Source organism: Equus asinus, chromosome 8 (genome assembly GCF_041296235.1).
Source record: "Equus asinus isolate D_3611 breed Donkey chromosome 8, EquAss-T2T_v2, whole genome shotgun sequence".
Classification (NCBI taxonomy): Eukaryota; Metazoa; Chordata; class Mammalia; order Perissodactyla; family Equidae; genus Equus; species Equus asinus.
This window is the reverse complement of record NC_091797.1, coordinates 94085139-94229317: the sequence shown is the minus strand read 5'-3', so window position 1 is coordinate 94229317 and position 144179 is coordinate 94085139. Positions and strand designations below refer to the sequence as shown.

At 41.3% G+C, this 144179-nt stretch overlaps 2 protein-coding genes across 2 annotated transcripts; one reads left to right on the top strand and one right to left on the bottom strand.

Moving 5' to 3' along the window:
- Window positions 1-21837: 21837 nt before the first annotated feature.
- On the top strand, window positions 21838-57072 carry SLC5A4 (solute carrier family 5 member 4). The gene is made up of 15 exons (XM_014835718.3): window positions 21838-21981; window positions 22679-22750; window positions 24402-24506; window positions 26293-26352; window positions 27726-27830; window positions 35638-35743; window positions 36968-37048; window positions 39187-39407; window positions 42408-42543; window positions 44154-44261; window positions 46016-46166; window positions 48314-48482; window positions 49661-49876; window positions 52607-52709; window positions 55222-57072. Exons 1-15 carry the CDS (start codon window positions 21847-21849, stop codon window positions 55434-55436), a joined length of 1983 nt encoding a protein of 660 aa, XP_014691204.1. The 5' UTR covers window positions 21838-21846; the 3' UTR covers window positions 55437-57072.
- An 8741-nt stretch (window positions 57073-65813) lies between these two features.
- Window positions 65814-127445, bottom strand: SLC5A1 (solute carrier family 5 member 1). The gene is made up of 15 exons (XM_014834194.3): window positions 127082-127445; window positions 120948-121019; window positions 102836-102940; window positions 102175-102234; window positions 100893-100997; window positions 90196-90301; window positions 88967-89047; window positions 87405-87625; window positions 87028-87163; window positions 85314-85421; window positions 80992-81142; window positions 78638-78806; window positions 75143-75358; window positions 73491-73596; window positions 65814-70465 (listed from the first exon to the last, which is right to left on the bottom strand). Exons 1-15 carry the CDS (start codon window positions 127214-127216, stop codon window positions 70248-70250), a joined length of 1989 nt encoding a protein of 662 aa, XP_014689680.1. The 5' UTR covers window positions 127217-127445; the 3' UTR covers window positions 65814-70247.
- Window positions 127446-144179: the final 16734 nt, after the last annotated feature.

Below are 144179 nucleotides of genomic sequence, written 5' to 3'. Positions count from 1 at the left end.
GAAAGAACAAAGCCCAAAGTCAGCAGAATAATAAATATTAGAAAATATCATATTAATTATAAATATTAATTATAACATTTATATTATATTTATTTATATATTATATATGTTTATAAATTATATACATTTTATAATTTATATAATTTATAATTATATAATTTATATATAATAAAATATATATTTATAATATTCAATTATAAAATATATTAAATATTAGGAAATAAAAATTAGAGTAGAAATAAATGAGATAGAAACAGAAAACAGAAACAAACAAACAAAAAAAACAGTAGAAAGGAGCAATGAAACTAAGAGCTGGCTCTCTGAGAAGATAAACAAAACTGACAAACCTTTAGCCAGACTCACTAAGAAAAAAGAGAGAAAGCTCAAATAAAATTAGAAATGAAAGAGGACAAACTACAATGGAGGCACAGAAATACAAAGGATATAAGAGAATACTATGAAAAACTATATGCCAAAAAACTGGACAATCTAGAAGAAATGGATAAATTCTTAGACTCATACAATCTCCCAAACCTGAAACAAGGAGCAACAGAGAATATGAATAGACTGATCATAAGTAAAGAGATTGAAACAGTAATCAAAAACCTCCCAAAAAGCAAAAGTCCGGGACCAGATGGCTTCTCCGGAGAATTCTACTAAACATTCAAGGAAGATTTAATACCAGTCCTTCTCAAACTATTCTGAAGAATTGAAAAAGATGGAATACTTCCTAATTCATTCTATGAGGCAAACATCACTCTGACCCCAAAGCCAGACAAGAATAACAAAAAGAAGGAAAATTATGGGCTAATATTGTTGATGGACATAGATGAAAAATTCTCAACAAAATACTGACAAACCAAATACAGCAACACATTAAATGGATCATACACCATGACCAAGTAGGATTTATACCAGGGACACAGGAATGGTTCAACATCCACAAATCAATCAATGTGATATTTCACATTAACAAAATAAAGAAAGAAAACCACGTGATCATCTCAATAGAGGGAGGGAAAGCATTTGACAAGGTCCATCATCCATTTATGATAAACACCCTCAAAAAAATGAGTGTAGAAGGAAAGTATCTCAACATAATAAACATCATATATGACAAACCTACAGCCAATATCGTACTCAATGGTGAAAAACTGAAAGCCATCCCTCTCAGAACAGGAACAAAATGAGAGTGCCCACTCTTGCCACTCATATTCAACACAGTACTGGAGATTTTGACCAGAGCAATTACACAAGAAAAAGAAATAAAAGGGATCCAAATTGGCAGAGAAGAAGTGAAATGCTCAGTGTTTACAGATGATATGATTCTACACATAGAAAACCCTAAAGAATCCATCAGAAAACTATCAAAAATAATCAACTACAGCAAAGTTGCAAGGTACAAAATCAACTGACAAAAATCAGTTGCATTTCTATATGCTAAGAATGAACTAACAGAAAGAGAACTCAAGAATACATTCCATTTACAATCACAAAAAAAATAATAACATATCTAGGAATAAAATTAACCCAGGAGGTGAAAAACCTAAAAAATGAAAAGTATAAGACATTATTAAAAGAAATCAAAAACAGACATAAAAAAATTGAAAGACATTCTATGTTCATGGATTGGAGGAACAAACATAGTTAAAATGCCCATATTATCTAAAGCAACCTATATATTCAAAGTAATGCCAATCAGAATCCCAAAGACATTTCCAAGATATAGAATAAAGAATCCTAAAATTTATATGGAACAATGAAAGACCCTGAATAGCCAAAGGAATCCTGAGAAAAAAGAACAAAGATGGAGGTACCATACCCTCTGAATACACATTATACTACAAAGCTATAGTAATCAGAACAGCATGGCAGAAAAACAGACACATAGATCAATGGAACAGGATTGAAAGCTAAGAAATAAAGCTACACGTCTACGGACAGCTAATCTTCAACAAAGGAGTCAAAAATATACAATGAAGGAAAGAAAGTTGCTTCAGTAAATGGTGCTGGGAAAACTAGACAGCCACATGCAAAAGAATGAAAGTAAACCATCATCTTACACCACACATAAAAACTAACTCAGAATGGATTAAAGACATGAATGTAAGCCCTGCAACCATAAAATTCCTAGAAGAAAATATAGGCAGTATACTCTGACTTTGGTCTTATCAGTATCTTTTCAAATACCACGTCTACTCAGGCAAGGGAAACAAATGAAAAAGTAAAAATAAGGGACTACATCGGACTCAAAAGCTTCTGCAAGGCAAAGGAAACTATCAACAAAACAAAAAAATAACCCATCAACTGGGAGAAAATATTTACAAATCACATATCCCATAAGGGAACAATTTCCAAAATATATAACTCAACAACAAAAAAAAGGAACAACCCTATCAAAAAATGGACAGAGATGGGTGCCAGCCACAAGGTTTAGTGGTTGAGTTTGGCATGCTCTGCTTCAGTGGCCCAGGTTCGCAATTCAGATCCCAGTCATGGACCTACACCAACTCGTCAGCTATGCTGTGGCAGTGACCCATATACAAAATAGAGAAAGATTGCCAACAGATGATAGCTCAAGGCAAGTCTTCTTCAGCAAAAAAAAGAGAAAGAAAACAAGAAATGGCAGAGGATATGAACAGACATTTTTTCAAAGATATACAGAGGGCCAACAGCACATGAAAACATGTTCAACATCACTAATTATTAGGGAAATGCAAATCAAAACCACAATGATATATCACCTCACACTTGTCAGAATGGTTATAATTAACAAGACAAGAAATACTAAATGTTGGAGAGGATGTAGAGAAATGGGAACCCTCACTCACTGCTAGTGGGAATGCAAACTGGGTGCAGCCACTATGGAAAACAGTATGGAGATTTCTCAAAAAATTAAAAATAGAAATACCATATGATCCAGTTATTCCACTACTGGGTATCTATCCAAAGAACATGAAATCAATAATTCAAAAAGATGTATGCATCTCTGTGTTCATCACAGCATCATTCACAATAGCCATGACATGGAAGCAAACCAAGTATCCATCAACAGATGAATGGATAAAGAAGATGTGGTATATACATACATATACATATATATGTGTGTATATGTGGTATATGTGACGATGTGGTGTATATATATATATATATACATACACACATACACACTTCATATATATATATATATATATACATATGAAGAACTGATCAGTGGTTACCAGAGGGGACGGAGTGGGGACAAGGCTGAAAGGGGTGACTGGGCACATATGTATGATGAAGGATAAAAACTGGACTGTTGGTGTTGAAAATGATGCAGTCTATACAGAAACTGAAATATACTGATGTACACCTGAAATTTACATGATGTTGTAAGCCAATATGACCTCAATAAAATAATTTTTAAAAAACGTATACTTTCTTAGCTAATTTCAATACATGAAACAGTATTATTAACTATACTCACCTGCTACATGTTAGATCTCCAGAACTTATTCATCCTTCGTGACTGTGTTAAATTAATTAAACAAGGAGGCCACTAGACTGAGTTGGCCCTAACGCCATGGCAGCCTATGTAAGCAAACCAAAATCTAAGCCTGCAAATGCCTCAAGGTTATGAAATCAAAATGCTAAGGATAATTGATCACAAAAGTCAACTAGGCTTTAAGCTATAGCCAATCCATGATGTCCTTACTCTGATTCTGCTTTTCTGTATACAAGTCTCTCCTGGAGCGCCTGTCAGTGGAGCACTTCTAACCACTTCCAGTTTGGCACTGCCCAATTTGAATTGCTTTCTGCTCAAATAAACACTTGAAATTTTCAGTATGTCTCAGTTTATCTTTTAACAACTGAAACTTTGTACGCTTTGACTAATATCTTCCCATTTTCCCCACCTCCCAGCCCCTTGTAACCACCACTCTATTCTCTAGTTCTATGAGTTCAATTTTTTAGATTCCACATAAAGCGAAATCATGCAGTGTTTTCTCTTGCTGTCTGACTTATTTTACTTAGCATAATGTCCTCCAGGGTGATTCATGTTGCCACAAATGACAGAATTTCCTTCTTAAGGCTGAATGCTATTCCATTATATATACCACAATTTCCTTATCCATTCATCCATCAGTGGGCATCTGGATTATTTCCATGGCCTAGCTATTGTGAAAAATGCTGTGATGAGCATGGGAGTGCAGATTTCTCCTCAGATACTGATTTAATTTCCTTTGGATGTATATTCAGAATTGGGAGTGCTGGATCATAGCGTACTGCCGGGAGCCGTCAGCCTACAAGTTAAGCCTCTGCCTTGTGACACTGTCCGGGAGAGAGATGAGGGGACGCACGGCGACCCTCAAGGGAATCTACCAGGCTGCCCCTGAAACAAGTCTCCCTGGCACTTTTGACTTTCCTGCTTCTGCTCACTCTGTTCTGCGCCTGGGGTTATTTCAGAGGAAGTCAGCCCGGCCCTGGGAATGAGAATGATACAATGCAATATTCTAGGGAAAGTTCTGGGGAAAAACATCTTCTAGGGAAAGACCATTTTGACCCGTCCTTTGGTAGGGTGGAGCGATGGGAGTGGAGAGGGAAGAAAGAAATCTGTAGCCCCCACAGATCTCTCTGGGAGGACCGTGGTTGCCACGGCCCAGTGAGTCAGGAGACCACTGGGGGTAGCCTCCTTGAAGTAAAGAATTACAGAAGTTTGACTCCCCCTGGGCCTACACACAATCAGTTGCTCTTAGGACTATTGTCTACCTTGCAATCAATTACTCTTAGGACTATTGTCTACCTCGCAAAAACCTGCTTACGTGAGCCAAAAATACGTACTGGGACTGTTTCATGAAATCATCCTTGCATACCCTGAGCCCTATATGAATCATACATACACAAAATAAAGTTAGACTTGGACACCAAACTCCCTGTCTCACTGCCTCCTCCTTCGCCGAAGCCGTCCATCCCTCAGGACACCCTGTTCGGCTGGGGCTGGACCCCGGCAGCGTACTTCTATTTTTTATTTTTTGAGGACAATCCCTACTGTTTTCCATAGGTGGCTGTACCAATTTACATTCCACCAAGAGTTTACAAGGGTTCCCTTTTCTCCACATCCTTGCCAACCCTTGCTATCTTTCGTCTTTTTGTTTTGTTTTGTTTTTTGTTTTTCTTGAGGAAGATTAGCCCTGAGCTAACATCTGCTGCCAATCCTCCTCTTTTTGCTGAGGAAGACTGGCCCTGAGCTAACATCTGTGCCCATCTTCCTCTACTTTATATGTGGGACACCTACCACAGCATGGCTTGCCAAGCGGTGCCATGTCCGGACCCAGGATCCGAACCAGGGAACCCCAGACCACCAAAGTGGAATGTGCAAACTTAACCACTGCGCCACCAGGCCGGCCCCCTTTTGTCTTTTTGATAATAGCCATTCTAACAGATGTAACAGATCTCATTGTGGATTTGACTTTCATTTTCCTGATGATTGGTGACGTTGAGCACCGTTTCATATACCTGTTTGCCGTTTGTACATCTTCTTTGTAAAAATATCTATTCAAGTCCTTTGCCCACTTTTTAAGCTTTTGCTCATGCATTGTTTGAGTTCTTTACATATTTTTGATATTAGCCTTTTATCATATGTATAGTTTGCAAATATTTTCTCCCATCTTGTAAGTTCTCTCTTCATTCCGTTTGTTGTTTCTTTTGCTGTGCAAATGCTTTTCAGTTTGTTGCAATTCGCTTTTCTATTTTTGTTTTTGTTCCCTGTGCTTTGGAGTTAATATACAAAAAAATCATTGCTCAGACCAGTGTCAAGATTCTTCCCTATGTTTTCTTCTAGTACTTTACAGTTTCAGGTCTATGTTTGAGTCTTTAATCCATTTTGAGTTGATTCTTATATCTGTTGTGAGATAAGGAGAAAATTTCATTCTTTTTCATGTGGACATCAAATTTAACAACAATATTTATTGAAGAAACTATCCTTTCCCATCATGTGTTCTTGGCACCCTGCAGAAGATCAGTTGACTATAATTGTGTGAATTTATTTCTGAGTTCTCTATTCTGTTCCATTGGTCTATATGTCTGTTTTATGCCAATATTATAGTGTTTTGACTACTGTAGCTTCATAATATATTGAAATCAGGAAGTGTGATGCTTCCACCTTTGTTATTCTTGTTCAAGATTGCTTTGGCTATATGATATTTCTTGTGGTTGTGTATGAATTTTAGGATTGTTTTGTTATTTCTGTGGAAAATGCCATTGGAATTTTGATAGGAATTTCATTGAATCTATAGGCTGTTTTTGGTAGTATGGACATTTTAACCATATTAATTCTTCTGATCCATGAACATGGGATATCTTTCCATTTATTTCTTTTTCAATTTCTTTCATCAGTGTCTTGTAGTTTACAGTGTGCAGAACTTTCAACTCCTTGGTTAAATTTATTCCTAAGTATTTTATTCTTTTTTGTTTTTTGAGGAAGATTAGCCCTGAGCTAACATCTGCTGCCAATCCTCCTGTTTTTGCTGAGAAAGAGTGGCCCTGAGCTAACATCCTTGCCCATCTCCCTCCATTTTATATGTGGGATGCCTGCCACAGCATGGTTTGATAATTGGTGCATAGGTCTGCACCTGGGATCTGAACTGGCAAACCCTGGGCTGCCGAAGTGGAGCATGCAAACTTAACCACTATGCCACTGGGCCAGCCCCTATTTTATTCTTTTTGATGCTGTTGTAAATGTGATTGTTTTCATAATTTTTTGTCAGAAAGTTTGTTGCTGGTATATAGAAACATCAGTGATTTTTGTATGCAGATTTTGTATCCTGAAACTTTACTGAATTCATTTATTAGTTCTAACAGTCTTTTGTGGAGTCTATTAAAATTGTCTACCTATAGGATCAAGGCATCTGCAACAGAGATAATTTTACTTCTTTTTTTCCAATTTGTGTTCCTTTTGTTTCTTTTTATTGCCTAGTTGCTCTGGCTAGGAGTTCCAGTACTATGTCAAATAGAAGATGTGTGAGTCAGCATCCTTGCCTTGTTCTTGATCTTAGAGGTAAAACTTTCATTTTTTTCATTGTTCAGTATGATGGCTTGTCATATATGGCCTTTATTGTGTTGAAGTAAGTTACTTCCATATCTTTTTTTATCATGAAAGGATGTTGAATTTTGTCAAACGTTATTCTGAATCTGTTGAGAGGATCATATGGATTTCATCTTCCATTCTGTTAATGTGGTGTATCATATTATTGATTTGCATATGTTGAACCATCCTTTCATCCAAAGGATAAACCCCACTTGAGCATAATGAATGATCCTTTTAATGTGTTGTTGAATTTGGTTTGCTAATATTTTGTTAAGGATTTTAGCATCTGTGTTCATCAAGGATATTGGCTTATAATTTGCTTTTCTTGAGTGTCCTTGTCTGGCTTTGGTATGAGGGTGATGCTGGCCTTGTAAAGAAGTTCGGGAGTGTTTCTTCCTCTTCAATTTTTTGGATGATTTTGAGAAGGATTGGCATTCGTTCTTATTTAATGTTTGGTAGAATTACCACTTATTTCAAATAACTTGTCTTTGAGCTCACTGATTCTTTGTTCCACATGATTGAGTCTGATTTTAATGCTCTCTGTTGAATTTTTCAGTTCGATCATTGAATTCTTCAGCTCAGGATTTCTGTTTGGCTCTATTTTTATGGTTTCTATTTCATTGCCAAACTTCTTATTTTGTTCATGCATTGTTTTCCTGATTTTGTTTAGTTGTATATTTTTGTTCTTCTGTAACTCATTAAGCTTCTTTAAGATGATTATTTTGAATTCTCAGCCAAGCTGTTCATGGTTTTCCACTTCTTTAGGGATGGTTACTGGAGCTTTTTTCATTTCCTTTGGTGGTGTCATGTTTGCCTGATCCTTTGTGATCCGTGTAGTCTTGCATTGGTGCCTGTACACTTGAAAGAGGAGGTCTCTTCCAGTCTTTACAGTCTGGTTTTTGCAGATAAAGGCCTTTTCTGCCAGGTCCTTGAACTTGTGAAACTATCTCCAAGGTTACAGTCAAGCAGGGCTAAAGCCTAAACTCGTAGCTGTTGCCAAGCCCACACTTGGGGCCATGATTGGCAGGCCTATTATCAGAGGTGCAGTTACGTGTGCTTTATACCATTTCTCTGATTATGCTCCCTTTGGATCACTCTGCTCGTCCCTGGCTGGGCAGGACTGCCTCTGGACCAGAGTAGGACTAGAGCTGGGCCATGGGACTGCTTCCAGAACTTCAGTTGAGACCAAGTTTTGTGAGCCTATTACCAGGGGCTCCTACAGGTATGACTTCTACCAGGTCCATTGGGTGGGCTCCTGGGTAGACAAAACTGCCTTAGATCACATTAGAGCACGGCTGAGCCAGGTCCTGGGACAGCTTCAGGGACCATAGTCAGGTCTAAGGTCAGTGTCTCTCTTACCAGGGGCACCTACAGACAGAGCTCCTCCTAGGTCACTTGGTGGAAGGGGCTGATGGCAGGACAGCAGAGAAGTGGGACTGCAGCTGAGTCCACAAGGGAATGAGGCTGCTTCCAGTCTTCAGATGAGACCACAGTCAATGGGCCTGCCACTGGTGCATGGGCCTGCTTTCTCAAATTAGTCCTCCTTGGTCTTAGGCTCCACCGGGGTATTGAAACCTCCTACCTACATCCCAAAGCTCTGACAAAGGCACTTTTGCCTCTGGATGGCTGCCAAATACTTTTTTCTATTGGGTAACATGGAATGGAGCCCTCCTATTCTGCCATCTTGCTGATGTCACGCTCCTTTTTTTCAAAATTTAGAATGCAAAATTCCAGGAAACTGAGACAATGTCCACCAAGAAAATTTGAAGTACTTGCCATATCTCTTTAAAAATCCATACTCAAAAAAATAAAAAAGAAAAAGGACAAATGAAACCACACAAAACCCACATGCCCAATAAAACAATAAGAAAATGCCCAAACTTCAACTTATATGTAAGTGAAAACGCATAAATATATAAACACACAAACTGCCCACTCCCAGAAGCCTCTCTCACATGCTTCCATCCTCAGCCACACTTTAAGGAGAAAGCAAGGTCAGTCAAAAAATCTTTGTGGAGGTTAGGAGAGGAAAGCTGGCAGTGGGCCTAATATTAATCAAAAACCACTGCTAGAAAAAGAAAGTCCCTGAAGTGTGAAGACACAGAAAAAGAATACAGGGAGGCCAGGTTCCTGACTACAACGAAGGGACAGCAAAAAAACTTTTAGGAAAGGGAGTGCTCTGGGGGAAAAGATAATTAAAAGGAAGGCTGGAAAGCTCTGTAGGAACCTCCTGTGAAGAGAAGAACAAGCAAGGGGGAGAAATTTAGAGTTCTCTCCAGTACCATAAAATTAAAAAGACAAGAGAGAAACAACCTATCTTCCCATTACAACAAAAGCAACAGGTTATGCAGTAGAGGATAGAAAAACGGTAAATCTACTGGCATGTCAAAAAAATTTTTTTAATGACAGAATTGGAGAACCACTTACTTATTCAATGAAAATGGACAATGTCTAACATTTGGAAAATATTGAAAAATGGAAAAAAATCCTGAGATAACTTCTATTTTTAAAAGAAAGCAAGATGAAATGTGTACTTTCCTTAAAAAGTGCAAATTTGCTCCCATTAAAGATGAAACATTTAAAGACCAATTTCCTTGGAAAAAATAGAGAACATTATCATGGAACTACTCCACAGAAAGAAATGAGGCCCAGGTAGTTTAACAGGAAACTTCTAATGAATCTTCAAAGATCAGATGATTCCAATTTATTTGCTTCATAATTCTTTCCCAAACCTTGAAAAATTGAGAAAATTTCCTAGTTCTCATAGAAAGCAGGTGTAACACTGATACTTAAACCTGACAAAGAAATACAAAAAAGAAGATAATTACAGATCAATATCATTAAATGTTGATATAAAATTTCTAAATAAAATATTAATGGGCCTGCCCGGTGGCACAGCAGTTAAGTTCACACATTTCATTTCGACAGCCTGGGGTTCACTGGTTGGGATACCGGGTGCGGACATGGCACTGCTTGGCAAGCCATGCTGTCGCAGGCATCCCACATATAAAGTAGAAGATAGGCACGGATGTGAACTCAGGGCCAGCCTTCCTCAGCAAAAAAGAGGAGAATTGGCAGCAGATGTTAGCTCAGAACTAATCTTCCTCAAAAAAAAAATTAACGAATAGAATTCAATACCAGATTAATAAATTTACATGCCATTACCAAGTAGGATTTATTCCAAAAATACAAGTTTCGATCAATATTAAAAATTCTTTTAATGTAATACACCAAATCAATAGATCAAAAGATAAGATCATATTGTCTCAATAGATTCTGAAAGAGTCTTTCACCTAATTTAACAACTATTCCTAACAAAAACCAGCTAAGAAAATAGAAACGGACAGATACACTTATAATATGGTAATACACGCTCTCACACACACATATAATTTAGGCCTAACATCAGCATCTCACTTAATGGGGGACATTTCCACTAAGATTAGGAAAAGGGAAAGTTTTCCACTGCTTCCATTATTATTCAACATTGTTCTGTAACTATAAGAAAATGCAATTTAAAAAGAGTAATCAATGGTTAGGTCTAAGCTTTGATGGGACTACATGAGTAGACATTGCTAAAGACTCAAATGCCTTAGATCTTCAGGTTCTGGTAGCAGAAGTGACAGCAGAAATATCCTTAATGAGCTAGTGTTGGTCACAGGTGCAATAGGGGAACAAACGACATGGCAAAGGATGCAGAGGGGATGCCTTTGCCCACTTCCCTAGGACCAAGAGGACAGCGTAACCTCTGAGGCTATAATTCCAGGTCTGCAGTAATAATCAGTCTCCCCCTCAGGCTGTACTCCAGGGAAGAACAATCACATTTATAGTGCTTCAGGATGAGAGTTGTTGATGCAAGACTGTATCAAAATTACCCACATTTTTAAGGCTTCCCTTGCAGAAGGTGGTGACCTTCTGAGCAAGTGACCAATACATTGAGACAGGGGTTTTGAGTCTGACATCATGACACACCAGCCTTTGACAACCAAAGAAGAAAGACAGGTCCTGTGTGACCCCAAGAACCCTTTCACCTAAACCCTTGGCAAATGCCCCATTCATAAAAGACTGAAGGAAAAAGCTCCAGGGCATGTTGGAGATGCCTCAGAGCTCTGTCTCTAGAAGCTCCACTATGGGGATTATGCCCACAAGCTGTGTCTTATCCTCCAGCCAGACTTTCCTAGGAGCAGACTTACTATCCACTTACATTCTGAGTCCTCGCTGTCTATCAGCACTTCTAGACCAGATTTGATCAAAGACTTTATAGAGAAAAAGGAGATGACTCAAATCTGAAAAAATAAGAGCCAGACCCAGGAGCTCATGGGGTGACACGGGGGTATCACAGTTGGAGGAAAGCCACACACCAATGAGGACACAGTTTGCCCAAATCCCCTAGAGCCAGCTGAGCGGTTTGACAGCTGTCTGGCACAACACCTGCACACTCCAGACATCTCATAGCGCCCTCTGCTGGCCACAGGGGCCACAACCTCCAGTCACTGTGATAACACTGAGAACATGGGGCAGTGTTTTTTTTTTGTACTGTAATTTTTCCTGGTGTCACTACCCAAGACAATAGAGTGAGAAGAGGCCTCCGTTGGTCCACCATTGGAACAGTGAGGCTCCCACACCTGGATTTTTATCTCGATGGAAAACTCACTTTTTTCAAAATGTCAATCTCTGTCAATTGTACCCCTACAGCTCCAACTTTGTCTGCTGATCTAGATACTGCACACGCTATGTTAAAAGACAGTTGAAGGATATAATAGGGACACACCTATGGGGAGATTACCCTGTGTGCATGTTGAGGGGTACAGGGAAGTTGGGCCAAAGAAGCCTCAAAAAAAATGTGATGTATAAGTTTGGATCTGTAGGATGAGTCAAGAGATCTCTATGGGAAAGAGGAAGAAAGGGCCTTGGAGTCAGAGGTCAAAACATGTGCCAAGGCCAAAAAAAAGAGAGATTGTTGGTTGTTGGTGACCCTGATGAATGGCTGCCCGAGGTCAGAGAGATGAACCCTCTAAGCAAGTGAATCCAGCATCTCCAATTGGAACAGAAAAGAAAAATCTGTAAAAATATGTATTTCCTTAGTTAAATCTTGTAGTCCTTCTTAGCAATTTTTAATGCATGTGAATGTACATTTCTTTAAATTGCCACAAATATACTCACAATGGTGTTACCTACATAAATTTGCCAATTGTGTAGGTCTTTTACTGGGCCAGAGAAACGGTGTTCTGTGAGGGCCCCATGTACTGGATGAGCCTGGGGAGCTCAGGGTTTGTGTCTCCTTCCCCACCGGCCTGGGGCACTGTGTGAGCACTAAGGCTGCTGCCCCACGCTGAGCAGCAATAATCAACCTCATCCTCAGGCTGGAGCCCAGAGATGGCCAGGGAGGCCATGCTGCCTGACCTGGAGCCAGAGAATCAGTCTGAGATCCACATATAAAAATACATATATCATATTACATGTGCCATAATAATGATGTACTTAGAGATCCAAAGAAAGAAAATAAAATTCTGAACCACAGAAAATCACAGAACCAAGCTGCTAGTTTTAAAACCAGTAAAAGCTCAAGAAAAATATAGTAGGTCTCTTCAGGCTTCTGCTGAATAATTCACAGATCATCACCTATAACTCCATTGATGCCTCTCCTCAAGATGACGCAACTGTAAAGTCCTCAACAGTGAGAAAAACTCTCCACTCTTAGGCTTGGGGTTCATTCACCTGAGAGCACCCAAGAGCTGACTGTCCCTGCTTAGTCCCACAGCACCCTCTGCTGATTCAAGTCAAACCCCCTCTCCTTAAACACCTAATAGTCCTGTGGCTCTCTGGGTTTCCTCTTGTTTTAACTGGGTTACAGAGTTTGCAATGCACAATATTTTCATGACTCCAATGTGCCAGGCACTATCCTAGACCTTAATAGTGTGATGATTAGCACAGCTGCTTACTATGTGACTCATTATATTTGGGTCTCCCAGAGGAGGCGGAACTTGTTCTAGTTCTAAAACAATATCAGAAAGGACATTGTAAGAAGAGGAAATAGAAGGCATAAAACCTCTGCAGCATTCAAGATCAAGGGACATCCAGAAGGTGACAGAAGTCTGCTATGTGTGCTGACTGCAGAAGGTGGTGAGGTGGGGAAAGGCTGGGCAGATAGGATAGGAACAAGTGATGGGTGGAAGGGGGATATGGGGGTGCGTTATATGCCACACTTGGGATTTGGGGCTTCATTTACTTGACAGACATTGAAGATTTTAAATATGGCAGTGACATTCTCAGCTTTCAGTATTCAAAAATTTTTTTAAATAATGTAAATTAGAGAAAGCTAGCAAGAGGAGAGTATGGCTGTGTGAAAATATCCATCGTGTGGAAATCAAGAGGAGATGAGTTTGAAACGTGAGTAGGAGTAGAGTCTACCAGACTAGTGGGCATATGGATCTGGCAGATGAGAAGAAAGAAAAGTTAATTAAGTTTGAAGGTGGGTTTGGGTGGCTATGTCAATGGTTCTAAATCAGAATGATTTTGTCCCCCAGGGATTTTGACAATGACTAGAGACACTTTTTGTTGTCACACTGTGGGAGCATCGGGGAGAGGTTGCTAGTGGCATCTAGTGGTTAGTAGCTAGGGATTCTGCTAAACATCCTACAATGCACGGGACAGCATGCACACAAAGAATCATCTGGCCCAAATGTCACTAGCACCGATGCTGAGAAGTCATGACTGACACAGGAAATATTTTAGACAGAGCAAAACATAGTAACATCAGTGATTAGTCTGATTTTATTTTTGTTGATTTATAGAACATGGTGGAATATGGCAGAAATATGATGGTGAAATTCAGGGAGAGACTAGGGCTGCAGGGACTCCATTTTCTCCTCCTGCGGTAAAGGTATGAAAATAGTCCACCTCATAGGTTTCTTAGCATTAATCCATTCATTCAATAAACAATTATTTAAGGAAACTAGAGTGTATGCCAGTGATAGAACAGGTAACAGACAGAAAGCCCTTGTGACTGCAGCAGGGAGATGAGGACTCAGGAAGTAAATGGAACCATCCCCAAAGACTAACCCAGACCCATATGCATGAAAAAACAGTTTTCAAAGCAACTCTTCTATATAGATCTCCCAGAGAAGGCAGGAGAACTTGCTCCTCCTACGGAGGGCACAAAGGTTACTTTACTAATTCATCCGGACTAGTCAACATCCAGGAATCCACAAGTCTCTGAGGTCTCCTCATGCCCAGACTCCTTCCTCCTTCCTCTTCCCTCATCCCTGAGCCTGAGACGAGAGTATGTGAGTGCACAGCTGCAAGAACTAGAGAGGCTGAAGCCACATAGCCTGGAGGAGCAAACACTTCAGAAGGCAGGGATTCTGTGCCTTGAGCCTCCACTCTGCTCAAAGGATAATGTGGGAGCTCAGAGGGTCAAAACTCCAGGCCTTTAGGTGGAATACAATGTGATGCCAAACAGAAACTCCTTATCCAGAAATGAAAATGATCCAAAGGAAACCTGTTGCTTGGTGGGTTAATTTAACTTGTAAAGGAAAATTATGAGTATGTACCATCTTGTTGGAGCTTACCAAGTCCTTCCCCTCTTATGGAATTCCTCTTGCTGCATGAGGGTTTTGAACCTCAGATTCATAGGAATCTCTAAAAAGTGATGTTTTCTTGCCTTATTCTAAGGCCAAACAACAAAAGTCAGTCGTGTTGTTACTAACACAACTACACTAACAATGAATTATCTGAAAAAGAAATAAAGACAGCAATCTGATTTACAATAGCATCCAAAAGAACAAAATATTTAGGCATAAATTTAACCAAGCAAGTGAAAGATTTGTACACTGTAAAGTATAGAATCTTGAAGAAATGAACTGAAGAAGATGTAAATAAATTGGAAGATATCTGATGTTCATGGATTGGAAGAATTAGTATTGTTAAAATGTCCATACTACCCAAAACAATCTACAGGTTCAACGCAATCTCTATTGAAATTCCAATGATGTTTTTTCACAGAAATATAAAAAACAATTCTACCACAAATAGACAAAGCAATCTTTAGAAAGAAGAACTTAGCTGGAGGCATCACACTTCCCGATTTCAAACTGTATTATAAAGCTAGAATAATTAAAACAGTACTATACAAGCATAAGAACAGCCACATAGACCAATGGAATAAAATCAAGATCCAAGAAATAAACTCATGGACAAAGTCAACTAATCTTTGACAAGGATGCCAAGAACACATATTGAGAAAGGATGGTCTCTGCAATGAATGGTGTTGTGAAAACTGGATATCCACATGCAAAAGAATGGAACTGGATCCCTATCTTACACCACTCACAAAAATTAGCTCAAAGTGGATTATTAAAGACTTGAGCATAAGACCTAAAATCATAAACTTTTAAAAGAAAATGTAGGCAATAAGTTCCTTGATATTGTATTTGGCAACGATTTTTTGCATATGACACCAAAAGGCCAGGCAATGAAAGAGAAAATAAATAAGTGGCATTACATCAAACCAAAAAGCTTCTGCACATCAAAGAGAAAAATCCAACAAAATGAGAAGGCAATCTACAGAATGGGAGAAAATATTTCCAAATCATTGCCTAGTAAGGGATTAATATCTAAAATATTCAAAGCACTCTTGCAACTCAAAAGCAAAAACAAAAAAACATTTGATTAAAAAATGGGCAAAGGATCTGAATAGACATTTTTCCAAAGAAAGCATACAAACGACCAAAAGCACTTGAAAAAATGCTAAAAATCACTAATCATCAGGGAAATGCAAATCAAAACCAAAATAATATATCACCTTATCTCTGTTAGGATGGCTCTTACCAAAAAGACAAGCAATAACAAGTGTTGGTGAGGGTGTGGAGAAAAGGGAACCCTTGTGTGCTGTTGGTGAGAATGTAAATTGATACAGCCACTATGGAACACAGTATGGAGGTTGCTCAAAAAACTAAAAATAAAACTACTGTATGATCCAGCAATCCCACATCTGAGTATATATTTGGAAGAAATAAAATCAGGATGCTGAAGAGTTATCTGCACTCCCATGTTCATACAATATTATTCACAATAACCAGAATACAGAAACAATCTAAATGTCCATTGACAGATGAATGGATAAAGAAAATATGGCATATGCATACACATACACACAAAGAAATATTATTCAGCCTTTAAAAAGAAGGAAATCCTGCCATTTGTAACAGCACAGATAAGTCTGGAGGACATTATGCTAAGCGAAATAAGCCAGACACAGAAAGACAAATATTGCATGATCTCACTTATAGGTAGAATCTAAAAAAGTCAAACTTTTAGAAGTAGAGAGTAGAAGTATGGTTATCAGAGGCTAGAGTGTGGGGAAAATGGTGAATGTTGGTTAAAGGTTACAAAGTTTCAGTTCTGCAAAATGAGTAAATTCTGGTGTCTAATGTACAGAATGGTGACTGTAGTTAATAATACTGTATTATATACTTTAAATGTGTTAAGAGAGTAGATCTTAATTGTTCTCTCAAAAAGAAGTAACCATGTGGGTAATGTTAATTAGCTTGTTTGTGGTAATCATTGCACAATGTGTATATATATACCAATATATCCTCTGTTCACCTTAATTATATACAATTTTTATTTTTCAATTATACCTCAGTAAAGCTAAAAATAACTTGAGACAAATGAAAACAAAATCAAAATATACCAACTTATGGGATGCAAAGAAAGCTGTACTAAGGGTGAAATGCATAACTTTAAAGCTTTACATTTAAAAAGAAGAAAGAACTCAAATCCAATAACTAATTTTACACCTTAAGGAACCTGAAAAATAAGAAACTAATCCCAAAGCTATCAGAAGGAAGGAAATAATAAAGATTAGGGCAGAGAAAAACAAAACAATGAAAAGAAAAAGCAGAGAAAATTAACTAAAGCAAGAGTTATTTCTTCAGAAAGATTAACAAAATTGACAAACTATTAGCTAGATTCACTCAGAAGAAAAGAGATAAGGCCCAAATTACTTAAATCAGAAATGAATTTGAGAGGATGGCGTCAGGATGGCAGTGTAGGCGGACTCTGAACTCACCTCCTCCCACAGACACAACCAATTTACAATCACACTGGGAACAGTTACCCCTTAAAGAGAACTGAAAACTGAATAAAAAGAACCCCCACAACAAGGGACAGTCCTGACTGAGGTGGAAGAGGAAAAATTCCTTTCTGGAGAGAAAAAAATCCACCTTCGTGAGTCATGGCACTTCACAGCTGGCCAGGAGCAATCATAAGGTACACAGCCTTCCCTGGAGGAGCAGGGGAGCTGAGATGTAGAGCATTACTGCTATAAGCATCCTTTGGACTCGGCACAACCAAAACATCTGTCTTTGCTGGCTGTTAACAACAATGGGGAATACCCCCCAGAAAAGCTATCAGACATGAGCAGCAAAAAAAAAGCCAGCTCTTAAAGGGCCCAGGGACAAATTCACCTGTTTCAGAAAGCAAACTAAAATCACCAGAAAGAAAGATGCACAGTCCTTTGGTGAAAAGAGACTCACCTGATAGGCTCTGGGTGCATCTTGGTGAGAGATGAGACCTCTCCAGGGGCTGAGACATTATTGTCAGCCATTACAGTGACCTAGTACAGGCATGCTGACACAGATGCTGGCAGATGCAATTTGAGTTCTCCTCCTGGCCTATTAGCCCAGGTTCAGCTCCACCCACTAGAGCACCAATCTAATCTAGGTCAGCCAGGGCAGGCAGCCTGCCTTAGGGACAGGCCTCACCCAACAGCAAGCCCTCAAGCAACCTGTGGGCATACAGAGTCTGGGTGCCTGGATCCTCTGCAGCTGGGTGAGTGGGTCCACATCTGCAGGGCAGGGCATGCATGAGGAGCAGGTGGAGTGTGTGGGGTATTGGTGGTATGTGTGGGACCTCTGCAGTGGGGTGACTGGGTCTGCTTCAGGGGCTTTGGATGTGCCCGTGGGGCAGGACTGTGTTGACAGTGTGTGTAGCCCTGTGGGCAGTGGGACTTGTCAGCTGCAGAAGACTTGTACTTCTCAAACAGCCATATAGGAGATCAGCCCCACCTTTGAAAGCCTGAAACAATTGAGTCCTCCCTTACCTGCAGCCAGCCCCACTCAGCTGCAATCCTGAGAGAGCTTACAACAGCATTGAAGGCTGGAAGCCTACAACAATTGTAAGCCCTGGTAAGCCACGCTGTGGACCCACTCACTTAACAGAAAAACTGCAATGGGCATTTATTAGTAGACCTTGAAGCCAACTGTGCTGGGGCTCCTCAAACCTGAAAAAGTGACTGAAGGGTCCACAGCAGCCACACACAGCTGAGAATTAAAACCAGTTGGCCAGGGAAACAGCCTAGCCTCCATAGGCACCTGAAGCAAGAGAAACTCTGCCACAACAGAAGAACACATGTAGCCCACAAACAGGTCACTCCAGGAATATTTGAAACTGGTGACAGGAGGGAAGCACATTGCTGGACCTCACAAGTCATCTCTTACATAAGGCCACCTCTCCAAGATCAGAAGACGTAGTTGACCCATCTGATACGTAGATATAAGCACAGAGAAAGAAGCAAAATGAGGAGGCAAAGGAATACATTCTAAGTAAGGGAACAGGACAAAAGTGAACTAAATGAAACAGAAATAAATAATCTACCCAACAAAGAGTTCAAACAAAAACTCATAAGGATGCTCACTGATCTTGGGAGAAGAATGTATGAACTCAGTGAGAACGTCAACAAAGAATTCGAAAATGTAAAAAAGAACAAATCAGAAATGAAGAATACAATACTGGAAATGAAAAATTCACTAGAGGGACTCAATAGCAGACTAGATGATACAGAAGAACAGATCAGCGAGCTGCACTAAAGACTAGAGGAAATCACCCAAGCTGAACAGAGAAAAGAAACGACAATTAAAAAGAACAATAACAGTCTAAGGAACCTCTCTGAAACAACATCAAGCACACTAACATTCGTATCATAGGTGTCCCAGAAGGAGAAGAGAGAGACAAAGGGGCAGAGAATCTATTTGAATAAATAATACCTGAAAACTTTCCTAACCTAAGGAAGGAAACAGACATCCAGTTACAGGAAGCACAGAGGACACCAAACAAGATAAACCCAAATACTCTACCTGACAAGTTTATCATTCAGAATGGAAGGAAAGATAAAGAGTTTCCAAGAAAAGCAAAAATTAAAGGAGTTTATGACCAAGATACAAGTTTTGCAAGAAATGCTAAAAAGACTTATTTAAGTGGAAAGAGAAGACCACAAATAGGAATAAGAAAATTATCTCCAAAAAAAGGCAATAAAATCACTGGTAAAGGCAAAAATATAGTGAAGGTGGCAGATCAACCATCTATGAAGATAAAATGAATATTAAAAGACGAAAGTACTAAAATTACCTATTTTAATGATAAGATGGGAACAGACACACACCCACAAAAAATGAGGTTAGATATCATACCAAAAACATAAAATGTGGGAGGACAGGAGTAAATGAGTAGAGCTTTTAGAAAGAGGTCAAACTAAAGAGACCATCAACTTAATATAGATTGCTATTTACGTAAGTTATTATATAGGAACCTTATGGTAATCACAAACCAGAAACCTATAATAAATACACAAAAAATAAAGAGAAAGGAACCTGAACATAATACTAAAGAAAGCCACGAGACCACAAGGGAAGAGAGCAAGAGAAGAAGAAAGGAACAGAGAAGAACTACTAAAATACCCAGAGAAAAGTAACAAAATGGCAATAAGTACATGCTTATCAATAGCTACTTTAAATGTCAACAGACTAAATGATCCAATCAAAAGGAATAAGGTGGCTGATTGGATTAAAGAAAAAGAAGACCCATATATATGCTGCGTAAAAGAGACACACTTCAGACCTAAAGACACTCACAAACTGAGAGTGAAAGGATGGAAAAAGATACTCCATGAAAATGGCAATGAAAAGAAAGCTGGGGTAGCAATAATTGTATCAGACAAAATAGACTTTAAAACAAAAACTGTAACAAGAGACAAAGACAGGCACTACATAATAAGAAAGGAAACAATCCAACAAAAGGATATAACACTTGTAAATATCTATGCACACAACATAGGAGCACCTAAATATATAAAGCAATTATTAACCGACATAAAAGGAAAAATAGAAAGTAATACAATAATAGGAGGGGACTTTAACACTCCACTTACACCAATGGGTAGATCATCCAAAGAGAAGAGCAATAAGGAAACATTGGCTTTAATGACACATTAGACCAGATGGAATTAGTAGATATATACAGAAATTCCCTCCAAAAATAGCAGAATAGACATTCTTTTCAAATGAAAATGGAACATTCTCTAGGATTGATGACATATTAGGCCACAAAACTAGTCTCAGTAAATTTAAGGAGATTTAAATAATACCAAGCATCTTTTCTGACCGTAAAGGTATGAAACTAGAAATCAACTACAAGACGAAAATCAGAAAAGCCACAAATATATGGAGATTAAACAAAATGCTACTGAACGATTGAGTCAATGAAGAAACCAAAGGAAAAATCAAAAAATACCTTGAGACAAATGAAAGTGAAAATACAACATGCCAAAATTTATGGGATACAGTAAACTTGGTTCTAAGAGGGAAGTTTATAGCAATACAGGCCTACCTCCACAAACAAAAAAAAATCTCAGATAAACAATCTAACAATGCACCTAAAGAAACTGGAAAAAGAAGAACCAGCAAAGGCCCAAATCAGTAAGGGAAGGAAATAATAAAAATCAGAGCAGAAATAAATTAAATAGAGACTAAGAAAACAACAGAAAAAAATCAATTAAACCAAGAGCTGGTTCTTTGAAAAGATAAACAAAACTAACAAAACTTTTGATAGACTAACCAAGAAAAAAAAGAAAAGGCTCAAATAAATAAGATCAGAAATGAAAGAGGAGACATTACAGCAGACACCTCAGAAGTACAAAAGATTATAAGAGAGTACTATGAAAAGCTACATGCCCACAAATTGGATAATCTAGAAGAAATGGATAAATTCTTAGAATCATACAACCTTCCAAAACTGAATCAAGAAGAAATAGGTAATTTGAATAGACCAGTAAGAAGATCAAACCAGTAATCAAAAAAATCAGAGTCCAGGACCAGACAGCTTCCCTGGTGAATTCTGCCAAACATTCAAAGAAAATTTAATACCTATCCTTCTCAAACTCTTCCAAAAAATTGAAGAGAAGGGGAAGCTTCCCAAATCACCATGATCAAGTAGGGTTTATTCCAGAGATGCAGGCATGGTTCACAACATTCTCTTATAATCCTTTGAATTTCTGAAAAATCAGTGACAATGTTCTCAAATTCATTTCTTTCTCTTTTTTTTTTTTTTTTGCCAGCCCCCTTGATTTATTTTTTTATTTTTTATTGTGGTGTCATTGGTTTATAACATTATATAAATTTCAGGTGTACATCATTATATTTCGATTCCTGTGTAGATTACACCATGTTTTTAGAGTCTAGAGTTCAAAGACTCTGTGAACACACCACTTTCCACCTCCAATTCTCATCCCATTTCTTGTCTCTCACCCCTCATTCTCACACTTCACTTAGGTCAACACTGACTGCTAGAGGTCTGGGGTCTCAGAGCTTCAGAGAAGAGGTTTAAAGATCACCATGCCCAAGAGCTGGTTCTGATAGCATGCCCCACCTCCTCAAGGCTGATCATTAACCCGGAGCTTATATAATGAAAGGGCCATCCCAGGGCTGAAGAAGGAACCTCCTGTAGCCATGGCCAGCACGTTAAGCCCCAGCACCATGACTGGGACCCCAGAGCCACCTGCGATGTCACAGCTCATCCAAAACCCTGCTGACATCTCTGTCATTGTCATCTATTTCGTGGTGGTGATGGCTGTTGGGCTATGGGTATGTAGGAGGCCAATGGGGTGTTTAGGGTGGGCACATGACGGGAATAAAACATCTGAGGGAGGGAAAGATGTGGTGTGACGAAGCTGAGAGAGCATTAACAGCTGTCACAGATTTCATTTTCCTTCTCTCGGAATCATTTTCTTTTGTGTGACATAAACAAAGCTTATGCTGAGTTAATTTATTCTCCTAACAACTCCATCATTTGAACAGAACCAGCAGTGGGAACTTCAGACTTAAACAGTTCGGGATCACCAGCACCGGGCATAATGAATAAAGGTGTTATTTTTATTATCTTACCTCTTTTATTTTCCTTTGTCATTTGCTCACTTTCTAATTTAGTTGAATTGGATACTTAATTCATTTACATTCACTCTTTTTAGTAATGGGTGTGAGGCTTCAAATTTTCTTCTAAAAACAACATTAATGATTCCTCACATTGTTTTCATAAATGAAAATAAAGAGAAACTAAGACAGAGGTTGAGGAATATGATTTCTTAAAATCCCTATGCGTCTATGAAACTATGATTTTTGAAGTCCTTTAAAAATTGATGCTATATCACCTTTTGCAAGAAAACGTTTTGCCCTGTAGGGCTGCTGGACAAGGTCACTTCCCTCAGCACCTGGCCACAGCCTCTGGAGCATCTTGGGTGCATCTGCTGGGTCTTGACCATCATATGTCTTCTCTTCTGCTCAGGCGATGCTGAGGACCAACCGGAACACTATTGGAGGCTTCTTCCTGGCTGGGCGAGAAATGGTCTGGTGGACGGTGAGTGGGTCAGAGTTTCCTGAAGATAAATTTCATGGGTGTGTGTGTTTAAGAATAAAGAAAGAAAACATTGGGAATGCTGAGAATTTTTGATGTGCATTGGTTAACTTACCTGCTGGTGTCTCTTTTCCTAAATCCCTGACCTCAGGTCTCTGCCCTGTAGTTTCAATAAATTATAGTGTGTCACTGACTATAAAAGCACGTGTAGTGTGGCACTTAAGGAAACACAGTCCAGCTCTGCTTCATGTTCTTTTTCCTCGGTCCTCATCAAGAATCTTCTGCCTTGGCTCCTTAAGATCCCCCAGCACATTCCTTCCTTGCTCCCAATCCAATCTAGTGCTGCTCCTCTTATCTGGATGAGCCTTCCCCTCTCTGCTCTCCTCCTTCAAAACTCAACTCAAGCCCTGCTTCATCTGCACTCCCACCTGAATGTCTAGTCCTCTCCTCTATGCAGTTACGATAGCGGATATGTGTTCCTTGTGGTGATGTGAATGCTGATGACTCTTTGATTCTTGCCCAGTTGGTGTCTTTCTTGCTGGGCTTTAACGCCTGGCCTCCTTGACCAGAGTCCTATTGCTGCATAGAACTTCTTCTCTGAACCCATAGTGTCAGCAGTGGGTTGGGTATACAGTGGGTGCTCAGTACATGGTTCCTTCACAGATTTTCTGACTAAATAGTAGGAAGGAAAGTAGAGATCTGGAAATGACCTGGCTAAGGTGATTGAAGCAGACCAACTGCAAGCTCATAATGGATTTTCACTTGGAATGTCCAACCCAACATTGCCTTCTTAGGACTGTTTTCGTGAAACATGCAAGGCTCAATCAATCCTATAGCCACAAATGAAATCAATCCCATCCCCTGGCCCCAAACACCTGGATAGAAAAGGTGATTTTACAGAGGGCTGAAAAGGTGGGAATAGAAGAAGAGGCACTGCAGGGGTCTCACACCCCAGTGCTGTTCTGTGAGGACTAGTGCTCATCCATGCCCGCTCAAGGGATCTCGCTTGATCTTTGACTTAAGAACAGTAGACAATGTGATCGAGAGGGAGGTGGATGAGAAGAGGCTCCTCAGGGCCAGAAGGATGAAGAGGAGCTCCCTTCTACCCAACTTTGGGATCCTTGAGGCTGGTTGAAGGGGCCAACAGAGGGTCTGGAAGTTCTTGGCCAAGGACAGGTTCAACCCAGAGCATTCAAATAGGTAGATTAACGTTCTTCTAAGCCAGGAATGAGCAAGCTTTTCTATAAAGTGCCAGACTATAAGTATTTTAGAGTTTATGGGCCATAAAGTTTGTTGCAACCACACAACTCTGCCGTTGTAGCATAGAAGCAGCCACGGTCAATACGTAAAACCAACAAGAATGGCAGTGCTCCAATAAAACTATTTATAGACACTGAAATTTGAATTTCACATCATTTCACATTTCACAAAATATTGTTCTTCTTAAGATTTTTTTTAACCATTCAAAAATATAAAAGACATTAGCTTACCAACCATACAAACACTGGCAACTGGCTGGATTCCGCCCATAGGTTGTAGTTTGCTGGTACATGCCCTAAGGAGTGGTGACAGAAAATCCCAACATTTATCTGTTTTCAAGAAGTCTGATTTGGGTCTTTTAACTCTGATCCTAGTCTGTCCTCTTGGATTCCAGATGGGCGCCTCTCTCTTCGCCAGTAACATCGGCAGTGGCCAAATTGTGGGGCTGGCTGGGACAGGAGCAGCTTCAGGAATCGCCACTGCAGCATTTGAATGGAATGTAAGTGACATCATAGGCTTTTTCCTTTAAATCAAACTTATATCCAGGTACGTTTTTCTGGGAGTCTGTATAGGATAACTCCTCTTTGGTTCAATTTCCATTTTCCCCTCTCCTAACCCACTCCTTGTTTGAACTTCAGGGCCTTCCCTGTGGCCACAGTCTGCCTGGGCCAATCCAGTCACATTATTACCCACCTCTGAGATTTTGCTCAAGCAGTTTTCCCATCAGGAAGTTCATTTCCGTACAATTCAATTTCCACTTTCATTTGACATCCTTGATTATTTTAGCTCTCACTTGTATCTCTCCTCCTTGAGTTATTACACTGTGCGTCCAGCTCTGAATTAGGTGCAGGGAATAAAAGATGTAAGAGCAATGGTCTCTTCTTTTGAAAAGCTTACATCCCAAGGGGAGAGACAGATATGTATTCACTACCAAGTAGAAAGTACAGAGAGAAACATGCATGGATCATCGCGAGATCTCACAGGAGAGACATCCAGCCTAGATGACGAGTGGGGCTCGGCATGTGTCAAGGGGGCTTCCTGGTGCTGATGCCAGATCGAAGGATAGAAACTGACCAAGAGGAGCCTGATCAAGGAAGTGACAGCAGAATAAGGAGTGATTGGTTTAGAGATAGTAAGTAGAATCTACAAGACTTTGTGAATGGGTTCCTAATTGTTTTATTGCCATTTCACCAGTAGAAGCTATGTCCCCTTAATTAGACTCTAAATTCTTTAAAGACAGGTATGATGTCCTCTCATGTCACTCACACTGCCCCACCATCTAGCACTTGGTTGAACAGGTGGTGAACGTGCCATAAATATTTCTTGACTTGCCCCAGTTTTTTCTCTTCTTTTCTCTTATCCTTTCTCGTGTTCCCATGTCCATGTATATGCATATCAGTCAGAGGGAGATGCTTGTATGGAAGAAAATTGTATCATAGTGAAAATGTAGGCAGACCATCCCCGGATGGACTCAGAATGTGACCTGAGTCATTACAAATGCCTGAAACTCTTCTTTATTGAAGATTTTGCCCCTAGTTTTACCTTAATATATCAGGGACTCCAAAATAGACCCAACCCCCGGATACGCCCTATGGCCTTAGGTTTGCATTGATAGTGTCATGGACTCCAGAATGGAACCAGCCTCTGGAACCACGGACAAAATGCCCTTTGGCCCTAGTGGGGGTGATTACCAGGCTGCCGAGAGCCAGGCTGCTCCTCTTTTAACCTGTGAACTTGGGCTTCCTTAATCTCTATGAGGTTCAAGTTCCCCCTCCATAAGATAAGAATCACTATGCTTATCATGTCTGCCTCACCTGTGACAGCAGCACGGATGATATATGTGAAGTCTCTTTGTAAACATTGCATATCAATGCAAGATTATATGATTATCATTATCATATGTGGCAAGACTTAGGGGGCACTGAGAGTATTCTTCTATCTCCGAATTTCTTGTTCATCGCTTTGTCACTCTGTATACAACTCCTGCCGTTCAGGGATAATTCCTTTTGGCAAAGATTGTGTGACCTTCCAGTGGTCCAGCTGGGCTCAGATCTCTTCTGTCCATTTTTCACCACACATCTTTTGTCACATCTAAGCCCCAGGAAACCGTGGCCTCTGAATCGTGGAAACAAGACAGGAATCCACAGCTGTCTCTGGATCCTAATTGGTTAAGTGGGACAGAATTCAAGCAAACTTATTTTATTTTCAGACTCAGATGTCATGAGGTGATAAGGCCCACAAGCCAAGCCTGTTTCACTTTATACTCTTTTCTCGGTTTCTCCTAGGCCTCACTGCTGTTACTGGCTCTAGGGTGGTTCTTTGTCCCCATATACATCAAGGCAGAGGTAAGTATCTGCAGATGTCCTCAACACACCTGTCAGGCATTCATTTATTTACTCATTCTTTCTGCTCAATCATGAAACCTGAGTAATAGCATTTGTCGCAGAATTTCTGGGGTTACGTTTACAGAAATCCACAAAGTGCAGCCAGATTGCTCTTGAAAATGGCTGCAGTCAGCTGTCCTCCTGCAGGTTACTATTGTGAGGGTTCCCATTTTCCCACATCCTCACCAACACATCATATTCTCCTTCACTCTACTCTTGGCCACTCTGACATTTGTAAAGTGGTTTCATTTTTTAAGTAGGGGTAGGATACACCACAGCTATGGCGGCCCCTCTTCCACCTGGGTGTTGCCAACTGACTGGTTGTCAACCGACTGTTCTGCCTCTCTGAGCCTAGCTCCTACATTTATTCCTTCTGCTGCTGGCGTTCTGACCATGGGGTGCTATATCTTGGGAGAACTCCTGGGATGAGGATGCTCACAGGCCCAGCCTTCTGGCTAGTACCTCTGCAGGTCGCCATATAATTCTCCTTTGCTCGTCCTGGGTCCCGTCTAGTTCTAGGATTAAACAAGTTCTGTTGAAGGATGCTGTACTTAGTGCAAGCACCCCTGACACAGAACTTATGCATGTGTTCTTGGATGTGGCTTCCATCTTTGAGGGGGTTCCACACAGTTTCCGAGCCACCAAGAGTTCCTCTTCTTGTTTTTGATAATATCGTATGAATAATTATTTAACATTTTTTTATATGGGCGGAGATTAAATCATGAACTCCATCTGCTAGGAAGAAACCAGAAAGCTGCACTTTTTATGCTACATATCACATAGTTGACCTCCTATTTTTCTGTAAGTAGGGAATTAGTGCCACATTTTTCCTTTTAATAAAGATAATCCTATAAATACACACCCAAATGCATATTTGCAATTTATTCAATTATCAATTTATTATGTAACCACAACTGTGGTTCATTATTTACAAGTAATATTTTTTTAGTAGACTGCAATATTATTGGTGAAAATAATAACAATTATTTGCTGAGTGTTTGCCATGCATTTAGTGTTGTTGTAGGCGTTTTACATCTACCTTCATATTAAACCCCATTTCACAGATGAGAAAAATGGAGGTTCGGAGAGATTGCCCTTTGCCAAAGGTCACACTTCTAGTAGATGTTGACTCTGTGAACAAATCCCAAAAATTCTGATTCCAACACCTGTGTTCATTCCAACCTTTCTGCTCTCCCAAGAGACTGTGCCTTTCTCATCTCTGTGTTTCCAAGGTGCCACATACAGTCACCTGCCCACAGGTGCTTAGTGAATGTTGAATAATCTGAATGTGCTGGGCTCTGAAAGCGGATCCCTGTTGCCGTCTGTCTCTGCAGGTGATGACCATGCCGGAGTATCTGAAGAAGCGGTTTGGTGGGGAGCGGCTCCAGATCTACCTCTCTGTCCTCTCCCTCTTCATCATTGTCGTCTTGAGAATCTCAGTGAGTTCAGTGCTCCTGGCATTTTAGCTTCACGAGATTGCTTGGATGGGGCTAGAGCGCTAAGAGCACAGAACTGGGTGTGTAGATATTGACAGTCTTTATGTGTCAAGCCATATGGATGTCTTGAACTACCTGGGGTGTCTCTACCGAGTTTTTATGGAAAAAAGGAGCATCAGAGACCATGCATCTCTAGAGTAGAAGAATTACAAGTCATAAGGGGTTCAAGAGTATAAACCTACACTTTCATTAAAGAAATGAAAAAAATGGATGTACAGAAAGAACAAAATGTCTCACTCAAGTAACACAGCTATTTGTAGTAGAAAAGTCGAGAATTCTCTAGTCTCCTGCCTTTCCACTGCACAGTAACTACCAGTCTAGGGTTATATCTTCATTTTCAGCTTGATTATCTGACATGTGAGACAGGAGGAAAGTGCTTTGTATGATTAAACTGACTTGTCTTTATTTTATCTAAGACCACTCCTATAAAACAGATGTCGGAGGTAAATGTTAAAAGAATTCTAAAGCCTTTTAAAAGTTAAATTCCTTGGAGCTAATCATTGAGGAAAGAAGAAACGGATTTGAAGATTCAGCAGCATGTGTAGAAAAGAAAGAAAGAGGGACTCAGTTACTCCTCACGTATTGGTGACTAATGAAATAATCTCCCACAAGTTTATGGCCCAGGCAGTTCATGAGAGAAAATTAACCCTCATTATTGCTCTCCTGTTGAGCTGAGTTGTTGCTGGAAGTAAACCAGCTGCTTAGATTAGATGACATGAGCCTTCCTAATGCAACGTGAGCATTTCCCAGCACTCAGTGTATTTTGTTGAGCTCCGTGCTGGTGGTAATAAAGATTCCAATGTGCTAGATGTTCACCATATGGTTAAAGATATAAGAATTTTAAAAATAAAAACATTTAACATTTTATGACAACATATGCAAATATATATATGTTAAAACGCAAACTTTAATAGAGTGTGTGGACAAGTACGGGAGACATGCTATCGACACGCAGGAAATGAGGTGGTCCCAGCTGAGTGGAATTATTGGAGATTCTCCCCGTTGCCGGGGGCGGGGGGAGGAGGGCAGGTGTAGCCTGAAGGTGTCCGGGGCTTAGCGCTCGCATGTTCCATAAGTGGGCAGGACTCCATGATCTTTTAGTTCTCCTCTGGCTCTGACATCTAGAGATCTATGGTCCTAAAGAGCATAAACAGGGTACAGGAGCAGAATGATAGTGGCCAAAGGGCCCCCTCGGGATGGAGCCTCTGGGAGTGGAAGGTTCCTGGTAGTGGGGAGGGGATGCAATGTTGGGGAGCTAAATGGAGGACCCAGAGCATGTGTGTGACTGTGCAGGCTGTGAGGTCAGCTGGAAACATACAATGGTAGGAGTCCATTCTTATCTACAAAGTTATGATTTAAGTGATAATACAGACGGTCTCCAACTTACAATGATTCAACTTAAGATTTTTAAAGTTTACGATGGTGCAAAAGTGATATGCATTCAGTAGAAATTATACTTTGAATTTTGAATTTTGACCTTTTCCTGAACTAGCAATACGCAGTGGGATAATTTCTTGTGGTGCTGGGCAGTGGCAGCGAACCACAGCTCCCAGTCAGTCACATGATTGCAAGGGCAAACTACCAATACACTTAGAATTATTCTGTACCCATACAACCATTCTGTTGTTCACTTTCAATACACTGTTCAATAAAGCACCTGAGATATTCAACACTTAATTATAAAATAAACATTGTGTTAGATATTTTGCCCAACAGTAGGCTAAAGTAAGTGTTCTGAGCACGTTTATGGAAGGCTAGGCTCAACTATGATGTTTAGTAGATTAGGTATATTGAATGCATTTTCAACTTACAGTATTTTCAACTTATGATGGGTTTATCATGATGTAACGCCATCGTAAGTCAAGGAAGATCTGTAATAATTAATCTTGGGCACGACCTTTTGTGTGCTACTACACTCTGATAACAGATTCTGTCCTGGTTACTTATTAAATAGATCATTATGAGGAGTTGGACAGAACAGCTTTCACAGACCTCCCCTGCCCCAGGTTTGAGAAAATTCACCTTGTTCACTGGTTCTCAACCTCCGATAATACACATACAGACATGCACCAAATAATGACGTTTTGGTCAAAGATGGACCACATATGATGGTGGTCTCATAAGATTAGTACCAATAGCCTAGGTGTGTAGTAGGCTTCACCATCTAGGTTTGTGTAAGTACACTTTACGATATTCGCATGAGGACGAAATCACCTAACAATGCATTTCTCAGAACATATCCCCATTGTTAAGTGTCATGTGATTGTATTGAGAATCATTGCAGACATGACATACATTTACCCCTAAATGTTTCAGTCTGTGTGCCTTAAAGACATCGAAAACCACACTGCAAATTTTAAAATCAGGAAATTAACTTTGATACAAACTATTATGTAATTTACAGACCTCATTCGGATATTGACTGTTGTCCTAATAATGTCCTTTAATAGCAAAAGAAAATCCTGGATCATACAGTGCCTCTTTTTAATGAGAAATATTTTATAGTCATTGTAAATGTAATTAATTCCATTGAATTGTACACATTAAAATGGCAAATTTTATTTGTACATATTTTACCACAATAAAAAATCATTGGCAATATAATCTACTTACATATAATTTCAAAACCATCAATTTAATGCTTTAATTGTACTATATAAGAGAAACAAAAGTCAAGGAATTCATAATATGATAATGTGTGTTTTAACAAGTAAATGATTAGGCATTAATACACAAGTCCTAATACTGTGGTTAAATATTTACCTCCCCCCTCCATGTGGATCAGTATGAATCTGACAACTATAAATGCAGACAGACACAGGTATGTTTTGTGGCAACTCAAATAGAGTAAGTGGCATCACAGTAGGTGATATCTTTTCTGAAATGGCAACAATTTTTTTGTTAATATCCAATTTTGTAAAAAGTACAATCTTCTTACAATTTACACGGTTGTTGCATTCCTTGAAAACCCAGAGACAACAAAGTTGCAGAAAGTACTTTGTGTTTGTAACGCAGAGTTAGTTTCTAGGCTCAGATAATCAAGAACAGGCTTTTCACTAACACCAATGTCTGGTGAGATAACAAAACAATAGGTTTTATTTCAAATCTTAGGGGGGAAAAGCAATCATCTCCGGCGACACCATTTCCAAACTCAAGTTCTACAAAGAAATCTACCTCTAATTCTTCTGATTCTGAATCCTGCCACCTTATCCCTCTTCCTCACCTCACTCATGCTTTCCTTTCCCTTAGATTCCATGATTATCCTCATAATCACCCTTCAGCACATAGACGCCATTCTTTGTCTATCTCCCCTTTCACTGAACTCCCTTTGCAAAACTCCAAACTTGGTTGAATCCGGCTTCCAACTTACTCTTTGCTACCCCCGAGGATTTTACTTCTGTGTTTCTAACATGCTTATAGGCTATTTTTCAGACAATTTTTGTGGGTTGTTTTTTTTTTTTTTTTTTTTTTTTATGTGGAGCCTGGGAGGATCAGAGTTGAAGGGGCAGATTCAAGTGGGACTACTACAAGTTTGTGTTCAAGTAAGGTCAGGGCAGCTGGGAGCACACTTTGGGGGTACCGGTGTTCAGGCAGAGCTAGGTAGATTTGAGAGCCCTCTGCCAGGCTCTAAACCTCAACCAATAATCCTTTCGTCCGTTTCTTATAATTTTTACCCTTGTCGTCTTGGTGACTATTCTAAACTATCCACAACTTCTTTAGCTCCTGGACCTCTACCTCTTATCAGAAAGCCTCACCTCCTACTTTATACAGAAAATCTAGCCATGAACCACACATCCCTCCACCCACCCAAAAAAAATCTACTTTTGCTTCATTTTTTCCTTCTTCCCCCAGCTCTGAGGATGAAGAGTCTTCCTTTTCATCAAAGGTCAACCACTCAACCTGACCTACTCTTGATCCCATCTCTTCTCAATGTCTCTGGCTACTTGCTTCATAATTACTCCCCACCATCATCTGTTACTTCTTGCTTTCTACTACCCCCAAACGTGATCAAGTATCTTGCTTCATAACAATAACCATTGCTTTACTCTGTCTACCTACTCCTCTATTTTTTTTATTATTCTTTCTCTGCTGACAGTCATGAAAGAGCAATCTTGTGTAGATATTGCTCACTTTCTGTTCACTCACTCACCATTCCTCTGTATGATCAGTCCAATAACTGATCCTCTGGGGATGAGATCTGGCTTCCAAGGACTTCATAACTGGATTGCAGGGATGACATATGAAACTATAGTAATCAATGGAGAGCTCAGCAATGTAGTGCAGACTCAATGCTGGGGAAAATTTAGCAGGAAGTACCTCACTCCCCACTGAAGAGTCTACAGCCAGAGTTCTTGGACACAGGCTCAGTCGGATGGAGGGTTTGGATGGAGGGACAATCTAGATGTGGAAACTACAGGTGCAAAGACCCAGAGTTAGAACTGACATGGCATTTTGAAACGTTGAGTCAAAACTGTTGTGTGGACTAAATCATGTTGTAAGTGTTGATGTGGTTGTGTTGTCCTCCCATGATTGGACCTGTAGATGCTTTCTTTCTTCACAAGTCTTGGACCTCAGCATAGGGTTGAAAGCCAGGGTCCTAGGCAGCAGCTGGTAGAAATTCACCTAGTCCATTATCCTTTGTCAGTATTAGAATTCTAACTCTACATAACTATACAAAGGGATCCTAAAATTGATTTGGCCCAAACACTTCTTTTTACAGCTGATCAAGTTGGAACCCAGTGAGAAGAAATTATTTATCTGAGCTTACACCATGAATTAGTGTCAAAGCCAGCACACAGCCCAGTTTTCCTATCCATCAGTATGGAATCTTTATTTTTGTGTGGGTAGTAGTATATGCAACATAAAAGTGCCCAAAACATAAATGAATAGGTCAATCGCTTATCACAGAATTAATGCCCATATAATCAAGAAGTCCCTCCGATGATTCATTATAAACACTACTCCCTCCTTCCCTTAAAAACAGCTACCACCCTAATTTCTAACACTTCAATTTAGTTTTGCCTCTTGAATTTTATATAATTGTGACCAAGCAGTATGTATTCTTTTGTTTCTGGCCTCTTTTTGATCAGCATTATATTTGTAAGATTCATTCATATTTTTGATGAAGTTACTCATTTTCATTGTTGGAAAGTATTGCATTGTATGAGTATACCAACTTTATTTATTCTACTGTTGGTGAACAAACATGGTTTCTACTTTTTAGCTATTATGAATAGTGCTGCTGTGAACATTTGGTGTGTGTCTCTTAGTGCCCTTGAACATGCATTTCTGTATGCTCAAGGAGTCTAATTGCTTGGTCATATGGTAAACATCTATTTGACATTAGTGGATAATCCAAAACATGTTTTCAAAGGATTTAAATTTACATTCTCACCAGCAGCATTAAAGTTCATATTGCTTAATCTACCTGTCAACATTTGTGTTGTCCGCATACTTTCAAATTTTAGGCATTCTATAAGCGTGTGTTGATGTCTCATTGCAGCTTTAATTTGCATTTCCTTCTATTTCCAATGAGATGGAGCATCGTTACAAGAATCTCAGGTGTTTATTGACCATTTGGCTATATTCTTTAGAAACGCCTATTCGTTTCAAAATGCCATTAAATCGAGTTGTCTTGTCTCTTTCTTATTCTTTTGTAAGAGTGTTGGCCCTTAGTGGGTTATACGTGTTACAAATATCTTCTCCAAATATGTGGCTTGTCTTAGAGTAAACAGAAGTTCTTAATTTTGATGTAATCAACTTTAGCAATCTTTTCTTTTTGGTTGATGCCTTTTGTGTAAGAAATCTTTCCCTATCCCAAGGGTAAGAAGAAATTCTACTATAATAACCTCTGTTCTTTGTTCTTGCTTCTTCTCCCGACTCCTGTCTTCCCCCTTCTCTCTCCTCTCCTCCTCTCTTCTTTGTCTCTTTATCCTCCTCTTCCTTCTTCTTCTCCCCCTCTCTCCCTTTCTCTCTCTCACATTTTTAAATGATTTGAGATTGTTACATATATCAATGCCCTTTATCCCCAAATAATTCCATATAAATTTCCCCTAGATTTAACATTCATTGATGATTCTAGAATCATTGGCGGTTCTATTCAATGATTTTTACCTGATCCAATCTTTACTATGACAGTTGCAAAATGATGGTTTTCCAATTCTAGCACTCCCTTTATATTCCTATTCTTAGAAAGAGGAATAGTCTCTTTCAAAACCACAGTAAAATCATCAACTTCACTAAATGTAACATTGATACAATAGTTTTATCGTCTACTATTTAAATTCCAATTTTTTCCATTGACATAGTAATGTTCTTTTTAGCATCTTCACTTTTCCAGTAGAGAATGCAGTCTCAGGTCTGGTATTACATTTAGTTGTCAAGTGTCCTTAGCTTCTTTTAATCTGGAACAAACCCATAGCCTTTTTTTATCTTTGATGACACTGATATTTTTGAAGAATAGAAGTCCTCCTCCATCATTCTTAATATAGCAATCTTAATTTTGGATTTGTCTAATATTTCCTGATGGTTGGATTCAGGTTTTGCATTCTTGGCTGGGATGCCATGTGAGTGATATTGTGTCCTACTCAAGATATCCTATCTGGAGACATTCAATGTCCATCTGTTCCTCAGTGGTGATGTTGATTTTGACCACCTGGTCAAAGTTTTCCCAAATTTCTCCACTGTATAATTATGTGTTTATTTCCCCCTGGAACTAATAAGCAGTCTGTGATGAAATACTTTAAACCATGCAAATATCCTGTTCCTCTTTAAAATTTACCACTATACTTAGCATTCATAGATGATTCTTACCTGATCCAATCCTTACTATAATGGCTGCCAAATAATGACTTTCCAACTCAACAATCCCTCCATAGTTACCAGTCAGCATTCAGCATGCTTCTAAAGGCAAGAGCCTTTCCTTCTCCTCTATCTACCTACCTATCTACCTATCTATTTATCTATTATTGATATGGACTCATAAATTCATATTTATCACTGGTTTACAAATGGTTATTGTATGTAATTATATTGATGCTCATATTACACCAGATTGGGCCAGCAGAAACTCCTCAAACTGTTTCCTATGTAAAGAATGTGACATGCCGTCATCATTTTCTTGAGCAATTCCTTAAACTCTAGCATAACGAAGTGTTCCAGACTCATCTTGTACCAACCCTGCTCTTGCCCTGGAATCATCTATTTTGGCGGTGGGGGGGGGGGATATTAGAGACCAAAATCTGGGTGATAAGTATGTTCATCGAGTTGTCTTTGTTTCTTAGCTCCTTGAGCAAACAGAACTAGGAACTATATACATATATGCACACACATACATATATGTGTGTGTATATAATTGTAGGAAAATTAAAATGAACACATAATTGTGAAAACTTCATCAGCAAACAAGAATATTGATTTTAAGAATACATGGAAAAAATGCTCCACCATAGTCAAGAGTGTTCCTATAAGCAATTACTCAGCCTCTTTAAGCCTCTTGGTGCAGGAAAAGGTCTCAGGCATGCTGCCTCAACTCAGCAATGAACTAACCACCATTACGATATAGAAGAGAGAGTGAAATTGCTGATTGAGGCTCTATGGAAGATATTGCTGTGAGGATATCTAAGTGGAATCTTGAAGGATGAGTGGAGGATTACCAGGAAAAGAAGTTGGGGAGGGGTTAACATTGGAGCAGAGAAAATAGAGGCCTGAAGTACATGTTTCTTTTCCATCCTGACTGTTCCCTTTTTAGTCAGACATGTTTTCTGGAGCCATATTCATCAAATTGGCCTTGGGATTGGACCTTTATCTGGCCATCTTCATCCTCTTGGCTGTCACTGCTATTTACACAATCACTGGTGAGTCCATTGCATGTCTAGCTCAGTCATGCTATCTTCTGCTGATCCCACCCGAATCTGAAATTAGCAACTTCCGAGTTAGCCCTGTCACCACCAAGGTAAGGGTAGCCTTTTATTGCCACTATGAGAGTCACGCACAGGCCCAGAAATACAACTAAAGTGAAGAATCTCCAGAATTAGGTGTAAGCATCTTGATTGAGGATAACAATATGGTGGATGGAGTAGGAAAATGGTGATTTGGCTCAACTATGTGTTCAGCACCCAGATTGGCATTTGGAATCCAGCATATCATATACATGGAAGGTCAAGATGAAAGAGCAGCTCAGACATGAGAATACACCAAATAAATACACGATGCCAGGGCATGGTAGTGGGCTATGGCAGAATCAGGAAAGAAGAACTGGAGCAGTGAGTTGGTTTTGGGGAAAGGGTATGTGGTAATAGTTCAAGCAGGCTTTCATGAACCACGTACATTGATATAGTATCTCATGCGTACTAACTTATGAAAAATTAATTGTAAAAAATTAAACTATACCAGCTCAGTTGGAAAAATAAAGAAAATAACAGCTGGAACAATCAAGACAGTTCTGGAGCCATTTTCAAACACCGAGCATGTGTTTCAGAGTAAGTGAGAGAGGAGGGCATGAATCTTCTGTTTTCAGGATCAGTCTTGTCTCCCCAAGACACTCTCACAAAAGAAATATCTTATTGACTAAGAGTCTAATGAGTCTAGAGTTGAAAGAGAAGTTGTTTTTTGTAAAAAATTGCAGCAAAACACAAGTCAAAAACTCTAGCTGGTATTCATCTAATGAAACAATGATATCTAGGTTCCAACACTCGTGCAAAAATGGCTTTGCTCAATTTTTTGAAAGCAAGAATATTGGGCTAAGTGAAGTGAATTGAGGGATTGTTGAAGGAAATTTTCACGATATTAAAACTTTGCCTTTTCCCTTATTTAATACTCAAAAACTTACACAAAGATGGAACTCCACAATAATTCATAGAAACTTTGAGTCAAGGCAAGGCAAGGAAGACAGGAGGATCAATGAGAGACATAATGACTGAGGAGATAAGGATGCCCAGAGGAGCTTGTGGTCCAACCAGCTTTTGATATGTTTTCAGCTGAGTCGTTTCTAGGGTTTGGGTGGAAGATAACCAGAGGTGAAAGCAAATGGATGAGCACACATGGATAAAATGTCCTGGTTCTTTTCTTTCTCTTCACAGGCGGCTTGGCCTCAGTTATTTACACAGACACCCTCCAGACCATCATCATGCTGATAGGTTCTTTTATTCTCATGGGGTTTGGTAAGTTAGAACAGCGTGAGTGGTGCCCTGGGACCAGAAATCATGGGACTTGTGTCTGCTCCGTTTGCTCTTTACTGCTGCCTCCCAGTTCTATCTGGTCACATTTTCCAATCATTTACCTGATTCACATCAGTGAGATGCCTGCCTGACTTCTTTTTTGCTGTACTATCTCAGCATAAGGAAATGAGGGAGAAGAACTTTACTTCCTTTAAAAAATTATCGGTCAGATAAGTTATCTGTTTAATTTTAACATCTTTGTGTTCATAATGAACAAAATGAGTATCATTTCATTGATAATTTTTCAAAAATATTGGTACATTGGATTCAATGCACAGAAACCCTTCACTTACATAGAATCTTCATAAAATGAAGGATTAAATATTAGGAAAACTTTAGATAACTAAATATTAACTTCATTATGACTGTTTCTGATGGAAATTATTAAAGTACATTACTTACTCTATTGTTAGAATACACAAACACAGATTTGATTTTCCTTTATGATTCTTGCTTATTAGTATCATCAGTCAGTTCATTCTCTTGAGTAAGTTGTACCAGCAAGCAGTATTGATGAATCTAATTTACAGTTTGTTGATTTTTGTTTTCTTTTATTGTGGTATTTGTTCATCTTTGCATAGGAAATCCATGCACACAGTAAAAAGGATATAGGGTGAAAATAGATGTCTTTTCATCCCTCCCATGTCTTGCAGCCACCATGTTCCACCCACTCAAGCTGCACCGTATACAACAATTCTGAATATGCATGACCTAAATCACAGAGCTTGAAGATACATGAGGCAAAAACTGATAGAACTGCAAAGACAACAAATTCACGATGATAGTTGGTGATTTTGACACAATATGGATGCCATTAGCCACATATGGCTATTTAAATTTAAATTAATTCAAATTAAAAATTCAGTTTCTCATTTGCCTAAACATATTTCAAGTGCTATCAATATATGGCTAGTGGTTGCCATATTGGACAGGACGGATATAGAACAATTCCATCATTGCGGAAAGTTCTATTGCACAGTGCTGCTCCAGAGGCAACTCCTAGTACCAACTCCTTGTGAACTTTCTGTTTAGTTAGCCAGAACTTCTGTGCTATTCTTCTTCATGGTTCTTTGGTTTCTGGCCTCAGTGATGCATTCTCTGGCATCAGCCTCTCTAAATGCCACTTCTCCCATCCTTAGGAAAGGACTCTCATCTCCTAGGTCCCCATGTGTTTTTGTCACAAATCATATTCCCCTTATCAGAACAATTTCCTTTTATCATCTGTATCCTCCACTAGATTGAGTTCCTGCTTTGCATATTCATTTTGCACATAATACCAGCACCATGTTTGGCACATACAAACATGAGGGTGTTCAATAAATTAATGTCAACTTCAACTCTACAAATACATGATGCTCTGATGATTTTGCATCATTTGAACTTATACTAAGTGGCCCCATGTGCCTGGGTTCATCTTTCTAGGGTTTCCACCCATTATGGCTCTTTTCTATGCCTGACTAGCCTTTCCAGACCCCCAGTGGGCTGATTCTCACCATTTCCCCTCACCACACATATTATTCTGTCCTCAGTTTCTGCTTCTCATCTTCCCATTTTTTTTATTGTAACTTAAGTAGAATACAGTATTGCACCAGACAACCACACTGTGCATAAAGTCATACTAGCCAGGCTCTGTGTCAAGAAGAGAAGTCATTTCTTCTTGGCCCTTTGAGAGGAGCTGGGGTTTCCTGATGGCTAATTCTGTTAGGATCACTCTGTTGGCCCTTGTCCAGGTTTATGTCCGCTCTAGATGGTTGATATTGATGGTCAGACATCAATATCAGTCTGTTGGATAACAGTCTTATTTTTACCATATGGCTAGACACTAAATCAAAATTTTCAAGAGCACTATAAGAAAAAAAGCTAAAGGGTGATATGCTTTATGTGCTTTGTGAAAGTAAATCTGATATCATAGCCAATGCCATTGGAAGTACTGGAAAGACATGGATCCTGGGAGAAGGACCCTGAGGGTTTGACCAGGCTGATTGGAGGTGCTTGGGTACCTCCACCACAAAGGAATAATTATGAACACCGGGTGTTTTAGATGTCTGCAAAACATTTCATTTTATCCACTGGCTTTTCAGCATTTGCCGAAGTTGGAGGATACCAGAGTTTTGCAGAGAAGTACATGAATGCCGTCCCGTCCGCAGTCGAGGGGGACAACCTGACAATCAGTCCCACGTGCTATACTCCTAAAGCAGACTCCTTCCACATTTTCCGAGATGCTGTCACTGGGGATATTCCATGGCCAGGAACCGTACTTGGAATGAACCTCGTAGCTGCATGGTACTGGTGTTCAGATCAGGTGAAGTGTGTTTGTGGCATGTGGCTATGCTTATCCTGTTCTTTTTCTTCTCATAGAAAAGCATATATACACATATACACACGTATCATTTAAAAAGTCAAATACTTCTACAAGACTTGTTATGAAAAACAGCTGTCTGCTTTCTGGCTCTCCACCTTATTTCACTTTCAGCTCTTTCAGTTAACTATTTTGGTGTGTATTTCTATTCTCTAAATCCTTCTACTCAAAATGTGGTCTGTGAACCATCAGCATGGATATCACTTGGAGCTCATTAGAAATAAACACTATCAGATTCTACCCCGACCCAATGAATCACAATTTGCTTATAGATTTGATCCCCAGGTGATCCAAACAAATACTTGTATTCTCCCTTTTGGGTTTTCCAGATTTAGGATTTTCCTATTGGCTTTCCACAATGAGAAATGAGGGTTTAGCTCTTTCAACTTTCCACCCTCAATTCTACAGAAGCACATCTCCTGCTTCCTATCCTCCCAATAGATCTAATTTACAATTTTGATGAGATCGGCTTTTTTTTTTTTTTTTTGAGGAAGATTGGCCCTGAGCTAACGTCTGTGCTCATCTTCCTCTGTTTTATATGTGGGATGCCTGCCACAGCATAGCTTAATAAGCAGTGTGTAGGTCCACGCCTGGGATCCAAACCAGCAACCCCCGGGCCACTGAAGCGAACCACACAAACAACTGCTATACCACCGGCCAGCCCTGAGATCAGGTTTTGATGCTACCATTTTTGTGACTACATAAATGTGATTCACAACTAAGCCACATGATATTCTTTGATTGATTTTTCTTTAGCTTTTTCTTTTCTCTCAAATTAATAATTCTTAATTTTTTTGCTTTAAATTTTCTTTGTAATTATTACTCATCAAATGCCAAACCCTCTGCAAATTGCCTATGTCTCTTCTCAATACTTGCAAATACATCAAGTATTCTACCAACTCTTTTCCTCATTTCTTCTCAGAACCTTTGGCCTCTCACAATATGTCAGGTTGCCCTGTATGCTTGGTGCCCACCCTCATCCAGGACCCCCTTCATTACCATATTTGGGATTCCCTTTGCCTCATTCTTGGGTTATATCTCTTATTTCCAGTATCCCACAGCACCTTCTTTCTTGGTTTACTCCTTCTTTCAGGACAATTGAATTTTCCAGGAAGTTCTTAAGAAGATAGAAGATAAATTTATTGCAAATTTGCATGTTTGAAAATGGCTTCGCTCCAACTTTTCCTAAACTGATCCTTTGGCTATGTACACATTTCTAGGTTGGAAATAATTTTCCCAAAGCCATAGATTCATTGTCTTCTGACTTCCACTATTAATGTTGAGAAACCTGAAGTTATTCTTAATTCTTTGGATGTGACCTGTCTTTCCTCTCTAGAAGCTTGTCTTTCTTTTGTCCTCAGTGTTCTGAAATTTCACCACAATGTACAACTGTGTGTGGATCTATTTTTGTCCATTGTTATGAGCCTCTGTGAACCTGTTTAATCCAATGATGGATGTCTTGAACGATTTGAGGGGCTACTTTCTTTGATTTCTTCCATTTTTTTTTCCTTTGGGGACCTGCTATTTTGAATTGATGGTCTTCCTCAGCTGGTTCTCTAGTGTTTTTATCTTTTCTTCTCATCTTCCATCTCTTGGTCTTTTGTTCCACCTTCTGGGAGCCTTCCTTGACTTTATCCTTCAGTTTTTCTGCCTTTGTAGTTATAACTTCCAAGATCTTTTTTTTTCTGGATCTTCCTTTATATAGTGTTTGAGTTTGTTTTTGTTTTGTTTTATGATGTTTTTTTCTCCCTAAATAGTTTCCATCAACCCAAACTTATAATTTCAAAATTTTAATCCATCTTGACTCAATGGTCACTTATGATGTTAATGTGGGATCCAGTTTTCCTCTTCTCTGCATAATAAATTGATTTTTTCAACATATCTACCAAAGAATGCATCCTTTCATCATTGATTTGTGGAACTATCTTTATTATTTATAGTTTGCCTTTGACTACCTGACTTGCCTTGTGTAAGTGACCCCACATTAACCCTTAGATCTGATGGCAGAACCTGCTTGTCTGCTGACAGAACTCCCCTCCTCACCTGTGATTTGTATTGTCCCTCCAACTGTCTGCTTCTATCCCTCTGTCTAAAAATGTCACCTGCTCCCCCAGCACTGAATGACACTGCTGCTATCCCTCATAGATTTGTCCCTCCAAAGAGAATTAAGCAGAAAAAGCCATCCCTATTTTCTGACAGTCTTTCAGAAGAAAAATATTAGGAAGCTATAGCATTATGGGTAGAAATCCTGCTTTGCTAGAAAATTCTTAGTCAAGAAATTGCACAACTTAATAGAAATTATGAAATTGTATGCATTCATTTTCCCAGGACCATCATATTTGATTCATAGCTCAATGAGGTCCTCAGAATATTCTGAAGAAATCTAGAGATGAATGTGTCAGGGTTCAATTTTGATGGCTGCCTGACTATGGTGTTTCCATGGCAGTGGGCCTGATTTCCCAGGGGTCAATTGCCCCACAACAATAGAGAGATACTGATGAGTATGTGGCTTATTCAGTGCCTACAATATTAAAAATGTAACTTAAACACACAACTTGTGGCAAAGATCAGTAGTGACAGCTTTGTACCTGGAGGAGCACATGGCCGTTGCTGCAATGCAGCCTGGGAGCTGTAAACATATTTTAACAGTAGTGATGAGTATTGACTTCTATGTACCAAGAATCTTACAAACATTAAACTTGATATTCAGAATATCCTACAAGGGATAACCCCATATAGAGATGAGAAAACTGAGACTTACAGAAGTCAAATACTCACGTGAGAGGAGCGGGGACTTGAGTCCTGATTTTATCCTGAAGCCCATTATTTCCCACTAGCCGTGACCCCATTTCTTATTGTAACCTTAATCCCTGAAAAGAGGCACTCCCCTTCTTTGAAGTCATCCTCTGGTTGTTTCACGACTGTGTTGTGTTTTCTCGGCAGGTTATTGTACAGCGCTGCCTATCAGGCAAGAACATGTCTCACGTGAAGGCCTCCTGCATCATGTGTGGTTACCTGAAGCTGCTGCCCATGTTCCTCATGGTGATGCCAGGGATGATCAGCCGCATTCTGTACACAGGCAAGTCCTGAATCCACTGATAAACCCTCTTTTCTTTTTATGCTTGAATTCTGAGAAGTGATTTTAAGATGTAGTAAAACTTTGATAAACTAGAGAACATATGGAAGTAAAAACAGAATTCCAGGTGGAGAGAACAGCTTGTGCAAGGGGTCAGAAACAGGAAAATTTGGAATATTTGACACTCTGTTCCTTTATCTCTTTTATACTATGTGCCTGTCACCTTGTAGGCATTTGAGTCTGTGAGTCCTATTTTCATGAGTGGCTTAGATTTAAGCAAGTCTAGACAATAATTCAGAAGGGCACTGGAGGGTGAGGTAGAACTTTTAGAAAATATGAGTTAGGTGAGGTGGTGGTTGTTTGGTGACCTCTCTGACTGAGAAGGTCTTTGAGATGCGCTGTCACTTCTTGGTTCCTATGAGACCGTTGAAGAATTGCACCAACCTCACTGCTTTGGAACTGAGTTGTTTGGGGCAATTGAATTTCTGAGTCAGCTGAAAGTAACTACTAACGTTGAAAATCTTCCAAAAATACCAACTTTCTTCCTTTCTTTCTTTATTATGATGAATGAAGGAAATATAACCAAATATTTTCCTTCATTGGCTAATGGTGGCCTCTGGTTTTTATTGGGGCAATCCATCAGATAACACTGAATCTACTTCATGTTTTCTCAACTAAGAATCAGTTTAATTGGCTGAAATCTTGTTAAGATGAACATCAAGTGACCAACCTCACTTCTTATTGCAACATTGTAGTATTGTTGATAGCAGTAAAGAATGTATAGATATCCAACAATAGGGAATGACTAAAGAAATTATTGTTTACCCTCTTTATGGAAAATTGCACACAGGAGACTGAAGATTCTCAAAACCTGGGAAAATGCTGAAGTTATTATGTTAAATGTAAAAATAACACTACAAAATATTATCTTAATAGTTACCACAGTTATGCAAAAAAAGACATTTCCCTGTAGAAAAGGATTAGAAAGGAATGAAAAAAACTACAGGAAGCTAATGTGCTAATGTGTTAGTATTCTGGGTGATTTTTTTTATCAGTTTTTTCTGTCTGTTCTCATAATCTTATTTAAGCAAAATAATCACCAAAGTATTGTGCAACTGCCACAATGAAGTGAGACATCATCTCACAGGGGCAATCACCCCAGTGACCATCACAAGTGACATCTCTTCTTAGATGTAGGTGGAAAACACTGGGCTACATGTGACTGGACACAGAACTGACTTGCTGGGTAGGGGTGATATTTTATCTCTGGAGTTCTGTGCTCCTGGGAAGATTTATGCTTGTGCAGCTTTTCTGGAAGATGGAATCAGCTCCCTCGGTTTGCCCCAGTGCTCTAGCTGGACCACGTCCCAAGGAAGAACCCTGCCCCTTAGGTCAGTGCAAGAGGGATCACAGGTGTGAGACACTTATTAAGTCATATTCTGAGAAAAGAGGGAGCAGATTCATGATATGGAGTTCAAAATCGAATCTCCAATTTCCAGGCAAACGTCTTTCCTTCCATCCATGACCTTACAACTTGTTTCTTTGTCCAATGGTTGTGTATTTTACCTGTTGGGCCCCACTCACTGAACCTACTTATCTGAATCCCTCCTCAGACAGGGTAGCCTGTGTTGTACCTTCTGAATGTGTCAAACACTGTGGCGTTGAAGTCGGCTGCACTAACTATGCCTACCCAATACTGGTGATGGAACTGATGCCTAACGGTAAGAAAATGTCCATGCTCAGATGAGTGGATAGAGAAAATAATAGTGGAATATTATTCAGCCTTAAAAAATAAGGAAATTCTGTCATTTGTGATAAAATAGATAAACTTGGAGGACATTATGCTAAGTGAAATAAGCCAGATACAGAATGACAAACACTGCATGATGTTACTTATATGTGGAATCTAAAGAACTTGAACTCATAGAAGCAGAGAGTAGAACGGTGGTTGCCAGGGGTTGGGAGTAGGGGAAATGGGGAGATGTTGGTCAATGGGTACAAACTTTCAGTTATAAGATGAATAAGTTCCGGAGACCTAATGTACAGCATGGAGACTATAGTTAATAATAATATCCTGTATATTGAAATTTGCTAAGAGAATAGACCTCAAGTATTCTCACCACAAAACAAGAAAACAGTAACTATGTGAGGTGATGAATATGTTAATTAGCTTGATTTGGGTAATCATTTCACAGTATATATATATATCAAAACATCACACTGTATACTTTAAATATATATAATTTTTAATTGCCATTCATATCTCAATAAAACTGGAAAAAAAGTTCATGCTAGGACTGCTTCAGAGGCCTGATCTATACATGGGCCATGAGGAAGGGATATGGTGTAATCCTTAATAATTCTTACTTCTATTAATTCAATTGTATTCATCAGATATTTCTTGAGAACCTTCCATAAGCTAGCAGCCCTGTACTGGGCCTGGGGAATACAGAGATGAGCCAGATATAATTTCTATTAGAAGAATCCTCCTGTAGGTTCAAGACTGCCTTCCAGGCCAATCGAGAACATTCAAATGATCTATTTGTCAATAGAAGAATTGCATAGCCATAGACTTACAGATTCAGAGGACTAGAGGTTAACTATTTATCCCACTTTCCTTAGACCAGTGATACCCAAACAATAGACCTCAATCTATTTAATTTACAGCTATTTATTGACTGTCTACTATGTGCCAGACACTGCTCTGTTCCTCAGAAAACATCAGTGAAGTAGGCACAAAATCCCCTATCCCTTGGAACTCACATTCTAGTTTCATGAGATAGAAAATAAACCACATAGATACTTAATAAGTAAATGAGACAAGACATTAGATGGTGATGTTTGCTGTGGTGAACAGAAAGAGAGCCGAGTTTAGGGCTCAGGAGTGACCAGGTGATCTTGTACCTTAGGTCCATCAAAGGTTAGCTAACACTGCTAAGACCTTTCTCCTCCCTGACCCACATGAACTTTGTCAGAAGGAAGGGAGCACGACCGACAAGTGATATCACCCATCCGCCCCCTTCGACACTTTGTCCTAGGAGGTTTAAGGGCATTACTAATGGGAAGAGGGAACTGGAGGATGAAGTGGCCATGAGGTCTCAAAACCCTCAGCTCTGCCCACCAAAGACCTCTTCAGCAGTACCACCTACTAGGCTTCTTCCTCTCCAGTTCTCTAAGTCTTCAGGAAACCAAAGAAAGGTGAGAAGGCACAGTTTCCTTTCTATCAATATTAGGTTCCAGCAGATGATCTCTACATTCCTATTTAGAACTAAAATTCTATGCTAGATTATTCTTAAATTAATCTCAAATCGAATATGCAGGAAATGCCATACGATGATGTGTGTTAATAGGCACATCAGTTGGTAAATGTTCCAGGTAACACTTTTATCTTTGAACCACTCTCTGGTTTGACCTAGCCCTTGTAGATCCTGGCGTCAAATTTCTAACCACTTCTTGTACCCTCTTCCGGCCCCAGGACTGCGAGGCCTGATGCTGTCAGCGATGTTAGCCTCTCTCATAAGCTCTCTGACCTCCATCTTCAACAGCGCCAGCACCCTCTTCACCATGGACCTCTACACCAAGATGCGGAAGCAGGCATCGGAGAGAGAGCTCCTTATAGCTGGAAGGTGAGAGACCTGGTTTCTGTGTAGAATTTCTCCGGAAAAGTACAGCTATAGAAGTGACCTAGAGCCTCTTCATCTTTGGCTTTAGTGAAACTAATCATCAAGTTCTAGAGTGGAGGAAGGAACATTAGAGGACGTTTAATCCAACTTAGTCTCTTTCCACATGCAAAACTTGGGGCGATACCTTTAAATGAAATAGTTGCTTTTTCGGGCTTTTGAATGATTGTCTCCTGTTTTTCCCTCTCCTCACATGCTCTCCCAAACACATCTTCATGAAACTCCATCAGTGTTTTTCATTACTTATAAACTTCCCACCTACTCTGATAGGTTAATGCATTGTCTCTAGAAGTTTCTGTGTATATCACAGGAAGGAAGCAACAGATTAATCCATCCACAGGCTATTACAGAGGAGTTTATCAACTACATTCATTAAGAAATGGGGTGTCAAGAGAAACTGACAACTTATTTAAAAGGTTGTGCCTTGTTGAAGATAGTAACAATTGCTTTAGTAAATTAACCACTTGGGGGGAAAATTCCAAGGGCTTACTTGGTCCAGATCTTGACTCTGGACAATGCTATTGGAGAGGTAAAAAAATCTGTGTTTCTGTAGTGGAGATAGTGTTGGACTAGAATTCAGAAGGCCTAAGACACAGTAGTCCACTAGTGGGTATATGATCTTGGGCATGAGTCCCCTTTGTCCCAATGATAACCTAATGAGTTTTTTCTCTCCCTTTTATTAAATGTCTACTATCTCCCAGAATACAAATATGAAAAAAAGACATATATGTGAAAAATAATTTCCTGCCTCATGCTATTTATGCCTTCATGGGGAAAATAGACAGTTAATAAATATATTCTATATCAGATGACAAAAAGTACCAGGAAGAAAATTAAAGGAGGATTAAAGGATGGGGGCTACTTAAGACAGGTGCTCAGGGAGTCCTCTCTGAGGAGGTGGCACTTCAGCAGAGCCCTGAGGGAAGTACGGGAGCGAGCCCCTGGCTCTGTGGGGATGAAGAGGAAGTGCTGCATTCCTCCTGCAGTCACATGCGTGGCGTGTTTGAAGACAACAAGAGGTGGGGCCGGTACCTGAGGAGCAAGTGGGAGATGATAAGAAACATGGTCAGAAAGATAGCTGGAGGTTAAATCATTTAGGGCCATTTAAGCCGTAACAAGACTTTGGATTTTATTCCACACGTGAAAGAAAAGAATTGAAGATAAGAGAGCAAGTAAGGTACTTTCCAGTGACCTGCTTTCCAATGATGATAACAACAAGGAGAGTGGATGTTATTTCTTGAATCTTTACTGTGTCCTAGGTATTGTGCTAAGACTTTCCACAGCTTATCACATTTAGTTATTGCAAGATTGCAGAGGTTTTGTAAGGCTTAAATGAGATACTTGTTCCTCGGTCTCCTGCCCAAATGCTTGTCCCCCTCTTTTTCCAACCCTCACCTCTCTGTTTCAGATGAACACAGAGAAGCAATGACCTTTTACAGACAGCCCAATAAATTATGTTTGTTTATTCACACCAGAAGTACAGAATATTGTGGAGTTTATATAAGTGAATCAGCCATGCTCCCTGGACTCCAGGAAACTCTAATAGGTTTTTACCACCTACCAATATTTTAACTAATTCTTTCTACCTGCCAAAGTATTCAAGTAGCAAAATGCACAAATTAGCATTTCTGGTCAATTCACTCAACATTCTGGGATAGAGGATATTTTCATTCTAATCTATGCAAACTGACAGTTTCTCTCAAGCCAGGAAAAAAGATCAAAATAAGAGTCTGCTTTCTTTATCATACAAATAATTACTTATTAAAAGAAATAGTGTGATGTTTTTTCTAACTGATATATTGCATAAATTGCACTAGAGAATTATTAATCAATTGCTGACATTTGAACTGTTTTTATGAGTGGATATTTCATCCTGTAGTTGAAGCTATTATGACTAATTATAGACAAGAAATTGCTTGCTTGGAATTTTACTGACAGATCATCATCAAGTATGGCATGGCTTCGTGTGTGGTCAAAGAGCTTGATTTTATTTGGAAAATCAATGAATGGCCACAAGAATGGATTCAAGAACTAAAGCACAATGGAAGTACTACTACTTCTTTTGTTTAACATTTATTTTGTTTTCTTCCCAGGCTATTTATGATTCTATTAACTGTCGTCAGCATTGTGTGGGTCCCATTAGTAGAGGTAGCTCAAAATGGACAACTGGTCCATTACATAGAGTCAATTTCCAGCTACGTTGGACCTCCAATTGCAGCTGTCTTCCTGCTTGCCATCTTTTGTAAAAGAGTGAATGAACAAGTAAGTGAAATTGGGAAACTTTTTCCCTGCTGGAATGAGAAAAAAACTATTTCTATCACTGGTAAAATGCACTCTTTTTACCTTATTTATACAACTCCAAGTCCATCTCAATTTCACTTGTGGTCAGCCACAATTCCAGATTCTCACTAAAGTGTGTAAATACATAGTATACACTTAGTATAGTATACTTACATAGTATACTACAGTCTTTATATTTCTTACAAAATGTTATATACATACATGGCATGGTGCTGAGGAACACATGTTTTGAAGTAAGGCTGCCAGGGTCCAATCCTGGCTCTACCACTTAATAGCATTGTGATCTTAAGCAAACCATTTCACTCTGTAAAATGAAGATAGTCACAATGCCAACCTTATATGATTGCGGTGAGAATTAAAAGAGAAAATATGTGAAGTGCTTAGGAGAAAACCTACCATTAGTAAGGCTTCAAAATGTGTTAATTTCTATTATGATATATATAATTGATTGACTATTATGGACCATGTACATTTAATCCCTTAATTGTTCCCAGGTGTTAGCCTTATTATTACAATTTCCAGATGAGGAACAGATGCAGAGAGGTTAACATCTATGTGTCTTCCACATGCTACTTAATATTAGTAAATGGGATCTTCAAATTCAGATTCAGGTCATCCCCCATCCAGAGGTCATACTCTTAATCTCTCTGCAGTACCATTTCCCTTAAACATAACAGCTCAATTGGGTGAACAGGGGACACATGTTTCCACTGCCACCAACTTCTCAGAGAGGGTAAATGCTTTTAATTGTCAAAAGCTTAATAAATTACAATTATCTAACATTAACTCTGTGAATTGTGTAACATAAGTCATAGTTCTGCTTATTCTACAACATAACGTTTTTAAATCTATATATAAAATATGAGTCAAGGTAAACTTAGGCTTAGGTCAGAGTAGACAATAGTGTCCTGGAGTTGGAGAATCAACAACACAATGATATTTCAGGACCATAGAAAGCAATATCCCACTAGCAAATCCACGTGTTTGCAACTTTTCCCTGCTTTGGTGACCTTGTGCTCAAGGTCAGCCATTTTTTGGTTCTTAGTAGAGAAAAGGAAGTAGGATGATCATCATGACCTATTTGAATGAGCTTCTCTTGTTTTCTAAATACTCTGATTTTGTTCTTGTTTCTTTTGCAGGGAGCCTTCTGGGGTCTAATGGTTGGACTTGTGCTCGGCCTCATTCGTATGATTGCAGAATTTGTCTACGGAACAGGGAGTTGTTTGGCTGCCAGTGGCTGTCCGGACATCATCTGTGGAGTGCACTACCTATACTTTGCCATGATTCTCTTCTTTGTTACCACGCTGGTCGCCCTGGGAATTTCCCTGTTAACAAAACCCATTCCTGATGTACACGTGAGTAATTGGTAATATATGATACTTGAGATTATCATCCAGTCATTCAACTAAGCGATTTGCACCTAGAATGTGCAGAGAACCAGTGAATTAAGAAATATTTGATTAGGAAATGGGCTTCATCCTCAAAAAACTGCACAATGCATTTCAGAGGTAAATCTACACCTTTGTTATAGGATACCAGGAAGAGAGTAATTAGAATTGCCTAAGACTGGGAGAGACTTCACAGTGGAGCTATTATTTGGGCTGAAACTGTTTGGGGAAGAGTAGAATTTCACTTACAGCACAAACACTGACACAGACACAAAAAAAATCAGCACATGATACCAGAGGGCAGGAAGAAGAAAAATAGAACAACGAGATGCATTTTTTGCTTTTCAAATTGGCAAAAGGGTTTAATATGAATATGTTCAATGCTGCTGAGCATGTTGAGAAATGCCCACTCTCCTGAGCTGCTGGTGAGGGTGTGAATTTTATAATTTGGAGGAGGGCAGTCGGGCAGTATTTATCATTTTTAAAATTCTCATACCCTATGAATCAACAATCCATTTCTAGGAGCTTATTACATAGAAATACTTGTACAAGTAGGAAAAATATATGTATAAAGATTTTCTCTGCAAGAGATTTCTAATAGGAAAAAGTGGAAACAAGCCAAATTTCCATCGCTAGTGGAATAAGTACACAATAATGCTGCCTTGAATATTACACAGCTATTCGAGAACCTGAGGAGCCCAATTTGCTTTTTCAAATGTCCATGATATGGTTAAGTGGGAAAAATCACTTGCAAAATTAAATAGTGTTGTATAATATCACTTTTTTAAAATAAAATACATTTAAGTATGTACATGTTTGTCTAAGCAAAGAAAGAAAGTCTTAAAGTATATATACCAGAAACGTTCAATAAGAGGTATCTCTAGGACAGGCAGTATAGAGGACCAGCAAATATTAGTCATTTCTTAAATTTAAATATTGCTTCTATACTGATATTGGTTGAATTTATGACTAACATGTATAACTTATTAATTTTGCATTTATCACTCATAATCTTTGAAGCAATGCTTATTTGCACATATCCTTGAGGAGCGGCAAATAGATAATATGTGGATGGGAAAAGCTGAAGCACCGAGTGGTTCAAATTACTTTACCGAAGACAAGTCACCAGAATTCATAACTAAATATTTATGCTGAATATTGAGAGTTGAATGAAAGAACACTGGAAGACATATCACAGTTCTCAAAGAAATATATATCAACGTTAAACTCTTTCATGCCAATAGAAATAACCGTAATTTATTATTAATTTTTAGCAAAAGAATTTGTTTGAAGGACCAGTGAGACCATTTAGCTAGTTTATGTTTATGTTTTATTAATATACTGTGACGTTTGATTTTTCAAATAGACTGATAAAAACCAATAGCCATTTCAGAGAAAGCCATGAATAGTGTTGTGGACCTAATCTAACAGTGCAGTAAAGAAAAATCTCAGGAAGATAGGCCTTTGGCAAAACTACAAAGTGCCTGGTCCAAGTTAGAACAGAAATTCAAGGAGCTCCAATAAGAGATTTTTAATAAAAGAAATGGATTTACTATAAAAAAAAAATGCTATAATTAAGAATGTTATGCAGGGGCCGGCCCCATGGCTGAGTGGTTAAGTTCATGCGTTCCGCTTCAGCGGCCCAGGGTTTCACCGGTTCAGATCCTGGGCGCGGACATGGCACCACTCATCAAGCCACGCTGAGGCAGCGTCCCACATGCCACAACTGGAAGGACAACTATGTACTGGGGGGGCTTTGGAGAGAAAAAGGAAAAATAAAAAAATCTTAAAAAAAAAAAGAATGTTGTGCAGCTACAATTAGGAATCTTGTTATGTCACCATCAAATAAGAAAGCCAATTACAAATTCTAGTAAATGTAAACAAGAAGATTCTTCTCTGGGCTAAATATGAGGCCAGTTAAAATGAAGCATGGCTTTTATCGTATGATGGATTGTAATTTTAAAAGCCCATTTGACATTTCGAACAATTTCGTTAGAATGATCTAGAGCTGGTATTTATTTGTTGTGTCCAATCACATGTCTTGGATCTATGGCACACAAAAAAGTCACATAATAGCATAAATGCTACTTAATTTCAAATTTTAAATCAACATACAAACTAAGCATGGAAATCTTAATTATATTTACAGAAAACAATTAAAATTCTATAAAGCTTAACAGTTTTAAAATAATGGGAGAGTTGACAGAGTTTGGAGGCAGTGACGTGTAAGGGTACAAATGCTGTCAGAACTCAATAGTACATAGATACTACCTAAACATGATGAATCCAGAAACGGAGCTTAAGAAGATACTTGAAAAGTTATAAAAGTAACCACTAGGTAAACTGTAAGTAATAATGATCTAGCAAATAGCAATTGAATGATAAGGACAATGAGGGAAGCTGGGGTATGGTGTAAGTTAGACAAATCTTCAACTATTAAGAAATTATAAATCCAGAAGTAGGAGTTTTAAACGTATTATTTAAGACTTTTCAATATCTACCAGAAGAATTAAAAACAGAAATAATTAAAAACGATTGGTGTGTTCAGGTGAGTGGGTGTGGCAGGGGAACTTTTGACTGTGATGTATATTCTTCTGGGCTGTTGATTGTTTTGCGATGCACGGTAAACAAATACACCACTGTAGTGTGGTAAACATTTCCCCATCACTAACAGACTTGTCTGTGGTCTCTGGGCAGCTGCATCGCCTGTGCTGGGCTCTTCGGAACAGTACAGAGGAACGAATTGATTTAGATGCAGGGGAGAAAAGATACGAAGAATCTGATGATGGTGATGATGAAGGTACTATCTGGTCTACGTTTGGTTTTCATGCAGAAACTCTGTACCTGCATTGGTTTAGGGTTGGTTTGGTTTTTTTTTTTAATACCACTAAATTCAGTTTCTAAAAAAGCTGTTAGATTTATGGCAAACTGAAACTTTAAAATCTTACTTTCCCAACAACCAAGACAATCTGTTACACATGAAAGCTGCCCATTCATCTACCTGTCCATCAGTCTGTCTGTCCATCCATCATCCATCCACAGGTCTGTGTGCCAGCTCTGAGGTGCAAATCAATTCTAGTCTCTCCTGTTCCCAGTTATGTACTAAATGTTCAACAAATTGATCTTGATTGATTAAGCATCTTCACACCTTCTTCTCCAGACTTATTTCTCACTATTCCCTCCAATACACCCTTCATTCCAGCCAGGCAGACTTCTTCACTCTTCCCCCATATATACAAAGCCGCCTAGAATGGTTCTACCTCCTCTCCAAGAGAAAAAAATGCCTGTTCTTTAAAACTAGGTTCTAAGCTCATTTCATTCATGAAAATTTCTCCAGCATCCATCCCCATGGCTCTTTATTTACCTGATGTTTTTAAAACCGCTGACAAAATTTAACACTTCAGTGTATGTTGTCTTGAACTGTATGCTAATTGTTTGGTTTGGTTTGGGTCCTTCAAATTGAAGGAAGGATCAAGCCTTCTACTTCTTTTAGGTTTTTCCATCAGTGTTCCTGGGTAAGACTGGCCTATAATTTTCCTTTTTGGTACTTAGTCTTTGTCTGGTTTTGGTATTAAGACCATAGCGTTCTCATAGAATGAATTGGAAAGTAGCTGTTTTTCCATTTTATGGAAATATTTCAACAAGATTGGAATGATATCTCCATTAAAGTTTTGATATTTTGTGAGTAATACCATTAGAGCCTAGTGAATCTGTGTGTTTATGTGTCTGTGTGTGTGTGTGTGTGTGTGTGTGTGTAAGTGGCGGAGAGAGACAAAGAGAAACAGAGAAGGTCTCTGATTAAATTTATATGATGGCTATTGAATGAATTAGAGTTCCTATTTCTTCACTAATCAGTTTTGGAAAATTATATATTTCTAGGATTGTGTCCATTTAGTACACATTTTAAATACATTGACATAAAATTATTAATAATATCTTATTGTCTCTTCCGTCTCTACTGCCTCTGTAGTTCTGTCTTCATTTTAATTAGTAATATAATTTTTTGTGATTTCTCTTTTTTCTTAATAAATCTTACAAAAGAGTTGTCTATTTTACTTTTCTCAAAGAATCAACTTTTGGCTTTGTTATTTCTCTCTATTATCATCCTTCTTTCTATTTCATTACTTTCTGTTCTCATTTGTACACCCTCCCATTTATGCTATTTGGGTTTGTTTTGTTGTTAGTTTTTGTAACTTAAGTTGGGTATTACTTCATTAATTTTCAGCCTCTCTTCTTTTCTAACATAAATAACTGAGACTATATATTTCCCTCAAAGATGTTGCATCTCACAACTAAGTTGTAGAATTTTCATTACCATTTATTTCTAAGCTTAGTATTACCTTCATTATGGTTTTCATAGACATAGTTTAGAAGTATTATATTTAGAAGTACATATACTATGAAGTTTAGAAGTGTGTTTTAAGTTTTCTGATGCTGCAACAAATAGCCTTGTAATTAAGTCTTTTGAGGTGGTTTTTTTTAAGTGAGGAAGATTGGCCCTGAGCTAACATCTGTTGCCAATCTTCCTCTTTTTGCTGGAGGAAGATTGTCACTGAGCTAACATCTGTGCCAATCTTCCTCTATTTTGTATGCAGGATGCAGCCACAGCGTGGCTTGATGACCGATATGTAGGTCCATGCCTGGGATCCAAACCCACAAGCTCCGGGCCGCCAAAGCAGAGCACGTGAACTTAACCACTATGTGACCAGGCCAGCCCCAAGTCTTTGATATTTTTGCCAGGATACCGTTGGGATAGAGTTTAAGAAGTTTTATTTTGGGGTTAAAGGGTTAATGCCTACATAATATCCTCTCCATGGGAATTGAATCATGCTTTTCTAGCAACAATGTGTGAGAGTGTCTGTTTCCACACAGACTCACCAATATAATATATTGTGAGACTTTTGAGTTTTTTATCACTGATAGGTGAGTAGTGGTATTTCAGTGTAGTTTTAAATTAATTTAAATTTCTCTTTTTTAGTAAGCTTAAGAACCATCTGTCTTATCAATTTCCCTAGTATGTTTTCATGGGGTGGTTGGTGTCTTAGAAACCCATTATATAGTAAGGATATTAAACCCTTTGTGATGTAAGATGAAAATGTTTTTCCCCAATTTTTCATTTGTTTTTCCTTTGTTTATTGGACTTCATGCCATGCAAAAATTTTCCATTTTTATACAATCAAATCTATCTATATTTTCTCAAGGATTCCGCTAACAGAAGTGGTTGTAGTCTTTCTCGCAGTCGTCTGTACTACATTAACAGGGGTTTTATTTCCCATGTTTTGTGATCATTCGTTTATCTTTCTTTGTTTCAGATAATCCTGAGGAAACTCGTGGATGTCTCAGGAAGTCTTATGACGTATTCTGTGGTTGGGAGAAGCAAGGCCCCAAGCTGAGCAAAGAAGAGAAAGAAGCCCAGAGGAAGAAGCTGACAGACACGTCCGAGAAGCCCTTGTGGAGGAGTGTCGTGAATGTCAACGCCATCCTCCTCCTGGCAGTGCTAGTCTTTGCCTACGGCTATTTTGCCTGAACTCTATCTGAGCCACTAGAATGTCTACTAAGCAAAGGATACTGTCATTGACTTTTCACTTTCATAGTTTATTGTATTGCAAAAGGGAGAGAAGCAGTTGGTAATTTTATCTAATGGGGGACTATACAGTTGATTTTTAGCTTTTGTTGTTCTTTTGTGTCAATAAAAAAAGAAAAAGAGTTGATAATTTAGAAAGCCAGTGAGTTGATATATGTGTGTATAAACTAGGAGCTTGGGTCTAAATTCTTTTTTTTTAAATATAGCTCACCAAGCGGGTTATCCTACCTTATATGCCTCTCCCAACTCTGCCTCACACAGCAATCGCCTCATCTGCAAAGCAGTGACCTCCTCCTGTTTTTTTCTTACTAATCTCAGAGATTTGGAAAATACAACTATTTTCTAATAGTTGAGGGGAAGTGAGCTAAAATGCCTGTTGTAAATGCTTTTACAAATCTTTACTGGAAATTATTACCTTATGTCTTAAATAAAGCCATCCCTACTAAATGCTAGCATGCCAAGCCATTGATGTTTTAAACCTCTTTATTAAAATATAATTCGCGTACTGTAAAACATGTCTGTTTAAAGTATATAATTCAGTGTATTTTATAATATTCAGAGGTGTACAACAATTACCACAACCTAATTTGAGATGTTAGCATTAACTTGTTTATTGGCATTTTTATTTGAATATACTCATTTCTCTGTATTTATCTCTATTTTATTTTGACATTCTAAATGACAATTATCTGTATGTGGAATTATACATAGGTTTAAAAAACATCTTTTTAGAAGTAAATCAACTAATTAAATTGTTTTTAATAAATTACATAAGAAACACTTATCTATCATATTTGTTATGAAAATTCAAACAATGCTTTGGTCTGTAAAATTAAATATAATACTCTGCACTGACAATTCATCGCTCCCATCTGTTCCCACTCTTTCCAAAGGAATAACTGTTAACAGTTTAAAGCATGTGTTAAAGCAATTTTTCTACTAATTTATATACATATATGAACTTACACATATTTTCACATAATGCAATCTTAGTTTATGTATTGTTCTGTAACTGGCTTTTCCATATAAAATTGATATTGGAGATCTTTGCCTATTAGGACATATAGATATCCCCCATTCTTTTTAATAGTTGCTCATTATTCCATAAAATCATTTACCATAATTTGACTATTTTTCTACTGTGGAACATTCTGTGAGTTTCAATTATTTTCTATGATCAACAATACTTAACTGACATATCTGTATATTCATCTTTTTGCTAATTAGTTTTATTTTCTTTAATGATTGATTCCTACAAATAGACTACTGTTAATAAGTATGAACATTTAATATATTGATAAAAATTAAAAATTTGTGTTCCAAAAAGGTTTCACCAATTTACAGTCTCACCGTCACTGTATGAAAGTTCCTGTTTATTCACATCCTTGATTATAGAGTATATCATCATTCTTAATTAATGTTTGTCAGTTTGATGATTGAAAAATAATTTCATTTTTTAAATTTGTGTTTCTGCGTTTATTAACAAGATTGTATGTACTTACATATATTCAATAGCTATTCATATTTTTTCTTCTGTGAATTTCTTGATATATTTTACCAATTTTCTAATTTATTTATAGATATTCTTTAGATAGTCTATTATTTATTATTTGCAAATATTTTTTCTTGAAGTCTGTGTCTCGCCTTTTAACTTTTTATGCTGTCTGTTGTACAGAAGCTTTAATTTTTATTTAGTCAAATTGTTTCATATATTCCTTATAGTTTCTGAGTTTTGTGATTTACTTTCAATAGTTTGTCCTTTGAGGGTTTTGTTGTCATTATTTTGTTCTGTCTTGTCTTAAAGAATGTGCTCAAATCCTACATTATTTAGCAATTTATTTTTCTCTAGTTATAGCACACGGTGGACATCATTAAGCCCAACTAATGTAGATCACATGAATTCATTTTAATTTCTGACTAATAATTTATAATATTAGGTGTATTTGATTTCCTTAACAATTCCCCTTTAGATAGATATTCAGGTTGTTTAAATATTTTGCCACCACAAGTAATGTTGCAATAGTCATCTTTATATCTAGATCCCCACTAATGGTTCTATTTCTATAGGATAGAATCCTCAAAGTGGTATCACCAAGTCATGGATGCATTTATCTATATTTTTAGTAGATACAGACAGATAACTTTCCAAAAAGTTGGAGCAATTCACATTCCCACCAACAATAGGGAATAAATAAGTCTGTTCCCCTTCAGGCTCAGTACAACTACAAGTTGTTACTTTTTCAAAAATTACTAACCTGATTGGTGAAAAATCTTATAGGAGCTCTAATTAATCATCTATTTTAACTTCACTGAGTTGCCTGTTTATAACTTTTTTAAATTTTTCTATTTGGTGCTTTATGGTGGGAAACATTTTTAAGCAAAGCAGGAAATCACCAAAGGTAAAAATACATATTTAACTAAATAAACTATTGGCATTTTTTATATCAAAACGGAAGTTAAAATATGGAGCCAAAAAGATATTGCAACACAATTAAAAGAGAGAGCTCCCCTAAATAAGTTAGAAAAATATGAGCAAGCCTGATTGTTGCACTGGATCTGGAAGGGAAGGAACAGATTTGGGTTTTCTAGATGCGATGTAACTCTTGTAATCTACAATGTAATGTTGCATGGCCAATAAGCACAAGTCCCAGGAAGCTATCCTCACAAGTTACTCCAAGAGATTTTTTCCTTTGATGCCTGACGTCATTTACCCGTGATTTAAATGGAGTACTTCTAATGTAAAACCATTAAGAATTATTTAAGTTTTTAAAATTTTTCTTATTAGGTTAAGGAAGTTTCTTTTAGTTCCTAATTTACTAAGAGGCTCTTTTAAAATTACAAACAGGTGTTGAACTTTATCAAAAATTTTATTGAGTTAATAATGGGGTTTTTTTCTTGAAATGAATCACTGATTTCTGTCTGGAAATGAACATTGACCCCTGCCTCATACTATATGCAAAACGTAATTTGATTTGAACTACAGCCCTCAATATAAAAGCTAAAACCATAAGGATTCTAGACAAATTATAAAGGAATAACTTCGAGTCCTTGGAATAGACCATGTCTATGTAGAGAGGATGCAAAAAATACTAATCATAAGAGAAAAAATGATGCATTGGATAACATAAAAATTGAAAACTTCTTTTTTCCAGCCTTATTGAGATACAAATGACTTATAACGTTGTGTAAGTTGAAGGTGTATGTTATGATTTGATACATGTATACATTAAGAAACATTTACCATAGTAGCATTAGTTAACAAATCCTTCACCTCACGTTATTGCCATTTTGTTGTGGTGGTGGTGGTGAGAACATAAAACTCTATTCTCACAGCAAATTTCAAAGTATATGATACAGTATTGTTAACTGTATCACCATGCTGTATATTAGTTCACCAGAACTTATTCATTTTATATCTGGAAGTTTGTATCCTTTGACAAACATATCCCTATTCCCCCACCCAACACCATTGGCAACCACCTTCTGTTTCTATGAGTTTGATTTTTTAGATTCCATATATGAGATCAGATGGTATTTGTCCTTCTCCATCTTACTTTTTTCACTTAGCACAATGCCCTCAAGGTCCATCCATGTTGTTACAAATGACAGGATTTCCTTCTCTTTTCTGGCTGAATAATATTCCATTGTGTGTGTGTGTATATATATATATATATATATATATATATATATAATCATTTTCTTTATGCAGCCATCCATCAATGGACACAAAGTTTGTTTCTGCGTTTTGGCTGTTGTGAATAATGCTGCCATGAACATGAGAGTGCAGATATCTCTTCAAGATAGTGATTTCATCTTCTTCAAACATATACCCATAAGTTGGATTGCTGGATCATATGGTAGGTCTATTTTTAATTTTTGGAGGAACCTCCATACTGGTTTCCATAGTGGCTATACTGATTTACAACCCCACCAACAGTGCACAAGTGTTCTCTTTTCTCCACGTCTTTGCCAGCCTTTGTTATCTCTCGTCTTTTGATAATAGTCATTCTAATAGGTGTGAGGCAATATCTCATTGTGGTTTTGAATTGTATTTCCCTGATTAGTGATGTTGAGCACCTTTCCATGTACCTGTTGGCCATCTGTATGTCTTCTTTGAAAAAAAGGTCTATTCAAATTGTTTGCTATTTTTTAACTGTTTTGGTTTTTACTATTCAGTTGTACAAGTTCCTTATATTTGTAATATTAACTCATTATCAGATATATGGTTTGCAAATATTTTCTCCCATTCCATAGGGTTGACTTTTCATTTTATCAATTGTTTCTTTTGCTATGCAGAAGATTTTTAGTTTAATGTAGTCCCACATGTTGGTTTTTGCTTTTGTTGCTTGTGCTTTAGGTGTCATCACCAAAAAGATCATTGTGAAGACCAAGGTCTGAGAGCTTTCTCCTCATTTTCTTCCAGGAGTTTTATGGTTTCAGGTCTTACATTTAAGTCCTTAACTCATTTATAGTTAATTTTTATGAGTGGTGTAAGATAGGTGTCCAGTTTCATTCTTTTACATGTGGATATCGAGTTTTCCCAGCACCATTTATTGAAAAGACTATCCCCATTGAGTGCCCTTGGTGTCCTTATCAAATATTAGTTGACCATATATGCATGAGCTTATTTCTGGTCTCTCTATCCATTCCATTGGTCTGTGTGTCTGTTTTTATACCAGTACCATACTGCTTTGATTACTATAGCTCTGTAATATAGCTTGAAATTGGGAAGTGTGAGGCCTCCAGCTTTATTCTTCTTGCTTAATATCGCTTTGGCTATTCAGGGTCTTTTGTGGTTCCACATGAATTTTAGCACTGTTTTTTCTATTTGTGTGAAAAATGCCATTGGAATTTTGATAGCGATTGCAGTGAATCTATAGATGGCTTTGGGTAGGATGGACATTTAACAATAGTAATTCCTGATCCTTAAACATGGTATATCTTTCCATTTATTTGTGTCTTCTTCAATTTCTTTCATCACAGTCTTATAGTTTTCAGTGTACAGATCTTTCACCTCCTTAGTTAAATTTATTCCTAAGTATTTTATTATTTTTGATGCTATTGTAACCAGTATTTTTTCCTTATTTTTTTTTCAGATAGTCCAGTTAATGTGTACAAATTCAACTGATTTTTGTACTTGATTTTCTATACTTAAACTTTAATAAATTCATTTATCAGGTATAACTTTTTTTGATGGAATCTTTTGGATTTTCTTTTGGAAAAGATCATGTTATCATCAAACAGAGATATTTTCACTTCTTCCTTTCCAATTTAGATGACTTTTATTTCTTTTCCTTGACTAACTGCTCTGGCTAGGACTCCCAGTACTATGTTAAATAGAGTGGAGAGAGTAGGTACCCTTGTCTTGTCCCTGATGTTAGAGGAAAAACTTTCAAACTTTCACCGTTGAGTATGATGCTAGCTCTGGGCTTGTCATATATGGCCCTTTATACTCAATTTATTGAGAAATTTTACGATGAAAAGATGTCGAATTTTGTCAAATGCTTTTTCTCCATGTATTGAGTCAATCACATGATTTTCTTTCATTCTGTTGACATGATGTATCGCATTTATTGGTTTGCATATGTTGAACCATTCTTGCATCCTAGGTATAAATCCCACTTAATCATGGCATAGAATCCTTTTGATGAGCTATTGAATTCAGTTTGCAAGCATTTGGTTGAGAATTTTTGCATCTATATTCATCAGGGATATTGGCCTGCAGTTTTCTCTTCTTGTAGTATCCTTATGTGGTTTTAGTATCAGGGTAATGCTGGCTTTATAAAATCATTTTGGGAGTGGTCCTTCCTCTTCAACTTTTTGTAAGAGTTTGAGAAATTGTTGTTAATACTTCTTTAAATGTTTGGTAGAACTCACACATGAAGCCATCTAGTTCTGGGCTTTTCTTTGTTAGGAGGTTTTTGATTACTGATTCAATATCCTTACTTATTATTGTTCAATCTCCTTATGTTACCAATAACAAGTAAATCTTTATGATTCAGACTTAGCAGATGGTATGCTTCTAGAAATTTTTCCATTTCTTCTAGGTTGTCCGATTTGTTGGCATATAATTGTTCATTATAGTCTCATATGATCCTTTGTATTCCTGCAGCAACAGTTGTAATGTCTCATGTTTCAGTTATCATTTTATTTATTTGAGTCTTCTCTTTTTTTCTTGGTAAGTCTAGCTAGAGGTTTGTCAATTTTATCTTTTTAAAAAAACTAACACTGAATTTTGTTGAACTTTTGTATTCTCTATTTCATTTATTTCTGCTCTGATCTTTGTTATTGCCTTCCTTATGCTAAAATTTGGGCTTACTTTGTTCTTGTTTTTCTAGTTCCTTGAGGTGTAAATTTAGGTTGTTTATTTGAGACATTTCTTTCTTTCTTTTTTTTTTTTTTTTTTGGCTGAGGAAGATTCTCCCTGACCTTACATCTCTATTCTCTTCTATTTTGCACATGGGACGCCACCACAGCATTGCCATTGATAAGTGCTGTAGGTCCACACCCAAGAACTGAGCCCAGGCCACCAAAGCAGAACACACCAAACTTAACCACTAGGCCATGGGGCCAGCCCATTTTTTTTCTTAATATAGGCATTTATTGTTATAAACTTCCCTCTTAGCACTGCTTTTGCTGCATTCCACAAGTTGTGGTATGTTGTATTTCCATTTTCATTTGTTTCAAGATTTTTTTCTTTACCTTTTAATATCCAATCTGACCCATTGGTTGTTCAGGAGCGTGTGGTTTAATTTCCACATATTTGTTAATTTTCCAATTTTCTTCCTGTTATTGGTTTCTACTTTCAAAGAATTATTGTTGGAAAAGATATTTGGTATAATTTCAATATTTTTAAATTTGCTAAAACTTGTTTTGTGACCTTACATAAGGTCTATCCTAGAGAATGTTCCATGCGCACTTGAGAAGAATGTGCCTTCTGTTGCTGTTGGATGGAATGTTCTCTACATGTCTGTTAAGTCCATTTAATCTAAAGTGTAATTAAAGTTCAATATTTCCTTATTGATTTCTGGTCTAGATGATCTATCCATTGTTGAAAGTGAGGTATTGAAATCTTCTACTATTATTGTATTGTTATCTGTCTCTCCTTTTAGATCTGTCAGCATTTCCTTAATATACTTAGGTGCTCTGATGTTGGGTGCATATATATTTACAACTCTTATGTCCTCTTGATGAATTGACACCTTTATCATTATTTACCATGTTATATATAATATGTATATAATCATTATCATTATTATATAATGACTTTATTTGTCTCTTGTTACAGGTTATGATTTAAAGTCTATTTGTCTGACAGAAGTATAGCTACCCCTGCCCTCTTTTGGTTCCCATTACATGGAATATATATTACATGGAATATATTTTTCCCTCCCTTCACTTTGAGCCTATGTGTGTCCTTGAAGCTGAAGTGAGTCTCTCGTAGGCAGCATATAGTAGGATTTTGTGTTTTTATCCATTCAGCCACTCTGTGCCTTTTGATTGGAGAATTTAATCAATTTATGTTAAAAGTAAAAACCACAGGCTAAGTGGCAGCTGCAAGCGTCCTGGCTGCTGGTGTACTTTACTGTGGCCTCTGGGTCTTGCCACAGTCACGATAGAGAGGAAGCCAGTGTCGGGAGTCATGTTGGGGGCATAAAGGTGCACAGCTGGAGGGGCTAGCTGCAGGTGAGCCCAGTGGTGTAGGCCAGTGACAGGATACAGGGCCAGGCCCACAATAAGCTATGGGGGCCCTGGCTGTCAAATGCACTTGTGTGGCTGCAGGAACTTGCCAGGTTCACACATGGCCACAGAGGCAGGTGATGAGCATCAGGCCAGCAGCATACAAGTACATAGCTGGAGGGGCTAGCCCCAGGCACACACACACTGGTGTGGATCAGCTATGGAGATCTAGGCTGGTATCCTGCATTCATGCACCAGCCACAGAAAACTAAGCTTGCTACCAGTGTGGTTCCCGGTCCCTGGCGGGAGTCAGAGGGAGCTGGAAATGACTCAAGTGGCTGACAATAGCAAACATGAACACATGTGGCACAAAAAACAGTGAAATCTGCAGGGGTTCCAAGGCAGCTGTGCTGGCTGTTGGTTTCTTCAGTGAGGAAATTTTCTGGGGTCCTCTGCAGAGCAGGTCACTGGGAACCACGGCTACTCCCACAGCATTGCTAAAAGTGGTAGTCTCTGCTTTTTTCTCTTGTTCCTAGCCATCAGGTCTAAGCTTTGCTGGTCTCTAAATGTGGTGAAACTGAAGGAGTTCCTTCATGCAATGCCCCAAAGGCTAGGGAAGCTGGTTACTCTCCCAGCTCTCCCTTTCTGGGGGAGGGAACTCTTTCCAGCTGGAGAGTTTCCTCTTGTCACCGAGCAATGCCAGCTTTTGGGGGTGGGATGGTGCAGGCAAGGTGAACCTGTTCTTCCTTCCCTTGGTGTGCAGTTATTCTCAGGGTTTTCCTTTCTGTTCATTGTGTTGCTGAAGTTCCTTAAGCAGACTCCAGAGCTCTCCCAGAGCTGTTTTCGTTCATGGACAGCTGTCTAACTGTTGATCTTTGTGAGGGACTAGAAGCTGGGGTCTCCTAAGCCACCATCTTCATGATGTCACTCTTTTTCCCTCCTCTGTTCACTTTTCTTCATTCTTTTTTCTTTCTGTTCCTCAGACTTCACAATTTTAATTGTCTTATATTCAAGTTCACTGATTCTTTCTTCTGCCCCCTCAAATATGATGTTGACCCTCTCTCGTGAATTTTTCATCTTGGCTTTCATGCTTTTCAGCTCCAGAATTTCCATCTGGTTCCTTTTTAGAATTCCTATCTCCTAATTGATAGTCCCTGACTTTCTTTAGTTTTTTTGTCCATGTTTTCCTTTAGCTCATTAAGCATGTTTAAGGCAGTTGTTTTAAAGCTTTCATCTATAATTCCAACATATGGACTTCCTCACAATGGTTTCTGTCCATTTATTTTTTTTCTTTGAATAGGCTATATGTTCCTGTTTCTTTGCATGTCTTGTGATTTTTTTTACAAAAACTAGACATTTGACTATTATGTGGTAACTCTAGAAATAAAATTCTCTCCTTTCCCTGAGGTTTGCTCTGTTATTGGTTGTTGAAAGGTATAGTAGTCCATTTTTTTAATTGATTTTCCCAAACTATTATTGCAAAGACCATATTCCTTGTCAAAGTAGTCACAGAAGTCTCTGCTCCTTTGTTCAGCTACTGTTTTGAAAGAGATTTCCTCAAATGCCCAGAACTCTCCCAATCTTTGAAAATTGATTATGTTCAGGGGCCCACCTTCAATGCTTAGCTAGGCTTTCACTGAGCCTAGGGATCAGACGAAGGTGAAAGCTTAGGGTCTTCTCAGTTCTTTTCTTTTGTGTGTGTGTGTGAGGAAGATTGGCCCTGAGCTACCATCTGTTGCCAATATTCCTCTTTTTGCTTGAGGAAGATTGCCACTGAGATAACATCTGTGCCAATCTTCCTCTATTTTGTATGTGGGATGCTGCCAAAGTGTGGCCTGGCAAGTGGTGCTAGGTCTGCGCCCAGGATCTGAACTTGCAAACTCTGGGCCACCGAAGTGGAGTGCTCAAACTTAACCACTACACCACTGGGCCAGCCCATTCTCAGTTCTTTTCTGAGCATACGTCTTGCCCTGATCATGCACTTGGCTTTTGTGTAGGCACAGGAGAAGAGAACAAAGCTTGAAAGGAAGAAAAGTATTATATTCACAGGTCCCAGAGAGGAGGTCACTGCATGCAACGTGGGGCCACTAGGGAAGGACCAATGTTGGTTGAGAGGCAGAAAAGAGCAAGGAGAAGGACTTGGCCAGACTTGAGTGGGGTTTCTGTAGGAAAGGGAAGGAAGGACAGAGTAAACAGCTTAGAATTGGCTAGTTTGAGTAATTCCAGCAGGCTTTGGGCTATTGAGGTGGTCTCCAGTTGCCTAGTACCTGGTCCTGGGAGGATTCAGGGCAGGGGAGAAATTGCCTTGGTGTGTGAGAGTTAGATAAGGAGGTGGTTGGGGCTGTAGACTTGGGATTGATTGGTTTGCATATGAGAGATGTGCTCCCAGCCAAGCCTTTTGCTATCTCTAAGAAAGGGCTAGCCCTGGGAAGGGCAGTCCCTCTGTCTTTAAGACCCCCAAATGCCAGAGCATCAAGAATACAGAAAATAAGAAAAAATAGTTAATATAATTGGCCCTGTGATTAGTGGATATCAAACAGACAAATGCAGAATCTAGGAAAACACAGAACAGGATCTAATTCCCTTACAGACTGTATCAGTTTGCTAGGGCTATCATAACAAAGTACCACAAACTGGCTAGATTAAACAGCAGAAATTTATTTTCTCAGTTCTAGAGGCTAGAAGTCCAACGTCAAGGTATCAGCAGGGTCGCTTTCTTCTGAGGTCTTTCTCCTTGGCTTGTAGATAGCCGTCTTCTCCGTGTCTTATGGTCTTCCCTCTGCGTGTGTCTGTGTTCTAATCTCCTCTCATAAGGACAGCAAGCATATTGGAATAGGGCCCACTTTACTAATCTCATATTAATTTAATTAATTCTTTAAAAACCCTGTGTTCAAATACAGTCACATTCTGAGGTACAGAGGATTAGACTTCAACAAACGAGTGAGTGGGGGAGGAGGACACAATTAAGCCCATAACATAGATAAAGTTAATTATGCATTTTGTGGATTTCCAAGTCACAAGTTCTTGTGGGAAAAATAATCTGAAGTGGATATCATGCAGCAAAAGGACATGGAATTACAAAAAGAACATACACAACCTGTGGGTGAGGGAAGGCAGAAGGGGCAGGGCCTTTGGGTGGTCTGAACCACAGAGTTTTTCAACAATGAATCAGTGAAAAGTCATTTGACTCAGGCACCTTGACTCCTAGACCACGGTGTATCAAAAAATACAAGCAAAGCACAAACATTCTGATTTCCATTTTTGCTGATCTGAAATATCTGTTGTTTAGTTGGAGGATTTGGCCTTTGAGTGTGATCTAGAGGAGCAGGTCCATTCAAGGACCATCTTCTCTCATGCTGGGGGTGAAGTAGAATCAGAAACCATGATTATCCATGTCCTAATAGTCTTGGGAGAGCCCTCATGAAAGAGCAGAAGCTGTCTTGACAGAAAAGATAGGTTCTTATCACTATTTGGTCAGGAGGAGATGTCCACTAGGAGTATAGGCTCTAGAGACAGACCCACCTCAAGCAAAGCAATCAACTTCCCTGAACCTTCATTCTTCCTCTGAAAACAGATATAGGGACACTTAATTCATATAATCAAATGTAATAAATTTATAACATTTATTAATATAAATAAGTGCTCAATAGATGCTAGTCTCCTCACTTGTCTACACTCCTCCCCATTCCAGGGTCTTTGGAATTGTGGGAGAAACATGTATCACTGTTGGAAGCCTGCCCTGGGAAATTCTGTGGCAGGGAGGAGGGACTGTCAACCTCTGGCCATGACCACCAAGGTCCTCATCTTGGGTCCCTGAATCTCTGACCCTTGTTTTCCTCCAAATACAATGCAGGCTTCATGGAACTGTTGTAAAGATTAAGTGAGGTCATTCGATGTGGCCTAAAGGGCCTGGACCATAGAAAATTCCCACTAAATGTTAGTGCTCTCTCCCCTCAACACCATGTCTGCAGAAAATACCCACCTGTGAGACTGACTTTGAGGGCCATGTATATGGTACATGATGAGTACAAAATATAAAATAAAATAAAAGTTAAACTGGTAAATTGTCAGCCTTGGACATCTATGGGGGATGTCAGAATTAAGCAGATGGGCCCTAAAAGTCAAAGGGGGGTGGGGGGATTTTTCATTGTAATGTGCCTCAGCCATCCCTACCTGCCTTTGATTTCAGAAAAGACTTTTTGTCCTAAGACAGCACTAAAAATCTCAAAAGAGCACCTAGGAAAGAGATTCCTCCAGGTCTGCTTGCTTTGGTGATGAAATGAAGACCCTTTGGAAATTAACTCTACATAGTTGTTTTCAAAGTGTGCTTCCCAGACCAGCAGCACCAAAATCATCTGGGAACTTGTCAGAAATGCAAATTCTCAGGCCCTACTCCAGATCTACTGGTTCAGAAACTCTAGGGGTGGGGCCCAGCAACCCGTGTTTTAACCAGCTCTCCAGGGAATTCTGATACAAGCCATGGTTTGAGAACCACTGCTCTAAGGCCTTGGTCTGATTCTGAAATGCATGTGTATGTGCTGCAGGCACTCGTGTGTAAAGAAGGGTCCTTTATCAGGTGGGCATTTAATACCAGTTTTCAAAGCATGGGGTGAATTTTATCGATTTACCTGTTCTTTGAGTTGCTCTTAGGATGACAAAAGCTGGCTGAGTCAGGGATGCAATGTGGAGCTCTGAGACTGAACAACACTCACCTGAATCCCCCAGAGCCAGTCAAACAAGGCTGCCCTATTAGCCTCATCCACATCTCCCTAGTTCCTTCCCCACTAATCCATCAAGGTAATGGTACCTCATTCAAACAACTTCATTCACTGGAATCCAAGTTGAAGGTTAAAAGGAGTTTTCTTGGGGCTGGGTTGAAGGTAATGTTAAGAAGCCTCTCTCTTCCAACTAAGCACCCATATGTTTTCTCCCAAGGTTTGCTTTGTGAAGCAGGACAAGCTGTAGTGGATCTTTTAGGAGATGGTGATTTCAGAAGGGTGGGCTCCAAACGTTAAAAAAACAATTTTTAAATTGTTAAAATTGTAGATTCTAGTCTTAATTGTCCTGACTCCTGCTTCCCAATCCATATCTTGTACCAACTAAAGCTCAACGCAGACACATTCAGTATTTCTCTAGAATCTCTAGAGAACAGGAAATCAGGATGTCACAGTTTGTAAATGTTTTCATTCTTATCAGAGTAGTATATTTTAATTTATGGGACTAAATGCAGCTTAGTATAACATCTGTATGGCATCCTTCTTGTGTGTATCTCCCATCCCCTTTTCAAAGTGCCCTTGTCACACCCAGAGGAGGTAGGTAGATGCTATAAGCACAAAGGTCCCCAATTTTCCAAAGATAAAAACACAGAGCTGAAACAAAATAATTCACCACAATATACACAGTGAATCATCGGCAAAGCCAGAAAGAGAATCTAGGACAATCTAGGTATGCTAAGCCCGCTCCATCCACTGGCTTTCAATTTGTCTCCTTTTATCCTTTCAAAGCTGAAATATATCAAAAACTCCACACAAAACTGAGAACTCTCAGTAGTGCTAGCCATGTGGAACTCTCCACTTTTCCCTCTTCTCTGCCTAGCTTAAGGGGAATATGAGGGCACATCAAATAGTTTCCTTTCCTTTCATAAGAACAAGCCATCCTTTTACCTGTCGAACCATATTTATACCCAGGAACCACACTCAGCTCCACAGAATCTCAGATCCCAGCTTTGTTCTAAACTAGCCTGAAATCAGTAAACACTTAACATCGTGACTTCAATAGGATTATATTACAATATAATTAATATCTCACAGGTGAAATTAAGAGAATTAAATTAAATTCATTAATTAAATTTAAATTAAATTTTTAAAATTTCCCCCTAGGAAACAAACAGACTCAATAAGAAATAAAAGCACTGAGCACTATCACCTGGAACAGAGACCACCTACCCTAACCTTGGCCAATGGATGAGCACCAATTAAGACATTTAAAAGAGGAAGGCTGTGGTCACATGCACTCAAGGGAAGAAGGATCTCAGGCTAATTGTTTCAATGTTTCAGGAGAGTGCACTGCTTTGAGATGACAGATGCCCCAAAGAGTCACATTTGCTCGACTATGTGAGACAGAGTCAGCTTCTAAGCTCGTAGGTCAACATCAGCACCATGAGAAGAGCAGCCTCTTGAAAATGCACTCCAATTCATTATAGTTGCCAGAGTGTACACTTTGTGCAGCCACAAGGAAAGGTTAACTAAAAATAAATCAAGCGTTTATAAATAAATGCCCATATCATTCATTCACTCCACAAACACTGTTGGGTGGCTAAGACATTCCAGGCACAGCAAATGCCAAAATGAGTGAAGTTCCAAACTTGAAGAACTCACAATGGACATTTTTAAGAAGACCATAAAATCTCCTTGATTCAAGATTATCTGCTTTTTCCACTGGCCTGAGGCTGATGTCTTGGTCCATCTCCTTGGGGTAAGTACTGCCATCTCCAGGCTACTCCTTTAAAAACCAAACACTCAAGACAGGGACCCCAACAGGCCCCCATCTTCAACTTCAATGCCTTCACCAGTTTACCACATTGATTTTTCTTGTGCCAGGAAAAACTTGACAGGGATATGATCGGGGGTGGGGAGAGGGCATTTTAAAGAAAAGAAAAGATGAGGGGAAGGTCAGATAGGGACAGGACCAGGAACAAGGGAGACCAAACTCTTAAAATAATACTCAAGGATCACAAACAATGTTGACACACTGAATCTACCTGAGACAAACTTGCATCAGACATCACAGGGCTTCCATTTCTTAGTCTGCCTTTACCTAGGTAGGACTGAGTGGACTTTCCTTCTGCAGCTCTAATCTGTACAACTGACTGTATCACACTGGCCTAAAATACATAAGTTGACAGCAAGTTAATGATTCTTCTCCGGCAAGCCTGTAATTACGCATGTACAGATTTATCAACTGGGCAAAATTTACAACTGGCTGGTTTCCCTTCAACACCATCCAATGGGGCTAAAGTGAGGCAGAGTAAAGAGTCTGGCCTTCATGAGCACAGTCTGCAGCAGAAGGCAGGACTTAGGCAAAATATGCATGGCAGAAGACGGCCACAGTCAGCAGGATGATGCCATTGATGTTCATTATCGTCCGCCACAGAGGCTTCTCGGAGGTGTCTGTCATCTTCAGCTTCATGGCTTCCTCCTCTTCCTTTGTCATCTTGGGGCCTTTCTGCTGATCCAGACCACAAAACAGGTCATAGGCCCTCCTGAAGTATCCTTTTTTCTTCTCAGGAACTTCTGTGACAGGGGAAAGGCATAAAAGAATTGTTGGATACAGAGGCAAAAGGGACTAGAAAAGGTTTCCAGTGAGTACACATTTTCCAATTTTCTCATTTCAGGAATGGAAATAGTTCAAAATGTTTGAGCAAACAATTAATTACAAGATGATGTTACTAGATGGATTCTACGTTCTTATGATCAGCTAGCTTAAGTTTTCTATCAGGATCAATGCAAATGCATTTTGATATAGAAAAGTTAGAATCAAACAGGACATAATAGTTTATGAGAGATAAATGTTAACAAGGGGATGGGGAACTGGTATATAGGAAAGACCTGGAAAACCCACCTCTAAAGCACATAAACTCATGTCTATTTGTTACATCACTGGAAAGCAACAAAACTGGCATGACTCAGGAGTGCATTGGCTGCACCTGGAAATTCGAAGGCTTAAAAACAGATCTAGACATGTGGTAAAGATTGGTCTGAACAGTCCCTGATACAGGGCAGCAGTGATCAACACTTCTAGGGCTTAAGATCTCACATTGCATATCAACACTGCTGAATCAAACCATCTAACTTGCCATGCCATTCGAAGTGGATGCCCACCTAGGGAACTAATTCTCTCCTCTGAGCCCAGGTGTGGCATCAGAGATAGCCAGATCTGAGTTAGAATCTCAGGTCTGTAACTCGCTAGATAGGAAATCAAGGCCTCTGTGGTTTTCAGTACCATGGTCAGGGACCACTGCTCTCCACTCTGCCATCTTTAAGAAACACAGAATTTTAGAACTGAAAAGAACCGTAGTGGTCAAGCCCATATAAGTATCAGAACTGGAACCAAAACCAAGTTTTACGGGCTTGTTAATTCACCTCTTATCTTCCGTATCTGTGATTAGAGAAATAATGTCTTCTTCCTTATAAAAAGGAAAGAGAGAGTACCCAGTACATAGTAGATGTCAAGAAATATTAGTCTCCTTCTATTTTCTCTTTCCTCTCACACAAATGAGAAAGAGAGACAAACCTCCTTGTTTCCATCCACTTTGGTCCACTAAACCAAGACAGAAGAATGGGGAAGGAGTAGCAGGAGTTGGGCTCACCGACCAGCCCAAGTGTGAAACGCACAGTTATCTGGATCAATAAAAAGCTAGGTGGACTTGAGAAAGTCTCTATGTCTCATTTTCCTCAACTGTAAAGTTGGAAAAATTATAGTTGCATTATCTGCCTTAATAGTAATGTGGTACCAAGATGAATCGCTAGAATAGAGTAAGGTATTCATAGTTAAAATATGTTATAATCATATTATTATCAATTATGATGATGATGGTGGTGACAATAATGATATGGGGATCATGATGCAGCTGCAACTTTCCTTCTGCTACTGATTCTCAGGGAATGGTGAGACCCATTGTCTACAAAAGCCCTCAAGAGATTTTAGTTTATAATACTTTAAGGGCAGGGTGTTCAGTCTGATTTCACCAGGAGTTCAACAAGATTCAAGTGCTGCCATGAACCTCAGAAGTCACTAAGCTAATTCTCTAGCCCATGTGGGAGTCCCCTATATGGCATCCTTAATAGATGCACACTTGATGCTCACCCCTTCCCAGACCAACTCCATTAGAAAACTCTTCCTTAGTAGCAATCACGATGGTGATAATTATAGACAATTCTTATGGTGGAGCATTATCTCGTTCAATGTTTCCAACGGTGCTATAAGGTATGGGCTATCATTTAGAATACTTTTACATAAGGAACCTAAGCTTCAGAAAAATGGAATCACTTGCCCAGGGTAGTAAGTAGAGAAGTCAGGATTCAATCTAAGTTCTTCCTAAATCCAAATCCTACACTCTGCCCTAACCTGCCTCCTTACTTTGAGTTAAAACTGAATGAGTTCTTTCCATCCATCAGTCTTAAGTCTGCCCTCTGGTATGGGAATAATCTCTTCTCCCATATTAAAACATTCAAAATACACCTTACCCATGTCCCTTTTAAATCTATGATATGCTCACTCAATGTGGAGATATTTTTGGAGGTTGGAAAAGTAGGGGGCATGTGCACTCCTGCCTGCTCCAAGAAAGCAGGAAGGGACTGCCTTTTTCAACACCATGGTCAGCTGCCTATGGCTCCAGGTTCCTTCCAGTACATGCAGAGTCACAAGTTTCAGAACTGAAAGGTCTTTAGAGATCAAGAGCAGATTGTATCAGGGCTGGAATCATATGTAAAGCCTCTGCCATCCTGGGCCTCAATTTATGTCTGTAAAATGAGGTGCTAAAACCAAGTGATCTTTAGGGCCCTTCCCAGAGCTCAGATTCTATGATGTTTCTGATGGCCAGATTGAGCACTTGTTCTGCATCTGTGCTCACCTTCAGATGGAGTGATGAGACCTCCAGCACCAGGTAAAGCACCTATGACCTTGAGCTCCCACATGTCTGCACACCACACATCTCCACAACCATCCTCCATGTGTGCAGCCCTCCCACATAGGGAGGAAACGTTTCAACACAGAAGCGAGGAAAGAATTTCTCCATGATCAGGGTAAGTCTCTGAGCATTGACTAAGCACAATCTTACTGGACTTCCAGAGAAATTTGATTTTCTAAATCTGAGGTAGTAAGCCAGAAGACACAAGACCCCAAGAACCTCGATCCCATCTCCCTGATGTCACTAGAAGTGACCATAGCTTTGGTTCCATCTGCCTTCAGTTCACAGAGTATGTTGGAGGAGCTCTGACTCTTCCCTCATCCCTGGCCATGCCCCAAATCACTTCAGGGTGACAAATACCTCATCCACACTCACTCATTGAGCATTGTAAACTGTTGGGGGGGGGGGGGTTGGGATGATTCCATACCTCCCTCCTCCCCTTGACCAGGCCTCAGAGTGATCTTCCCAAAACCCATTTATCCATCTCATCCCCAGCCGCCCCTCACTGCCCTCTAGGAGAAAGATCTGAGCTTTGATGAAGGCATTTAGTGAAGATGTCAGTAAAATCTTCTGGCTGTTTTAGGAGTAATATTTTAGGGCTTGGAAATAGGCTCTTGGTCATAAATCACCTATTTCAATGCTCTCCTCCAAGGTGTCTTGGATATTCTCTTCTCCTGCATCCAGGTCAATACGTTCCTCTTTGCTGTTGCGCAGGCTCCAACACAGGCGGTAGAGCTGTGAAGAAGGCAGAACAGGTTAGCAGAAAGATCCAAATAGTGTCTTGGGCCAAGAAGTTGGGAAGACATAGAGATATACATCAAGAAAGGAAAAGGAATGTGGCCTCTCAGTATCAACAAGAACATAGATAATAGTTTCCATCTACAGCATTATTTCTAAATATGTGGAGAACTTAGATGTAAATCATACACATGTATACACTAGTCAGGGGCTAAGAGACTGCCTTAAATATAGAAACATTTGTTGAATGAATGAACAAACGAATTTATTCCTTTTAGCACTGGTGCTGGGAAACAAGATTAGACACCCATTTGTTCACACCAAAAATCTGTTAGATCAGTTTTTTGCACAATATGTTTGTCATATTATGAGGAGAGAATCTGTAGAATCATGAGTCTTTAGAATAGGGAAGAGCTGGAGGCATAGTTTCTATTGATTTGAAACCAGAAACTTGAAGAAGTCTGTAAATTGATGCAAGGTGTTTGTCCCAACCATGCCCCTTTCAGTGACTACCTTGCTTTCTCTACTTCAAGAGGAAATATAGGGTTAGATGCATTTGGGGCTGCAATATTTTCAAAGACTGAGACATAGAGAAGCAACTGATACAACATATAGAAAGCCAGTGACAGATTCGGCCAATAAACATCATGGTGGTCCTCCTGCTATAAAAAGTAGTCTTTCTTTGACATTAAGGTTGGTCACAGCTTTGAAAATTTGGCAATAAGGTTAAAAGTCTCTTAGGCATTCCATATTTGTATATGTGTGAGTACAGAGTTATCAAAAACTTCTCTCTTTCTCTATGGACAAGTATAACCTTGGGTTAATCTCTAGCTCTGTTCTTAGAAATCTAAAAAAGATAGAATGCCCACTGTGTTGGGTTACCAGACTATATTGCTCATGGAAAAGAATGGCCCACAATTGGTCATCTTCATCTGCACTAGGAGGGCTATGAATAAACTCTAAACCAAAGGCGATGTCTAGAGCTAAAGAAGAATACATGCCATTCTTGAAGTCTTGAATCAACTGGACTTTAATATTGTTTGAAACATCTTGAATTCTATGGACAACTGTTTGGTGGCTTAATTGGAAAATATATATAAAGGGTAAATCATACTTCAGATTTCCCCAAGTGTGGTGATTTTTTGTAACTAAGTATGTCCCTTGCTGGGACCGCTGGAAGCTCTGACCATGGGACTGTTATAAGAAATAGAAGTTCCTATTTGGGACATGAGCATCTAAGCCATGTGCCCACCCGTGTGATCTCCTTCCCTCGCACCTGAGCTGTCACTTGGGGATCAGGATCCAGAGAACAGCCCCTGGACTGAAACGTGGACTGCTGTGAGGACTCTTGCTGAAGAAACATGCTTGATGCTATCCTGCTGACACACCATACTTCCTGTCCCATATCCTTCTACAATGGCAATTGTGGACAGTTTTAGTCATATGAGTGTGAGATGTCTAACTGAGCCAAGGCCAACCAAGATGGGTGTTTCAGCAAGAACACGAAACAAAGGCAGAACAGGCTTCCCAAATAGATACTCACATGCACATCTGGAATGGGCTTGGTGAAGAGGGAGACGACCACAATGGTGATGACAGAAATGGCAAAGAGGATGATGGCAAAGTACAAGTAGTGCACACCACAGATAATCGTGGGGCAGTTGCTGGGCTCCATGCAGCTCCCAGTTCCATAGGCAAATTCAGTAATCATACGGGCCAACCCAACCAGAAATCCTAAGATTAGTCCCCAAAAGGCTCCCTGTGAAAGAAAACTCTGGGTTAACTGATGCCGAACATGCAAAACAGCTGAGCATTCCTGGGGGGACAGAGGCAAAGGAATACATATGAGAGCAATAACAGCTCCAGGCCATCTGAAGCCAGACACTGGAGTTCAGAATGTGGGGAGGAGCGTTACATCAGGCCTTCAGTGGATGTGTTCATCACATTGCAGTGATACGACTTTCCCTGGGTCATAAAACAAGGACTCATAATACAATGGGGTAAAGTGTCTAATAACCGGTACAGAATGTCAACCCAAAGCCTCAATTCCAAAAATTCCCTTTAACTTTAAAAATATTTTCTTCTGCTTTATCTCCCCAAATCCCCCCTGGTACATAGTTGCATATGTTAGTTGCAGGTCCTTCCCATGTCCGCGCCCAGGATCCGAACCATCAAAACCCTGGGCCGCTGCAGCAAAGCACGTGAAATTAACCACTCGGCCATGGGGCCGGCCCCTAAAAACAATTTTAATCTCTCTCTACCTGCAAGTACTATCACCATCAGTCTCCAGATGTAGGTACATTCAAGTGTAAAGTAATTACTTGTGAAGGAAATTGTATTCCTTGAAGACATGGGAAAAAATTGGGGATGAAAGAGCAAGAAATGAACTTTTCCATCAAAATATAAATAATACTTCCTTCTTTAACTCTTTTATACATCCAAAGTCATTGTTTTCGAGAACAGAAAATTATACTACGTTTTTAAATTAAATTTTGGGTTTGCATATTAGAAATATGGAAAGCCTCTAAAAGACTAGAAATGCAATTCCAAAACAAAGCAAAACAAAAAGACTAGAAATATTGAGGGACAATTTTTCAGCTTTTTAAAAACCCTTTCTTCCTTTATTTCATTCATTCTTTCTTTCTTTTTGCTCAGTCCTCACCTGGAGGACCAGGTTTGAGTCTAGAGGCCACAGTTTAAGAGGACAAAGTAGAGTGAGCATTCATGTCAAGTGTTGATCTGAATAGCCCCTCTGCTAGCCACCAGTGCCTCTACACTTTATATTCCAGGTGTGCTAAATCACCAGCTATTCTTTAAACACGTCATGTAGGTTCACGTCCCATGTCTTTGTGCAGGTAATTTTCCCTATCTGGAAGAACACAGGCTCTTCCCTTTCTGGTAACTTTGTTCTAGCTTAAATGTCCCCTCTCTTCCTTCCCAGACAAAACTGGGTGGGCGCATCCTCCTTGGTGTGGCTGCAGCACTGTGGACACACCTCCACACCAGCACTGACCACAGTGCTGTGTAGTCACTCATTCATTACTCTGTCTCCCCATTGGAGTTGGGAGCCTGCCCAGGAAGGAACCAGGATTCATTCTCGTTGTGTTGCTAGTGCCTGGGCCCAAGTCTGGCATCTGGAAGTGTCTGCTAGATAAATAAAAGAATAAGGAAAAAGAAAAAACTGTTCCCCATTCATCCCCTATACATGTCTTAAGTCAAAAAAAATATTTCTTGACTTTAGTTTGTATGAATAGTATTGATAAAACTTGCTAGAGTTTTCCTTCTCTTTTGGCAATTAGCCTCTTCTTATTACTGTAGACTTTATTCCCAAGAAGCTCTTGACAAATCTGGGAACCTTTGACATTTTCCTCAAGACTTAGAGTCACCCCTCAGCAAACACAGTTCCTGACCAGTCCTGAGAATCACCTTGCAATCTCTAAATGCTATACTCCAGAGACTCAAGGCCAGGGTTTCTCACCCTCAGCACTGTGACAATTGGGCTGGATAATTCTTCGTGGGGAGGGAAGGCGCTGTCCCGTGCATTGTAGAATGTTTGCAGCATCCCTGGCCTCCACCTACTACATACCAATGGCATCCCCTGAGTCATAACACTCAGAAATGTTCCGAGACATTGCCAAATATCCCCTGGGGGGAGCCTCAAAATCACCCCCAGTGGAGAATCTTCTCAGCCTATCCAGTTCTTAGCCTTATATTTTGAAGGCCCTGGTCCACTGCTGGATTGAATATGCTGATATCCCACTGCAATATCCAACTGGGTTTCTAGCCACACTTTCCTAACTTGTATTTCAGAAATCTCCCAGTGAGCCAGCTTCTGCCAATCCCTACTGAAACATATCCCAAGATGTGTCCTCATTTCTCTAACCAGTTGAGACCACTTTCAGGCTCAATTATGACCTCTCAAGGGCATTTATCTATGCGCCTGGTTTTTGTCACCAGCAAATCTGGACTATCTTCCTAATAGCAAATGGCAAATGAAGAGGGGCACATGTGGTGATTTATGTACCTCAAAGCTGGGTCACTCCAGTGATGTATTTCACTGGTATATGTTTGTTTCAGACCTGTTGGGAGAAAAGAGTTGTTTCCAACCAAAAAAATGTAATGATTTATATTGTTTCAGACAATCAGCTAAATAGTCAGCACCCCTGCTCTTTCCCAACCCTCCCCAATCACACAGATGGTCGGATACAGAGACCGCTGAGCAACACCCCAATCAGAAAGTATATCCAAAGATATTTTTTTCATGGTGCTTCAAAATCTATGATGTCAGCCCACCAATGACCCAAATTCTTTAGCCTAGTTTTCAAAGGGACCATTCCTCAACTAACTTTAGCCTGCCTTTCCAGTTGTGTCTTCCATTACACACACACACACACACACAAACTTCCTCTCAAGCCAGGGGAGATTCCTCATCCTCACCCTTATCCTTCCACTTCCATGTCTGAGTTCTGGACAGTGCTAGTCTCTCTGCCTTGAACGCCCTCTCTTCCCTCTCAGTTTCAGCCCATGCTGATTTAGCCTTTCTGGGAATCCCTCCCTACTTAGATTTTGTGCCTCATTTTACCCCTCAATTGCTATCTACCTTACATTGTTTTATACCTAAACCGCTTGAGCACCAGGACTTGGTCCTTCAGTGGGCCCTGAAAAGTGCTGGCTGGAAAGTCTTGCTCACTGCAGAACTGCTGGAAGCAGTCTGTGCTAGGACTTCTTCCAGAGCTGCTCACCCAGGGGCTACAAACGCTCCAGGGAGTGCCATGCAGTTGGGTCAAAATCACCAAGTTTGGATGGAAAAATGTACATCATTAGTTTGGAACCTGCAGCAAGGAGGAGAGTCTGACAGAATGTGAACCCAGGAGAGTCCCATAGTCCCCAGAGGCTTTCCAGTACAAACCCTCAGTGACACACCCATTCCTGCTTAAGAAGTCTGGGAAATAGAATCCTTCCCATAGAGAATATGTGAACCCACATGGGAACTTCTGTGCCAGAATGGCTTTTCTGGACATGCCAGAATGATACCTACTGACTCAGTGGTTCTCTTCCAGAAAATAGCAAGGAGGAATACAGCTGCGATGGGTGGTCCCAAGTAACTGGTGATGGACTGGATGTAATCGAAGAGCTGCCCACTTTGTGCTGACTGCACAATGGGCACCCAGGCGATGCTGACGCCAATCAGCACCAGGATGAACAACCTGAAATCAAAGCCCCCAAAATAGAGTGTCAATAAATGCCTTTACTTGAGTAAATATATTTCACTGGGTATCATATATATATATAGATAGATATAGATATAACTATCAAATATATATACACACATAAATGTATATATTTTTAAGATATACATATATAAATTTTACGTGTGTGTATATATATATTATATACATATAATATGACCACAGCATGGAAAAATAATGAGCAAATTCATCTTGAGGCTTTTTTCTTCTGCGTTCTGTCTCTTCAGGAAAATCATCTATGCTTATGAGTAAGTGAAATGCCCTGGACTTTCAATAGCAGTGTGGACCCAGTCACTAGCATAAGAGAATCCCACTCTGAGAGGCAGGAGAGTTTAGGAACAAGGGTATGAGCTTTGGAGTCAGACAGTCCTGGATTCAAATTCTTATTCTCTCCATGTGACACTGGACACGTTGCTTAACCTCTCTGAGTCTCAGTTTCTCCATCTGTAAACTTGGAATAATAAAACCAACCTTGAAAAGTTGGAATAAAGATTAGTGAGAGTAAAACACTTAGCAAATAGTAAACACTCAATAAATACTAAAGACTATAATTATTATTTTCTCCTCTTTCTTCTTCTTCATAATAAAGTTAAAAACACAAGCCAAGAAGAGTTTCTAAAGAAACGGTCTAAATAGAAAGGCACACTACCAGGTGTTTTCAGCTCTCCTCCTTTTGAGTTTCACTTCAAGTCCTGAAAAGATTGCAAGGTTCCCTTACAAGCTCTTCTTACTTATCCTTTTGATTTAATTAGAAAGAAGGCTGTGTTTCCCTTACCTCACTGACCTGAATTTAAGGCAAATGAGTCTTAAACTAACCCTCACAAAGCAGTGTTTTCACCCACATATTTCTCCTTCTGGAATGCCCTTCCCATTTCCCCATTGACCCAAATCCTACCCATCATTTTGGACTCAGCTCAGGGTCTCCCTCCCAGAGGAACCTTCCCAACTACCACATGCCACACTTACCTCTCCCTTCTCTGAGCCCCTGACTGCTCTTACAGTCCCCACAGCAAAGGATAGAATTGTTTCATGTAACTGTAGCTTATCCAGGGCAAGGACAAGCCAAGGGCAGCAATTGTGGGATGCACAAAAATGTGAGCCCCAACATAATCTCAGGGCCAAGGAGTCCAGCCCTGAGCCAAGCAACAAAATGGGTCTCTTCTTATGTTGCATCCTGAGCCTTACAAATAACAGAAAAAGCCAATAAACTCCTTTCAAAGGAAAAACCAGTCAGGGTAACAGTGCTGCTTCCTGTGAGGCAGAGTAGTAGACTCTGGCCTGGTCAGACTTCCTCTGGGTGCCAGGAGTCTTGTCACCTGAGAGTGGTCTGTCACTTTTCTTCCACTTCCTTTGCCCTAACTTGCTGATAAGACCTATGAGGTAGCAGCCCATACCCCTCCTGCACTCAGTGGGAACCCTTCCCTTGACTGACATCCCAGGGACATGTCCCACCTGCCGTGAGGAGGTCGGCCTGCCTTGGTCCTATGGAGAGACACAGCAGAGCTTCTGCCAGTCCTCTGTCCAGAGCATCTGCTCCATGGATAACTGTGATCACGAGCACTCCTGACACATGTGTCAATGCTTACTGCTTTCAGGACCCTGTTGTGTCAATTGTGCACATAGCCTAGTGTTTTAGACTTTACAGAGCATGCTCACAAGCACAATATCGCCTGAACCTCACAATGGTCCTGCAAAATGTTGCGGCAAATGGTCAAGGCATTGGAGGCACCTGGGCCTCAAAGATGGCCAGTGTGGAGAGCCACAGTGTGGAAGCTGAGGAGGACAGCATGGGGCAGTGTAAATGGCCTTGGACAAGGACTCAGTTGGCCATGAGTTCCAGTCTTGGCCCTGCCGCTGTCCAGGTTGCCTGGATTTAGGCAGGATAAACCTCATTTTGCTCATTGATAAACTGAGAGTTAGATTCGATGATCTCTGATGTCACTTCTTTCTCCAGAGGGGCATTGTTTGATGATCTCCAAATGAAAGTTAAATGCCATTCAAGGGCAAACATAACCAGCTACAAAGATAACTCTCATTCTATGCAGACATCTACCAATCTTCCCTTGCTTGAGGGCTAACACAGATGGAACCTCTCTGATCATTCAAGCTTTCTTAGTACGTGGTATGAGAATGCTGCATTTACCTTCCTACAAGCATGAGCTCTTTCTCAGATGCTCTCTTCCGGATCTTGGTGTAGATGTCCATGGTGAAGAGGGTGCTAGCACTGTTGAAGATGGAGGTCAGGGAGCTCATGAGGGAGGCCAACATGACTGATAGCATCAGGCCTCGCAATCCTGGAAGAGAAGGAGGTTGTGAGTGGCACACACAGCGCCTCAGCTCTTTTGTGCTCAGAAAGCGTGAAGCCTCAAAGTTTGTTTGCCTTCTGAAACCATGCCATGTTCTCTGATTTATCTCTCCAGAAAAAGTAGAAGTTTTAAAAAAATGGACTATGGCTTCAAATTATATTGTAAGCCCATAGCAGTCAATGAAGAGCTAGAATACAATATATATAAGGTAAATACTTTATAACTGGATGATAATGATCATGGTAGTAGTGGTGGTAGTGATGGTGCCTGTGTGTTTCCATATGAGGGGACTTTTATGAAAAAATAGCCCATAAAATGGGAGAAAATATTTGCAAATCATACATCTAATTAGAGTCTAGTATACAGAATACATATGTAAAGAACTCCTACTACTCAATAATAAAAAGACAAATAACCCAATTAAAATGGGCAAAGGATCTAAATAGACACTTCTCCAAAGAAGATAAATAAATGGCTAATAATCACATGAAAAGATCTTCAATATCAGGGAAATTCAAATCAAAACCACAATGAGATACTACTAGGGGCTGGCCCGGTGGCATAGTGGTTAGGTTCACATGCTTCGCTTCAGCGGCCCAGGGTTCGCAGGTTCAGACCCCAGGCATGGATCTAGCACCGCTCATCAGGCCACACTGTGGTGGCATCTCACATAAAATGAAGGAAAATTGACACAGATGTTAGCTCAGGGCCAATCTTCCTCACCAAAAAACAACAACACACACACAACGAGATACTACTTTGCACCCTCTTGAGTGGCTATAATTAAAAAAAAAAAGACAGATAATAACAAGTGTGGGTGGAGATGTGAAGACATAGGAACCCTCATACATTGCTGGCAGTAATGTAAAATGATACAGCTACTGTGTAAAATAGTCTGGCAGGTCCTCAAATATTTCAACATGGAGTTACTATATGACCCATCAATTTTACTCCTAGGTATGTACCTAAAAGAAATGAAAACATATGTCCACAGAAACATTTGTACATGAATGTTTGCAGCAGTATTATTTATAATAGTAAAAAATCGAAAAAAAACAAATGTCCATCAACTGATGAATGGGTAAACAAAATGTGGTATGTCCATTCAATGGAACGTCATTCATCAATAAAAAGGAACAAAGTACTAAGACCTGTGACAACATGGATGAACTTTGAAAACTATGCTCAGTGAAAGAAGCCAGACTTAAAATAACAACTACTGTATGACCCCACTTATATGAAGTAGCCAGAGTAAACAAATCCATGGAGACAGAGGTAGATCAGTTGTTGCCTAGGTCTGCAGTAGGCCCTAGTGGGGATTGGGGTGAAATACGGGGTGATTACTAGTGGGGACAGGATTTCTTCTGAGGATGAAATTTTCCTCCTCAAAATTTTCTAAATTCGTTGTGATGGTTGCACAACTCTCTGGATATACAAAAACTGTTGAATTGCACACCTTATGGTATGTGACACATAACTCAAAAAGTTGTCAGTGAAAAAACTCTGACCTAAGCAAGTCATGCCAACATCTAGGCCCCATTTTTTGGTTTGTTAAGTGGGGATAATACTACACCTGCCCAAATCAGAATAAGGGATTGTTGCTTTAAAATTTTTCCCAATCATGGCAAGCATGGTTGGCTACAAACTCTATTACTCCTTCTGTACCGAGGCAAGTGCAAGGTCGTCCCTGCTGAAGCTGGAAGGACAGGCCATGATGAGGGCCCGCCATTGAGAGTACAGTCTCAGAGTAAACTTTGGGGTCACCTAGGCCTACCATCCATCCGATACATGAATCCCATCCAACCTTTTCCTCTGCTCAAACTCTCCAGAAACAGGAAATCCACTACCCCACAGGGAGTCTGCTCCCTCTTGGACAGTCCTGAGTAGGCTGATGTCTGCCTCGCTACAGCCTCAGACACAGTCCCTATGCTACCCCACAGAAGAGGTCTTACCCTTCATTTATCTTACCATTTTTCATATATTCAAAGACAACTTATGTCCCCTCAACTCTCTCTTCTTCAAGGTAAACATCCTCAGTTTCTTGCAATATTCTGTATAACTGGGTTTGGGGAACCCAAATATATAGAACTCGTATCACTCCATTAACCTTCAGCTTGTTAGATTTGAGTCAACATTGCTGCCTTTGGAGATCTCTTTCACACATGATTCTAACATTTCTCTAGGTTTTGTATCTGTAAATCTTTTCTTAGTTTCATTTTCATCTACAGCTTTGCAAGAAGAAATGAAAAGGCTGCCTATTCCAATTATTTTGTCATTTGTCAAGAGGTTTTTTAAATGATTCCTTCTGAGTTCATATAATGTAGATCACAGTCTATTGGAGCTACAGAAAGAGTTATAAAGATCATCTAGTCCAACCGTCTCACCTTTCAGTTGATAAAACAAAGTTCCATTTCAAAGAGTTAGTAGTTAGGGCTTCAAGCACTAACTCTGTCATTTGCTCAGTGTTACTTCATCTGTTAATTGCTAAGCTGGATGGAGCTCTCCCCTCTGTACTACACTCTTTTCAAACTCTCATTCGTTTATTCACTCAACAAATATTTGTTGAACATAATTTTACAGCAGTCCAGGAAAGAAGTAATGGTATATCAGAGCAGGGTGATGGAGGTGAAAACAGATGGAGGTAGATGAATACAAGAGATATTTAGGAGGCAAATGGACAGAATTTGGTGATGGATTACTCAAGGAACATTTACTGGCTGAGTGGAGGAGGCTGAATCTGTAAGTGAGACAGAAAGGAGCAGCTGAAAGTATGGGGGGAAGAAACCACAAATAGGAATGTGTTATGGAATCCAAGAGAAGAGAGTCCTCAAAGATGAGTGATCAATAATGCTGAATGCTACTGAGGAGTCCAGTAAAACGAGGAATGGAAAATATCTATTCAATCTAGCACAGGGCAGTCATTAGGGAATCTGGTGTTTACAGAAGCCAGATTTCAGCCAAAAGTGAGAGAATGACAATGGCACATGTAAACAGCAACTCATTGTCCTGCTTCCCACACATCTTTCTGTCATGCACAATCCACTCTAACACAGTGTTCAGAGCTACAGTCCTTACCAGGATCTGCCAATCGAAAGAAATAATATAAACAACCCCACAGAGGCCCATTCAATTCAAGCCAGAATTCTAAAAGAGCCATGGGACTCTTGTTTAATTGCAACCTTAATTAATAAGCAGCCTGGTTCAGTGGAATAGTTAACTATTACTCTCATTTTTATAGAATTTGAATGCAAATGGTTTGCCCAAGGTCATGCATCCAGTCTGTGGTTAAAAAAAAAAAAAAAAAACCATCCCAAATTCCTCAATTCCAGCCGTGAGCCAAGTTAAGCCAGACAATGAGTTGCTGTGTGGCCTTGGAAAAGTCACTTTCTCTCTGTATGCCTCAGTTTCCTCAACTGTAAAATGAACAGGTTTGACTAGATGGTCTCTATATTTCCTTCCAGCAATAAAATTTTATATAAGTTTATTCTAAATTTTCCTGATCGATACCTTTGAATTTTTAGTCTCCTGAGACCCCCTAACCTAATGAGATTTGCATCTCTTGAGATAGAATTAGATTTTTCTTCAACATGAAATATTAACAGTAGCCTCACAGGTCTGCCCCCAAACTCTAATTATTCTGGACTCTGAAGTACTCAATATCCTAGGATAACACAGTCTCTTTTGTGAGAAGCTCCCTTGTATCCCATCCATCGACTGCCTCAAACATCCTCATTCTAGAACTTAAATCACTCCTTGCTCTTCTCTCCATGTTTTTCCTAAGAACAGTCTACAAGTCAATTCATTTTCAGGTAACACCCATTTAGTTCAAGTCTTCATGTTAATGTCTACTGGAGAGCTTCAAAAGACCTCCTAGACGAGCATGGAAAAGCCATGATTTTCCCTAACATGTTTTCACATCATCTCTTTTCCAAGCCCAACTGGTGGACAAGCACCAGGTCTCATGGAGCCCAACCAACTCATGTCTCCTTCCCACTGAAGGAAGAGATGTTCAAAAACTGAGGACACCCGGAATGAGGCTTTCCCTGCCGGCCCCACAGGATCAGAAACGCCTTTGCCCTAGAAGGTCCACAGAAATCTATGTGAAGCCTAAGCCCAATCAGCCTCCCAAGAAAGACCCACCAGCGAGGATGACTCTTACCATCAGGCATGAGCTCTATCACCAAAGTTGGGTAGGCAATGTTGGAACAGCCAACCTTGATGCCGCAATATTTCTCACATTCTGAGGGGAGGACGCAGGCCACTCTTTCTGGTGAGAGATGAAGAGCCATGTCAGCAAGCAAACATCAGGGAAATAGTTCCAAGATTCACTTTCTTGCTTTCTGCTGAGGAAGATTCACCCTGAGCTAACATCTGTTGCCAATCTTCCTCTTTTGTTATGTGAGCCGCAACAGCATGGCCATTGACAGATGAGTGGTGTAGGTCTGCGCCCGGGAAATAAACCCAGGCCGCTGAAGCAGAGTGCCCTGAACTTAACCACTAGGCCATGGGGCTGGGTGAAGATTTACTTTCTTAAAACAAGGCTTCAAACAGGACATTCCTGCCCAAGGCCCTGAAATGGTTCCACAAAGACTAAAGCTGCTGGCTGAGCCCTTCCATGCCATGCCCCTGCCCTGCTGGTCCTGACCATCCCCAAGCTCTGATTGGGGAGAAAAGACAGTTCCTAGGCAGAGGAGGGAGGAAGCAAAGACACACTAGGGTGGGGAGGGAGGGGGCACAATCCTTAGACTTTAGCTAGCTACCCTGCAGCTCAGCAGTGACGATGATTTTGAATACCACAGTGACTTGTGGCTCCTAATCTTGAGGTTTACTTTAAGAAGCTATTGACAGTAGAGTTGAATGCCCAAATAACTAAGGGAATTCCCCAGGAGAAGGGCAGTTGGGTATTACTTCCAAGATGTGGAAAATCTGGAGAGAGAGAGAAAGAAAGTAGCCTGGGAGGGAAAAGGAACATCTAGAAACTTAGATCCAGAGACTTATAGAAAATTCTTGAAACTTCTATAGAATTTAGATCAACAAACGTTCGTGAGGTACCTACTCCAGGTATATCATTTAGTGCTGCCCCATTTAGCACTGATTCGTTACAGCACTAACTATCTCAAGTACCTTAATATGTGTTATATCCATTATGATATAAACTATTCAATTAGAAATATTTTTCTTGTGACAGGCAAGCTAGAATAAGAGTGTGAGAGCACTATTAGAAGCACTTTTAACAGCTAGTGGCAGCAACTGCCCCCGGGCTGTCCTGTCTTCATTTTGGAGGGCGCTCACCAAACCTTCACTCCGTGGTGCTCTCTTTTCTGTCATTATTTAATGTTCCAGGAAACAGTTTTGACCTATGATGACTGATCAAAGAACACATGCAAATGGCAATGTTGGAGAGGCCACAAAAGGGCCAAGAAAGAATTCTATCACCCTGGATAGCAAAGTACAAAGCTCAGGACTCCTTCAAGGAAATGGTCCAGGAAACAGGGCTCAGAGCAGCAGGCAATTTGAGATTGGCTGGGGGCCGGGGTCCTTTGACACTAAGGACATCATACACACTACTACAGCCTGGGCTGGGAGGGACTGAGCAAGAAGTGAGCAAATATTAGCCTGAAGAAGCTACAGCTGAAGGCATGTTGTGACTTCAGAGAATTTACAGAGAAAAAGGGGAAAAGCAATTGCCAATGTAAGGAACTAGAGAAGACAGCTCCACAGGCTCTGTGACCTCAAGTTGCTAACTTGAGGGGGAACAGAAAGCATAGCAAGAAAAGAAGAAGTGTGTAGAAAAGAAGGAACAGGGCTTTAGAAGTGACTCGGAGCCAGGAAAATGAGAGAGAGTAGCCAGTGAATCCAGCAGGAAGCGTTACCTGTGTACAGGATGCGGCTGACCATTCCCGTCATCACCATGAGGAACATGGGCAGTATTTTCAGGTACCCACACATGATACAGCCGCCCTTCACATGAGACATGTTTTTGGCTGAGAGGCAGCGTTGCACAATGACCTGCCAGGGAAAGCTTAGTGAGGGAGGGGTGCAGGCCAGAGACCCTAAGACACCCTCCAGGTACCCCAGCTCCTAGAGTACTCCCATGTCACCTGGCACTCCCATGTCACCAAGGCTCAGTGACCCTCAGACCACATGAGCCCTGCCCCACCTTTCCCAACTCCACAAGCCACAGACAGACAGGAGTCCCTGTAGCACCCTGAGGGATACCCTCTCCACCCTGAGCATCCAGCGTGAGTACCTGATCTGTGCACCAGTACCACAGGGTGAGGATGAACAGCCCAAAGATGAGCCCAGGCCATGGCAGGTCTCCCTTGAGGGGATCTCGGAAGATGTGGAAGGAGTCGGCCCTTGGGGTGTAGCATTCTTCTTTGATGGTGATGTTTCCATCAGAAATCATGGTTGGAATAGCTTTCATGTACTTTTCCATGAAGGCTTCATAGCCTCCCACCTCATTAAAAGCTGGAAAATATTGGCAACAAAAATCAACACGCTGACGCTCTCAACTCTGCATAGTGGTTTCTTCCTGTGGATGCCTGAGAAACTGGGAGGACCCAACCCACGGCCAGAACCCTCGCTGTGTGGTCTTGGGCAAGTCATTCTGGATCTCAGCTTTCTCTTCCATAGAATGGGTGTATTAACCCTGCCCAGCCCCCTCAGGGGGCTACAGTGAGGGTCCAAAGCAATAACCTGTGAAAGTGCTCCACCATAAACCTCTTTACAAAGGGAAAGTATTTGAATTATTAAAAGAAAGGCCTTGGTTTTGAACTAGATTCAAAGACTCTGTTCTGCCCCACACCCCCAGCTGTCAGCAGACACAGAGACACACAGACTGATCCCAGCAGTGGCCTCAGCAGTGGTGGGATGGACAGAGAATGGGAATTTCCAGCTCTTAGAAAACAGAGCATAGAGAGCGGATAAGAGGCTCCACAGAACACACAGAGAGCATGGGCCCCCTTAAAAATAAAACGCATTTTACATCCTCCCCTAACAAGCACATCTACATCTTTAGGATTTCATAGACAAATAAAACTTCAAAATTTAGGTGGAGGGGGCCAACATAGAGTGGCTAATTTTTTAAATTTTGTCAAGTAAGGACATAGACAAGAAAATGATCAATTACTATCACCAATTCGTTTTTTTTTTTTTTTTTTTTAAGATTTTATTATTTCCTTTTTCTCCCCAAAGCCCCCCGGTACATAGTTGTATATTCTTCGTTGTGGGTTCTTCTAGTTGTGGCATGTGGGACGCTGCCTCAGCGTGGTCTGATGAGCAGTGCCATGTCCGCGCCCAGGATTCGAACCAACGAAACACTGGGCCGCCTGCAGCGGAGCGCGCGAACTTAACCACTCGGCCACGGGGCCAGCCCCTACCAATTCGTTTTTTAAAAGAACATTTAACGTCAAATTGTAGATAAGACATAATCTGAGATTTAAGATGAAACATATGAATATATTTAGCCTGGGGGATGTCTAGCCTTATCCTCTTCTTTGTCTGGTTTCTCTACAGGGAGAAGACCACATCATCAGAGGCCCGTACTGGCGACCACTGGCCCAGACTGTCTAGAGAAGGCAGCAAGGAATCCAGGTGCCATCTGGTCCAGGCCCCACCTGAAGCCTCGAAGGCTGAGGAAGGTACCACAGCACACTCACAATGATGGCCAGACCACTCCCCTGGGGAGGGCAGAGCATGCCCAGCTCACTGCTTGGGCCAGCGGCAGGCAGGGAGGCTGGACTCACTTTTCTCTCCCCGGGCCACTACCTCTGCCTCCCCACCTCCTCAGCCTACCCCAGCCCCACTTACCAAACCCAGTCAGGATAGCAGACCCCACCAGCATGATCGCAGTCTGCAAGGTGTCCGTGTAAATCACAGCCGCCAGGCCCCCTAAGCAGGCAAGGAGACAACATATCTGACCTCACGTAGGAGGGCAACCTGTCAGCCTGCCTCCTTTCCCCACCCTCTGCCCTTCTGAGCACACCCCTCAGTCCCCCACCTGCCTTTCCTTCCTTCCCTCCCTTGTCCTGTTACAGCAGTCTGGTACCTAGCATGTTCCAACATCTCCACTTGTGACAGAAATGCTGGGAAGGCCTTGGGGAAAGGAGAATGTTTCTCTCTATTTGAAGAGGAAGAGCTTCATGTGACCCTTTTAGCCAAGAGATGGCTCCTCTATGGTAAGAAGAACCATCTTCCACAAATAAAGGCAAGGAAGACCAAAGAGCTGACACCCTACAAGATGTCTTGGTACATTACCAAATTGGCACATTTCAAAGGGCTACTTGTATGTCTACTCTCTCTTTTTTCAGACCATCTAAGTAACTTCTTGTCTCCAAAGCTATGGGGCTCCAGCTGAGCAGTAAGTTCCATCACTGACCCCGGCCCCACTAACGGGGGCAGAGTAACACCTCTGCAAAGGTGTCCCCAATTGTTAGTCGTGTCACCAGCTTCTCCAGTCATGTCTTGAGTCTTCCTCTAAAATCTTTGTATGTGTCACTCACTCTCTTTCTCTCTACAGTGCCTGCCAATCTCTGTCACATCAAATCCAAGGCCTCTGTCTGGCTTCCAAGGCCTTTGCACTGTGACCTCATTTGAACTATCAGGCCTTATCACCCACACATAACTCCCAACTACCTCCCATTGACCACCCTCCTCCAGCCAAGTACATCTGCTTGCTCACCCTGCCTCTGCCCCATGCCATACCCATTCCTGCCTACATCCCCTTGCTCTCACCTCTCCTTGTGCCTGGCACTCCCTACCTGCTTCTTCCAACTCAGCCAAGTTCTCTCCACAATCTGCAAGACCAAGCCCTGCCCCACCTCCTATAAGAAGCTGTCCTGACTATTCCAGCCAACACTGGGTTTTCTGGGGCCACTTGTATAACTTATTAGGGTCTGTGAGCTAGGACCAAGCAAATACCCCATCCTGAAACTGTTTCCTGAGTGTATCTCTTCCTCGAGGGGAGAAACCGTCTCCAACTTCCCTTTATCCTTCACAAGTGGCTAACCCTGAGCTGGGCTTGAGCTGAATGGACTCACCTGTGATTGTGTAAATGCCAGTGACTGCCAATAAGAGAATGATGGCCAGGTACAGATCCAGTCCCAAGGCCATGTTGATGAATATGGCCCCAGAGAAGATGTCTGCCTGGAAGGAGAGGATAGGAGGAGTTAGGGATGAGAGAGGCCAGCTGGCTGCCAGGTGTGCCCAGGCCGTGGCTGAGTCCCTTCACCTGCAGAGACAGGGAGGTGAACTGGGTGGGGTTAGCAGAAGCCATCTCCTGAGTAGTGTCAATGCCTATGATTTCTGGGGCCCAATGTTGGCCCCCATCCCCCTGTCCTTTGTCTGAATCCTATAATTAGAGATTCACATTTTTATCTCCAGTTAACAATAGGGAAGACAAGCACTGCAAGATTCCACATATATGAGGTATCTAAAATAGTCAAATTCTTAAAATCAAAGACTGGGATGGTGTTTACCAGGGGCTGGGGGCATGGGGATGGGGAGTTATTAATCAACAGGCATAAAGTTTCAGTTAAATAAAACAAATAAGCTCTAGAGATCTGCTGCACAACATTGTACTTACAGTCAATAACAATGTATTTTACACTTAAAATTTGTCAAGAGGGGGCCGGTCTGGTGGCGTGTGGTTAAGTACAGGTACTCTGCTTCAGGGGCCCAGGGCTTGCAGGTTCGGATGCCCAGCGCGGACCTACACGCTGCCCATCAAACCATGCTGTGGCAGCGTCCCACATATAAAATAGAGGAAGACCAGCACAGACGTTAGCTCAGGAACAACTTTCCTCAAGCAAAAAGAGGAAGATTGGCAACAGATATTAGGTCAGGGTCAATCGTCCTCACCAAAAATAAAAACATTGTCAAGAGGATAGATGGCACGTTGTGTTCTTACTACAATAAAATAAAAGGATACTAACACTTGAAAAAGCATCACACTTTATTCCTAAGTTTCCCAGCAATCTTTTTTTTTTTATAAATGACTATTTTCTTTTCTTTTTTTGTTTTTAAGATTTTTATTTTTCCTTTTTCTTCCCAAAGCCCCCTGGTACATAGTTGTATATTCTTAGTTGTGGGTCCTTCTAGTTGTGGGACGCTGCATCAGCATGACCTGATGAGTGGTGCCATGTCTGCACCCAGGATTCAAACCGGTGAAACCCCGGGCAACTGAAGCGGAGCACGCAACTTAACCACTTGGCCATGGGTCCGGCCCCCCAGCAATCTTTATTCAAGATGATAAGAGATATTCCATGAAAAAAAATGATTCCATGGTCAAAGAGGTCAGTGAAATGCTAGATTATGCAAAGTTAGGCAGTTTCTTTACTACACAGCTTCTCTGAGCCTTTAATATACTGTGAGTCCCCAGCAGGGGAACATGATAAATGAACCTTCACAAACTTATTTAACTATGGAACTCTGTTTGCCAAGCAACAACTATTAACACCATAAGGTTCCTCCCAACCCACACAGTGGACTGCTGTACTAAGCTATTATCCATCATTTACACCTCAGTGTGCAAAGGTTTATCGGATGTATTCCCAAAAGCAAGTTTGAGTGCTAGAGAGTCCATGAGAGGGAAACACCTTTGAGTGGAGAGTAACTTTACCAACATTATAATTTTATCTTCCCAACCCCAGTGAAGTCCATCTTGACTCAAACACAACCAGAACATCACCAAGAACCTCTTGCACAGCAGGCTTGGTGCTAGGTGGATTTATCTAGATTATCTCATGTAACTTTAGGAAGAATTGTTCCCTCTTCACCCCTGAATTCCCCATTTCTTTTTTTTTCTTTCTCCCCAAAGCTCCAGTATAGAGTTGTATATCCTAGTTGTAAGTCATTCTAGTTCCTCTATGTGGGACACTGCCACAGCATGGCTTGATAAGCAGTGCGCAGGTCCGTGCCCAGGATCCAAACCAGCGAATCCCAGGCTGCTGAAGCAGAGTGCAGGAACTTAACCAGTAGGCCACAGGGCCAGCCCCTAATTTCCTATTTCTTGATGCAGTTCTTTTTTTCCCTCCCTGCCTCATTTAGCCCCATAAAGAAACTTCCACCTGGCTGGATGGGGCAGTTGCAAATTTAAACCAACAGAGAGTGCTGGGGTCACCCAAAAAGAATTTTCATGGCATTTCCAAAATACTACCAGGAAGGGTAGTATTAAGGGGTGATCATGGTGAATCTTTTGTTTTCAAATCTCTAGGTGCAAAAGAAACTAGATTTATCCTAGATGCAATGCATGTGCTGTTTACTGCATAAAATCTGCTACATTTCAGGGCACATAAAGGGCTGCCTAGTCAGAGCCCTGGAGAATGGTGCCCTTGCAACTCTTCTCTATTCTTATCTTCCCCTCTCTACTTCTTGGCAGCTTCTCAGGGCCTTCCACTGACTCAGTTCCTTGCCAATCCAATCTCCTGTTCCCTGCCTCTTTTAGTTGGCAGAGAGCTTGTCTTACACTAGGTCCATGTTTTTGTGCTAATGCATGACCCCCTCCCCCAAGATAGGCTTCCCAAAGACCTGGTGCCTTAGCTCCCCTACAAATTCTCTTAGCCACAGGGGACCTAATGTCATCATCTTTCCTGGTAGAGGAGGAGAAGCAGAGCCAGGAGGTGAAGAGAGAGATGGTGACTTAGAAAGAGACTGTCCCTCCCTGCCAGGGTGATTTTCAGCCGCTAGAAGTGGGAAAGTCCTGTAGCCAAGAAAAGCATTCACCTTCCAGGCCCTGGATCTGTTGGACCTTGCCCTCTGCAGTGGCCAAAGAGGAAGAAAGAGTCCTCAGCTGTACATTAGCCTTGCCAAGGGTGAAATGAGCACTCCTTCCTGACTCTGCACACTAGGCCACTTGAAATTGTGATGAGTATTCATATTGCCGGTCCCTCCCCTCCCAAGCCTCTATATCGTCACATAAAGTTATTTTGACTGAAAGGGCCCCATTGATTGTTTACAGTGGAATGCTGTTAAGTGCAGACACTTTTGACTCAGTGGATTAGCTAATAAGCATAAGTGAGCTGTAAAAAGATTCCAAGGTTGCTACTGCCTTAAAAATGCCCTTGGTTCTTTATTTTCCAGAGTAGTTAATTTGTAATGCTTTATGACAACATGCCATAGAAGACAGTGATATCCTCAATAATATTTGCCTTGCTATCTTTAGTTACAAATAAGTAACACGTAACTCCTAAGATAATGCTCTAAATGAAGTCTATAAAGCCTTATGGGAAGCGTTGAGATAATAGAAATCTTGTTTTTATAATACTCTGTTTCCAGATAACAGGGCAGATAAAGAATTTCTAAGAAAATTTCCCTCATGAATTGAAGAAACCTAGGAGAAATTCTTCCTCCCATGAGTCATTCCTAACTTCAGGGATAAATTCTTTCTGCCCTTGGAACCCCAAAAGCCAGCAGGAGTGCCTGGGGACACCACAGCTCAACTCACTTTAGTCCAAGCGCTCTGACATTAATCTTTGGATCCCCTAGGTGCCCAAACTTTATTCTGCTTCACTAGGTGGTTTTTTTCCCCCTCCATAGCCAGAGGATTTTATAGTTTACCAAGAGCTTTCAGATACATGCATTGTTTGGATCCTCAAAACAAGGTAATGGGACAGGTAAATTGGCTCCACCTTACAGATGAGAGAGACAAAGTTAAGGACTTGCTCAAGGGCTAAAATATAGGTTTTCTGTTTCCAAGTTTGATGACCTTTCCACAACATTGAAAGGTAAGGGTCCTCCTTTCTGGAATATTTTCTGCAGAGAGCAAGGTCTTTTTAATCAAGAAAAAATTTTAATTACTTTTAAAATAAAATGATTTATGTGTATAGTTAAAAAACAAACAGCAGAGAAAGTTGTTCATCAGAAAGTAAAAGTGGCCCCATTCTCATCACTCAACCCAAAGGTGACCACCATCAAGAGCTTTTTGTCCACCAGAGGATTTTTAAATAGCTTGTTGAAAATTGTATATTAACGATTATGTTCCACAGCCCCTAAAAATAATAACTCGGAAGATGAAAACATGGAAAAATGTGTACAGTTTGAGGCTAAGAGTGGGGAGAAAGACCACAAAGTGGTACCCATACTCTGATTGCAATTCTGTAAAGGAAAGCACACAATATGAGCAAGACCAAAATATGAAAATGTCTGTATTAGAATTATAGGATTATGCGTGCTTTTTCCCCTGCAGATTTTCTTAAATGCCATTATTACATTTTTCATACAGTTTCACTGGTGCAGGGAACAGAAATTTAAAAACAATATGTTCTTTATGGATATATAAGTACACATATATATGTAGTAAAAATATAAAAACATAGACCAGAAGAATACATACGAAGTTCAAGATAGCATTTACCTTTTAAGAAGGAAGGAAATAGGATCAGGAAGGGTACAGACAAGCCTTCTGTTATATGTGTAATGTTTAATTTCTTTTTTAAAAAAATGATTGTTTATAGAATCTGGGTGGTTGCATTTGCTCTATTATTCTCTGTATTTTTCTGTATGTTGTAAGCATGTCATTACTTTTTTATTTATAAAAATAGGGGACTGGATAGGGAACATACCACCAGCTTTGATATAAAAGAACTCTTCTATAATCCTAGAAGATCATTTGTTTCACAGTTCATCCCAGACTGCTCCTTCTCTAAACTGCTCTTAGCCTTTAACAAAGAAAAAAAAAAGTAAGGAAAGAAGAAAGGAAGGAAGGAACGAAGGAAGGAAGGGAAAGAGAAAAGCAAATTTTCCCATGCTGCTAAGCAAAATCAACTTGAAGTGAAATAGAAAATTATTGTCCTCTAGACCAGCGGTCAGCAAACCTTTCCTGTAAAGGATCAGATAATAAATATTTTAGGCTTTGCAGGCCATACAGTCTTTGTCCAACCTGCTCAACTCTGCCGTGGAAGCATGAAAGCAACCATAGACAATACATCAAGTGAGCGTGGCTGTGTTCCAATAAAACTTCAGTTACAAGAACAGACAGGAAGTTGGATTTAGCCCAACAGCTTTGTTACCATCACTTTGAAAGTCTGGCTGAACAATGTCCATGGGACTCACGGGGAACAATAAAATTATAGAGCCAATTGGAATACCTCTTAGAGTAACTGAGTCTCTAGCCGCGAGCCTTGGGCAGGTTGCTTTGTCTCAACTCTGATGCCTTGAGATCCTGCGATTTTACATGTGTGTGTTTGCTGCCCATTCTGGTCTTAACTGTATCTAAGCACCCAGTAAATCCTGCCTGGCAATGAGGTTTGAGATAGAAAACCCCATTGCTCAAATTTCACTTCCCATTTGTGAAAATGAATGGCCCAAGTCATGAGCATTCAAACCTTAAGCAAAAGCCAAAGTTCTTATTTTCACCCACAGATCCCAAATGGACAGCGGAGTTGCTGTAAAAGTTTATTGCAGTCATGATCTGTGATAACAGCCCCAGGAAACGCAAACAGGGACATTTAGTCATCACATGCAATTCATAAAATCTGAGGCTTTATCTCAAGTGATTGTGCACATTTGAATAAGATGTGTGATGCTAAGAAATTTTACAGAGCAGAATACTTCTCAGAATGAGATAAAGCAGGGTGCTCAGGTGGCGCCAATAAAATTCCAAGGCATGCATGGAGAAATAATCAAGTCTGGATCTAAGAGCCCCAAAGGACATGGCCACAAGATGGCAGCCATAGTCAAGACTCCACATTACCGCTGCCCAATGGCCTGGGTCACATCTGGGCACTGCACCTGAAAGGCATTTTGCTTTCTCTCTTCCATCAATTACACACCCATTGGATCCCGACATCCTCCCCCAAGCCTTCCTAGCAGGTCCCTGATTGTTCCCTGTCTGGACATGGATCTCACAAGGCTGCTCTTCTCCTTTTTTCATCCATCACAAACTCTCCCTGTCTCTCCTCACATACAACAAAACTGATTAATCTTTGTGTGCAATATAAAGATCTAACTACCTTACTTCGTTAACTAACAATTCTTTTCTTTTGTCCCCAAACCCTGAACTCAAGTGTGTCTCAATGTGAGCTCCTGGCAGGTACAGTTGACATCAGTGTAATTCGTTTAAAGATTTCATGCTCTATGACCCATGGTGAACCTGAAGTTGGCCAAATTTATAAAGACAAAGGCTTACCTGTCTGACCCTTCCCTGCCCTTCCCCTCTGCCTAAATGTTCCTCCTCCGTATCCTTCATACACCCAGTGTGCACAGACATTCTCTCCTCAGTCTTCTCAAATCCTATTCTCAGAAACTCACATATATTGGAAGGTCATTTAACTGGCTTTCTTAATTTTTCCCAAGGTCTTGAATTTTAACCTACTCTGTACTAGAGGAATGAGAGACTTAGAAGGCAGGGGGAATACAATGTCAAAAGGTTTGGATTCAGCAACAGGGACCTTGCTTCCCATCCTTGTTCTGCTACTGTTTCACCCCACAAAGTCCCCTCCCCAATCTGGACCTCAGCTTCCCCATCTGTAAAATGAGAGCATAAGACATAGGACTAGATGATCTATGCCATTCTATCATCCTATGCTTTCACCCCATCCAAGCACAGAGCAGATATGAAGAGAACACAGAGTTTGGGACTAGAAAGACCTGGGTTCTAATCCTGGCTTTGCCATTACACTAGCCATGTGATCTGGGAAAAATTACCTAACTTCTCCGAGACTCAGTTTTGTTTTCCATGAAGTGGAAAATAAAATTTTAAAAATCCCTACTCCTGCAGTATTCTTAGGAGAACTGGAGACAGAATAAGTAAAGCCCCTATTGGAGACTAAGTGAAGAGACTGGCACTAAATGAAGGGCAGCTATCATCCTTCTTATGCATTATTCAGGGAATCACTGGAGGTGAGCAGCTGGAAAAGGCCTCCAGCAAGGAGCCCCAGAAATCACACAGAGAGGGAGCAGTCCACACCAAGTACTATTCAAAAGCAAAATTCAGAAAAAGCTGACTGCTAGGGAATGGGCTCCATCAGGACCTGAGCTCATCTACCTGGGGGCTCCCAAGTCCAGGGAGGTTTAATCAGTAACCTGAACAATAGGTGAGGTGATCAGGAAGGAAGGGAATACAGTTAGGCACTTAGTTTATTTATATGACTACCCCTACATCAGCTCCAAGGGCAAAGAGTGCCCTTTCCATGGCAACTGCAGTCAACAGACTTTCACTGGCTTGAACTGTGGACTCGGAGAAGGCTTGCTTCCGAGAAATGGAATCCCAGTGCTCTCCTCTACATGCTCATTAGACAGGTGTCACCTCACAAGCTGAACCGAGGAGGAGCGGTTCCCTCACCAACCTTAGGAAGCCTGATTTCTCCATCCCTTCCAGCACTTCCTAGTGCAGATTCTGCACGCTGGTCTCTAATGAAATAGGACTGAAAAGCCCAGGGTTTTCACTTGTAACTTAGAACTAATCCTAAAGGAAGAGAGGAGCAAGTGAAGGAGGAGGCCTCATCACATGGGCAGGGAAATTACAAAGGCACCAATCAAGGGAAGCAGCAGTTTGAGTCAGGAAGCTGGGCAGGAAGAGAGCAGTAATCCTGAGTGTCATTCTCAACTCCAAGACAAAGCCCCATGGGCCCATTTGGCTACAGCTTGTTTTCATTGAATTGCATAAAAAAAGGTATGTGCAAGACCATTCAATGGGGAAATGATAGTCCCTTCAACAAACGGTGCTGGGAAAACTGGAGATTCACATGCAGAAGTTGGACCCCTACCTCACATCATATATAAAAATTAAGCCAATATGGCTTGAAGACCTAAATGTAAGAACTAAGACTATAAACCTCTTAGGAGCAAACATAAGAGTCAATCTTCATGACCTTAGATTTGGCAATGGATTCTTAGGAATGGCATCAAAAGCATGAGCAAGAAAAGTAAAAATAGATAAATTGAACTTCATCAAGATTTAAAACTTTTGTGCATCAAAGGAAAACAACCAAGAAAGCAAAAAGACAACCTACAGAATGGGAGAAAATATATGCAAATTATTTATATCTGATAAGGGTTTACTATCCAGAATGCATAAAGAACTCTTTCAACTCAAGAACAAAAAACAAACAACCCAATTTAAAAAAATGTATGTGAGGTTGGCCCAGTGGCATAGTGGTTAAGTTTTTGCACTCCACTTCAACAGCCCGGGGTTCGTGGCTTTGGATCCCAGGCACAGACCTACACACCGCTCATCAAGCCATGCTGTGGCAGCATCCCACACACAAAATAGAGGAAGACTGGCACAGATGTTAGCTTAGCAACAATCTTCCTCACCAAAAAAAAAAAAATTATGTGCATGTAGGCCAGAACTGGAAGGTAATAATATAAAAGGAAAAAATAATTGTGATAAGCTGAAGATAGCTATATAGATATACAGATGTATTCCTTTAAAGAAAGTACAATCAAATGCAATGTGTAGGCATCATTTGGATTCTGATTCAAACAAATCAGCTGTAAGAAGACACTTTTTAGATAATCAGGAAAATTTGGATATGGATCAGATATTAAACTACCTAAATTAAGAAATTACCATAAATTTCATTGTATGATAATTGCATGGTGGTTAAGTTTTTAAAAAGTCAAACATGAATTCTGAAGAATTTACAGTGAAATGACATGATGTCTGGGATTTGATTTAAAATACTGCTGGGGGAAAAAAAGTGGAAGGGGATAGATGAACCAAGAATGGAAAAATGTTGATAATTATTAAAGCCCAGTGATGAGTATTAGGTCCATGAGTGTTCATTATACTATTCTATTTCTGCTTGTGCATGTTTGAAATTTTCCAAAATAAAAAAAATTGCAAATGTTATTTAATATTGTTGTTGTGTCAACTTCAAGTAATCAGGAAAACAGAAGCACTAGCAGCTATTTTTTCAACACCCTACCTAGCGAGAGCAGAAGGTTCAGTTCAGAGCCAACCCAACTCAGATTTCAGCCAGGGCAGATCTTTTGCAAGATGCTGAGATTGGTCCAATCTCACCTTTGGTGCTGGCTGGGGAAAGACAAGAAAAAGGAGAAAAACTGACCATAACCAACGAGATAGTGCCTCTGATAGAGCAATGAGCACTTTGTAACTGCCAACTAAGGGGAAAAGCTGGAGCCACTCCCTATGTGATCTCAGAAAACGCCACTTCTCTCTTTGCCCTTGGATTTGGCAATGGAGTCTTAGAAATGACCCCAAAAGCATAAGCAACAAGAAAAAAACCACATAATTTAGACTTCATCAAGATTTAAAACTTTTGTGCATCAAAGGACACTACCAAGAAAGCGAAAAGACAACCGACAGACTGGGAGAAAATATCTGCAAATCACATATCTGATAAAGGTCTAGTATCCAGAATATACAGCCTTCTTCTCCAGGTAGGTTAGGGAGCTGAGGCGTCCAGGGAGCTTCTCACAGGGAGGGTCGAGGGCTCTCACGTTCATCATCATATTTTACATTCCACTTACACTTCATGTTGTCAAATAAATCCATTTGATCCTCACCACCAGCCAGTGAGGTAGGCAAGGCAGAAATTGTTATTGTCATCTTACCCATGAAGAAGCTAAGCTCCAGAGAGGTAAAGCAATAAGCCATTTGGGCCAGGTCACCTGCTGGTAAGCAGTGGAGCAGACCAGGAGCCCAGGCTCCTCCGTAACCCCATACTTCCTCCAATTATTCTTCTAGGTAGTTTTCTGAACACGGTCCTATTTTCTCTCTGTTATCTTTATCATTCACATTTTCCTTCTCTTTTTTTTCTCACTGTTGCTTTGACATTTATCAGACTGACAATTACTTTGGGGATTAAAAAAAGATGTCAGGCAAAACCTATAAGCAAACTTTTCTCTTCCCACCATCTTTTGGGCTGTAGAGGAATATCTAGAACTTCAGTGGTTTCCTGGGTATTTGGCTTTGTTTTGTTGTACCATCAAAAGATGTTGACTTGCACACTTTCAAGTGAGGGAAAGTGAAGTGGAGAAGGAATACAAGACTTGCTCCAGTGGGTCAGCCCAGAACTCTGCACAGCTCTCAAGTCGACCCCAACAGCCAGCCAATCTCTGAGAAACCTCAGCTCTGAAAACTGGGGCCTGTAGACCTCTGCAAATGGCAGGGAGACAGGCTAAATGGTGGGGAGAGCAGCCCCAGTGGTTGGATTCAGAGAGAGTAGAAATCTCCCAGAGGGTTAGCAACCAAGGGACAGGGAGCTCATTCTAAGCAAATATAAGAAGTCTCAGACAGAGAAAAGGACAGTAAACTGGAGCTAGATGTCTGGGGTCTTCTCCTGATTCAGCACCTTGAGCAAGTACTTTCCATCTCCAGGGTTTTCATTTCCCTGTCCATGAAAGAAAAAGGAGAGTCTTTGAGGTCCCTTCAAGAGTTGTCACTGACTTCCCATGTTTAAGTGCATCAGAAATATCAGCTGGAGCCAGGTTCTGACCCTGACAGGGCATAAAGTCCCACAGCTACCTCTAAGGTTGGGGCCAGCCCTCAGACACCCCTAACAGCCTTTTAATCTTCTATTAAGAACAGCTTTCACTGAGCCTTCTTGAACCTGTTTATGTTTTTAACCTTCCCTGCAGTGGAGGATAAGGAGTTCTATGTATTGGCTCCTTGACATGTGAAATAGAACTTCACCCTAAGAAGAAACAGGCCTAAGAGACAAAGTTAATGGAAAGTTATAGACTGCCCCTTGGTGGACCAGCACATGCTGAGGAGTGAGAGTGGGCAGGTTCTGAGACAGCCAGTGCACAGTTCCCAGGGCAGTGGACTCACCGAGATCTTGGTGAAAATGTAGAGCAACAGGGACAGAAGAGAGAGGTAGACCTGGATCCGCTGGCCTCCAAATCGCTTCTTCAGGTACTCTGGCATCGTCACCACCTGCATGGGATGCAAGGGAGGTCACCACCAGCCAGAGTGACCAGAAGGCCCAGAGCAAGCAGAGTAGTGGCATTCACTTGGTGTCAGAAGTGTGATCAAGGCTTAACTCTCATTGGTCAGAGAAGTCTGAGATGTGGACAGACGGCCTCCATCCTCCAGCCATTTGCTCATCTTAATCCCACATGGCCTGACACTGCAGAGGTAGCTGGGTACTATCCCAGGACATAGAAGGTGCCCAATAAACACTTTTTTTTAATGAACACATGACTGCACATAACTAAGAAGGTAGATCTTTGCCTTGGAGGAGGAGGGGATAGATAGATAGATATTCCCATACAAAGCACCTACTGTGAACGAGACATCACAACAACGTTGGCATCTTTTCAGTGCACCTAACAAGGTGGCCAGGCAGGGCATGTGTTTCACCCTGCTCTGCACACATGCCTTGAGAAGGATTGTGGCTACAGACCTGCTGAGCTGTTCCCCCAGTTCCTTTCTGTAAATTCCAAACAACGCTGTCTCATCCCCTCTACCCTGAGCCTGTGTCTCCTGGGATCAGACACGTGTCACCAATAGTCCACGAGCCTCCAGAAGACACAGAGCCTGCCCTGTGTTCCTTCGGTAGTGCTGTCAGCTCCTAATGTACAGACTTACACGTAGTAGGTTCTCATTATATCTCACTGAACAGATGATACTAAAACTGCCGTATGTAAAATGTCAGAGAGACTCAGTCAAGAGACTGAGCAAGCATTTGATAGTTGAGTACCAGCTGCAGGCTCAGCAAACAAGAGCTGCTGATACATGTAAATGGAGGGGAAATATGGGGTTTTTTCTCATGAAGCTTCCCTTCCAGAGGCAGAGGCAGACAATTATATACCATGAGCAGATGCATGGAAGTGCCTTGCAAGTACACACCCAGCATGAAGGGAGGTGGTGCTTCAGAGGGCACTGAACAGAATGAGACTGCTTGGGAAGGCTTCCTAGAGGGACAAGTCGTGGCTGAGTGAATCTGTTTAATGCCCCCGAGAGCAGTCAGGAACTTCAGAACCTGGGAAAGAAACCCAAGCCACAGGCTTTCTCTGCCATTTATCCCATAAAGTCTCTTCCGCCTTCCAGGAGGACCAAGCTCACATGTATATTTGTCAGCAGGAAATAGAATCACAGAGCAGATACTTACCCCAGCCTTAATGTAAATGGGGACAAACACCCAGCCCAGCACAACTACCAAAATCAGGGCCTGAAACCAAAAAAGAGGTGGAGTCAAACCAGGAAGAATCTTAGCCCATCCTGCAGGGTCCTCAGCTGCTGCAGGACAGTCACCCAGCATTTTTTCTTTGGGCTCTGAGGACAACTCCCTCGGTGGCCATGAGAGACTGGAGGAGGCCTTTGCTGGCCCACAGGAATGGCAGCTGGGTAACGGTGGAGGGAACCCAAGGGGACTGCACCACTGACATCACAGCTCATTTTGCCTCTTCCCTGGCTTACAAGGAGTAAAATACCATTTAGAGAACTTTTAAAAAGGTAAAAATAATAATAATACTGGAAATCTGGTAGTGGGCATCCAAACCTCCAATGTGGCTGAAAGGGTACAGGAGGGCTTGACTTTTTAAGAGAAGAAAGAAACACCATTGCTGTCATGTCAGTGGTCTTCTCATGCTACTTTGGTGTAAAGGGAGCAGGACCCTGGGGCTCCTGAAGCTGTGCCCCTCCTCCATGTGCATCCCAGGGTGGCCCTGAGAGGTTGCCTAACATCTAGAGTATCTCTGAGCATAGATTGAACTGGTCAACTGCTGAAGCTCCTCCCAACTCCAGGATACAACGTCTCTGATGTTACTCACGTTCCATTCAAAGCCCCCCATGGCGATGCCTGAAGCTGCTCCTGACCCCGCCAGCCCCACAAAGTGGCCACTTCCAATGTTACTGGCAAAGAGAGAGGCTCCAATCTGGAAACACAAAGAGAAAGTCAGGTGAAGACTGTGCTTTACCAGGACATTCAGAGTGGGCCAAAGACAGAAGAGACAGTCAGCCGAGAGAAAGATAAGAAAGAACAGAGGCAGGCCAGGAACTTGACTGTGCTGGAGTCTGTCAGGAGCACCGGTTCCGAAAGCTGATGTGGGGACCTGGGTACTAGTGAAGATGAAAAGGGGACATCTGAGGAAGGGGCAGTGGGACCCATCCCCAAATCAGGTCATATGTGGGTCCTTTGTGAGCCCAGTGCACAACGGTGAAGAGGACATGGGAAGCCCCACGGCCCACCAGGCCTCTTCTGGAAGTCTCCTAAGAGGCTGTGGGCTCAGGAACAGGGCCTGTGCCATTCTCCTCTGTGTCCTCCAGCACTCCTGGCTTTGGACCTTAACCAATGCAGGCTCTCAGTATATGTGGACAGTTTCGTTGAAAGAAATCATTTAAAAGGAAGTCTCTGGGCCTCAGTCCTCTCACTTGTCAAAGAAGGCAGGGGGTAGAGCCGATGACTTCCAAGTGACTCCTAGCTGTTAAATTCTGTGATTCCATGTGCTCACAAGTAACAAGAGATGCTATTAATAATAATAACAATGTCTCTAAATTGATATAGTATTTTTATTTTTCACAAAGGTCCCAGAGACCCCACAGACCCATGCACAAAACACTACATTTTTCAAGGCTATACACATGTCTAAAAACAAACGTTAGAAGACAGGTTGGAGTACATATATTAAATATCTAAGAGTGGAAGGCTGGAAGGGGGAAGGAGAGTGGGATCATGAATGGGAGATGAAGGACAAAATATCGGGTGAAACAAGACAGGGATCTTGCAGTGACCAATCACAATACTGTGCCATCAACTCAATTGCATCTGAGGACCAAGAGAAAGTTCTTGAGTCCTTCTATACCTATGAAGAGAAGGCATAGCAGCATCTGATACCAAAGTAATATAATTATTCCCATTCTTGCTGAGCCATGACGGGAGGCTGGTAGTTGTCTAATATCCCTAAGACAGTCCAAATATGGAACAAAACATGTATTTCCCAAAAGAAAGATTACTCCAAGAAACTGTCCTAACCCCAATATAAGGCAGTGGGTGTTTAGTTCCAAATGCTAAGTCAGAGGAGAGGGAGAGATCCCTGAAGCCCAGGCCAGAAGCAGGTCTCCAGAATGAAGAGACAGTGGTATAAGTGTCTTCATTCATTCACTCAACAAATATTAACTTAGCATCTACTCAATGTGTCAAGCACTATTCTAGACAGTGGGGATTCCACTATGAATAGCACAGACAGACTCTTTACTCTCCAGCAGCTTATATTCTAACAGAGGAAACATAAATAAATAAACCAAAAAAAAATCAGAGAGTGATAAGTACTGTGAAGAGATTAGAGTAGGTGTGATGAGTGACTACTTTAGATTGGAGAGTCGGGCAAGGTCCCTCTCTGGGAGGGACCTCTAAGCTGAGATCAGAATGATAAAAGAAGTCAACTATGCCGACATCAGAGGGAAAGCATTCTGGCAAAGCAAAGACCCCCGGGGGGAAGGTCATCATGGTTGAGAAGCAGAAAGAAGGCCAGAGTGGTGGGTGAGGAGATGAGATGGAAAGTTGGGAAAGAATGCATCATGTAGGTCCTAGGAAGTGGATTTGATTCTAAGTGGGATAGGAAGCCACTGGAGAGTTTTAGGTAGTGGAGGGACAGGATCTAATTTCCTTTTAAAGATGGCTTTCAAGTGTGTGGAGAGTGTAGTGTGGGGGGCAAGGGAGAAAACAGAGAAACGTGTGGGAGGCTACTGCTCCATCTAGGTAAGAAAGGACAGAGGCTTGGTCTCAGGTGGTAGCAGTTAAGACAAGGACAAGCGTAAAGATTGGGGGTATGTTTTAGAAACAAAGTTGACAGGGCTTGTTGATGGATCAGATCTGGGAAATGAGGGAAAGAGTAATCAAGGGGAACTCCCAGATTCAGGACTTCAGTAACTGGGAGGATGCCATTCATTAAGAAGGGGAAACTGCAAACTTTGATTGTTGCCACTTAAGAGTTTCAATCTTTTGGTATCTGTACTCTAAACTGCCTTGTACAACATAAGGATGTTTGTCTTTGTTAAAAGAATTTGTTGTTAGTGCTGTTGAGTGGATTCTGACTCCCAGCAGCCCTGTGTACAGCAGAGCAGAACCCTGTCCAGTCTTTTTGCACCATCCTCTCATCTTCTGGCGCAATATCAGACAATGCTCCGCTGCAATTCATAAGGTTTTCACGGCCAATTTTTTCAGAAGTGGGTAGCCAGGTCCTTCTTCCTAGTCTGCCTTAGTCTAGAAGCTCCAGTGAAACCTGTCCACCTTGGGTGACCCTGCTGGTATTTGAAATACTAGTGGCATAGCTTTCACAGCCACCACAGTATGACAACCAACAGATGGGTGGTGTGGTTCCCTGACTGAGAAATAAACTCGTCCTGCAGCAATGAGAGCACCAAATCCTAACTGACAGACCACCAGTTAAAAGAATAAGACCCAGAAAACTTTGCATAAAGATGTAAATTACCATGTCTCTGACTATAAGTGGAATTCTCATGGTGTGAAAAGTTCTATTGCTCCAGACTACATCTCGTCCTCATTATAGCATAAACATTAAAATGCTTTGCAAGTTCCAAAAAAAGAAGGGTAAACTGGGAGACAAGCAGGCTGCTTAGAGATATCTATCTCTTTCTCCTCAAAGCTTGGTGGGGATAACAATCCACTTTTAATCAAATTTCTTTTCTGCATGTAGCCTGCCTCTCCTGAGCCGTTATCTTTTCATTTATCATGTCTCACTTGATAAATTATTAAGCCTAATGTTCTACTATTATGGACATAATTACCAGTAATGATTAACCACATTAGATTAACCCTGAAGTTCAAGAGGTCCTCTCCAACATCCCCCCAAATGGGGACATTGGACTTTAAGCAGTTGCAGGCTTTCCTGAGATACCCCCTCACCATCTGATGGAATGAGAGCCAGGAGACCTTTGGGGATTCTAGAATGTCCTTGGCACAGGTTCAATTCCCTTCTGCAGGAGCACTACTGTTCTCCCAGTTGCTCACCTTGGCCACATCTTAGACTCCCTCCCTTAACCCTATGGCCTGCACTCAGTCATTTACCAAAACTGTGACTCCGCCTTCACAATGTCATGGGCATCTAGCACTTTTTATATCGCTCTTGTGCAGACTATCATACCTCTTAACAAGACCATGGCAGCAGGCTTCTAGATGATCTCCAGTCACCCACCACTCACATGGCCTGTTACCTCTCCAAAGCACAACTCTGATTAAGTTACTTCCCTATTCAAAGACCTTCTCGGACCCCCAAAATGGGCCTGCCAACAGTCTTCCTGGCATCTCCAAGTTTAAAGACTTAGTCCTAGGAATTCAGCAAGATTTCAAGTTAAAGTCCCCTCCAGTGAGAAGACAGCATGAGCTTAAAACTTAGACTTTGAATGCTTTCTTGACCGCTCACTATCTGGGTGACCATAACATCTGCAAGCTTCAATCTCCTCTCATGACAGGAGTCAAATGAGATTATGAATCAGTAATGACTGACACTCAGCTGGCCCTCAACCAGTGTCCTTCCTCTCCTCCAAGAGGACAATCACTTCACCCTCAAAAACAATTCACAAGAACTACCGTGGACGCTATTTTGATCTGAATTGTGTTCCCCGAAAATTCTTATGTCGAAGCCCTAGCCCCCACTGTGATTGTATTTAGAGAGAGGGTCTTTAGGAAGGCAATTAAGGTTAAATTAGGTCACAAGGTTGAGGCCCTAATCTGATAGGACTGGTCCTTATGAGAAGAGAAAGAGACTCCACAGATCTCCCTCTCCCTCCACACGCGCACAGAGTAGAGCTCATGTGAGGACACAGAGAGAAGGCAGCCATCTACAAGCCAGGAAGAGAGAGCTCACAGAAACCAACCCTGACAGCACATTAAACTTGACTTTCTAGCTTCCAGAACTGTGGGAAAATTGATTTCTGTTGTTCAAGCCAGCTAGTCTATACTATTTTGTTATGGCAGCCCAAGCAGGCTAATATAGACACCATTGCTTTATATGACCTACACCGCCCTTCCTCTCCCTGGAGCTCATTAACGATGCTTTCATCGCTCTGATTTCCCAAACACTCTCTCTGTCCACTCCTCACTCCTCACCCACGTTCATACCCATTTGGGAATCATGGCATCTAGGGAGTGACCCAGTGACATGAATCATCATGGCCTTCTCTGTAATTTCCTTCCACATTCCTTCTGAGGTTGGGATTTAGACTTCATCCAAAATTTCCCCTAGCTTGACCTTGCTTCTGACTAACCTCTTTCTAAACCTTCCTCATCCCCTGATGGGGCTCAAGAAGCATGACAACTATTTGGATAGTTTTGCTGTCACTGTGCAAGATGAGCTTTGCACAGCTTGGTCTGACCAAACCCAACAGATTTGATAACATGGTAACTGGGGAAATAACATAATGTCATGTCACAAAGGCAAAAAGATTATGTTTTCCTTTGACTTTAGGGAATTCACAATCACGTTTTCCTGCCTAAACTTCCTATCCTAGAAAGTTAGCAGGAAGGGAAACATATGGAGAAATTATAGAATCATAAAATCCTCCAGAGCTGGAGGGACCCATAGATGTCACAGCTTGAGTCCCCTCTGCAACACGCTCCAAGTGATGGTCAGCTTCTGGATGCATCCCTCTAGTGGCAGAGAATTCCCCACCTTACGAGGCAGCTGAATCCATAAAGGAACAACTCTAACGGTGACAAAGTCCTTCTTTACCTTGAGCTGAAATCTCCCCATTGGTCCTACTTCTGCCGTCTGAAGTGATATAGAACAAGTCAAATCTCTCTCCTACAAGCTAGCCCTTCCAACATCTGAGGACAGGGACTGCGAACCCAGGCTAAGCTTCCTTTTCTCATGTGTCTGCTCCTCACGGGCCATGGACTTGAATCTCACCATCCTTGCTGCTCTCTGCCGCCCTCAGCCCGCTCTGTGTCCTCAAGTGGGCCTCAGAGTGAAGCAGGGCTTTCCAGAGTGAAGCAGGCAGGCAGTCCTTCTTGATTTCTCATCTGGTTTTAACATCAAGTGGCTTCAAATTCTTTTTTTTTTTTTTTTTTTTTTGGTGAGGAAGATTAGCCCTGAGCTAACATCTGTGCCAATCCTCCCCTACTGTATACGTGGGATGCCTCCATAGCATGGCTGATGAGTGGAGTAGGTCCACACCCAGGATCCGAACCCACGAACCCCAGGCCACCAAAGCAGAGCGTGCAGAACTTTAACCATAGCGACAGGGCCAGCCCCCCAAATTGTCTTTTAAACCTGCCACTCATCTATGGGTCCTTGGCAGTGGTGAGAACTAAGCCAGTCCCTCTAATTCCTGTCACCACAAGAGAATGAGCCTCTAAATTATTTGGACTATTAAATAAGGACAGATTTCCTCTCATTGCAATTTGGATTTCTGATAATACCAATTTGGTTTGCCTTAACAATACAGTGGCTCTATCACTTAAAATTTTTTTACTTCAATTCTTCCAGGGTTTGGCACAAATTTGATGTTTTCCCACAAGCCTTCTCTAAAGGGAAAACTACTAAAACCACAAATGAAAACATCTGGCTGAATTCATTTCTTCCTACCACCTATTAAAGTCAGAAGTCAGAAGCTAGCAAGGATGGGATCTAACTCTCGAATGAAAGGCGGACATTAGTCTATTTAATAATCACTCCTTCAGCGCTTAACTTGGCCTTAGAAATGGGCTCCGTGATCCAATGCTACTCACAGAGTGTTCAGTGAGCCAGGAGCATCAGCTTCACCTGGGAGCTTGTGAGAAACGCAAATCCTCTGTCCCACCCCAGCTCCTCCCCAGACCTTCTGAATTAGAGTAACAAGCTCTCCAGGTGATTCTTATGCACAATAAAGTTTTACAGGCCTGCCCTAGACTATATTGAAAGTCACTATTTCCTCCTTAAACTTATTTTGACCTCAGGAATAGAAGCGTAGTGACTAACTACAAAATTGGGATGCTAAGATGTGGAGGACAAAAAGTTTAGGTGAAAGAGGTTCTCTCTCCGAAGTCCCCTACTTCACCTCCTGAGTTTTAAAGGTCCATTACCATGGCACTCCTGCTACCGAGTAGGAGACACTGTCACTTCAACCACATGCCAACATGCAGCACATGGACTGCAAGAAGTTTTGACCAATCTCACCGATGAATCCCTGGAACTGCTGGGCTCAGTCGAATAAAGACTTCCAGAATATCCTCACGCCATAGCAAACTGATTGAGACGTTTCAAATGGAAATCCACAGAAGCCAAAGGCATTGTGGGAAATCCTTCCACAGACACTTTATCTCCAGAGATGGGGTTATAAGAGTTCCCAGAAGGTGACCTCAACCAGCAGAGGCAATAAATCTTGATGACAAGAGGATTCCTCTGCCATAGCCTGAAACTAGGAAGAGGAATTACATGCCCTCAAGGGTCTCCACAATCCAGCCCCCTCCTCCTTCTCCACACCCAGCAGTATCTCGAAGCCCTTTCAGGTCCCCTGTGCTCCGGCTAAACCACACTGACTCAGTCTTCTAGATATGCTCTGGCTTTTCTGCCTCCTGCTTTTATTTATGCCATTTCTACCTGCTTGGGACTCCCTCTCCATCAAGCTCTGCCTACAAAATCACTGCCCCAGTCTTCAAAAGGAAGCCAGTCCCATCTCTCCACTGACATCATCCAGAACTGACCTCCTCCTCCTGTGATCTCCCACCTGTGTCATCTGTTTCACTCTCCTGGTGCATGTCATGCCCCATGCTGTTAACTGTTTCTGCACAAGTGCGCAGATAGATATCTTCTAGCCCTCAAAGAGCATTTCTGCTTCCACTTAGCACAGGACTTTCTTTGCACACGGGAAGCACGCAATAAAAGTTTGCTGAGTGGGTGAGTGAGTGAGTGATACCAAATCCTTAGACTCTCCTCTTGGAGAAACAACAGGAACCATGGTTACTGAATGCCTCAGCGTTGCATTTGTTCCTCCCGGCTGCATGGAGTCAGCACTCTTCACGGAGACACACCAAGGACCACTATTTCCTGAGCAAGAGGCAATAAAGCCGGCTAGCCAGGCCAAGAAGGGGCCCATAAGAACAGTGGAGCACCCTAGAGACTATGAACTGCTCTGAGATGTCAATATGGTGACCTGTACATTCAGTGTTAGTAAGAACAAGACCTCAAGGGGGATCAGACTTTGTGGGTTAGTCCATCACACAGGCAAAACTTTTTAAGTGATAATACTTGGTGATGGCAAGTAAATAGTCTCTCCCATATATTTCTGATAGAAAAGTAATTCTGGAAAGCAGTTTCTTGGTACATATCAAAATCTCCTCTCCTTCCACCATACTATCCTACTTTTAGGACTCTCTTAAGCAAAGTATCAGAAAAGAAGACAAAGTTTTATATACAAGGATTTCACTAGAATGTTCATTGCCATATTACTTACAACATAGGAAAGTTGGAAATAACATAAATGTCCAATAATAGGAAAATGACTGAATAAATTAAGGCACATACTTAAGATTGAATATTATACAGCCATTAAAATTATACCTTTGAAGAGCTTGTTATGACATGAGGAGGTGACCATGATAAAATGCCAAATAAAAAAATAGCATACAAGCTTATTTATCATATGATCCCCCAAAATTTTATATATAAGTATACATATTGGATATATATCTCTCCAAATTTAACAGTGGTTATCTTTGGAAGAGAAAACAGTGAGTGTGTTTTTGTATTTTTTATACTTTTCCAATTTTTCCAAATGAGTTTGTGTAATTTATAAGCAGAATACAATTCTTTAAAACCTTTAACAATAAAGAGCAACAATTCCAGAGCTGTCTCAGATTCACTCGCAGAGCCTGAGATCTGAGAATAAAGCATGCAGGGAAGTTAAGTGTTTATTGTGAGGAGATGTAGAAAAAGACATGAAAGTGTCATTGAATGCTAACTAAAAATTATGTTTTGTGTAACAGAAATTAGAAACAGACCTCTTAACCCAGTCATCTGATGTTAGAACTGGAATTACCTGGAAAATGATTACAGTCAACCACGTCATTTTCAAATGAAAACAAAATTATAGTTCAGAGGAAGAAAGTGATTCAAGTGTACACATTAATTTTATCTTTACTGCCACACCCTTAGGAAAGTAAGATAGCATGTGGACACTCAGGACACTGATCCAGGAGTCAAGAATTGCCTAAGGCAACAGACAATTGCTGTGTGTGTCTTTCTAGCTTCACCATCAGATGCAGATAATGTATTTGGAAAAGGCACTCTGTATCAATAATTGTATCTGAAAGCATGATTAAATGGTGTCTACCTCACTCTCTTCTCCTCCTTCTAAGCAAACTGGGAGACTTTCGACCTGGTTCTAATCTTTGCTTTGCCAGAGCAAATTACGTGAACTTGAGCCCGTCAATTTACTGCCTTGAGACTCAATTTCCTCCGCTATAAACCAAAGAGTCCTTCTTCACCTACCTCACAAGGGGTAAATGAGGTGACAAATGTGAGAAACCTCTAAGAAAGTTTTGCCCCACAAAGGCACACTATCCTGAAGAAATATCAATGACGCTTTTACACAGCCCATGTTTTTACGGAGTGCCCTGAATTTCCTGAAAGAGACAGAGTGGTTGTTTTCTCTTGGAGGGAGCAAGATCTTCACAGCTCAAAGAGAAAATGTATTTCAGAAAGCCACTTTCTTTGTTAATGGACCATAATTCCCAGAATGTCCAGAGCTCTAGAGGTGGCTTTCTGCTCCCAGCTTCTGTCTTCCTTTAAGGAATGACACCAAGATACCCCAGGGTCTCCTCTCCATTCTTTCTCTGTGCTAGATGCCTCCCTTGAGATATCCTCACACGGTGGTTCTCAAACTTTAGCAGGCATCAGAATCTGGAGTTAAAATACAGGATGCCCAGCTAAATCTGAATTTCAAATAAACAAATACATTTTTAGTAAAAGTATGTCCCAATATCACATGAGACGTATTCATTCTAAAGAAGTGTTCACTGTCTGAAATTCAGATTTAACTGGCCATCCTGTAGTTTCATTTGCTAAATTGGTCCACCCTGATTAGAATCACCTGCAGGGCTTGTTAAACCACAGATTGCTGAGCCCCATCCCTTCAAGTTTCTGATGCAGTAGGTCTGGACTGGGGCTGGAAATTTTGCGCGTCTAACAAGATCCCCTGTCTTGGTGATCCTACTGGTGTGGGCAGCACACTTTGAGAGCCCCATCCTGGAAGAATAAGGGAAGGAGAGAGAATGATTGATTTTTACAGTGCCTCCTTTAAGCCAAGTGTGGGGCCAGGCATTTCATTCACTTTATCTTATTTTGTGTTCACAACAGTCTGTGAGGTAGGTATCATTCTCATCTTTATTTTATGGATGAGAAGACTGAGGACCAGAGCAGTGATGTGATCTGCCCAAGGTCCCAGAGCCAAACATGACTGACATCCACAGGACAGAAGGGGAAGCCACAGCACCACACTTCCCTGAAGGGGCACAGTGGGGTCAGAGCCCCCTACCCATCTCACTGTAAATTCATGAACAGCATGTGCACCTCTGCATCACACTCGTATTTTAGATTCCTCCCTCATCCTCTGGGGACTCAGTCTCTAATCTGAATAGGGATCTTGATTCCCTTCATAAAGTAGCTTTCCATTGGGGAAGCTTGGAAAGGTTTAATCTTTGACCCTTGCCATCTCTCAGGGATCATAGTTCCTGGCTGGGGACAGAAGAGAAGGTAGGGCTCATATATTCAGAATATTTTATTTCTGAGACTCTGTTAATATTTAGACACAGGCCTTGCTCCAGAGTCATCATAATCTCTGTTTACGTCAGCTCACGTCCTCCATGGACAATGGGTGCCTTTCATTCATTATCTTCATGAACATCTCTTTTTGCCCCAAGAACCAAAAGGGCAGGAAATCAGGAAATAACTGCCAAAGCTGGCATTTCCCCACAGGTTGTTGGCACAAAGGGCAGATGAGGTCTTCTGTCAGCATTTATAGGTCAAGAAGACTGGAGACCGACCCTCCCAGCAATTCAGATGGGCTCATCCTTGGGATCCTCAACAACTCAGGGCCCTTACCCAAAGGGCCTGATCGATATGTACAATCTCTCCCCCATGCTGGTCCCCTTTTAGTACCCCTCAAGTACCCCAAGCTTCTCCTTACCTCAGGCCTTTGACCATTCTGTTCCTTCTGCTTGGATTGTTCTTCCCCCAATCTTCACATGGATGCCTCCCTCTGGTCCTTTAGGTCTCAATCTAAATGCTCAATCCTCAGAAAGGCTTTCCCTGATTCTCTTAGGTAGATTAAGAAAGACCCCTCTCCATCCCTCCCACCCTTGACTCAAATACATTTCCTGCTTAACACTTACCAATATTTGTAATTTTAGATATATTTTGTAAGAATGTGTGTGTCACACACACACACACACACAAATATATGCCAGCACCTAACACAGAATATGGCACATAGTAGGTCATCAACATGTAGATGTAGAATGAAAGAAGAGAAATGCATAAATAGATAAATTATCAAATTCACAGTTTAAGGAGGAGGATCTGGAGATGAGATACAATAATAATGATGATGATGATGATGATAAGAAGAATAGCCAACTTGGGTGGTACTAACTATATACTGTTCTAAGAGATTCACACGTATTAAGTAAATTAATCCTCAAAACAACTCTGTGAGACAGGTGCTATGATCTCTATTTTTCAACTGAGGAAACTGAGGCACAGAGAGATTAAGTAACTCACCCAAGGCCACAAAACTAGGAATGAGTGAAGCTGAGGTTCAAACCATGGCAGCCTGGCTCCAGAGTCCATGCTCTTAACCCCAACTCTAAAACACCTCCCTAATACAAAATTAACCCAAAAAGACACATATGGCTGCAGCTGACTTAAAATGTGTCGTGCCAATGGTAGACAGGAAAGGCCCAGAAACATTTCTAACATGAATAATCCAAGGACTTCATCTTAACCAGTCATTTCAGCACTCTTCTGACTTCAACCAACTAGAAATATTGAGCATAATTTACTTTCTCCTTTCTCTGCCTGCAGAAGTGCTAATATGTTAGAAAATACTAGGAAGAAAGCCAGAGGGAAAGGAGCAGGCAGGAACTTAGGTACAAGCTAGATGACAGGAACTTGGCTACATACCAATCAACTGATGCCTAGGAACACACAGAATACATGGATGGGGTGGTGAGTGACTACACATTAATCAGAGAAACTCCTCAGAGGAGACTAAGCCATGAAGAATGGGAGGGAAATGGCCCCACCAAAAAGAAATAGAGAAAAGAATGAGGGGGAGAGGGAGAAAGGAGGAGAGCAGAGAGGAGGAAGAGGAGAAGGAGGAAGGAGAGAAGAAAGAGGAGGAAGAAGGAAGAGGAAAGGGAGGAGACGAGGAGAGGGAACGGGTCGTTTAAGAGCAAGGCAGCAACTGGAATACTAAGCAAAAAAAACTCTCACCAGAAAGGAGATACACATCTAAGGGAACTGCCAAGTTTTGCAAAATCTTGACTCAAACTGAGAAAAACCAAATGTTTGAGATAGTGAAGAAGCATGGCAACCCCAGACTTCACCAAGGAGTCTAATGTGGGCTGTAATTGGGCACTCTGATTGAGCCCAGGCTTGCTTTCCCGGTTTTACTACCATGAGTCTGAAAAAGAAACCTAAAGAAAAAAAATTTTCTCTGTACCTAGAAATAAGAAAAATGGAGCACTGCTGGAGGCAGGCTTTTACTCAGACCCAGCACCCTCCTAACCTCCTGAACTCTTACCACTACCTACACTGTGAGGACACTGCAGAATAACAGATTGACGTCCCAGGTGACATCAACAAGGCAGTGTAGCATGAGGGTCTAGGGACATGTCCCTCTTCTCCCTCCCATTTCTTTAATTCAGCACGTATTTGTCAAGTGCCTACTAGATGCAAGGCCCTGTACTAGATGTTAGAAGAGATTTTTTAAAAAAGATTAAGAAAAACACAGACTCAGCCCTCATCACTGGACACTGGGATAAAGGAGAGCACAGATAGATACATGCAGGTGGAAAGCAATCAGAGCAGGAAGAGAGGGCCAATGGACCTGACGGTCACTTTCACCCAGGCTGTGCATCTTCCGTCTGACTTCTTTCTAAGCCTTGCTCCCTTGGGGAGCTCTCTGCCTCTCCTGTGTCCATTCACCCAGTTCACGTTCTTCCTCTCTCATTCATGAGTTCCCACTGAGGTCTCAGGCCTGCCAGGCTCTTCCAGGACTCCCGTGGGCCACTCTGGTAGCATCCTAAGTGGCTGAACTTTGATCTGATCATTGGGTTTTAGAGACTTAAAGATAAAATCAGAAGATTTTACTCAAGATAGCTTGAGAAGTATGAGAAGCTGCCCTCTTTCCTCGGGGAAAATTTCTATCAGGGTCTCTGGTCAGCCCTAAAAAAGAATTTCTTGGTTTTCAGATAAACCTTTAGACCATACCCATTGGTCTCATAAATTTCCATCTCAAAGGATAAGGAGAAAGAGATCTGAATAACCGGAAGAACAGAGAGAGTCCTAGCTCTGTCATTATCTTGTGTGAACTTGGGCAACCCATGGGGTTAATCATCATTCTTGCTGGATCACTGAAGATTCAATCAGATAAGTGATGTGATAGTCCTGCAAAAGATTCCAGTTGAAAAAAGGAGAAGAAGACCTAAACCTGAGAGTTTACTGTGTGACAGGCACTGTTCTGAGATTGTATGTATCCTCACAACAACCTTGAGTAAGTACTGTTATCCCCATTATAGAGATAACAAATGTAAAGCAAAGAGATGTTTAGTAACTCAAATAGGGTTACACAGCTAGTAAGGGGCAGAGGCCGGATTCGAACCCAAGCAGCCCAACTCTAGAGACCAGGCCTGAACAAGGGGTCAACAAACTAGGGCCTCCAGGCCAAATCTGGCCCTCTGCCTGTTTCTGTAAAAAAAGTTTTATTGAAACACAGCCACACCCATCCATTTATGTATTGTCCACAGCTGATTTCATGCGACTACAACAGAGTTGAGTAGTTGTAACAAAGATCAGATAGCCTGTGAAGCCAAAAATACTTATTATCTGGCCCTTTACAGAGAAAGTTTGTCAACCCTTGCCCTAAACCACTATGATATACTCCTCTCTGATGATTCTCTAATATTAGAGAAAGGAAAGGAACTGTGGCTATTGAGAGAACACAGTGGTTCCATTTTCAAGACCCTCATTGGCGATGGACTGGCTAGCACGCCCACACTCATTTCGTCCTATTTCTTCCTTCCTCTGTGGTGTGGAATCTTAGAATTTTAGTTCTGGAAGAGCCTTTCAGATCCTCCATCTGACTGTCTCCCATTACAGAGGAGACTCTCTGAGGCTCCTAGAGGTTAATGATGTGCCCAATGTCACAAAACTGGGACAAGCCAAGTCCTTAGGTTCCTTGTGGGGTTCCCAGTTCCCACTCCTTTTGGAATGCTAACTTCTGCATTGCAGGGGTTTGTGGAAGGGTTGGCTCAGCTCCATTGCACCCCGCTGCTCCCACAGAGCTAGCTCTGGCAGGTGTGACCAAACTCTACTCCAAAACAAGAGTCCTCCACTGGACGGTGTACCTGGGACCCTGCCTCCCTAAGTAATTTCTGCTACCACTAGCCAGGGAGTGGGGGATTTCCCCCTCAAACCTCACATTCCTGCTTTCTCATCTCCCATATCCCCAAATAATCATTACAACACAGCTCATAGGCAGCTGCTTGTTAAAGATGCCAAAGCACGGTGCCATACAAAAGGGAATTCTGGGCCACCAAGCAACCCACAGTTATGAAAGGTATAGCTTCATGGTTTCACGTTACTCAGTTGGCTTGGCTTGCCTCCTCCATGACTCAGGCTTCTGGAGGCCTCTCTCCTGCCTACCTATGTAAGCTGACTCCTCTTGTAACCCAGCCCTGGAGTCCTGGCTCCTCCTCTCCAATTGTCGCTCACGTCTCTCCCCAGCCCAAGGCACAAACTATTTCCCTCTCTTGGCCTCATTAACCTTTTAGGAATGGAGTCTTTTTCCAGAGCTCCTGGATCTTCACCTGTTACAGGTAACAACTGCTCCTGTCAAAGTCCCCAAAGTCTCCAGGAATGCCCCCAACTGGCCTCTCCTCTGTCCAATCTCCTTTTAGACCTTACAAGCTCTGATTTCCTCCTGCTTTTCTCATTGGTGACTACTCAACCCTCCAGGCCTCAGGTGGATCAACCCAAGGTCAACACAAGTCCTCCCCTCCTAAAATCCATTACCACTCGCTTCCCAAAGCCTCTCTGGTGGCTCACTCCTCCTACAGCACAAAGAAAAGGGACTAAAGGAAGATGGAGGGAGTAAAGGGGCCCACTGGAGGGTTTCTGCTGCAGTCAACAGGCTGAGAGAAACGTCAGCTCTGAAGAGCCTGTGACCCTGTGATGTTCTACTGGGGCCAGCACATTTGAGAACTGATATTCCAGTTATGAACTTCCTGGTGGACAGGCCTGAAATGACTTTGTATTTTAATACAAAGGGAAATTTAGAAATGTTTGATACAGTTTAAACTATTTTCCAATTTTGGAAAGTACTGAGATTTGCATTTTCTTGCATGCCATGTTTTCCTTCAACTCTTTCTTTCAAGGGTGAATTGCAGTAGTGTTTTAAAACCATTTTAAATTTTAGAATGGAAATCATCATGCTTATTTTTCTTTTAAGTTAGCAGTTTTTTAAACTTTGTAAGTCAGCAGAATCTTGTTCTCAAACAAAATCTCGGCAGACTGTCCTTATATAAAATAAATAAAGGTTGAGTTGCTGAGAAGGAGGACGAGGGCAGCCCCAGAGCATTTCTGCAGCATCTAAGGGTCATAGTGAACACATTTTCAAAAACCGCTATTTTATAACCATACTTTACTGAGTCTAAAATACCAACTACATAGCACGATGAATGAAAAAACATTGCCATTTAAACTATAGCATGCCCCTGTTTGACTATAACACACAAGCCAATTTCAGAGATGTTAAAAAGGGGTCAATGTGTAGCTGGAATTGATGATTTACAGTAGTATAAATAAATATACATATAAATCATGTTCATTTATTCACACAGTCAATCTGAAAGTTAAATTTAAGTGAAGCGGCCGCAACAGCGTCACGGAAAGGCTAGCTTCCATTTACTGGGCACGACTAGGTGCTGTGCCCCAGACAGACGCCAACAGGAGGTTCCTTGGTACTCCTGACCTTCCCTCCATTCCTTAACGTTCCCATTTACTGAGCACTTGCCAAGCACAGTGCTGAGTGCTGTACACGCATTTTCTCATTTAATGCCGACAAGAACCCTCAAGAGTAGGGATTATTCTCCCTTTTTATAGACGTAGAAATTGGAGCTCAGGGACATTCAGTAACTTGTCAGAGTCACACAACTAGTAAATGGGGCAGGTCAGGTATGCTGACTTCAAAGCCCACGCTCATTCTGCCATAGAATCTTCTTGAATTAGAGCATTCTCAGAGTTGAGAGAAACCTAGAGATTGTTGTTTCCCCATTCAACAATCCCTCTTTCCAGCATCCCTAACAGATGGTGATGTTTTCAATAAATCTGACCAGAGGGATAAGAGTCTACCCAAACCAGTGATTATCAAACCTGCCTGATCCTCAAAAGCATCTGGGAAGCTTTTTAAAAATGCAGATTCCTAGGTCCCTCTTCCAAGGTTTTTTCATTTAGTAGGGCTAGAGTGAGGCCCAGGAATCTATATTTTCAGAAAGCACACCCAGGTGATTCTCACGCATAGGCAGGTTTAGAAACCATGAATGTAATCTCATGAAGCCTTGGATGGAAACTACTGGAGGAAGAAAAGTCAAATTTCAGCCTCATCAAGGAAGCAGTGACTTCTGCATAAAAGAGTGATGCCATGTTTCTCTGCTGCTTATAATAATCCAACACTGAGACATGAGTAAGAAAAACACCACTCACAGGAAACCCCACATGAACCACTGAATCCTACCTGCTTTGGGTGGAGCTAATTCCTCTCATCAACCAACTCTCAGCCCAGTCTCAGACCTGGGCGCCATCAGGAAGACAGGCATTATCGCTGATTAAGATGTGATGTGTTCCCAGGCCTAGCCCAAAATGCATGTCTCCTAAGGGTGGTTCTGCCCTATGCCTCCCCCTCTTGCAGGTTTCTCCACCCCACCCCCCGAGATTAGAAGCTGAGGTCTTACCCCTAGTAAATCAGCCTTAGAAATTTTACATGAAGAGATATGAATTTCTTGTCATAGTGATGTGGAGAGGGAGAGACAAGGCGGCTGGGTGCAAACTGAGGCCAGACGAGCACTTGGCAGGTTTACTGTAGGGGGCACTGGAGCATTAAATGGGGTGGAGGGCGGGTTGTTTTCAAAACAACTAAAGTAAACTTCAAGGTCCTATTCAGTTCTCCAGTTCAGCAAATCTCAAATCCACTGAGATTTCATGACAGCCTTGGCTCTGAAATCTGTACAGCAGTACTGCCCAAGAGAACTTTCTATGATGATGGAAATGTTCTAGATCTGCACTGTTCAATATGTTAGCCACTATCCACATGTAGCTATTAAGCACTTGAAATATGACTAGCACGTCTGAGGAAAGAAATTTTTAATTTATCTAACTTTAATTTCAACTTAAATAGCCAGTGTGATTAGTGGCTATCATATTGCATAGTGCAGTTCTAGAGGGACCACCCCAGCCTTACCTTGAACTTTGTGATCAGAGCTGTCTATTCAATACCAGCTTTTAGGACAGCACCAAAATCAAAAGCATGAGAAGATAAAATGTATCAGGAGAGATCACCATGAGGGACCCACTATGGAAATCAGCATCTACCCAGTATTCTTGGCCACCTTAAAGATAAAGCAGAAATGACTTCAGGGATAACCCAAGCAACTATGAAGATTCCGGTTACTAAAATCCGTCCCAAAATAGCTGATCAAAGGCCAACTGCAGGAGGTGGCGTGATTTCCTCATAACTTCTCCCTGTGATATGTATATGACAGCGACAGTCTTTACTTTCTTGCTTCCTCCAATCAACTCATAGCTGTCACTGTTTTCTCATTGTATGTATGCTTCATTACCCACCTCTTTCACCAGCCTGTCTTGCTTGGATCTTAAGCCCAAGGAATTGCACTATTTGGTCAGTTTGGTCAACCAGTTGTTTCCGTGAGAACTCTGGATAGAAATGGTCATTGAACCGAACTGATAAACCAGCCAGAACCCTGTGCTGACAGGATGAAAGAGACCTCCCAGCTTCTCATCCCCTCATGCACATGTCCTTTGATTGGGATAGTGCTGCCCATGTACAAGGGTCAGGGGAAACACCTCTCAAATATACAAAATACAAAGTCTACCGAGACATGAGGAGAACTGTAATTGGGAACAGTAGAAGCCTCTTCCTCCATCCAGTCTACAGGCATCTATTGAGGGCCTCCTGAGTGTCAGGCACTGCATTAGGCTCCTGAGGTAGGACAGATAGTCTTCCGTGGGACTTAAAGTAGCAAAAAGGTAGCAAAAGAGCTACTGTTTATTGAGTTTCCACCCCATAAGTGGTCTCCACTTCTCATAACACTCTGGAAGGTAAATATTACCATCTCCACTTTGCAAAAGCTCAAGTTCGCCCAGACCACGTCGGTCCAGGTGGGTTTTTTTTTTGCCTCTCCATACTGCCCGCCTTGTGTAGTCTTTTCCTCTATTTATCCCTTAAAGGATTCCAAGCATTATTTATTTAAAGGCTATTTCCTTATCACAAGAGATTAAAGGGGCCCAGGAGACCTAGTGAGCAGGAGACCCACTATCAGGGATCTAAGGCAAGAGGGAAGAATCACCACCACCCAAAACCGAGAAGAAAATGGCCTCCTGTGGGGAATATCACAGTTAAGCAAATAGTATTTCAGAGAAAACTTACCGGCCACCACACCATATTTCGTCCTGCGAGGAAGAAGCCTCCAACAGTCCCACGGTTGGTGGAAAACATAGCCTGAGGAGGAAGAGGCAAAAATTTAATAGAAAACGGGAACAGAGTGACCTTGCCTGCCAACAGAATGTACCCACACACACCGTACCCACACTTTCTTCTATCTACTTCACTTTCCGAAACACTTCCCATTCCTTACTCCCCTGGAGCTCCAGTATACTCAGATGCCCTAGTGTTAGCTCTGCAATGAGCTTAAGGCATGGCTTTGAGCAAGTCACTCCTCCTACATCTGTTCATCTGATAAATAAAGGGAAAAGGAACTTTTTATGCCTTTTTTACAAGCATACTGAAGGTACCTAGGGAAATATCATGCTTTTTAAAAGCCTCATACAGTACATGAATTATATCTAAAACAAAAAGAAGAAAAATACTATAGTGCACAGCCTTGGTACTAAATATTACATAAAAGACTGAACATGAAACTCAACTCAAAACTTTCTTGGGATATAGGTAGGAGCTTGAGGTAAAAATTACTTTTCAATATATTATGAATACTGAGGAATGATTATGATGATGAAGACAGAAGAAGGAGAGGATTCTTTCTGACTAGGGTGTCAGGAAAGGCTTCACAGAGGGGGCAGTATTTTAGCAAGTCTTAAAGAAAGAGTGGGATTTATTAGTTGGAGAAAAGAAGACAGGATACTTCAGACTGCATGAACAGCAGGAGCGATGACCCAGAAGTGGAACTTCACCGGTCTGGGGAGGGAAGGAACCGTGAACAGTATTACCTGGTGACCTGGCTGAGAGGTATAAATGGGGAGAGTAGTTAGAAGTGGGGGCTGACTACAGACCTTCAAATGCCAGGCTAAAAAGTATAGGCTTTATTCTATAGGCAGTAGGGAACCACCGAAGGCTTATGAGAAGAAGGACATATATTTTCAATAAATGACCACCAGCCCTTGGAATGTTGCCTCTGAACCTTGAGCTTATTCCTGGTCCAGCTCAGGCCCAGGTCCAGTCCTCTACCAAAAAACACGGACAGTATCTCTGCCCCCCCCCGCCTCCTTCCCCCTTCCTCTCTCTAACGATGGCCTTCCCTTAGCTGACGCTTACTAATCTCCCTGAAAATGCTAATGGCTGATAAAGGCTTAGCCCTGTCAGAGGTGTCTGTGTTTTCATAGGTGACCCCTGAGGGTGAAGAGCATCACTGGTCCAAAGGACTTAACCTCTGATGGTGACATTTCAGGCATTTAGAAACTCACCATTCATTCAGCAAACATGTCTGCTACAGAGAGCACACTGCTGGGTGCTCAGACAGCACAGATGTACTGGACTTAGTCCTTTAGGAAGCAGGGCCATTCACGCATCCAAACAATCAACAGAGATTTGCTGAGCACCCCTGTGTGCTAGGGAGTGCCAAGGAGAGTGTGGCTAGGATCTTTCTGGACTCTTGGCAGGGTCCTCCCTCCCATAGGACATACTCTGAGGATCTCTGTAGTGGTTTTTCTGGGAATAACAAGAGGACCAACAGACCCAAGGAGCAGACAAGGTAGCCAGGGCTGAAACAGAAATAAGTCCCAAGGACTCAGGCTCCAGCAGCTAGCCAGGGAGAGGCCATTCTGAAGGTCATTCTGAAGTTGAAGCAGGATGACACCCCCAGGAGGGTTGGAGGGACAGGAAAAGTGGGTTTGGAGCCCAGATACAACATTTCCAAATTGGTTTCAGAAATGAAGAGCTTGGAGGAAGAAGTGAGGACAGAGACTAGAGAGGGGAGCTGGATAATTCAGGAATGATGTCCGTGATGGACAAAAGGTGAGGAGAGGTGTGTCTACACTGGGCCTTTTCCTCTTCCGCATATTGATCCCCTCATCTCTGCAAGCCCAGACACTGCATACCCATCCTTCAAGGCCACTCAAATGCCACCTTCCTCCTGAAACCTCACCTGACACTCCGCGACGGAAGCTCCCTCCTCACCGATGGCCTCCTTCTGCGCCCCCCAACAAAATTATCCATCTCTCCTTTGAACAACCAGTGAACTTGGTCTATACCTCATTCACAGCCCTTACAAATTTTTTACTTTGCATTACCATATTACAAATTTTTTCCAGCTTTGTTAAGGTATATTTGACAAATAAAAATTATATACGTTTAAGGTATACATGTGATGTTTTCAAATACATATTCATTCTTTTATTGAAGTCACATTGGTTTATAGCATTGTGTAAATTTCAGGTGCACATCATTATATTTTGGCTTCTGTTCTGTTAGACTGCATCGTGTTCTCTGCCGGGGGCTGGGGGTTGCCGGAAATAGATGTTGGTTAAAAGGTACAAAGTTTCCATTATGAGAGGAATAAAATCTAAAGATCTAATGTATGGCATGGTGACTGTAGTTCATAATACTGTATTGTTAAATTTGCTAAGAGAATAGATGTTAAGTGTTCTCATCACAAAAAGAAAAACTGTAACCATGTGAGGTGATGGAAATGCTAATCAGCTTGATTGTGGTAATCGTTTTACAAATTTTTAATCCCTCATAATAATGCTGAGTATAATGCCTTATGCATGGTGCACATTTAATAAAAAGTCAGATGAATGCGTTTCACAGTGCCCTCTGCCTCCACTTCTCGCCCATGTCCCACCCTGAACACTCCTGGAAATGAGCAGTACCCCTCCAGGCAGGCACTCTGCAGTCTGTCAGCAACACTCAATACGTGCTGTCTGAGGCATGCATTGCAGCTCATGTACCCTGCCTCCTCCTTCCCTGCTGTTCACACTCTACAAATAGAAAGACACTATCTCCATGAGCAAGGGATGCTCAGAAAAAAGGAAAGTTCCAGAGCCCACCTTGTGAACCAAGGCATTAAATTTGCCTGTCCACCCTGCAACTAGAAGAGAATGATTTCACAATTGTAAGCCGCAGAGGCAAAAGAAGCACAATTACTGACCCACATATTTTTTTCTCAACGGAATAAAAATATTGAGCAAAAGGAAGGCACTTCAGACCTTGGTTTGAAGCTTAAGAAACTGGGGATGTTGGGCCTGGAGAAGAGAAGACTCAGGTGTGGCATATCGTGTTCTGATATGTAAAGGGGGGACAGACTTGCTCAGTGTGGTCTGCATAAGGCACAACCAGACACAACGGGAGAAGCTCCGGGATGTCAGCTCTGAGCTCAGTACCAGGAAGAATTTCCTCACTACTGGAGCTGTCCAGAGATGGAAATCCACTGGGGAGAGTTTCTGCTGGAAGTATTCAAGTGAAGGCTGTTGACAACTTGTCAAGATGATTTTGTCAAGTGGTGTAAAGATAAGACTCAAGCATAGGGTGAAGAGGGTTGAACTTGATAAACTTTAGGCCCTCACTTTATGAAAACATGTGAGGAATTCGGCACCAGCAGGACACTGTCACAGCAACGCAGGTCAGGGGAAAGACCTTGGAGAGGGTATTCCCAGAAAGGACAGTGTGTTAGGGAGGGAGAAAGGTAAGATAGTGGAAAGAGCATTGTCTTTTGTATCATGAGACCTGGGTTCTAGTCCAGCTCTGGTGCTGATGCATCTGAGTGACTTCCGGACACCATTTCTGATCCTAATCTGTAAAATGGGAAGGTTGGGCTATCCCATCAGCCATTCCTACTCAGGCATCCAATGATGCTCTTAGTGCAAAGATTACAGAAGGCAGGGGTCAGTAAATTTTTCCTGTAAAGAAAAAGGACCAGATAATAAGTACTTTTAGGTTTTGTGGGATACATACAATCTCTGCCTCATGCTTTTCTTGTTTATTTTCTTTTTCACTACCCCTTAAAATTGTAAAAAACGTTCTTAACTCGTGGGCCATACAAAAACAGGCTTGGGCCAGATTTGGCCATGGCCGTAGTTTAACAAGCCCTGGCATACAGGGTTTCAGATTAGCTTAATGAAATCTTCCAGAAAGAATAAAGTCATAGATTAGCCTAAAGGGAGATTAAACCCCTAAGAAGCAAACTGAGAGGCAGTGAATGAAAAATGGAAACAGACTCTGAAGAAGTTATAAACTCAATGCAAATGTGATTGGATGAGGCAGCATTAGAAAAGGGTGAAACAGAACAAAATAATGTTGGAAGAGATGGGGATGGTGACAGGCGGCCATTGGCTGTGGATGTTTTTTCTAAGTTGGGGAAGCCCAGTGAGCCTAGACCGTGTTCTCTGTGCAGCCCAGAGATCATGCAGAGGTCAGGATGCCTGACCCTGAACCAAGCCACTCTTGATGCTCCAATAGAAAAAAGAGGAATGTCAACTGGAAGAAATCCAGCCCCTTGAATGATCAGGGTGCAGAGGCACTGACTAATGGGGGAAGATTAAATCTAGACAAATACTAGCAGGCTCATTAAGTAGCATTTAACAGGACAAGTGATACTGATTCACAGATATTTGAAAAGTGTAAACACCATAATCGGCAAGGCTAGAATGAGATTGGATAAGGGTACAGAGATTATCAGCGATTGTCTGGGAAACAGGCAGTACAGCGCAGCTTGCAAATGATGGATTCACATCTCAGCTCCAGCACTTATAAGCTGGAGTGGGGCCGGGGGAGGAAGGCGGGCAAGGTGGCAAAGCTCCTGGTATTGTGGAAGAGTCCAGAGACCCGAGTCCCAGGAACGATCCATGAGTTGTAAGCTTAGGCAAACCACAACCGTACGAGGCTTCAGTTTCCTCTTCTGTAAAATGGGGACTAGCACTCCTGCCTTCTTTGTCTTGTGGCTTTTTGCGACGATGTCCTACCCAGCTGACCACTTTTGCCCATTTTACTTAAAAGGACAAAAATAACTCAGGGCCTGGCTCATACCCTGGAGGGCAAATGATAATAGTATAAAAAAAGATTCCTAAAGTCCATAAAGAGCTTTCAAATTCATCTCTGCCCATCCTCACAACCTTGGGGAGTCATAAATATAGGTAAGATTGTACCTATTTCACACCTGAGTAAACTGAGGCTGAGGAGAATTACCCAAGGTCGCATGGCCGGAACCATGTCAAAGCCTGTACTAAACTCGAGAATCCCGGCTCCTGGTTGGACAATTTCCACTACATGTGGGAAGCTGAGAGTATTGAGAAAGAAGCAGCCACACCAATCTCTTGTGACACTTGAGGAAACTTTCAATCACATCTGGTTTCTACAATTCCTTAAAAAAACAAAAATGGACACTTCCTTTTACCCTTGAAAAAACTCTGTGGCCATGGAAGGGTTAATGTCCACTCTCCTCTCCACTAAGTCAAAAGAGTTCGATACAACCATCTGTTGGCACCGCAGCCTCCTGGCTGGTCACCCCAACAACAGCCTTTGAGAGTGGCTGGAATATTTGCACATTTAAAACATCTCTTCCAGTTGCTGGGTGTGCCAGAGTCTGTCATAAGTGAAATTTCCAAGTTCCAGGCTGCTAAGAACAAGTTCCTCTGGTTTGGTGTGTCCCCAGAGTCCCAAAGGGGAGCCATAGGCATTTCCCTCTTCCCAGCACCAGGCCACGCTCCAGTCTTCCTCCTCCTCCTTCATGACCCAGCTTTCCCAACTCTAACTCGCTCCAGCCCCTGTGATCCCAGGACACAAGGCCTTCAGGTCAGCATTTCCCAGGAAGGGGACACCGGGCATTGCCCCCACCTTGGGCTGCCCCACAGCACCTGCAGCTGGCAGAGGCTTCTGCTTCTCCCATTCTACACTGTTTCTTTTCCATCCACAACTGGATGACAAAGAGGCGGGACAGTAGTCACCTCTTCAGGGCTCATCTCTCAAACCGGGGGACCCTCCCTGCAGCTCCAAGCTGGCCCTCTGCTGCCCCTCACACCCTGCCGCAGTCTCTGCACTCTCCCACTCTCCTCTGCTTACAGGTCCGAGGTACCCTCCGTGGGCCTAGCTAGCCGGCTCCCTTCGGCGCCCCTCACACTTCTGCTTGTCGTTGCTTGCCCACCCCACATCTCACACTGTGCCCCCTGAACTCCTCTCAAGCGCTTCCAAGTCATTTCCACTCTTATCCACAGACCCTTAAGCCCGCTCTCCCCTCCTCGCAGCTCACTGAGGCTCCCGCTCCTCCGTGCGCCCCCCTCGTCCCTCCCGGTAGCTCTCGCCCCCTCAGCCCGCGTCCCAGGACCCCCACATACCCACAGCCCGACAGCCATCACCACCACGAAGTAGATGACGATGACAGAGATGTCGGCCGCATTACGGATGCGCTCATAGGACGCGAGGGGCGCGGCGGTGGTGGCGGTGCCGGGGCTCCAGGTGCTGCTGTCCATGGCGGCGGCGGCGATGCGTCCCTCCCGCCCAGGCCACTTGTTCCTTATACGGCCTCCTGGTTAATGATCAGCCCCGGGGGAGGGGACCCGCGAAGTCCGGACAGCTGGGCTGCGATGCGGGGCCCCTGCGCTGCGCCGTCGGGGGGCAGCTCCGGACGCAGAGCGCTGAACAAGGAGCACGCCGACCTGTTGGCGCGGCGGCCGCGGGCCAGCAGGTAAGGACTGTCCCGTGAGCGGGGAGGGGCCGGCCAGGGGGTGGTGCCCGCCTGGCACAAAGGCCCGCTGTGCTCCCGCAACGGGCACCCTGCCAGGCAGCCACGACAGCCAGGCCACACCCTGGACGGACGGAGCAGGGGCGGCTCCATTGAGGAACCAGGCTGCCTGGGGCCAGCGGCCTAGAGGCTTCAGGTCACTTGCCCTTGGACCAATCCCACTCCCAATCCACTCCCTCTGTGGACTTGGCTTCTCCGTGTGCAGAATGGGCTCAGGGCTGTTCTCAGGAATCAGCCAAGTTCTTGGTCTCCACGGAGAACACTCTGGGGAAGGCCTGAAGTTGTTGGATGTTGCCGGCAAAATTCAGCACCTTCCTCGAAAGGGCTCCAAATCACAGCTAGGTGGTAGGCAAGAATCCTTCCAAGGAGCTCGTCAGACCCCGACCCCTCCTAGGGACTCGGTGGCCCATCTGGAAACGCGTCTAAGCTGAAAGTTGGGGTTCAGAACAGAGAAGGCTGAGAGAGGAGGCCTGACTCACCCAAGGTCCCACAGTGAGCCAGTGCCAGAGGTGGCCCTGCAGCCTGGGCCAGCACAGGCCCAGCTCAGGGAGGGTTAGGGGATGCGCTAGGGGGCTGGGGCCAGAGGCCACAGAACCGCTTTTGGAGAGGGGAGCCTTGTTTGAGTGATGAGGTGCAGGGAGGGGGAAGGACCACACAAACGCTGCTGGGAGGCTGTTCTGCCTCACGCCCTCCCTGCCCACCACCAGACAACCCTCCACAGCCCAAATGCCCCCAGCCTATTCCCTTTACACCCTGCTGCCTCTGAGGTCCAATCCCCTCCTGCCTCTTCAGTGCTGAGGTCTTGTCCATTTCCCCCCACCCATCCCAGGACTATAAACTGTAGTAAGGGTATGTCCAGGGCCGGTAATAATCCCTGCCCAGAGAGAGCGGGAATTCCTCTTCTGGGGAACCTGGAAGCAGGGGCTCTTTGCTGTGGATGCCTCCCAAGCCTTAGAGTTCAGCCGTTAGCCACAGCTTGGAGCAACTCGCCTTTCATCCATGACCATTCATTCCCACATCCAGCAAAGCATTTTCACCTGGCTCTGGGCCAAGCAGAGTCCCTGCCTTCAGGGAACTTCTGGTATGGTCTAGAAGTGAGCCCACCCACAGGAAAAAAGTTCAGCCCTGATCGCCCAGCTGCAGGCAGCCAGCCCGTGCCAAGTTCCAAAAGTGAAGTCTGTGGAAACAAGCAAACCCAAAAAGTGAGCAGGAGGGAGGACTGGAAGTGCTAAAGGACTTCAAAGAGGGACAGAGCTGTCCTTTGATCTTTCTAGGACAGCAGAACCTGGGTGGCCAGAGAAGGGAAGGGATGGCAGGCAGGGAGAGACCAAAAAAGTCCATTCATTCATTCATTCATTCATTCTTGCAACAAAAGAGCAGTTTCTCTTTTTTTTCCCAAGAGCATAGCAATTCATTGTTTTAATGCACTTTTATATACAGGGAGTTGTTTGTCATCTTTGCTCTGGTGAGTGTTGAGTCTGAAGTTTTCTTTTTGCTGTGAACACAGTGCTACCAAATTTGTCTTTTCCTGCAAAAGCTCTGCCTTAATGGGGTCCAATTTAGGGAGGCATGCTTTGCCCCGGTCCACGTTCTTTCCTCATAGAACATGCTGGTATCTCTATTCTTGAAAACTGAGGTGGAAAATAAAGGAACTCAGAATCTCTGGCAGCTCCCTGTTGTCCTTGTTACAGAAGTTGAAAGCATCAATTTTCATTTCATGCTTTGAATTGCTCGTAATATGGGTTTTTAGCAAGTCTTTGGTAGCAGATGAGCCAGAGCTCTGGAGCTGTTCACAAAAGGAGCCTCTAAGGAAAGCAAGAAATAGACTCTCGAGCTCCTGGGAGAGAAGCAAATGTGTGCTGGAGAATTGAGACCCAGATATATCGCTCTCCCAACACTGCCAAGTTGAGCTTCTCTCCGGCTTGCCAGACACCTTGTAAAATTAGTCTGACTGAGTGCTTCTGTAAGACGTCATGCAAAAAGTGAGATGGAGGGCGTGGGTAACATTCCAGTGACAGTAAAAGAGCAGCACGGTAAGGAGAGACTTTTGGGCCCAGGATACCTTATTGGGGAGTGACAAAATATGTCAAAAGGACTTTAACCACAACTTTGATAGCAAAGCACCTACCCAGCAGATTAGGATAGAAACTCCCCGGGGAATTGACCATGTTATTCTTACGGTGTGTCTTCCTCAATGGGAAACCAGCAAGCCTTTGGAAAATTACAGCTTCTTGGCACTTTCTCCTCTGTAAAGACCAACATTAGCTACAGCAGATTTTGTACCTTATTACAGGCTGAGGAGAAACCTTCATTCCCCCATTCCAGAAGCTCCCCTGCACTGTTTGCATTTTCCAGCATGCAGAGTGAAGGTGTTGGAGCAAGCTGTTCCCTTTGCCAACCGGAGAGAAGGTGTTAAAACAAAAAAAAGTCTGTTACTTGCCAGTTTGAAAATATGTATGTTCCAACATTTTGTCATTAAGAAAATGACTTGAGAAAATGTCATTAAGAAAACTACTTCTTAATAGTTGGAGATGGCTTTAATCTAGATGAGTTTTCAAAACAGCAGCTTCTATGTGCCAGGCCATGTGCACCAACCCTGGGGATACAGCTGTGAACAAGACTCACAGGGTTCTTGCCCTCCCAGGGCTCCCAAGCCAGTGGAGGAGAGAGACCATCAACAAAGATGAGACAGATACCTATAAAATTGTGATATGCACTTTGAAAGAGAAGCACGGATACTCCAAACGGCTAGCAAGGATTTTGACCTGGGGATGAGATAAGGTTGAGGGAAGGCCCGGGGAAGGTCTAGTTTGAGCAGGGCCCTGAAAGAGAAGGAGTGAGCCAGTGGGAGTGGGACATACCAGGAGAGGACACCCATGGAGGAGGGAGGGTGTCTACAGTGTATAGAGAGCGACCAGCTGGGGCTAAAAATAAACAAAAAGCATGTCATCAGCAAGTAATTCTCCACTGTGGACATCCCCAGGCTGCCTGAGACCCTTTTGCAATTTCTTTTCATCATTGGTCTCTTCTAAAAGTAAAATTTTAACCCACAAAAAGAGTATGGAGGTTCCTCAGAAAATTAAAAATAGAACTACCATATGATCCAGCAATCCACTTCTGGGTATGTATCCAAAGGAAATGAAATCAGTGTCTCAAAGACATATCAGCACTCTCATGTTCATTGAAACATCATTCACAATAGTGAAGATAGAGAAACAACTTAAGTGTCCATCGACAGATAAATGGATTGAAAAAATGTGATATATTTGTGATAAATGTGATATATATATATATATACATACACACACAATGGAATATTATTTAGCCATAAAAAGAAGGAAATCCTGCCATTTGCGACACCATGGATGAACCTGGTGGACATTATGCTAAGTGAAATAAGCCAGGTATGGAACAACAAATGCTGTATGATCTTACTCATATGTGGAATCTAAAAAAATGGAACTCATAAACCAGAGAGTAGAACGGTGGTTGCCAGGGGCTGGGGGGTGGGGGAAAGGGGGAGCTGCTGGTCAAGGGGTACAAACTTTCAGTTTTCAGATGAATAAGTTCTGGGAATCTAATGACAGCATGGTGATCATAGTTAACAATACTGTATGGTATACTTGAACATTGCTAAGTAAATGTTGTGTTCTCACCACAAAAAAAAAGACACCTGAAACGATAACTATGTGAGGTGATGGACATGTTAGTTAATTTGTGGTAATCATTTCACACAGTATTGGATATATTAAATCATCACGTTGTACATCTTTTTAAAAATCATGCTGTGCAACATAATTTTTTAAAAAAACTGATTTTCCTTGAACAGATGCTTCCAGGGGAACATGGTGTGATGTACTGCCTGCCCCCCACAGCTGGTCAGAGCTGCCAGGTCACTGCTCATTGGTAAGGATCCTGTTGGCCTCTCTCTGGCCCTCACTGGTACCAACCAAAACCAGGGTCTGATCACTAAAAGGGACCTTATCGCCAGAACCCCAGAGAAAGAAGAAAGCTGGCCAAACAGCCAGGCCGTGAGAGAACATGAGGCTGATGAGGAAAGACAGGTCTGAGAGCAAGGAGACCCCACCTGAGTCCACACAGGTTCACAATCCGTGATCAGTTTACTGTCCTAAGTTTGACAGGCCAGGCACCCACAGATGCATAGCTAAACCTGACTGTTAGGAGAAGAATAAATATTCCAATGACTCTGAGGTCGCTAAGCTAATATCTACAGATGGCAGGGGAGGGACCCAGGATTTGGACGGTAGTGACTCATCACCAAGTGGGTATTGTCCTGACTCCTCTTTTCTGCCTGCCTCCACACTACTCACCTGTCCAGATTCCACAGGAGTCCCACCTGCTCCTGCCACCCTGGGAACTCCTCCCCAGCAGGCCCCAAATATGCAGTGTCCACCTCTCACTGGCCAAACTGTGCTTCCTGGCAAGGGACCCTGTGGTGGGATGGCCAGCTCCTGAACTCTTGTCACACGGCAAAATCCACAGCCTAGCTGCAGGGGTGGTGAGTTTGGGGAGGTGCCTGGGGAAGGGACCCACATGACTAGCTTGAATCTCAGTTCAGTCATCAACCAGAGGCGGACCATGGACGCCTCACTTGACATCCATGATCTTCCCTTTTGAACATCTGTAAAATGATATAAACAAGTACTGTCTCACCGTATGAGATGATGACATGAAGGGAACTCGTGACAATGAGAAGGCGAAGGTGAGGGACTGAGAGTGCTGCTGGGGTTTCCTCTCCTTTTCCCTTTCCTTTTCCCTGTTGCAAGCTCAGGGGTAGAAAGCCCAGGGAAGCAGGCTGTTGATCAGTGTATTAGCTTCTTCGTGTGGCTGCCATGTCGACACCCAGGATCCGAACCAGTAAAACCCTGGGCTGTGGAAGCGGAGCGCGTGAACTTAATCACTCCCCAACCTGTTGGCTGGTCCCGAGGTTTTCATGAGTTTCATTCATTTGTTCAAGTCATTCGAGGAAAATGACAAGGTGAATTTATTTCACCATCCAAAGCATACTCTCTCCCGTCTAATGACTGGTCCTTATAACTCTACATTGAGAAACTTCACTCATTCACTCATTCATTCATTCATTCAGAGTATCCACTCCATTCCAGGCACTGGGGTGTGTCTTGAATAAGACACAATCTCTGCAATGAACATGGGAATGCAGATATTACTTCAAGATACTTACTTCATTTCCTTAGGATATATACCCAGAAGTAGAATTGCTGGATCATATAGTAGTTCTATTTTTAATTTTTTGAGGACCCTCCATACTGCTTTCCATAGTGGTTGCACCAATTTACATTCCCACAAATAGTGCACAAGGGTTCCCTTTTCACTACATCCTCACCAACACTTGTTATCTCTTGTCTTTTTTGATGATAGCCATTCTAACAAGTATAACATGATATTTCACTGTGGTTTTGATTTGCATTTCCCTGACCGTCAGTGATGTTGAGCATCTTTTCATGTGCCTGTTGGTTCCTCATATATTGTATGAGTTCTTTATATTTTTTGGATATTAAAAAATGGGTGTGTTAACTTGATTGTGGTAATCATTTTACAATGTATATATGTATAAATCATCACATTGTACACCCTAAATATATACAATTTTGTCAATTACACCTCAATAAATTGAGGTGGGGAGAAAGAAAATACACACTAGCCAAAAAAGAAGAAGACGCAATCTCTGCCTTGGGGCCCTCCTAGTCCATTAAGGAAAGTATACATCTGATACTCACATGCTGTTCCCTATGCAAGCATGCTTTCACCCCGGCTCTTCACCTAACTCTCATAATCCTTAAACTCTTCTTAAATTTCTTTCAAGAGGCTTACTGACCTACACTCCACACCTAGCCTAAAAGCTGAGAACCCTATTCTCATCCTTCCTATGCTTGTCTCAATTTTCAATTCACATTTAGTTGTATAACTATGCATTTAATGTCTATAATCTCCACTAGACTATAAGCTTCATGAGGGTAGTGCCAGTGTCTCTTAGTCATCACTGTGCTTAGGGCTGGGGCTGGCATATAGTAGATGCTCAATAAATACTAGGTGGGTGAGTAAATGAATTAAATAATGAAGACAACAATTATAATGTGATAGATGCTCTGATGGTGAGGCAGAACATGTCTAACTTTGTCTCGCTAAGGGATATAGAGAGAGGGGCAAAAGGAATAATCACTAAGAGGGGATATTTGCACTGAGTCTTTAGGGATAAGTAGGAGTTCCTGAGGCAACACAATTGGGGAAAGGTTTTGAGATGTGAGGGCACACAGGATGCATACTCAGGGAAGGGTAAGTGCTTGTGGTCTGCATGGCTGGGCAGAACAGCAGGAGATAAGGTCAGAGTTGTGGGCAGAAATTGGACCACAGGGGACCTCATGCAGCATACTAAGAATCCTGGAATCCATCCCATAGAAGACCGGGGAGCCAGAAAAGTAGGGGTTCCTGACTTTAAACTCATGGAGCCTCTCGAGGTGGGTTTTGAACATCCATGGACTCCCTAAAATTGCATACACAATCATGATCAGATTATTGTTTTCTTGCAGAGAGGGCCCATGGCTTTCATCAGATTCTCAGAAAGATCAGCAACTCAAAAACAGGTTCCCTTCCCTGACCCACCTAACTACCAACCCCCCCCCCCCAGTCTGTGACTTTCATAGTACTCAGAACAAAATGTAAATATCCTGTTGACGTCTTTGCTTCTTTATTTAGTGCCTGTCTTCCTCACTAGAAGGCAAGCCCCACCTCTTTCTTCTTTGAGGGTCTATCTCCAGTGCCTGCCACACATGGCCTGGAACATATAGCACTCAATAAATATTTGTTGCCTAAGTAAATCTTAATGTAGGTATTTTTTTTAACTGTGTTAAAGTACACATAACATAAAATTTACCATCTTAACCATTTTAAAGTGTACAGTCAGTGGCATTAAATATATTCACATTGTTGTGCTACTTTCTTCTTGCAAAACTGAAACTCTGTAGCCATTAAACAATAACTTCCCATCCTCCCACCCTTACCCAGCCCATGGCAGCCACCATTCTACTTTCTGTCTCTATGACTTTACTCTAGGGACCTCATATAAGTAGAATCATATAGCATTTGTTCTTTTGTGACTGGCTTAGTTAACTTAGCATAATGTCCTCAAGGTTCATCCATGTTGTATCATGTGTCAGAATTTTCTTCCTTTTTTAAGGCCGAATAATTTCATTCTATGTATATGCCACATTTTGTTCATCCATTTATTCATAGATGGATTCTTGGGTTGCTTCCACCGTTTAGCCATTGCAAATAATGCTACTATGAACATGGATGTGTAAGTATTTTTTTAGTCCTTTTTGAAATAAAGAGTAGTCACAGGATGGTTAGGTGGATTAATGGATGGCTGGATATATAAATGATGGATAGACAAATGAAAGAGCTCTGGACTGAGAGTTAGGAGATCTGCTTCCTGTCCTGGCTGTGACACTTTCCATCTGCATGACACACCAGACATCAGAGATACTGTGAAGTAACAGTGACCCCATTATAACAATGGCAGTGGTATTGAGTTAAAGGAAATTTCAAAATATTCATAAAGATGAGTAACTCTGTGCTATTTCATGATCACACTTGGCATGCATCACGAAAGGATTATGTACTAGACCTTAATGTGTTGCTGACTAAGAAGAATAGGGTTTCCCAGAGTGTAACCCTGGGAAAGAAGGGAGTGATTCAAGTTCGGTAAAAACCACATTCAGTATCAAATATGGAACAATCATAACATCAGTCAAAACAGCAAAAACAGAGTCACTAAAAATTCAAGACCTTGAGCCACAGAGGATGCTGGCAGTGAATGGGTCCAAATGCCAAAGAAGTATGAATGAAGAGTGCAGAGAGAGGAGACTTTGAGGATATTGAGCTTTGCTCTGAACTAGCCCACAAGATTTGCTCACCCATAATCTCACCATCCATAGCAACTGTAAGAACTAGTTTCAACAGAAACATGAACAAAAAATATAAACAGTTTATATCAAAGAAAATAGAAGTGGTACATAAATACATTAAAAGATATTAAATCTCTCCCTTATAAGATAAATGCAAAGTAAAACTTCAGTGAGATACTATTTTTTACCTATCAGACGAGAAAAGATCACAAACAAATTGGTAATACATTGTCTTATAAGAGGAAACATGTACTCTCACACATTACAGGTGGGAGCATAAATTGGTACCACTTCTAACAGAGTAATTTGAGGATATAAATCAAATTCTATCAAGAAAATGAGAAGACAAGCCAAAGACTAGGAGAAAATATTTGCAAAAGACATATCTGATAAAGGACTGTTAACCAAACCATATAAAGAACTCTTAAAACTCAACAATAAGAAAATGAACAATCTGATCAAAATATGGGCGAAAGATCTGAACAGACACCTCATCAAAGAAGTATGTAGATATCTTCTGATATGTAAGTAAATATGTGCAGATAAGCATATGAAAAGATGCTCAACATCACATGTCATTAGGGAATTGCAAATTAAAGCAACAATGAGATACCACTACACACCTATTAGAATGACCAAAATCCAAAACACTGACAACACTAAATGCCGACAAGGAAGTGGAACAACAGAAACCCTCATTTATGGCTGGTGAGAATGTAAAATGATGCAGCCACTTTGGAAGACAGTTTAGTGGTTTCTTACAAAACTAAGTGTACTTACACCATACAATCTAGCACTTCTGCTCCTTGGTATTTACCCAAAGGAGCTGAAGACATGTTTGCACAAAAACCTGCACACAGATGTTTATAGCAGCTTTATTCTTAATTTCCAAAACTTGGAAGCAACTGAGATGTCCTTCAGTAAATGAACGGATAAACGGTGGTAATCCAGACAATGGAATATCATTCAGTGATAAAAAGGAATAAGCTATCAAGTCATGAAAAGACATGGAGGAATGTTAAATGAATAGTAACAAGTGAAAGAAGCCAATCTGAAAAGGCTATATACTGTATAATTTCAACTATATGACATTCTAGAAAAGGCAAAACTATGGAGACAGTAAAAAGACCAGTGGTTTCCAGGGGTTGAGGGTGAAGGGACAGAAAAATAAGTGGAGCACTGAGGACTTTTAGGGCAGTGCAATTATTCTATGTGATACTATAATGGTGGATACACGTCATTATACATTTGTCTTACTTATAGAATGTGCAATGCCACGAGTGAGCCCTAAGGTGAACTATGGACTTTGGATAATGATGTGTCAATGCAGGTTCCTTGTAACAAATGTATCATGTGTCGCTCTGGTGCAGCATGTTGATGGTGAGGGAGACTGTGCATGTGTGTGTGTTGCGGGGGAGACCCAGATATGGGAATTCTCTGTACTTTCTGCTCAGTTTTGCTGTGAACTTAAAACTGCTCTAAAAAAATAAAGCCTAATTTAGAATTATACATGCACATACCCTTTGACCCAACAATTTTACTCCTAAGAATTTATGCTTATGTAAGGGCAAAATGACGTACATTCCAAGTTATTTATTACAGCATTATCTGTAATGGGAAAAGATTAGAATCAACTTAAATATCCAGCCATAAAGGACAGGTTAAATATAGTACAGTTTATCCACTTAACGGAATGATACTATAAAGCCATTAAAAGCAAGCAAGCAAGAAAGAAAGCACTTGTGTATCAATATGGATTGACCTCAAAGATATTTTGTTAGGTTAAAAAAGCAAAATGTGGAGAACATATACTATGCTAAAATTAGTGTAAAATATCAGGGGGTGGGGTAAGAATATAGCTTACATGTACATTTAAAAGAATCTCTTAGACACACAAGAAACTGGCAAAATTGATAGCCTTCAGGGAGAAAATTTGGATGACTGGGAGGCTTTCTCTATATACACTTATGTCCTTTATGAACTGTGAGAATATATTATCTACTAGATCAACAGATAAGGGGAAGGGAGAGGAGGAGGTAAAGAGGGAGAGAATGAAGATGGACACTACCCTAGGATCACTGAATATCCAAACAGTTAGGGATCTCAGAAATCTTTAAACTTCACTCCATAATATATTTACTGACTTAACAAATATATCTCGAGTGTCTTATATATGCCTGGCTATTTTCCAGGTTCTGTTAGATAGCAAGATGCAAAGATACAGGGGTACATAATCTAATGGGGAAAGATAGTAGGGTTTACCAGTGAGAAACTGAGACCCAGAGAAAAGACAGACCTTTCTGAAAGGTCACCCAGGGAGCTGGTGGGAGAGCTAAGGCTGAAACCAAGGACTGCGGGCTCCTGTTTGGTTTTATTACCCACCCTGGGCTTAAAGTACAGTGAAGGAAATGGACCTGATTACACAGGCAATGTTTATGAGTGTAAAGACAACTGAACCACAAAACTGGCTTCCCAGAAAGAGCTTTCCTGCCCTACACATGCTTTCTAATAGTCTTGCTCACTGCCAGCCAATGGAAAGATCTCCCAATGCTTTCCTATCTGCATCCTCCACTCACACCAACAATTATTTAGGAGATTCTAACTAAATAAATACTATTAATATACACACACACACACATATACACACCTTTCGAAATGATGGCTCATCTGTCCCTGTTGAGACACGAAAGATGCTAACACAAAGCCATAAAGCAGAGACTCAGCTAAGGATGATCTTCTGACTGAGCAAGAGGAAAAAAACCTAATCCACGGTCAAGTGTCCCTGATCCCTTGGATTTTCTATGGATCTTGGCAAACTTCTCAACAGAGTTTTTCGAAGTTTGGGAAATCCTACCAGGAAGCAAGAAGAGAAAAGAGGAGTGTCATTCTCACTACCTTGAATGACAAAGGTGCAACAACGAACAGCCTGGCACTTAGCCTAATGTTTTCATCTGACTTTGATTAAAGTATTATATAACATGTACAAAAACGAAACCATATATACACAAACGCATATAAACATTCCACATAGAAATACATAGAAACAACTCACATAGACATACACACAAATATCAACCCCAAAGCACAAAATGAACGTCTGAGGTGAGGAATTATCAATTCTAAATTGGTTATACTTAAGAGAAAGAACTACTATGACACTCCAAAATGCAAAATCCTAAAACCTCTGTCTTTGGAGTGATTCTGTGATTGGAGGAGGGCCTGCTGGTTGACCTTCCAGCTTTAGTTTGGCTTGACTGGTAGGTAGAACAAGGAATTGATCCTTGCTGAGACTGCAATTGCTGATGGGAGAGAAGAGATGGTTCAGGGTTGTGTTTGAAAAGAGTGAAGAAGCCAAACTGAGACTTTTTTATATGGGTGTGGGCCTTGGGTTCAACCACAGGGCCTCATTTCTAATGGAAGGCCAATGCAAGCCCCATTTGCTCTGCTCTCCAGCCAGCAGTCATCCACATCCCAGTTTCATCTCTTGTTTTGGCTCATCCTGAGTCACTCCCCACTTGTTTCCCACTTCTACTCCTCGAGAGAGCACTTGAGCTGGGAGAGCTTCCTTCAGTATTCTCCAAAGTCATTGCTCCATGGGAAAGAGTTGTGAGCTCTTTGGGGCAAAGTTCTCTTTAAACTACAGCTATCATTAACATTGTGATTATGCCCGCATAGCCCTGATATGGGAGGGCTGCTTGTGTCTTCTTGAGCACAGGGAGCTGCTGGTGAGTCACTTTGAGGGCCAGTTCTTTTAATGCCTGAATCAGTCATGTGTCAGGTTTTTGATTTCCACAACCTCTAAGAATAATAGACTCTTCGATCTGAAAAGGGTTAAGAGCACTCAACCCGTCCCCTCATTCTATGGTGGAAATTGAGACCCAAAAATGAAAGGTGACTTGTCCAAGGTCGTGGCATGGTCTCTGAGCTCCTAATCCAATGCTCTTTCTCCAAGAACATTGTTCAAAACAAACTCTTACAATTTCTTATAAGGTTAAAATTACACCTACCCTATGATCCAGCAATTGCACTTCTACGTGTTTACTCAAGAGACGTGAACACATATGCTGTGGTCTGAATGTGTCCCCCCAAAAGTCGTATGTTGAATCCTAACCCCCAAAGGTGATGGTATTAGGACATCGGGCCTTCAGAAGGTGATTAGGTCATGAGGGAAGAGCCCTCATGGATAAGGTTAGTGTTCTTATAAAACAGGCTCCAGAGAGATCCTCTAGCCCCTTCTACCACGTGAGGACACAGAGAGAAGGTGCCAGCTATAAACCAGGAAGAGGGTCCTCACTGAAACTCGACCATGCTGGCACCTTGATCTTTCCAGCCTCTTAATCTCTTTCCAGCCTCCAGAACTGTGAGAAATAACTTTCTGTTGTTTATAAGCTACCCAGTCTGTGGTATTTTGTTATAGCAGCCCAATCAGACTAAGACAACATATATCCACAAAAAGAGCTGTACATGACTGTTCCTAGCAGCTTTATCTATTATAGCCAGAAACTAGATACAACCGAAATGGCCACTAACAGCATAAAAAAATTGTGGTATATCCATTCAATGAAATACTACTCATCAATAAGAAAGAACATACTACTGATACACAGAACCATATGGATGAATCTCATAGATGGTGAATTGAGAAAAGAGGGTAAACATAAGAGAGGACATACTGTGTTATTCCAACTGTATGTACTTCTAGAAGAGCCAAAGCTAGTCTATGGTGATAGAAAATAGAACATAGTTGTCTAGGACACGAGAGTGGTGATTGACTGCAGAGGGGTATGAGAGAATTTTCTGGGGCGCTGGCAATGTTCTATATCTTGATCAAGATGGTGGTTTACCTGGATGTAAACATTTGTCAAAACTCAAAACTGTACACTTAAAATCTATGTATTTTATTGTACATAATTTGTCCCTTAATAAAGAATAAGAAAGAAAAAGACCAGCCCTTACATTTGCATTGCTGTTTTCTGTTCACAGGGCACTTTCCCACCTCTCATCTCACAACAGCCTCACAATAGCCCTGTGAGGGCAGCAAGGTGAAGCAGGGGACACTGTCTCCATTTTACAGGAGAAAAAACTGAGGCTGAGAGGCAGCAGCCTCAGCCACCTGGGGCAGGTCCTGGGAGTGTTTCTGTGATCATAGGACCTGGAAGGCATGCAGTCCACCCCTCACTTGTCAGACAGACACACTGTGGCTCAGAGAGTCAGGGACTTAATGAGTCCTACAATGAATCAGTGGCAGGATTGGAACTAAGGCACTGGACTCTTGGCCCCTGGCTCAGTGTGTTCCCTCCGCCCACAGGGCCGCTGAGCCTCCCCGCTGCACCTTGCTCCCCTCTCTCCTTTCTCAGCCCAAAGCCTGCTGCTGTTACGTGGGCTGCCTTCAGATCCCCCTGGGGGCCCCAAGCCTGACTTCCCCAGGCTAAGCCAAAAATCCCAGTTCTACACTCTTCTTTCCCCATGTAAATTCTGGGCTCCTCAGATCCTGCTGTCAGCTAGTTGTCAAGCCTCCAAGGTTCTAAAGAATCCATCCACAGGATGGCTGCTTATGAAACAAGTCCCAGCATTATTCCACCCAAGGGCATCTGCCACCGCTGAAAAAGTAAGATCTTAGTAATCAAAAAAATTAAAATATCATTTTCTACCTGCGAGATTGTCAGATGTCTAGATTAATAATATCCACTGTTGGTGAGAGTAAGAGAAAATGGGCACCCTTGTACATTGTTAGTAGGAGTGTATATTTTTGTGGTAATTTAGCAATATCTATCAAATGTTTAAGTGTCTCTTCTCCAGCCAAGCAATTCCAACTTTAAGGCGTCTATCCTGTAGAAATACTCACATAGGTCAACAAAAACATTTACCCATTAGAGTGAAAACCTAGAAACAATCTAAATATTCACTATAGGGGATTGGTTAGAATATGGAATCCTATAGCGCTTTTTTCACATAATAATATATTGAGGAAATTTTTCTTATATATTAATAACTGCCTTATTTTTTCAATGGGTGCTAGTATTCCATAGTGCGTATGTGCAATAATTGATTGGGTCATTCCCCTACTAATGGGTATCCAAGATGTCTCCAAATGTTCTTTGCTTTACAAGAGTGACCACTCTCTAGGAAAGGGGATGAAAATACATGTGAATTAAATTAAATGTGAATTAAAGTGAACTGAACTGAACTGAACCATGAACTGAACCACTGAGATATGGGCCAGATTGGCAAATTTTAAAATAATTCTAATAATCATATGGAAAGATGCTAGCATCACTAATCATTAGGGAAATGTGAATCATAATCATAATCTGGTACCTCTTCACACCCATTAGGATAACTATTATCAAAAAAAAAAGAAGAAAATAACAATTGTTGGGAGGATGTAGAGAGATTAGAATCCTTTTGCACTGCTGCTGGTATTGTAAAATAGTGCTGCCTCTATGGGAAATAGTATTGTGTGTCTCAAAAAATAAAAATGGAATTACCATACGATCCAGAAATTCCACTTCTGGATATATACCCAAAGAATTGAAAGCAGGGACTTGAACAGATATCTGTACAGCAATGTTCATAGCAGCATTATTCATAATAACCAAAAGATAGAAGCAACCCAAGTGTCCATCGACAGATGAATGGAAAAGCAAAATGTGATATATCCACGCAGTTAAGTATTCAGCCTTAAGAAAGGAAGGAAATTCTGCCATATGCTATGATATGGATGAATCTTGAAGACATTATGCTAAGTGAAATAAGCCACTCACAAAAAGAATAATACTTTATTATTTCACTTATATGAGGTACTTAGAGGAGTCAAAATCATAGAGGCAGAAAGTAGACTAGTGGTTACAGGAGCTGGGGCGGGGGTGGTGGGGAGTTACTGTTTAATGGGTATAGAGTTTCGGTTTTACAAGATGAAAAGAGTTCTGGAGATGGACGGTGGTGATGATTGCACAACATTATGAATGTGGTTAATACCACTGAACTTTACACTTAAAAATGGTTACGATTGCAAATTTTAAGATACGTGCATTTTTCCACAATAAAAGTTTGGGGAAAAAAAACAAAAAGAAAAGAAATGTGGGACTTCCTTGCTGGCTTTGCTCTGGAAAGCTATAAAAAAGAAAAATATTGTATGATTCTACTTATATGAGGTACCAAGAATAGGCAAATTCACAGAGACTGAAAGTGGAATAAAAGATACCAGGGGCTGGGGGCAGGATAAATAGGGAGCTAGTATTAATGTGTACAGAATCTCAGTTTGGGATTACAGAAAAAGTTCTAAAGATGGAAGCAGTTATGGCTGCTCAACAGTGTGAATGTACTTAATGCCACCGAACTTAAAATGGTGAAAATGGCAAATTTTGTGTTACATATACCCTACCAATAGAAAAGAAAAATTCTAGCAAAAAAATAGTAATAAGTAGACATGGTATTCGAAAAGATACTGCTAAGACTGATATCAAAGAGCATACTGCCTGTATTTTCTAGTAGGAGTTTTATGGCTTCAGGTCTTACATTCAAGTCTTTAATCCATTTTGAGTTAATTTTTGTGTATGGTGTAAGATAATAGTCTACATTCATTCTTTTGCACGTGGCTGTCTGGTTTTCCCAACACAATTTATTGAAGAGACTTTCCTTTCTCCATTGTATTTTCTTGGCTCCTTTATTGAAGATTAGCTGCCCATAGATGTGTGGTTTTATTTCTGGGCTTTCAATTCTGTTCCACTGATCTGTGTGTCTGTTTTCCTGCCAGTACTATGCTGTTTCGATTACTATAGGTTTTCAGTATAATTTAAACTCAGGGATCGTGAGATCTTTATGTTCTTTCTTTTTTCTCAGGACTGCTTTGGCTATCTGGGATCTTTTGTTGCTCCATATAAATTTTAGGATCCGTTGTTCTATTTCCATGAAGAATGTCATTGGGATTCTGACTTACAAAATAAAAAATAAACAATTAGGACTATATCAGACTAAAAAGGCTTTGCAAGGCAAAGGAAACCATCAACAAAATGAAAAGACAACCCACCAACTGGGACAAAATATTTACAAATCAGATATCTGACAAGGAGGTAGTTTCCAAAATATATAAAGAACACATACAACTCAACAACAACAACAAAAGAAAACCCAATCAAAAAATGGGCAGGGGGTGCTGGCCCAGTGGGATAGTGGTTAAGTTCACACACTCTGCTTCTGTGGCCCAGGGTTCACTGGTTCAGATCCCAGGCATGGACCTACACACCACTTATCAAGCCATGCTGTGGCAGGCGTCCCACATATAAAGTAGAGGAAGATGGGCATGGATGTTAGCTCAGGGCCAGTCTTCCTCAGCAAAAAGAGGAGGATTGGCAGCAGATGTTAGCTCAGGTCTAATCTTCCTCAAAAAAAAAAAAAAATGGGCAGAGGATATGAACAGATATTTTTCCAAAGAAGATATACAGATGGGCAACAAGTACATGAAAAGATGTTCAACTTCACTAATTATTAGGGAAATGCAAATTAAAACCACAATGAGATATCACCTTACACCCATCAGAATGGCTATAATTAACAAGACAAGAAATACCAAGTGTTGGAGAGGATGTGGAGAAAAGGGAACCCTCATACACTGCTGGTGGGAATGCAAACTGGTGCAGCCACTACGGAAAACAGTATGGAGATTTCTCAAAAAATTAAAAATACAAATACCATATGATCCAGCTATCTCACTGTTGGGTATTTATACAAAGAACATGGAATCAA

Bases quoted from the DNA above. Each gene is read 5' to 3' on its own strand.
- SLC5A4 (XM_014835718.3), top strand. From the start codon at position 21,847: ATGGCCAGCACGTTAAGCCCCAGCACCATGACTGGGACCCCAGAGCCA. The intron at 22,751-24,401 runs GTGAGTGGGTCA...CTTGGATTCCAG, and splicing joins GAGAAATGGTCTGGTGGACG to ATGGGCGCCTCTCTCTTCGC. The intron at 46,167-48,313 runs GTGAGAGACCTG...TTTTCTTCCCAG, and splicing joins GAGCTCCTTATAGCTGGAAG to GCTATTTATGATTCTATTAA.
- SLC5A1 (XM_014834194.3), bottom strand. From the start codon at position 127,216: ATGGACAGCAGCACCTGGAGCCCCGGCACCGCCACCACCGCCGCGCCC. The intron at 100,998-102,174 runs GTAAGTATCTGC...CATCCCATGCAG, and splicing joins CCATTTACATTAAGGCTGGG to GTGGTGACGATGCCAGAGTA. The intron at 87,626-88,966 runs GTAAGTGGGGCT...AATATTTTCCAG, and splicing joins TGCTATCCTGACTGGGTTTG to CTTTTAATGAGGTGGGAGGC.